This window comes from Equus przewalskii, chromosome 1 (genome assembly GCF_037783145.1).
Source record: "Equus przewalskii isolate Varuska chromosome 1, EquPr2, whole genome shotgun sequence".
Taxonomy (NCBI): Eukaryota; Metazoa; Chordata; class Mammalia; order Perissodactyla; family Equidae; genus Equus; species Equus przewalskii.
In genome coordinates, this window is record NC_091831.1 from 69,734,438 (window position 1) to 69,878,616 (window position 144,179).

At 45.1% G+C, this 144,179-nt stretch overlaps 1 protein-coding gene, 2 long non-coding RNA genes and 1 pseudogene across 4 annotated transcripts; 2 read left to right on the forward strand and 2 right to left on the reverse strand.

Moving 5' to 3' along the window:
• Positions 1–9,635: 9,635 nt before the first annotated feature.
• On the reverse strand, positions 9,636–40,551 carry TMEM72 (transmembrane protein 72). 2 transcript variants are annotated; one of them, XM_070567313.1, is made up of 6 exons: positions 40,149–40,551; positions 21,473–21,539; positions 17,470–17,541; positions 15,708–15,847; positions 13,911–14,224; positions 10,772–12,593 (listed from the first exon to the last, which is right to left on the reverse strand). In XM_070567313.1, the coding sequence occupies exons 1-6, from the start codon at positions 40,216–40,218 to the stop codon at positions 12,555–12,557; spliced, it is 702 nt and encodes a 233-aa protein (XP_070423414.1). In that variant the 5' UTR covers positions 40,219–40,551; the 3' UTR covers positions 10,772–12,554. The 2 variants fall into 2 exon arrangements, with proteins under 2 accessions (XP_008527585.2, XP_070423414.1); XM_008529363.2 differs by having other exon boundaries at positions 9,636–14,224.
• A 6,223-nt stretch (positions 40,552–46,774) lies between these two features.
• On the forward strand, positions 46,775–79,973 carry LOC139074817 (uncharacterized). Its single transcript, XR_011524657.1, has 3 exons — positions 46,775–46,871; positions 79,001–79,066; positions 79,841–79,973. It is a non-coding gene; the product is annotated as an uncharacterized lncRNA (long non-coding RNA).
• Positions 79,974–109,089: 29,116 nt separating this feature from the next.
• LOC139073571 (uncharacterized) lies at positions 109,090–111,415 on the forward strand. Its single transcript, XR_011522543.1, has 2 exons — positions 109,090–109,134; positions 110,968–111,415. It is a non-coding gene; the product is annotated as an uncharacterized lncRNA (long non-coding RNA).
• Positions 111,416–121,298: 9,883 nt separating this feature from the next.
• On the reverse strand, positions 121,299–123,698 carry LOC139083601 (eukaryotic translation initiation factor 2A pseudogene; annotated as a pseudogene).
• Positions 123,699–144,179: the final 20,481 nt, after the last annotated feature.

The window sequence follows — 144,179 nt, forward strand, 5'->3', positions numbered from 1 at the left end:
GGCTCTCATCCCTAGCAACCTGTTCTCTAAGTTTATAGTGGTGCTGCTGGTTTAAAAGAAAGGAATGTGTTCCACTCTGGAAAGAGGAACCCAAGACCTGGGGTCTGCAAACATCACACTGAGTTTCCTGGAAACTGGAAACTGAAGCAATAGTGGGCTGGTGGCACCCTCACCCCACTCTGGGCCATGTGCAGCCTCAGACAGAAGCAGGTGTCTAGGGACAAACAAATCATCACAGGTGTCATCCATTTACTTTATTTGTTATCTACTCTTTAAAGGGGAATTCGATTTGAGACTCATGGAGGCTTTCGATATCCATTAGGTGGTAAACATTTCATTGGCTTGGCTCTTGCACCTGCCCCAGTATATTCCCAGTATGCCTCTCTGGTTCTAATGCTCCCGGCTTTCCCGGATCACTGTTCTAAGATACTATGCAAATTTCTCAGAAGCTCAAGCTGGAAAAACCATCACACAACCTAACTTAGACCCAGTACTGGATTTTCCTAGGGCCTGCTCTGAAGTCTGGGCAAATGCTCCCTGTTAATGTGCATAGCGGGGCATCCCTGAGGCTCAGAGCTGGCAGGACCTTTAGAGATGACCTAATTCCGTCTAGTTATGTAGAAGGAATGACTCAAGGCCCCAGATTTCAGCAAAGCCAAGTGGGACCATACTCCTGTTCTCCTGGAAGCTTCCTTCTAGGAAGATGTTTTCACTGTTGTCATAGTGTGAAGCTAGGAGCATAATGTTCCACTTAAATGAAACTTGGCTTCTCTGAATGTCACATCTCTTCTGTGCAAAGGTCTTGACTTATCAGTTCTTCCTTCTTCTCAGGACAATGATAAGATAACCAGTCAGGCAGATCCCATGGGAGCAGCCCCTATACAGCCAGTGGGGACAGTCCCTCTTTGTCTCCCAGGAGCATTATGTTTTCTCCCATCTCCAGGAGGTCAAACAGCTGCTATCCACCTGCAGGCCAGCAGCTCTGGACTCCAGCTGAGCCCAGGGCTTTGAGGGGAAGATTTAGGCTGGATGACTGATCAGTTTACAGAGAGACCTTGAAATTTTGTGCAGGTGGGGGATGGGGCAAGAGGTTTTCCCATTTGGACATGCCAAAGTATGTTTCCTTTGAGAGATTAGTGAGGTGTGGGGTGGCATAAGAGGCTCCAGTTTGTTCCTAGGACAAACATGCAAAATATTGGCTACAGGCTAAGCTAAAAGGAGCAGGTGAGACTTGGCAAGAGGAACGTGCAGCCTGCAGAGAGAGGTGAATCCCAGCAGAGCTGACCAAGGAGGGACAAAAGATGCCAGAGCGGCTGTAGGCACCCATGCCCCAGGCAAGGAGCACTCAAGGACCAGGAGTACCAGGGGGCTGGTGTGTCCTGAGCCCCTGCCAGCTGCTGTACTTCACACATAGCATCAACTTTAACCCTCAGTCAATTCTTGGAAGTACCTACTATTATTATCCTCACTTTACAAATGGAGAAGTTGGGGCTCAGAGGGGTTACATGAGCTCAGGCCATACAGCTGGTGCAGAACAGATCTAGGGCTCAAGCCTAGGTTTTGTGCACTTCATGGTCAAAATTCTCATTGGCGTGCTCCATTTCTTGATGGTCATGACAAAAAAAAATTAGGAACAAGACGTCTGGACTGGCAGTGCAAGGAGCTTGAGGGACCCTCTCCCCAACAAAACAGCTATTTAAGTGGAGAAAATTGTAAATATCAATTATTTAAAACCTCTGGAAATTGTCCTAAGAGCATATACCAAATGGAGAAACATTCGTTCAAGAAAATCTACTAAATTGTGGTAGGAATAGTGAGGTCTATGGCATTTGAACCACTACACATTCCCTTATTCCTTCTCAGCTCCATCTCTTGGGAATCACCTTACTCTGGGCAAGTATGGCCAATAACACAGGGGCTCCCTCTCCCTTCAGATTCCAGTTTTTTACCCTGAGAGGGGCAAGATGCTAGTATGTCTCACCCCTCATGGCCCTGTGTTGCAGAAGTTCTGTTCTAGGGGGGCATATCCAAGATGACTGAGGCCTGGTTCTCCCACTGAGCCCTCACTCATACAGCAGAAGCTCTGCTCCAGGTGCAGCAGGCTGAGAATTCTGGGGCCTCAATTGCCCCATCTCAGCTGACTTTTAGGATAGAGGTTCTATGCTGGAAGTGGCGAGCTGAGAATACCAGGGCCTGTCCCCTGATCCCACTACCTACTTGTAGAGCAGGGATGTCACTCCAGGGAAGCAGATATCTGTCCCCATCTCTGGCTCCTGTGCAGTGCTGCAGAGGTTCTGCCCAGGGAGAAAGCAGATAGAAGGATGAAGAGCTCATAGTTCTGCCTGAGAGGACTGACTTTACTTAGAACAGAATGTGGAGAATTCCATTTATCAGCGAGTTATTGAGAACAATGGAGGTCTTGGTGGAGAGCAATTAAAAGAGTGTTCACAACTCCATGGTTCTGGTGGCAACAAGCAAAAGGGCAGAACAACCAGAAGTTTACTAGAAAACTGGGTAAAGAGATGGCCAAGAAGAGCCCTCCTGGGATCACAGTCAACTCTGGGGGTTGGGAAGGCTGGGTGCAAGTGCTAGGCTATAATCACTCAAGAGGAATCGTCAGGATGTGGGGAAGACTTGAAGAGATCCCCCAAGCCCACACAGAGATCCACAGACAGAGGGTGATGCCTCACTGGCACAAGGGGCTTATGCATACTCTCTGACCAAATACTGGGCCAGGGGCAATTCCTAGAAAGTCAGGATTTCAAATAGAGTCACAAACATCCCTGACAGTCTGGCACACAGTTTTGTGTGCCCAAGTGTGTGCCCTCTCAGGAGTGAACAGAGAAGAAACATCTAAGCTACTAGTCCCCAACAGACTTTAGGAAAAAAATGTGAATTCCTCAAACTATGATAGAAGTTTTCAGGTGACACACAGACACACACACACAATGGTAAAGAGGAAGTGTCTAACTAGTCAAACGCCCTTAATCATAACTTTTGACCAATAAGTGGCTGATGCTGATCCAGAGGAAACTCTTAGAGAACCAGGCTAAAAGATTAAACACAAAGAAAAAAAATATGAGCAGGACATAAGAGGCCGACACTGGGGAAAAACTGATTAACTTCATATAATTAGTCCAGCCAAGTCAGTAAAAAAATAAATGAATAAACAAACAACAACAAGAGACCTAGGCAGGGATGGGAGGAGGACCACTATCCAGAATAGCTACCATATATTATCTCAAATGTCCAGCTGTTATAAAAAATTTTTGAGATATACAAAGAAAGAACATGTGATACATAGGGGAAAAAGCAGGCAATAGACACAGTGTTTGAGAGAGCCCAGAAGTAGGACTTAGCTGACAAAGACTTTAAGGAAGCTACTATAAATATGTTCAAAGAAGTAAAGGAAACCATGTTCAAAAAATTAAAGGAAAGTATGACAACGTGTTACCAAATAGGGAATAAAAATAAATATGCAAATAAATAAATAAAACAAGTAAAGAGAGAGAAATTATTAAAAAAATAAATGAATGAAAATTCTCTAGCTGAAAAGTACAATTAAGTAAAATGGAAATTTCACTACACTCCACAGTAGATTTGAGACAGCAGAGAAAACAATCAGCAAACTTAAAGATACATTGACAGAGATTATGCAATCTGAAGAATGGAGAAGAAAAAGAGAGAAAAAAAATGAACAGCGCCTCAGACTGATGTGGGACACCAGTAAACATAATGGGAGGAGAGAGAAAAGGGGCAGAATAAATATTCTAAGAAATAATGTCTGAAAAATTCACAAGTTTGATGAAAAACGTTAATGTACACACCCAGGAAGCTCAATGAATTCTAAGTAGGATAAACTCAGAGACTTACATTCAGGGAGATCATGGTCAAAATGTTGAAAGCCAAAGAGAAAATCTGGAAAGCAGTAAGAGAAAATGATTCATCAGGTACAAGATAAGCATAATAAGTATGACAGCTGACTTCCTGTCCGTGACCATGGAGGTCAGAAGGCAATGCAGAGACATATTCAAAGTGCTGAAAGTTAACCCAAAAAACAAAAGACAAAACTGTCAAGCAAGAATCCTATACCAAGAAAAACTCTTTCCAAAACTAAGACAAAATAAAGATATTCCCAGACAGACAGAATCTGAGAGAATTTGTTGCCAGCAGATCTGCCTAACAAGAAATACTAAAGGAAGTTCTTCAGGCAATGATGATAACAGCACAAAGGAGGCAGGTGGAAACAAAACTGTGTTGCAGTAAGGAAATGACACGGGATGGTAATTTGAACTCAAATGAGCAAATGAAGAGAACCAGAAATGGTAAATAAGAAGGTTCATATAACAAATGATAAATATATACTTGCTCTCCTTTCTTCTCTCAGCTTCTTTAAGACTTAGATCGTAAAAAGTAATAGTTACAACAATGTATTACTGGGTTTGTAATATTTATAGACCCAGTTTACATAACAATAATCCACGAAAACGTCAGGACAGGATGATGGAGCAATATAGAAGTAAAATTTCTATATTTCAATGGAATTAAGTCAGTATGAATCTGAACTAAATTTTGATATGTTAAAATCTATATTGTAATCCCCAGAACAACCACTAAGAAAATAATTGAAAAGTATAATTTAAAAAATCATTAAAGGGGGGCTGGCCTGGTGGTGCAGTGGTTAAGTTCATGCGCTCTGCTTTGGTGGCCCAGGGTTCACTGGTTTGGATCCTGGGTGTAGACCTATGCACTGCTCATCAAGCCATGCTGTAGCAGGTGTCCCACATATAAAGTGGAGGAAGATGGGCACAGATGTTAGCTCAGGGCAATCCTCCTCAGCAAAAAGAGGAGGATTGGCAGTGGATGTTAGCTCAGGCCTAATCTTCCTCACCAAAAAAAGAAAAAAAATCATTAAAGGAATTAAATTTTTACACTAGAAAATATATACTCAATAAAAAGAAGGTGGAGAGAAAAAATACATGAGACATATAGAAAGCAAAAAGCAAAATGGAATATATAAATCCTACTACATCAATAACATTAAATGTAAATGAATTCAACAATAAAATCAAAAGGCAGAGGTTAACAGATTGAATGAGAAAACAAGATTTAACTGTATCCTGTAAATAAGAAAAATACTTTAATTTCAAAGACACAAATAGGTTGAAAGTAAAAGATAAAAAATTTATACCAGGCAAATAGCAATCATGAGAGCTAAAGTGGATACAATAATATCAGACAAAATCCACTTAAAACAAAAATGCTACTAAGGGTAAAGAGAGACATTTCATAATGATAAAGAGTCAATGCCTCAAGGATATATACTATTATAAACATACGTATCTAACATCAGAGCCTCAAACACATGGAGCAAAAATGGATAGAATTGAACCACACTTCAAATAATGGACAGAACAACTATCCAATGATCAACAAGGATTTAGAAGACATCAATAACACTACAAACCACTTATACCTCCATGGAACACCCCATCCAACAATGGGAAAATTACACACTCTTCCTAAGAGCATGTGAAACATTCTCCAAGGTAGACCACAGTAGATGATAGACTATAGGACAAGCTCAATATATTTAAAAGGTTTGAAATCATACCAAGTGTGTTCTCCAACCACAATGGAATTGAATTAGAACATGTGTAAATTAAATCACACACTCCTAAATGGCCAATGAGTCAAAGAAGAAATTACAAACAAAACTAGAAAATACTTTTCAGATAAATGAAAACAAAAACTCAACATGCCAAATTATATGGGAGGCAGCTAGACTAGTTCTCAGAAATTTATAGATGTAAGTGTACACATTAAAAAATATCTCATATCAGAAACCTAAACATTCACCTGAAGAAACTAGGGAAAGAAGAGTAAACTAAATGCAAAGTAAGCATAAGGAAGGAAAGAATAAAAATTAGAACAGAAATAAATGAAATAGAGAATATAAAAACAGTAAAGAAAAATCAATGAAACCATAAGTTGATTCTTTGAAAAGATCAATGAAATTGACAATCCCTTAGCTAGATTAACCAAGACAAAAAGAGAGAAGACTCAAATTACTAAAATTGAGAATAAAAAGAGTGGCTATCACTATTGATCTCACAGAAATAAAGGGACTCTAAGGTGATATTATGAACAACAGTATGCTAACAAATTAGATAACTTAGATGAAATGGACAAATTCCTAGAAAGACACAGACTACTGAAACTGATTCAAGAAGAAATTTTTTGAAAATCTAAAAAGTAAAGAGTTTGAATTAGGCCTAGGCCTAAATGGCTTCACTAGTGAATTCTACAAAAGTGTAAAGAAGAATTGACATCAGTCCTTCACAAACTCTTTCAAAAATAGAAGAGCAGGGAACACTTCCTAACTCATTCTATGAGGTCAGTATTACTCCATTACCAAAACAAGACAAAGACATCACAAGAATAGAAAACTACTGATAAATAGCCCTAGGAATATAGACACAAAAATCCTCAACAAAATACAGCAATTATAAAACATAATCCAGCAACATATAAAAAGGATTGTATACTATGAGCAATTGGGATTTATCCCATGAATACAAGGTTGGTTGAACATTTTAAAATCAATGAATGGAATAAACTGCATCAATAGAATAAAGAACAAAAGACAAATGATCATATCAAAAGATGCAGAAAAAGCATTTAATGAAATCCAATAAACTTTCATTATGAAATCACTCAAAAAACTGGAAATAGAAGGGAACGTCCTTAACCTCATAACAGACATCTACGAAAAATCTTGCCAACATCATACTCAATGGTGAAAGACTGAATGCTTTCCCTGAGGATCAGGGGCAAGAAAAGTTGTTTGCTCTTGTTTTGTTCAATGTTGTACTGGTGGTTCTAGCCAGGGAAATTAGGCAAGAAAGAGAAATATAAGGCTTTCAGGTCAGAGAGGAAGAAGTAAAACTATCTCTATTTGCAGATGACATGATATTATGTGTAGATGATGATAAAGAATCCATTCAAAAACTATTGTAACATAAAGTAGTTCAGAAGCACCACATTTCCTGACTTCAAACTATATTTCAAAGCTATAGAAATCAAAACATATGATATTGGCATAAAAACAGACATATAGATCAATGGAACAGAATAGAGAGCCCAGAAATAAACCCAGGCATATATGGTCAACTAATTTATGACAAAGAAGCCAAGAATATACAATGGGGAAAGGACAGTCTCTTCAATAAATGATGCCGGGAAAACTGGATGTTCACACGCAAACGAACAAACCTGGAGCCCTATCTTAAACCATACGCAAATATCAACTCAAAATGGATTAAAGACCTGAACACAGGACCTGAAACCAGGAAACTCTTAAAAGAAAACATAGCGGGTAAGCTCCTTGACAGTGGTCTTGGCAGTGATTTTTTTTGGATTTGACACCAAAGCAAAGGCAATAAACGCAAAAATAAACAAGCAGGACTACATCAAACTAAAAAGCTTCTGCACAGCAAAGGAAACTATCAGCAAAATGAAAAGGCAGCCTACTGAACTGAATAAGATATTTGCAAATCATATATCTGATAGGGTTTAATATACAAAATATATAAAGAACTCATACAATTCAATAGAGAAACAAGTACAATTAAAAAATGGGCAGAGGAATTGAATAAGCATTTTTCCAAAGAAAACATACAAATGGCGGACAGGTACATGAAAAGGTGCTCAACATCACTAATCATCAGGGAAATGCAAATCAAAATCACAAGGAGATATTATCTCACACCTGTTAGAATGGTTATCATCAAATAGACAAGAGATAGTCTTATTACAAGGAAAAAAATTGTTTCTTTTGTCTCTATATCAGATGATGGATGTCAGCTAAACTTATTGTAGTAATCAATTCACAATATATGTAAAGTCAAGTCATTATGCAGTATACCTTAAATTTACACAGTGCTGTATGTCAATTACATCTCAATAAAATTGGAAGAATAAAAAGACAAGAGAGAAGTGTTGGCGAGAATGTGGAGAGAAGGGAATCCTTGTGCACTTTGGTGGGAATGTAAATTGGTGCAGCCACTGTGGAAAACAGTATGGAGTTCCTCAACAAATTAAAGGAAATGAAAGGGATTTTGAGGAGATATCTACATCCCCACATTCATTGCAGCAGTATTCACAGTAGGCAAGACATGAAAACAACTTAAGTGTCCATCGACAGAGGAATGAAAAAAGATGTGCTGTGTGTATGTATGTATGTATATATATATATACACAATGGAATCTTATTCAGCCATGAGGAAGAAGGAAACCATGCCATTTGTGACAACATGGATGGGCCCTGAGGGCATTATGTTAAGTGAAATAAGTCAGACAGAGGAAGACAAATACTGCATGGTATCACTTATATGTGGAAACTAAAGAAAAAAGATCAAACTATTAAAAACAGAGCAAAAAGTAATTGCCAGTGGCTGAAGGGTGGGAGAAATAGGGAGAGGTTGGTAAAGGGTACAAACTTTCAGTTATGAAATGAATAATTTCTGAGAATAAAATGTAAAACATAGTGACTATAGTTGATAAACTGCATTATATAATTGAAATTTAAAAAATAAGTAAATTATTCAGTAAGTTTGCAAGATATAAGATCAATACACAAAAACCAATCGTATTCTGTCTACTAGCATCTGAAAATGAAATTTAAAAAAGGTAACTATGGGGACTGGCCCGGTGGTGCAGCGGTTAAGTGCGCATGTTCTGCTTTGGTGGCCCAGGGTTCAACGGTTCGGATCCCAGGTGTGGACATGGCACCGCTTGGCAAGCCATGCTGTGATAGGCGTCCCACATATAAAGTAGAGGAAGATGGGCATGGATGTTAGCTCAGGGCCAGTCTTCCTCAGCAAAAAGAGGAGGATTGGCAGCAGATGTTAGCTCAGGGCTAATCTTCCTCAAAAAAATAAAAAGAAAGGTAACTATGTGAGGTGGTGGATATGTTAATCAACTTGACTGTGGAAATCATTTCACAATGTATATGTATACCAAATCATCACATTGTACACTTAAACATATGCAATTTTATTTGTCAATTATACTTAATAAAGCCCTGAAAATAGGAAAATAATTCCATTTACAAAAGTCATGAAAAAGAATAAAATACTTATGAATAATTTTAGCAAAAGAAGTGTAAGACTTGCACATTGGAAACTACAAAACATTACTGAAAGAAATTACAGCACATCTAAATAAATGGAAAGACACCCCACATTCATGGATTGGAAGACTTCATACTGTGAGGATGGGGATACTCCCAAATTGATCTACAGAGTGAATGAAATCCCTATCAGAATCCCAGCTTGCCTTTTTGCAGAAATTGATAAGATCCTAAAATTCATATGGAAGTAGGAGGGACCTTGAATAACCAAGACAATCCTGAAAAAGAACAAAGTTGGGGGCTCATATTTCCAGGTTTTGAAACATACTTAATACAAAGCTACAGTAATCAAAACAGTGTTGTAATGTTACAACGATAGACATACAAATATATGAAAGAGAGTTGCAATTCCAGAAATAAACGCTTAGATTTATGATTTATAAAGTTTGATAAACGTGCCAAGAAAATTCAATTCAGCACATGGTGCTGGAACAACTGAATATCTGCATGGAAGGGAATTAAGTTAGAGTCTATCTCACACCATACACAAAAACTACTTCAAAACTGATCATATTTCTAAATTTAAGAACTAAAACTATAAAACCCTTAGAAGAAAATACAGGAATGAATCTTCGTGACCTTTGGTTAGGCAATGGTTTCTTAGATTTGACCCCCAAAAATTAAGCAAGAAAAGAAAAAAACAGATAAATTGGACTTCACCAAATTAAATCTTTTGTATTTCAAAGGACAGTTCAAGAAAGTGTAAAGACAACCCACAGAATTGGAGAAAATATTTGAAAATCATATATCTAGTATCCAGACTATATAAAGAACTTTTGCAACTCAAAATAAAAAGACAAATAACCCACGCAAAAAAAAAAAAAAAAAACAAGCAAAGCGTTCACATAGATATTTCTCAATGAAGATAGGTAAATGGTCAATAATTACATGAAAAGATGCTCAAAACTACTAGCCACTAGGGAAATGCATACCAAAACCATAATGGATGGAGGACTATAATAAAAAAGACAGACAATAGCAAATGTTGGCAAGAATGGGGAGAAATCAGAACCCTCATACACTATTGGTGGGAATGTAAAATGGTGCAGCTCCTTTGGAAAACAGTTTGGCAGTTTCTCAAGAAGTTAAACATTGAGTTACCATTTGACCTAGCAATTCTACCCCTAGGTATATAGCTAAGAGAAATGAATACATATGTCCACCCCAAAACTTGTACATGAATGTTCATAGCAGCATTATTCATAACAGACACAAAGTGGAAACAATTCAAATGTCCATCAACAAAAGAACAGATAAACAAAAGTAGTATATCCATATATTGGAATACTATTCAGCCACAAAAAAGAATGAAATAAAGACACATGTTTCAAGGATGAACCTTGAAAAATTGTGCTAAGTGAACAAAGCAAGTCGTGGCAGACCACATTTTATATGATTCCATTTATATGAAATGTATAGAAAAGGAAAATCTAAAAAGACAGAGAATAGACTAGCGGTTGCTTAGTGTGGGTGTGGGATGGAGTGGGGAATGATTGCTAATGGGTTTTTTGGGGGGTTGATGAAAAATAATGTGAACTTTGATTGTGGTGAACTTGATTATGAATACACTAAAAACCGTTTAAATTGTTCAATTTTATATTTGAGCTATATCTCAATAAAGACATTTTAAAAACTAAAATAAAAAATCCCTTAGGATTGGTGGGAGAGAGATTGGACACCCTGGGTGACCTCCAGGGCATGGCTCCTCATGATTGGGGTCCACTACGGCTCTCTCTCTAATCTGGAGGGTGGTGGCTGCACCCTTCCCACTGGAATCTGGAGTTGAGAAAGGAGCTCTTGGACCAACATTGGCTTTGCCCCACAGACAAGTCTTGGTAGCGTTTCCTCAGTGCTTCCTTGCTTTGGGGCGTCCTCACCATGAGACCCCCATGGTCATAGGAACATTCAGTCACAATGATGTGGGTGATTTGTAATCTGAAGAGCACTTTCCCCATCTCTCTTGGTTGAGGTCATTGTACCAGTCCTGAGAGAAGTGCTGTTATTCGCACTTACTAGGGGAACCTGAGACCAGAGAGGTGAAGGGGTTTGGCCAAGATCACTCAACGTGTTAGTGGCATGTTTAATGATTCGTCTTTCTACTTCCAATCGCTTTTTTCTACATCTGCAAAGTATCTGCTCTGCTTTCTGCTGAGAAAGGGAGGCGGGCCACAACGGGTCAGCCCTTCTGGCTTTTGTTTCTTGGCAAGAATGAGGGCTCTTACAGCTTCTTTGCAGGGACAGCAGTGGATAAGGATGCAGCTATAGAGTGTCTCGGGCTACGAATCAAGTGGAGACGCATGGTGTTCATCTGCTTAATGGGAGGTGCCTCTTTTTGCCTGGTCCACTGTCGGAGGTGAGGGTTCTGGTCTAGTCAATGATCTCATCCCAGTTGTTTTTGGGGTAAGGGGCAGCAATAAGAGTGTTTGAGGGCTTTCCTTTGCTAAGCTAGGTAAGATCGTAATTGTCTGAGCCTCTGACGCTGCATACATAAACAGCAGGTGCCCTGAACTTAGTTCAGGCACCAGGAAGCCCAGATGTCTCAGGATCACATGCACTTCGTATCACCTGGAGCTCCCAATGCCCACCTCACCTCTAAGATGCATCCAAGACGATGATCTAACAGTTGGGTTTACAGAAGTGTATATTAAATGGGATCTGACAGCTTTGACGTTACACTTTCGGGTTTGCTTCTTGCGATCTGGTCATCCAACCAGCTCTGCTGGCTTGGGCTCTGAGAGCAGAGCCGCAGTGTCGGGTTCCCCAGAGGCCTGCCTCACCTGTGCCATGAGGGTGTCTGTGCCCATCACATTCCCCTCCCACTCATGACAGGTACAGGACCCCTGGCTCCTCCCCACTTGGGCTCCTGTGTGCAGGGGGCCTGCCTGGGCACCTGGCCCATAAGGAATTGGACGCGATCGGCGCCTACCCATACCCACTTTCTGTATTATTCACTCTCCCTCGACTGTGACTCTCAGATCCTGAAGTCCCTCCTTGGTGGCAGCTAAAGAAACAGTTCTATTGCTTCCACCATGGAGGGCTTATGGGAATGCATTCATTTGCCTTTTCTCACTCGGTTTCAGAGAAGAACTAGGTTATTTCAGGAAGAAGTCTGTTTATTTGGGACACCTGCTGCATTTAGCCACCAAACTGATACTAGCTTCGGGTTGGCTGTTATTTTCATACCTTTGCAAAATAACTGGTAGGGGATGTTGAAAAGTGTGCAAGACGAACGCACATTTCTTATCTAGACCTTAAATCATGTCTTTTCAGCCTTGCTCTACAGAACCCAGGGGTTTGCTCACACACACGAGCTGGGGAGCCACATAACTGTTTCTTCAGACTGCTCAGTAATTAAGATTGCCTATGAAAAATGATGTGTCTGATCTTCCGTGCAACAATCCTGTGGAACAAAGGACACTTTTTAGAAATAAAAACCATATTGTAAATTTTTTAGCTAAGAACTATATGATTCATATTTCTTTGTTCATTCTAGGTTAACTGTCACTTCCATAGCCCTGTGGGAGAAAGCTAGCCTGCCTGGCCATTTTCCTCCAATCCTCCCTCTTTTTCTCCTCTTCCCTCCCTCCCACTCATTTTGAACAAACATGTATTTATCACTCATTCTGCTACCAGGCACCAAAGTGTGGCAGAGCCACTTCTCTGTGCTGTGTGAGTCTCAGGGCACCGCCTCCATGGTTCCTGCACACAGCAAGCACTGTGTGCTGTGCCATGGCATTCACTGCTGAAGATTGTCATCGGCTTTCAGGATCTTTTAGTTTACATCATCTACTTGGAATCTTGGAGAAGTCCATGTGGTGGGGTTCAGGGAGCCCTCAGCAATGCTTCTGGAATGAGCATCACTCATTTGGCCCGGCTTTCCTGAAGTGAGCACAGAGCAGCATTGTTTCCCTGAGCGACTCTGTAACTCCTGCTGCTCAGCGCCAGCCCCAGAGCAGGCAAAGAATGCAGCCTGCTGCTCGCTCACTGGGCACTGCTCCACCCTGAGGGCTTCAGCTTTGCCTTTCCTCCCTATCCTGGGCAATCTCGCTTGGGGGTTGGGACCCCGCCCACTGTTGACACCTGCCTTTGAGATGCTTAAGTTACCAACGCATCCCTGGGCCTTCAGAGCTGGAATGTTGCATCAGAGATGGGCTGGCCATGAGTCCTTGCTGAGTGCTGGACCCTGTGTCAGGAGCCAGAGGCCTGATGGCTCCTCCTGGGGGTGAGGCAGCCTTGTGTGAAATGGGAGTGATGGCCTCTTTTGGGGAAAGCACAAGGATTTCACCACTCTTTGTCCAGGAGGGAGGAAGCTGTACTGGCTTGAGGCAGCATGAGCTTCATTTGTGTCTCCCTGAAGGCCTCTGCAGGACCTGTCATGCTGCTCAATGGCCCAGAGGTCCAGCCGCCATGGGGATGTCTGGTCATTTCTTAAAGAGCTGACCTGTGAAGACCCTGAGCTCCCTGGAGGGCACTTGGATCTCAGGAAACTCCAGGCAGGAGCATCAGTCTATGCAGACCCCTCTCTGAGCATCCCCCAGGCTTGAACTTGAGCTCAGAATAAGCCAGTGCCCGTGAGAGAAGGCAGGAAGAGTGGGGCCTGGTGGGGAGGGATGATGGGGGTGGTGTCAGAGGTGGTCTCCTCTGGCTCGCTGTCCCCATCATCCAGGCCTTCAGCAAGGGACGGGATGATTCTGACCACACTGTCTTCAAAGTGTACCTGCTTCTTCTTGGCCAGCGAGTCAGCTGGCTCCAGAGTCAGCTCCGTCAGGGTGTCTGGGCGCTGGAAGGTGTTGGGCTTCTTGGTCCGCTTCAGGATGCTCTTCATGTGGATGAAGAGGGAGCCAGGCCCCTCCTTGAGGGCCCCGTGGAAGGTATAGGTTTGTTCGGTGTCCCCAGAGCCAGTGGTGCTCGTGGCACTGCTGGAGGGGTCTGTGTACTGCTCTGGGGAGGCCAGCACCTTGGGGGCAGCTTTGCTCTTCTTCCTCTTGCTCAGCAGGAAGTAGGCCAGACCAGTGATGATGAGCATGGAGCCTGGAAGAGATCTGGGAGGTCAGGATGCTGGACGTGTCCTGGAGAAAAGCCAGAGGCTGTCTAAGCCCACGGTTCCAAAGGGCCACTGCAGCATGCCTATGTGGCCACACTTAGGCCCCTGGGCTCCAGCCGTCACCCCTGACTTGTCCTCATACACCCACATCAGACTCAGGGGGCAGGCCTGACATCCAGCCAAGGGATATCAGTAGGGCTGGTGCCATGTTAGGGCCATCACCCTGACTGCTAGTGAAGGGACCCTGTGCCTGAGGCCCTTTTTCTGTTGACAGCCGACCCTGGTGCTGCCCGCCCAGCCTCCCATCTCCATGCTCAGCCTCCCTCTCGGGATGGCTTCTTGGGGCTGGAGCTGAAACTCCTCCCATGGGCCTGGACTCTGTTTTGGATATCGGGCCCTCCGTGCTAAACTGGGCTGCCTTCTGTTCCCAGAAGTAGAGAGGTCCCCCGTCACTTCAGCCTCCCAATAAACACAGAGGAAAGTGCAGCTTGGGTGGGGCTAGCATAGCACTGGTGCCCCTCCTGGCCCCTCACCCAGCCTCCAGGCCAGAGGCCCCTCGGTCCCAGGCTGAGACCTGCTGCTCTGCCTTGTCTGCCAGGATTCCACCCCGTCCAGAGGAAATGGGAAAGGTGGCTGTCCTGCCTGCCAGGACCCGAGCCTCCTGAGTGTCTCTCACTCTCCAAGGAGTGGGAGGTTGTGGCTGGCTCTGGCCTCGGCAGTGCTGAGTCCAGCTCAGGAGTCCACTGGAGGCCATGTAGAGTGGTCTTGAGAGGCTGTGACAGGCACGTTAAGAGAACCTGCGGGAAGGAATAGATGGCTCTGCCTTTCCACCTCGTCTCCCTGGCGGCTGGTGGCCCCGGCATTGTAGACTAGTCACAAGGAGGGGCACAGTTTTACAGCTAGGGAGGAAAGAGGAAGAGGGCACTAGCAGAAAAGGCCAGGGACAAACACAGGAGGTGGGAGCACTGAGTCCTGGCTTCTGTGATCAGAAACCAGGCTGACCAGTAGGGTCTATGAGGTAGAGTGGGAGAAGACAATGAGGCTGTGAGGGTCTTTTGGGGTCCCATCTTGGCACGACTTCTGAACCAGACCGAGGAGTTTAGACCTGAATTGGTAGCTGCTGGGGAGACACAGAAGGGTTTGGGCAGAGAAGTGACCATCTTGTGCTCTCTGAAAGCTCCAACCACACACAGGCATCAGAGGAAAGGCCAGGTCCCTTTTGTGAGTGCAGCCTTTGGATACCTACATGAAGGATGCACTTCTCGGGACATCCTTGCCACTTAATCAGCATGGAGGACGTCTGACAGCTCCTCATCCCCACAACCTAGGCCAGAGAGGGCAGTGGGGCCGCCAGTGGAGGCCCTGCAGCCAGCATCACTGCAGGCCTCTGTAAGGGGCATTCAGCCCCTTCTGCTCAGAGCCTGTCTGCAGTGGGGGCTGCCTGCCTCTACTACCTCCCGGAGCTCCTACCTGGGATGGTCACATGCCAGACCAGAACAGGGTGGAGAAAGCAGGCCACGGACAGCAGTATGTAGGCCAGGAACTTCTGGAAGCAGCCCAGCCAGCAGGCCTTCTCCCTTGCTCTGTAGGCCAGGGACCCTGGCTGACACCTGGCGGGAGCGAGTTCAGGGTTAGCAGGAAGCAGGAAGCAACCCGGGAAAGTCCCAGCCACACACGAGGCTGTTGGAGGCTGGAATAGGGTCCTGCTGTGGTCATGTTGTCTGCAGTGGCCTCTGGCTGAACCTCCCAGGGGCTGGAGTTCTCACTATGGGATCCACAGTTAGAGGTCTTGCCCATGCCCCTCCAGAGGATCCACAATTTATTTGAAAGGTTGCCCAGCCCTGCCTTTCTGCTCAAGGAGGAAGGAAGGTTAATGCTCTCAGGATGCTGCAAAGGCAGTGGGAAGGAGAGTAGGGGACTCAGGGGCCTGCTTGGAAGCCCACAGTGGAATGGAGAAGGCGAGCAGCACAGGAGACACCTGGCTGGGATGGTTGTGTGGATTGTGTACTGCACAAGGGGCCCGGCCATGGGGGTGAGTGGGCTGGAATCCAGCTGCACCCTGCTCACGGAGCCTTGCCTAGGCATGGGATGGCATCAGCCCAAAGGGGCTTCTCTCTTAACTGGCACGCAGGGACCACACATGGGCCTGGCAGCGGCCTGATACCCAGCAGGTTTCCTCAGGGGTGCTGCCTTTCTCCAAGTTTCAAATGAGGAAAACGCTTGCCTTAGGTGCATCTTCTTATCCTCTGAACTGGTCTGGAGCTGGGCCCTGTACAGCTGCATCCTGCCCAGGCTAACTTTGGGAAGTGATTGGGGCTGGCAGAAGGTGTGTTGGCCTAGAGCAAGGCTCGCCTCCCACACCCAGCTGCCATGGCTCTTTGGTGCCCTCTGGTGGTCATTATTTTGTGACCAGATCCTGGCTGGGCGTGGAGAGGTCCAGGGCAGGTAAAACACCCAGGGGTCCTCCATCCCCTGATGCTGGAGAAGTTGCAAGCACCCCTTGTCAGTGGAATTCAGCAGAAAGGGGGATGCATGCTGCCTCAGAGCTGGTAACCTTGGGAAGCAGCTGGTTGTCTTGCAAGGTAGCAGGACAGCTGGGTTTGAGACTTGGCTCTTAAACTGACCACCTAGAGCCCAACTGTCTAGGTCCTGAGAGCCGTGGTCCAGAGACAGCCCTTGGCCATGCTGATGACAGCTTCCACGAACTGGGCACTGCTGGACAGCAGGTATGGGCCTCCGTGGCCACATGGCTTCCCAAGATCCTGCAAGGTCTGTGCTCCTGTTCCGGCAATCAGGCGTGGAGGCTTGTGACCCCTGGCTTGTCCCTGGGTCCTGGCAGGAGGCAGAGCCAGTTCTCAAACTCAGCTCTGCTCACTCCATGCCGAGCCTTCTGCAGGGTTCTCACCCTGCAATGGACGGCTCAGACGGTAAGGTGCAGAGACTGGCTCTTCCTGGAGGTCAGAGATGGACTCTGCAGGGGGATTCTGGGTGGGAGCAGGCCCTGAATGAATGTGTTAGTCCGCTCCCCTGTCGGGATCAGGGAAAAGGGGATGATTGAGCTCTTCAGGCCTGAGCCCATGGCCAGGCCAGGGCTCACTGCACTGCGGGGAGGGAACCTGTCCATGGCTGCTTTGAGAATAAATATCGCCTAGGCTGTGTTCTTACAGCTGGAGGCGTCTGGGGGTGTCTAGGGCTGGGGAGTAGTGGAGGGGCGACTCTGGAAGCTACTTACTGGAAGCAGATGGCCAGAAGCTGAGCCACAAAGTAGGCCCCTTCGCACACGGAGATGGCAGCTCCTATCGACCTGTGGTGGAGACAGAAGAGCGAGGCTGGGCACCCTCTGATTCCCCCTTTGCTTTCCTACAGGCTGTCTTCACACAGCACCTGGCCCTCCTGGGCATCTACAGCTGACCAACTGTCCAGGAACTTCTTGACCTAATCCTGTCACCCAGCCAACATCTACCAGGAGTGGCCTCGACGCCAGGGCCTGTGCTGGGCCCAGGGACCAGAGACAAGTGAGGAAGGAGCTGCAGGCCAGCAGGGGAGACCACCTTGACCCCAGCAACCTGTGTGGACACTGACAGGCATGTCCTTCTACCTACTGTCACCAGGATGGACACCCACTGCTTGACTGTGTAAGCCTTAAATTTGGATCCATTCCTGACCCCTTTCCCTCTTCCTCTTCTGCAATCATCCAGTCACCAGGAGTGGTCCTTTGCGTTCCTCAAATAGCCTTAGAATTGCGCCCATTCTCTCTGGCCTCACCTGTATCGCCTGAGTTTGGGCATTGCCCACTGAGCCCCTTGTGCCAGCTTCCCCCTTTGGGTCTCACTGACTCCCTGGCGCTCACCTCCCTGCCTCCTGCTCCTCTGCTTTCTCACCGCCAGGCTGCCCTGATGGCTCCTTCTGACACCTGGATCTGACCATATTCCTCTCAGTGCAGAATGATTCAGAGGCTCCTCAGGCTCCAAGTGTGGTCCAGGGACCCTCCAACAGAATCTTCTGGGGAATATGTAAAACCATAGATTCCTGGGCCAGCCCCAGACTTTATATATCAGTCTTTGAGGTGGAACTTACATTTTTATTGGAGGGTCTCACTGTCCTATAGAACTGAAATTTCTTAACATGCCTTTTAAAGCCCTATATGAACTTTCATATTCCTCTAACTACACAGGAAGCTATCAGGTGCCACAGGGCCTTTGAACAGGCTAGTCCCTCTTAGAAGGACTCTGCCTTCCTCCTCTTGTCTATCTGGTCACCTCTTGCTTCTCTATATTGTATTGTGTGGCTATAGCCACCAGTCTGAACTCCCTGTTGGAGCTCCCTCTCTAATTCTGCCACACAGTCCAGGCTACTAAGAAAGGCCTATTGTGAAGTGCTCCATGGACATGCATTGGAGCGAACAAGTGAGAGGAGATGCTACCTTACAGGGGAAAGTGGGTCAGAGCCAGGGTTCCTCAGGGCCCTGGGCCTTGCCCCTGCTATTGATCAGTTGACTTCTCCATGCCTCAGTTTCCTCATCTGTAAACTGAGAGTAATTATAGTGCTTCAACAATGAAATTGTTATAAGGACTAAATGAGTTAATATTTGTAAAGCCCTTCGGATGTCCTTGGCACACAGAGCTTATTATGTAAATGTTAGTTATCATCAATTCTCTCTCTCTCTCTCTGTGACCATTTAGTGCTTAATCTCCATTTTCTCCCACTTTCTTTATGCCTCCTAGGGTCTCCCCAACTCCTACTGCTCAGCTTTTAAATGGTATAATAGCTAATATTTATGTAAGGATGACTATGCACCAAACATGTTCTAAGGGCTTTACAAATATCAATTCATTTAGTCCTTGTAACAATTTCATTGTTGAAGCACTATAATTACCCTCAGTTTACAGATGAGGAAACTGAGGCACAGAGAGGTCAAGTCCCTTGCTATGGTCACACAGCCAATCAATATGACGGGCAAGATTCGAACCCAGCACTCAGACTCCAGAGCCTGTGTGCCTAACAAGTACGCCAAAGCACGTGCTTCGCAAAACAAGTAGCATTGCCTTTTCCTACATCCTGGGACAGAGGGAAACTGAGCCTTGGGGAATAAAGTGACTTATTCAGACTTGCCATCTGGTGCTTCAGAGGCTGTGCCTCTTGAGTCCAGGGAAGCCTGGTCACTCAGGCAGGGCAGGAATCCAAGCCAAGAGCCCCGCCATGGCAGCAAAACCCTACACTCCAACATCTCTGCCCAGGGCTCCACGTGGGCCACATGGGTCCTTCGGCCACCGTTGGTGGGTGAGGAAGGCAGTAAGGGCCTCACAGAAGGAGGAAGACAGGAGAGGAAGCACGTGTGGAGAGGAGAAGTGGAAAACAACGAGGAGACAGCCAGTGACAGCTCAGTTCCTACTGATGCTTGCTCTTGGCCACAATCCCTGCTGGGTCCTGGGGACACAGAGAGGGAGTGATGTCCTACAGAGGATCTGTTACCCTTGGTGACCGCTCAGAGATGAGGGAACACACTTAGGAGTCCGCGATCCGCAGGGGAGACCGCACGGGTGCGCAGGCGCAGGGGCAGCGGGTGCCACGCTGCAGGGGCAAAGAGCAGGGTACGGGTGGAGAACGTAGACTAGTTCACAGTGAGGGGCAGGGGCACCCGAGGCTGGAAGTGACAGTTCCTAGGACTGGACCACAGAGTGACCAGATGGGCAGTGTGTCCCCTCAAGACAGGTAAAGAGCAGTCAGGAAGAGGCAGTGTCCTGGGGAGAAAGCGGTCTTCATGAGCCAGCCTCGGCCCTGACCTGTTACAGTTGGATCATAACCTCTACCTCTTTCCCAAAGTGATGTTTGTGGGTGAAATGGGCAACCATGGGGAGAAGGCAAGACAGGGCATGCGGCCGAGAACAGGCTCAGTAAGACGTGGAGGGAATTCCGAGTGAGGAGAAGTCACTTCCAGCCAGCGGGCTCCAGGCTCGGGGCAGGCTTCCCAGGGCAGAAAGCCAGGGAGAATGCAGGGCTTTAGGAATGCTGAAGTGGGTGGAAAGGGCCCCGGGGGTGCTCAATGGGATGAGCAATGGCTTAGAGGTGAGGTGATGCTGGTGAGTTTGAGAAAGAGTCAGAAGCTCCCGGGATATAAATTGGGTGGCAAGAAATAAGGTGGAGGACAGAAGATAGAAAGCGTGTGTGGACTGGAGGCAGTGGCAGCTCTTGAAGGTTGTCAGAGTGACCTGTGTGTCTAGGTGGCTAATTTTGTGGTGGTGTGGAAATGGCCTGGAAGGGTAGAACATGATTGGGAGATGGTGGATGCGATTCATCCAGCAAACCAAAGAGCCTGCCCTGAGACAGGAGGGCTCCTTAGGATGCAGACCAGGCCACCGTGATGAGGGTGGATGTGGAGGGTGGAGGATGGAAAGCACAGGCTCCCAATGTCCTTCAAATGGGGCTGCTGAGAAACTGGGCGGTCAGAGCCAGCAGGGACCCCAGGCTCTCCTCCCCCTCTGGGACACAGTCATCTCCTTCCTGCCAGGGAGTGTTTGCAGAGACAGCTGGCAGAGAGGAAAGGACAGAGGCTGGGAAACTAAGTGGACCTGGGCCTGAGTCTGTGCCCTAATGCTCATGAGCTTGGTGATGTGGGCTGAGCTGCTTACTCCCTGAATTTTCTCATCTGCAAAACTAGGACAATATGCACTCCTATGGTGCTGTCAGAGTTAAAGGACATAATGTAAATAAAACATTTAACTGTGCTCAGCATGTAGAAGGGCTCATATATATAGTCCTTTGAGCTGATTCCCCTCTCTTTAAAACAAGAGCTCGTTAATGTTTGCTGAATAAAGAAAAGACTCGAGATGGATGGGTGGATAGATGGCTGGGTGTGTGGATGGATAGATGGATGGATGAGTGGATGGGTGGATGGGTGGGTAGATGGATAGATGGATGGGTGGATCAGTGGGTGGATGGATAGATGGATGGACGGATGGGTGGATAAGTGGGTGGATGGATAGATGGACGGATGGATGGGTGGATGGGTGGGTGAGTGGATGGAAGGATAATTGGTTGATACGTGGTATGGTCTGACCAAAGCCCTGCCCAAACCGGGGAATATCTTGGAAGCCCCCTTGACTCCTTCCATCTCTGGGATAGGGTAGAGTTAGCGCAGGAAAGGGAGGGCTGCTCTAGGTTAGTCTGATCAGATAGACTAAAGTGAACTTGAGGAGAACATGCAGGCAGGGAGGGGCACATGCACACATACTCACAGTAGATAGAAAGCCAGGCTTTTGAATTGCCCCTGGATGAAGGTCTCAGTGCCCACGCCGATCAACACTATGGGGGGAAGAGGAGAGAGGAGAGTAGGCCCAGGTGATTTGTGCCACAGCACTGACCGGTGGAAGGCTCCTGGGCCATGCATTGACCCTTCTTCCTGGAGATGGGGAGCCAGGGTAGGCTCTTCTCTACGTGCACAGGGAGCTGTGTCTGGGAAGATACAAGACAGCAAGGAGCCTTCTGGACTGGTCTCTGGAAACCAGGAGGATTTCAGGTAGAACCCCAGATGTCTTTTAGTCCAGCCTCGCCAGAGCACCAATGCTGGCCTTTCTTTCCCCAGATTGGTCATGCACCCAGAGACAGCCCACATTGATGGGCCACCAACGCCCCTGCTTCACAGCTGTCTTGCACATGTCATGGCTTCAAGGGCCCTCACCTCCTGGATGCCCCCACCAGAGTATGCTGTATGTCTGGGTTCAGTGCTTGGCTGTGGGACCTGCCCCACCCTCCTTCCCTTGCCTGGATCTCTGTTCTTACTGTTTCTGTGACCTCATTTTCACTTGCTGTTTTGGCAGCTGCATCACACACTCTTGGCTCATGGCTTTGGACCCAGAGCTGGCTAAGCCCCTGGGGTTTTGCTCTGACATGAGATGCTACTCAGCCTCGTCTCTCCTGCTCTTTCTTGGCAGTGGTCTATGCTCAAAAACCTCACCTTCCATTTGTCCAGAGTGAATTTTATCTTGGCCTCACCGTTCCAGACTTGCTGGCTCCCAGTCATCTACTTAGGGAGATTCCCTCCCTCTTCTGGTTTTACTCAACCAGCCATGGCTCTGACCCCAACCACTCACTGATGGAACATTCTAGACAGCACTCAGGTGCCCAAGATCTTCCTCCAGGACCATGTCGGCCCACTAATCAGACTTCTTTCTGGCCTTAGTTGATTATACCCCATGCACCCTGCATTTCTCTCTCTGGACTCTGATGACACACCCAGATATTTGCTCAATTGTGGCTTCACCTTGTCTCACTCCCAGAAAGTCAAAGGGCTGAGCTGTGGTACTGGCTGCCCATGTGTGTCCTTTGTCTCTGCCGCTCAGGGGGCTGCTTCCCTGGGCCCAGTGCCTCCTATTTTCCCTGGCAGACACGCTGTGTAAGCTTCCATCCTCGGGCATCCCTAGCCCTTTGTCCACTGCAGAAATGCTGCCTCCTGAAACACGGGACAGAGCCCCTCACTGAGGCTACTAATATCTCCACCCACTTCTAGGGGGCATTGTGGGAGTACTTCAGGGAGAAGGGGACAGAGAACTTCCATCTAGGAAGGGAAGGGGGATGTGGCTGTGTTTTCTTAGTGATGGAGGGTTGCAGTGCTCCCCTGTGCTTCAGGTCCAGAGCGGAGGACGACGCAGTGCCTCCACCCTCTCTAGCTGCTAGCTGCTCGCTGGCTCCTCCCAGGTGAGGGGCCGGGTATGGTAGTCAGCCACACACCCCTCTGCAGGGTCAGCATAACTTGCAAAGCTTAAGAGTTTATATGCAATGGTCACACACAGGTCCTGGCTCCTCATAGCAGCCTTGTGACACAGGGGAGCTCTATTGTCTCCATTTTACTGGGAGGAAAAAGAGGCTCAGTGACCTTGTGTAATTCTCTCAAGGACACATGCCAGAAAGTAAGGGACTGACAGACTAAACTTGAGACTTCTGGCTCCAGGTTGTGGGCATTTTCCTGGTTTCTACTGTCTGCCAGTGTGTGTGTATGTGTGTGTGTGTGTGTGCGCGCGCGCGAGTTGTGCAGGCAAATGTCTATTTAGTTTTCACATTTAGGTTTCACTGTGTATCCTGTCCTGTTCTCAGCACTTAGCCTTTATTAACTTATTTAAGCATCACAACAGTCCAAGGTGAAAGTCATGTTATGCTCATTTTACAGAAGAGGAAATTGAGGCACAGAGAATGTAAGCAAAACAAACAAAAAAACAACCATGGGTGCCTGGGTCAGATCCTGCATTTCAGTCTCGCGTTTGCCGGTTGATAGCTGAGTCACGCAGTCTCTCTGATCCTCAGTTTCCTCATTATGCCTCCTGCACATAATGGTTATGAGGATTCAATAAGCCAACTGATAGCAAGCACATCGCAGTCCATGAAATCACTTGTTAATTTTTGGTGCAAGGATCCAGCCTGGGGAAGGGTCTTTCCACCCAAGTGGGGACGGGCCCTCAGCTCAAGGCTGATGCTTATTACTGTGCACTTCCCTGGCAAGCAGGGGGCTGCATTCACGTCCCTGGTCTCTGTGGATCTGCGTGGTCTTGTGGTGGACGACCAGCAGGTGGCAGGAAAGGGTCTTGGGAACTCAGCCCCTTTCTCTGACCTGACATACGGAGAGCTATTTTGATGCCTTTTGACTGAAACAAAGGGTCAGTAGTCAAAAGGGCATGCAAGGAATGCTCTAGAGGCAGCACTGGTTTGCAGTTAAAAAACAAATCAAACTAACAACAGAGGAAAGAAAGAGCTGGGGTGGAATCCCAGTTCTGTGTGTTATTATTGGAGTGATAGTGAGAAAGTACTGAACGCCTCTGAGTTGGGTCTTCCCATCTGTGGAACGGGAAGTGTTATTGCTTGGACTGGAGAAAATAAAGAGTCTGAAATGCGTGGCTCTGCCTGGTAGATATCATGTGGCCAGTGTGCATGAGCTCCTTCCTCTCCCTGCCTCCGGCATTTCCTAGCCTGAGTTAGCTTTCCCAGCCTCCATCTATCCTATTTGCACCAAGGAGTCACCCTCCCAAAAGTTCTCAACCAACCATTGCCCTGCTGGATTCTGCAAGCCTGGGGACGGAGGAATGCCCTTTGGCTGGAGGAGGAGAGCAGAGGGATGGAGTCAGAAGTGTGGGTCCTCAGGCCAGGAGATTCATAAAGGGATCCAGTGGGATTCTCATGGGAGGCCTAAGGCCTTTTGACACTGGGGCCAAGGGGTCACCACTTTCTGCTTGATCCTTTTAGTTCTGGGGCTCACATTCTAGGAGGCAGACCATGTGAGGTTGAGACAATGCTGACAACATGAAGTCCTTCCTTCTGTCCCTCATGTCTGTCTTTTGGCCTGTGGCTTCGACCCACGGGCCTGCTTCTGCCTGGGAGCTGCCCGCCCATGCTCCTTGGTGTCTCCTGGCAGCTCTTCCTAGACTATGCTTCCATCTCATCTTCTATGGTTTCCTCTTGGGGACATTTGGGATCAGGCCCAACACTGGGCTCGAGTTAGGCATTGGGCTCATCTCTGGGGCATGCTTGGTCCAGGAGGAGAGAGTGATATGAATTGAGAAATGTACAGCGACTCAGGCTGTAAGAGAGGCTCGTGGAAGTGCTCTGGGGCCAGAAGAGGGAAGGGCCATTCATGGGGACTATCAGGAAAGACTTTATGAAGAGGTTTCAACCAAGGGGGACTGGAAGTGGCAGGAAATGGACAAGCGCAAATGGAGGGGTGTGGCACTGCAGGAAGACCCCCTCCTCCCCACCACAGCAGCAAGGAGCAGAGGCACAGAAGGGGGCAATGGGCGGTACATGTGGACCGAGGCTGGACTGTGAGTCTTTAAATATCAGACTGCACAGGTTGGGCGGGGGGACTTGAGTGTTTTGGAGCAGCTGAGTGACATGTTCATATTGGCATTTCAGCCGATGGGGTCAGGGACTTTTCTGACATTTGGCCGAGACTGCCCGTCAGATGTGAGGCGGTGGCAAGGGACAGGGCCGTGTTCTGGGTGTTTGGCCTCTTGCTCTCCTAGGACGCTGGTAGCTGCTAGTTACTTTGTTGGCTTGGCTTGAAGCAAAGTTCTGGTTGTGGCTTCTCATGGTGTGGCCAGGTGACCCTGTTCACTTGCCTGCAGGGCAGTGTGCTTGGCATAGGGGCCTGGTTCTGTCTGGGGGCCCCGTCAAGGAGGCTTCCCAGGCACAGAGAAGGGCATGCCCTGCTGTGGCAGCTGGTCTTTTGGCTTTTTGGGCAGTGGAAGGCAGAGGCGTGGCATGGTTACGGGTGACCAGAAGGTATCTGGGTTTGGAAGTTCCCTGGGAGTGCCAGCCCCACTGCCTCTCAAGGAGGTCCTACTATGGTGTGGGGATGCATCTTGTTTAATCGGCACAACATCCCCTGAGGAGGGGGTTGTCAACCCCATGCCAGGTATGGAGAGATCCAAACAAGTTTCCTAGAGGTGCAGCACCTTGCCCAAGGCATGCTGATAGACAAGGGCAGAGGGAGCCAGGAGCAGCTTGATTCCCACTGCTCCCCAGGCCCCGGGCAGGGGTTGAGGAAGGACTCTGGGAGAGCAGTGCAGTGGGGGAGGACATTTCCTGCGGGCCTTCAAGAGCATAGGGGGTTGCCACATGGATGAGACTCATGTTGTTATGGGCAGTGGACCACTGTGTCCCCCAGGCCCAGCTGTGAATGGATTTTTGTAATGTCCGCATCAGAATGAGGCAGGAAACTACCCCTTTACTACTTTAATGACTAGCCTGGTGCCCAAGTTGTGGGTCAGTGTGGTGACTGCCCATTGGTCCCTCACCCCAGGTATCTGGCATGAGCGCCTCAGCCTGGGCAGAGCTCTCTTCTGAGTGTCAGAAGCAGTTGCAGCCTGAATCTTCCCACCCAGGGCAGTTCCATCCAGCAACCCAAGAGTTACCCTAGTCAGTCAGGGCCCAAAGTTCCCAGTGGTCAGCCTGCACCCCCATTCATGGCATGTCCTCTGTGACAGGTCTGGTAAAGCACAGTGGTGCAAAGGAAATATGCGTTGGAGCCCGGGCAGATGGTCCCAGACCCAGGAAACAGAGAGATGTTGAGGTTGGGAACAGGCACAGCACTCTGGGAACAGGACTGTGCAGACTCCATTCTGCCTGGGAACCCAGGACAGCTCCGCAAAGAGGGAAGGCAAGGTGATGCCAGGAGGATGGAGCAGTGTGAGCGAAAGTCTGGAACTGCCACAGCTGTTCCACGTACCAATAATGGACAGGAACTTGTCTCTGGGTGCTTCTCTGTGCAGCTCCCAGGGCTGGGCAAGGCCACAGGGCCACACTAGGGCAGTGACAGTTGGCTTTCTAGGCCCACACCCTCAAGTCCTTCTACACTTTGCGACTTCCTCCCATCCCACCAAGAGAGCCAGGCCCACTGAGAAAGCTGTGCCCTATGGTCCTAGGAAAATCCCTCCCTCCACAGTCCGAGTGCAGCCAGGTTACCTGGGGACCAGCTCTGCTGCTGCAAGGACTTACTCTAGTCCCTAACACCTATCTCGCCAAAGGTCTCCCAGGCTCTCAAGGTCGTGCTAGTTGCCATCTCTAGGTGAGTGAGCCAGGAATTGTCTTGTGAAGACGTTCCTGCAGATCCCTGGGGTGGCAACACTCCCAGTGAACTTGTGAGGTGATTGTAGGGCTCTGTGGCAGAAAATGGAGATTGAGCCCCATGTGCTTTAGACTGTTAGGTGAGAGACAGAGACCCTAGTCACAGCAATGCAATTTGGGGTTTCTTTATTGCAGCATGTGTTAGACTGAAGCTGGCCACAAATTCTTTTCAATTCTTCTCATTGAGAGAGGGAGTCTAATTTGTTTTCTCTTGAATGTGGGCTGTCCTCAGGACTCACTTCTCCAACAGAATGATGTAGACATAACGTTTGAGGACTTGCATGGCTAATTCACAAAGAGCACCCACCCAGCCCTCTTAAAATGCTTGTTCTGGGGGAAGCCACCCACTGTGTAAGAAGTCTGATGCTCCTGAGATTGCCATGTATGAGGAAGCCCAAGCTTATTATGTAGAGAGATTCCTAGAGAAAGAGAAAGAGAGGCAGACGTTCAGCCCCCTCAGCCAGGCAAAGGACATGTGAGTGAAGAAGTTATCTTGGACATCCTGGCCCCAGAAGGTACCAAGTGGAGAAGAACTGATGAACCAAGCCAAAAGTCAGAATTAAAGCTGCAGACATATGGTTCTCGAGCCATTCCAGCCACCCCACCTGAGACCATCATCACGGAGCAGAGAAGAGCCGGCTCCACTGCGCCCTGCCTGGATTCATGAGCCACAACATTTTGAGCATAATAAAGTGGTTGCAATCTTAGCCACTAGGTTTTGGAGTGGTTTTATTATGCACCCACAGATAATTAGAAAAGTGGTTTGTCCTATCCTCTAACTACCTGAGATTTTTGGCCCAGAAGTCCTTGTCCTGGTGTGGTCTATATTCTGACTCTTGCAGCAGTGGGCATGCTTCAAGGCCCCATGGGCCTGTGGCGTGTCTCACTGGGTCCTCAGCTTGGTTGTCAGAAAGCCAACTCCCAGGTTCCTGCAGCTCCTGTCCCCCTCCCCAAGTGTGAGCAGCCTTGGAGATGGAGTCTGCTAGGAGTAGGAGTGGTATCTGGGGACTTCTTTTGCGCCATAAAATCCTACTGGTGATTTTATATCTTAGGATTTCATGGAGGATCTGTGAGCCCTGCCTCATCCAAAGCAGGTCTCTCCTATGGCTTCATGTTGCAAAGATTCCCAGTGGAAAAAGTGAGGAAAACAGAAATTGAGATCCCCCTCCCGCAGGAGAATTCTGTGAACTGTATCCAACACTCACGCCAGGCAGCCACATAGGCTGGTGTCATGGAAGCCCCTCGCCTGTGTGCTGCATGAGCTGGGCCGGGAACAAGCTATCTTTGGAAGGCACCATAGTTCCACGTGACATAGATATAAGACTCATGTTTTTACTGAGCGCCTGGAGTTTCCTAAATTTTTTCAGGGAACCAGTCTCCGGAACTGGGCATTTCAGAAGCCAGGAAGTGTGGCCTTAAATTGGAAGGTGGGGCGTTGTGTGGAGAACAAGATTGGTGTGAGAATGGGTTTGGCCATCCTGTCTCCTGACTGTCTCCTCAAGACTGCATAGGTGGCCACCTGCTCTCTCAAAGGCCTCCCACCAACCCTGTGGATGAGGACGGGTGTAGTCACTGTTGTGTGGAATTGGACTGAGGAACTCTGCCAGGTTTCCAAATTTAGGCAGGTGGTCTGTAAAACACAGAAGTTAGGGCATCCAACAAAGCCAGGACTAGGAGGGGCAGGCAAGGCCCCTGGGCACAAAATTTAGAGGTGCTCACTAGAAATTTAAGGAAGCACTTGCTCCCAGGGCTGTGCAGCAGCAGCGATGGCCCTTGTGTGACCCTGAGAGTGGTGCCTCTAGCCCTGGTGTCCAGAGATGTACATGACCCAGGGTTGAGGGCTTCTAGCTCCTCCGGAACTTGGCCTGCACTTGTGGTCCTCTTTCCTCCTCAGGTGGCAGCCTGGCTGGCATCTCTGAAACTCTGCCTTCACAGGGCTCTAGTTCAGTGCAAAATGGGCAACCTGCATCAGCAAATGACCCTAAGCTGAGCATGGGGACCGAGGAACTGTCAGTTTGACAATGGAAACAGAGGGATAAATGCCATTCATGTCCCCAGAATCAGGACTTCATTGTAACAAATTCAGTACAAGAAAGAATTGCCCCCAAGAGCAGCCTTGACCCCAGCTGCATTGTTCTTCACGCTGCCAGTGGGAGGGGTGCTGTGGCAGAACCACTCTGTTAAGTGGCCTGTTAACTCCTTCCATCCTTCCCCAATATCTGTCCCTCAGGATCCTGTTACCCCTTGTCCCAGCCCAACAGAACCACGTTACAAGCCCACCTCACTGCAGTACCCCCACCCATCCGTCTCTCTTCCCCACATGGTCTCCAGGGAGGTATCTTGCATGGTGCCAGTTAGAGCCAGCTCTTCTTCCTCAAGCATCTGTGGACAAGCCTGGTCTCCTCATCTTGTCCCCTTCCTTCTAGTCTCTGTCTCTCCTGTCTGGGCTGAGTCTAACCCAAGTACAGTATTTTCTTCTTCCAGAGGCCAGGGCTTTCTTCCGAGGTGCCTTCCCAAGCTGTTTATTGTAGTTCAGGCTTAGCAGGGATCAGAGATTCTGGACCAAGAGCCTGTCGTTCAGGCCTGGGCCAGGCAGCTACCTTCAGAGCATCTTTCAGGGCATCCTGAAGCTCTGGTCTCAGAGCATGGATGGATGAAATCTCTGAGGGTGCTGTGCTGTAGCAAAGAGAACATGAGGTTTGATCAGAAAAGCTGAGTCCTGGCTCCTCAAGCAAATCATAACTCTCTTGTCTGCTTCCTCTTCTGTAAAATGAGAATAATAGAAATTTGCATAACTCACTATAAGCCTTCAGTCTTAGGAAATTATAAAGTATTAAGCAAATGTAGTTGATGGGTAATGGAATTATTAGGAGAGGCCGGTTGTTCCCATCAGTACTCTCAAGGGGGTGGTGAGGGTTTATTCTCATCCTTTCCTTCCATTAATACACATTTTTATGTGGCTAAAGAGCTCTTCTCCATGCGCTGATGTTGCTCATTGATTTTTCTGTCTTGGGTTTCTTCTACAGGCCCCACTGTAGGTCCCAAGCCCCAGCCACCTCAACATCTCTTGTATAACATCCTCTGTGCAATCTGCTAGGGACCTGAAGGGCTCAGGGCCAGTGTGCTCCTGAGGATGGGGCCTGTCTATGGTGCTGACCACTGAGGGGCCATCCCCACCCCAACAGCTTCCATCCTTGTGTTCATTTTGCCTCAGGACGAACATCATGGTTGGCTGTAGGTTGTCCATTCTGACTCCATCGCTGGGTTGAGTCTTGACACCTCTCTTACATTCATTGCAGGGCCCGGGTGGCAACATAGGACACTTCACAGAGGCCACCCTAAGTGGCTTTTCATGCCAGGCTGTGATTTTGGCCCTGGATGCCTTGGGAGCCCGATGAGAATGTCATATTCACTGCTGCTGAGGGCAGCCTCACAGCTCACCATGTTGTATTTATCACTCCTCTTCATCCTCAAGTATGGTGCATCTCCTACTGGTCTTAGGGTCTGTAAGGAAATCTTAGGTAAGGACATACTGGCTGATGACAAATGGGGATGGTTTACATTCTGAAGGGGTCACAGCTGGTTGTAGAGATGAAAGCTAGATTTGCAACATTTCTAAGAACATGAAGATGTTGGAACCATCTTCTCGCTAAGAATCCACTGAGACAATAAGGTGGTAGCTGCAGGCTTCTTAACTCAGGAGAAGTTGTGGCAGATTCTAAGCATGGGAGGGAGGTTTACCTGTGCATTGAGAGCCATTCAGCTGACACCTATGAGCCAGGATTCAGAGACACTGTGAGAAAAGGCCAAGATTTCATAGAAGAAGATTCTAGATACTCAGATGTGATTTTAGAGTATAGCATGGCAGTCAGTACACTTCAACACCTCTCACAAGCCTGTTTGGGCAGAATTTCCTGAAGGCGAGAGCATCCACTCGTTCTCTACTAGATTCTCTAAATATGAGTCATAGAATAAAACTCCCCAGCCAAGAGGCCTATTTTGTTTGACCTTGTAGGGTCCCTATGGTAGATTACAATGATGCCCCCAAATCTTCCCCACTCAGTATCCGTGCCTTCATTATGTGACTTTGCAGTCCCTCATGCTGAAGAGAAGTCTGTTTCCTCATCCTGTGAATCTGAGCCCAGTAATGTGACCTGCTTTAGGCAACAAGATATTATCAGGCACTATGCAAACAGATATGCAATGGGCTCATGAACTGGGCCTGCTCTCTTGTGCCCCTGCCATTATCATGAGCACGTGCCTGGGCCAGCCTGCTGGAGCATGAGGGATGCAGAGAGCTGAGTGGCCCTTATCATCCCAGTCAAGGCCCGTCTTGACAGACCAACGGCCATCTGAGCTGTTGCTCAGGTAGCATACCCAGCCAATGTCAGGAGGACTGCCTGGCCTACTCACCCAGATGTGTGAACAGCAAAAACTTACTGCTGGATGCCACTAAGGTTTTGCAGCTGTTATACAGCATGACTTGGCAATAGAGAGCTGACACATCTACTTTTAAAAAGAGCTTTATTGAGGTATAATTGACATCCAACAAATTGCCCATACGTAAAGTGCGCAATTTGCTAAGTATCAACATATGTACCCACCCAGGAAACCATCACTACAATCAAGATAATGAACATATTTATCACCTCATAAGTTTCCTCGTACCCTTGTAATCCTACCCTCCTACCTTTTCATCCACCCCCAGGCAACCACTGATCTGCTTTCTGTCACTAGAGATTAGTCCACACTTTCTAGAAGTTGATACAAATAGAATCATACAGCGTGTACATTTTTTTTTTGCTATCTACTTTCATTCAGTGTACTTATTTTGAGACTCATCCATGTTGCAGCACGTACAGATAGTTCATGTCTTTCTATTGCTGAGGAGTGTGGATGTGCCTCAGTTAGTTTATCACTCATATGTTGATGGGCACTTGGGTTGTTTCTAGTTTTGGTCATTACAAATAAAGATGCTATGAACATTCATGTACAATCTTTGTATGGCCATAGGCTTCTTTTCTCTTGGGTAAATACCTAGGAGTGGAACAGCAGGACGATATGGTAAGTGTGTGTTTAATTTTTTAAGAAACTGCCAAACCATTTCCAAAGTAAGTATACTATTTTATATCTTCATCAGTTGTGTATGAGTTCCACGTCTTTGCCAACACTCCAATGTGTGGTATGGTGAGTCTTTTTAATTTCAGCCATTCTAATGGGTGTGCAGTAGAATCTCACTGTGGTTTAATTTGCATTTCCCTAAGGACGATTGATGTGGAATGTCTCTTGTGTTTTTCTGCCATCATATCTCTTTGTTGACTTGTTTTTCATTCTTTTAACGTATTTTGAAGAGGGAAATTTTTAGTTTTGATGGTGTGCAGTTTAGCAATTTGTTCTTCTATGTGCTGAACTTTTGGTATTGTATCTAAGAAATCTCTGTCTAACACATTACTAAAGTTTTATACTATTGTCTAGAAGTTTTATAGTTTTAGCTTTCACATTTAGGTCTAGAATCCATTTTGAGTCACTATTTTTTTGTATATGGTACAAAATATAGATAAAGTTTATTTTTTGGTAAGTGGATATTTAATTGTTCAGTACCATTTGTATAAAAAGTTATCCTTTCTACACTAAATTCTCTTTGTACTTTTGTCAAAACCCTGTTGTTCATGTATGTCCAGGTCTATTTCTGGACTCTTCTGTTCTATTAGTCTCTTTGTCTTTCTTTGTGTTAATACTGTACTGTCGATTTCTGTAGCTTTATAATAAGTCTTAAAATCAGTGTTAATCTTCTAATTTTTCTCTTTGTTTACAAAGTTATTTTGGTTAAATTAGGACCTTTGTATTTTCAGATGAATTTTAGAAATGGTCTGTCAATTTTTAGAAAAAAAATCCTTCTGATTTTGACTGGGGTTGCATTCAAACTGTAGAGTAATTTTTTTTTTTTTTTAAAGATTTTAGTTTTTTCCTTTTTCTCCCCATAAGCCCCCCGGTACATAGTTGTAGGTCCTTCTAGTTGTGGCATGTGGGATGCCACCTCAGCATGGTTTGATGAGCAGTGCCATGTCTGCACCCAGGATTCAAACTGACAAAACACTGGGCCGCCTGCAGCAGAGTGTGTGAACTTAACCACTTGGCTATGGGGCCAGCCCCTGTAGAGTAATTTTGGAGACAAATGACATCTTAACAATATTGAGTCTTCTGACCCACAAATAAAATATAACTATTTATTTAGGTGTTCTTTACTATGCCTCAGCAATATTTTTTAGTTTCCAGTGTACAGGGTTTTTTTTTTTTACATTTTTTGTCAGATTTATCTGTAATTATTTCAAATTTTTGATGTTATGATGAATTGTATTTTGAAAAATTTATTTTCTAATTGTTTGTTGCTAGTATATTGAAATAGAATTGTTTGTTGTATAGTGATCTTATTTGTAGGTGTCTTGCAACCTTGCTAAACCCTTTATTAATTCTGATAGCCTTTCTGGTAGATTCCATCAGATTTTCCACAATCATGTCATCTGTTAGTAACAAGTCTTCTTCTTCCTTGTCAACCTGCATGCATTTTCTTTCTTTTTCTTGCCTTATTGCACTGGCTCGAAACTCTAGTGCAATGTTGACTAGAAGTGACAAGAGTGGACATCCTTCTCTTGTTACCAACCTTAGGAGAAAAGCATTCAGTCTTTTACTTTTAAGTAGCTGTATGTTTTTTGTAGATGCTCTTTTTAGGCTGAGAAAGTTTCCCTCTATTACTAGTTTGATAATGGTTTTTATCATGACAAAATGTTGATTTTGTCAAATGCTTTCTCTGTATTTAGTTAGATAATAATATAGCTTTTCTTTTTTAGTTTAATATGGTCAGTTACATTCATTGATTTTCAAATATTAAAGTAACCTTAGCTCTCTGAGATAAACTTAACTTGCTTATTATGTATTATCCTTTTTATATATTTTTATTGATTTGCTAGAACTTCATTCAGAATTTTTACGTCTATGTTGATGAGGGATATTTGTGTATAGTTTTCTTTTCACGTGATATCTTTGTCCAGTTTTGGTATCAGAGTAATGTTAACTTCATAGATTGAGTTAAGAAATATTCCCTCCTTTTCAAATTTCTGGAATGGTTGTGTAGCATAGTATTAATTCTTCCCTCAATGTTGTAGAATTCACCTGTGAAGCCATCAGGGCCAATACACCACTTTTTGGTGATGACATCATGTACACGGAAGGACTCTACAGACCTGCAGTCTTCACTGATACTATTAAGGACATTGCCTCTGATGCAGAATCGAATCCTCCTCGTAAGGAATCACAGAGAAAATTTCTTCTAGGTTTTGATTTCAGGTCAAGGTATTTGGCCAAAGTGTTTCTTTCTTATTCTTTCTCACATTCAAAGAGAATGTATGGACTCACTCTTCCACAAGGCAGCTTTCCTGGTGCCAGAAAACAATGACCATGCTTCTAAGTGTTCTCTATCCATGCCACACATGCCACATTTCTTCATCTGACCTTTACTTGGCCTATGGCAAGCTAGGAAGGCTCAGAGGGAAGACAGGAGGGCTTCCTTTCCCCAACACAAGCCACTTGTATCTGACTACATTCCTTTTTGATAAGAGCCCTCTTAGATGGTTGTACAGAGCTAAGGAAAAATCTTAAAACAAGAGTCAGCCCATGAAAAATAAAATGAGGCTACCATCTTCCTTCTGGTTTGATCACTACGTGTGGTGTAGAATGACCAAATTCCTGTGGGCCAATTTTAATGACCCAAGCTCAGAATGTGAAGGAAAATGTTACTCAGTGTAAGACCTTTCACAGTCTAGCCCCTTCATCTCGTTCTAGCCTCTAGGGTCATATATTGCCTTGTTCCTTTCCTCTGATCTCTCTTATTTATCCAACATGCAGGAAGAGCCCATCACTTACGCTGTGTGGTCCCTTTGTCCTGCACTTTCCTGTAAAATTACCCAGTACTGAGTGAGAATCTGGGTGCCAGGCAGTTTTCTGCTTTAGTCATTGTTTCCCTGAATGCTCACAACACCAGAGGGTAGATACACTTGTTATCCCCATTTTATAGGTGAGAAGACTGACGTTTAAAGTGATTAGGTGACATGCCTGAGGTCACACACGTTGTAAGTGGTAGAGAAGGACAAAAGTTCACCCTCCCTAACACTAAACTTCAATGCTTGGTGCTGAGATGTGTATTTACTAGCTTGTCTCCCTTGTCAGACCACGCGCTTCTCTAGGGCAGAGGTCATACCACCCTAATCCATATGTCTACACTGAACAAAGTGAGAACTCAGCAAATATTTTCCAAATAAATGACTCCTGAGTGGAGTTCCAGATATCTTGTTCTAAATCTAAGAAGGAGGATACAGGCATAAAGAAGTAAAGAAATAAATGCTTCAACAAAATCATATTATCTTTTAGTGGTACGAAGATGGAACAGAGGTAGGAATATTTCATGTACTCATTGGGACAATTGGATCGGAAAAGGAAAACAGTCAACATCCACTGAGAGATGCTGAAAACAATGTGATCCTGATCGGGTAATAAATCCATCTGTGGACATGTTGGAGCGCGTGAAGTGTCCTTAGACGGCAGGAAGTGGTCATGGGGATATACATTTAAGATGGGTGGAAATTAGCATGGAGGGCCAAAGATGACTGCCTCAGAAGCATTAGTTTGTTTTTATTTTGAAGGCTTTGATGGGGCTAAGGTCAAATTATGCATTTGCTGTGCTCTTTAAAAAATAATGAGAACATCTGGGTTTAAATGCTTCTTTTCTCTTAGGCTACATTAATAAGCCAGTCTCCATTTTGAATGGAGTGTGGCAAGGAATGAGGCTGTTGGGAGTGGGGCTCTGTCTTTTCTGTAGAGAAGAGGTTAATGGGTCAAAAGCCTCGATCAAACAAAACCCCTAAGTGATCCCAGGTTGATCCAACGTAGTTGATTTGTGAGAAAGAGTACGTTAGCCTGATAAGCAAGCCTTGCTCAAAATGACCTTGTCTCAGTCCCAGGGCATTTCCTTGTTGGCTGTGTAGTGCCCTTCTCTTTGGAGCTTTGTGCTGACAGCCCCCAGACATCCCACTGCATCCCTGCCCTGTGAATGGGCAGACTAGAGATCCAGCACCAGTCCTCCTGTCTCCTGGCTGTGTGACCTCTGCCAAGTTACCTAAACATTCTGAGCCTCAGTTTCCTCATTCATAAAATGGGACTAAGCTCTGCATTTGGCCCTCAAAGACACTGGGTGTCTCTGGGGGGGCTTCAGCAAGATAATGATTTTATAGCATGTTGTCAGTAGTGAACCTCTGGACCCATAAATGGAAGGTCCTACTGTGATAGTTCCCTCTGGAAATGTGTGCAGATTTGTCTGTCCCCACATGAGGTCCAGGACTGGGTTTGGCTGGATGGTCGTGGTAGTGCCAGTCAAATTATGCATAGCAATCATTCAGAGACAGAAAATGAGCATCTGGATCAAACAGCAGTGTCTTTAGATTTAGGAAGTGTTTGGTCATCCTTACTATGCTTCAATGTAACTATGCCCATTCTCACCAGGACCCTACCTGCCTGAGCCTGTGCATGGGCAGAACTGACTGATAGCGGGGCCACTAGGGTAGACTGATGGAATGACCTCAATTAGACCTCTTTGGTACACTCTGCGTGTTTTGCATCCTACATCCTGGGGTCACAAAGACCTGCCCTTCAGCCTGGTTAAGGTGGAGAGCACATTGATTAAGAGTAGGGCCTCAGGAGTCGACTGTCATCAGTCAGAATCTTGCCTCTTTTCTTCCTAGTTGTGAGATGTTGAGCAAAGTGCTTCACCCCCAGGCCTCAGTTTCCCTTGCTTACAATGGTGAGGAGGGTGAGCATGATGGTGCTTCAAAGGGTAGTTATGAGGACGAAATGAAATACTGCATTTAAAACAGGAAGCACAGAGCTTGACTCACAGTAAATGCTCAAATAAGAATGTTCGTTATCCAGCTATTGACCCCAGAGCAGAGGCTGGGAGAGTGAAGAAGAGCCCTTGAGTGTTGGCAGTGAGAAGCCTCAAGCTTGGGCCCCTTTGCTCTGAGGAGAGTTGGGAGGCCTCACCAAAGGGCCCAGAGACATTTCCTCTTTTGGGGAGGCCCATGCCCTTCCGTGTGCAAGGACATAGCTGTGAGGAGACGGCTTTCCCTCCAGCACTTGGGGCCTGGGGAAGCGAGGCTCCCCTCTTCCCTTCACACCCCTACCTGAGTCTGGAGGGCCTTTAAGGTGCATCATCTATCCCAACACAGGGGCCTATTCCCATTCTCCTGCCCACAGGCTTGGGGCAGGGGCTGATGAGTGGTGAGGAAGTCCCTGGAGATCCACCCTCAGGGATAGAGAGGATGCTGAAGTTTAAAGGGATGCCAATCCTGCCTTCTAAGAACAGGGATGGGACCAAGCCTGTCAGACAGGTCCTTTTCTTATTTTATAGAGAAGCACCCTGGGCCTCTGTGCTCCCATCTCAGTTAAAACCCATTTTCCCAGCCCCCGTCTTCTGAAAGTTAGTTGGTAGTGAGAACAAATCACAGGGGTGAGCCTCCCCTGGGGCCTGAGCCTCTAACTCAGGATATCATGGCCCTGCCTTCAGGTGGACACAGTGAGAAGCTGCTTTGAGAGATGGACAGGTAGGTGTCAAGGAGAGGCAGGGTGCTCATGACCTTTGTGTGGTCCCCCAGTTGTGCCTGCTTCTTTGGGTGGCTCCTTGGGCCACATCTCAGTAACAGAGGCACTCAGAGGTCACACATGCAGGTGTGCTTGCATGTGCGCGCGTGCACAAACACACACACACACACACACACACACACACCCCTGCCTTCCTGGGCCAGGGAGGTAATGCAAATGAGTGAAGTTAGCCAAGAGTAAGACAAATGGGGCAGAGTGGGTCTGTAATAGCCTGGAAACCTTATGATTTGTTCTAAGGGAGAGAATTTTCTAATTTTAGAAATACTTCCACTGGGTGCAGTCTTCCCATGCCCTGTCAATCCTGTTTTGGCTTTGGTGGTGGCAATGCCCTGTCTGTGCCAACTCATGGTGTGGGATGGAATGTGGGGGTGGGGCAACAATGGCCCTTGGGATCACTGGATATCCTAATGAAACTTCATCCAAAGGGGCTGGGTGGAGAGGAAGAGATGAACTCAGCCACCCAGCATCTGCACAGGACATGCTGCAGCCATAGCCACTGGGCCCTGCCGTCCTGGTGGAGTCCCCCAGAGCCTTGTGCCTGTGAAACCTCTGACAGCCCCAGATCCTGTCTGCAGAGGGGAAGGGGGTCTAGGGAGGAGGCCGCTGGGTCGGGAGCCACCTGGTCCTTGCAGGTGAAGCTTCAGGCAACCTTGGATCACATGGTTTTCCTAGCTTCTGGAGAACACAAACTCCTTCCCATAGGGGGACCAGGGGCCCCCTTAGGCCTCCTGGGGTTTCTGCAAAGTGATAGCCTCTGTCTCAAGTCTTATTTCCTCTCTAGCAGCAACGCCCCCATGAATGAGGCCTGGACTTCTCAACAGAGATTTCAACAAAAAAGAGGCTTAAAGGAATAAGGAATTTGCAAATCTTACATGCTGGAAACAGGCCAGGAGTTCAGTGACGCTGCAGGAAACTTGAGATTTTCCCAAGAGCACCAAAGCCCCTCTCTCTAGCTTCCTGCTTGCCCCCAGCACTCTAGAAAGCTCAAATAAGATTATTGGAAAGCCTGGCCATTAGAAGGCAACTCATGGTCTATTTTTAGCCTGGATCCTGTATCAAAACCAAGTGACAAGCATATCCTTAGCATTAACAGCAGCCCTTTGCTCAGAGATAAGGGCTGTGGTTAAGAGTAGTATGCATGTGCATGTACGTGTGTGTGTGTGTCTGTGGCTGCAGACCCTTCCACTGGCTGAGACTTTTAAACTGTCTTTTGCTAATCTATCAGAAGGATGGACACATCTTTAGAAAGCTTCCCAAGAGGAATAGGCCTCAGCTTTGGGCAGAATGTGGCAGAGGGAAGCATCCCTGTGCTGACAGCTAGAAGGGGTACGTTTTACATATTTGGAAACCAAGGCCTAGAGGAAGGCAGAGTGGACTCAAGACAACAATGTCAGATCAGGACTTGAACCCCATACATGAAAACCCTATTTAATGTTACCTTCCCCTCCCCAGGATGGATGGTTGGGGGCCTTGGTGGTCATTCCCTTTCACGTAGGTGACAAGGTGGTTCTCAGGGAACCGGCTACCCGCAGCGCATTTACTCAAGGCCCTCAGCAGAGCGATTCCAGACCCTTCCTCCTGTTTTCTGGGGAGAGCTTCCTACCCTGGGAAGCAGGGAGCTCTTTAGCCAGAGTCCTGGCCTTTTCAAAAGTCAAGGGACACAGGCTCCAAGCTGGCTGTCCCTCTGACCTGCAGCGTGACCTTGGGGAAGGTCACTGCCCCTGCTGAGCTCAGGTGCTCCGTCTCACCATGTGAGGGGTGGGATGAGACCTCCAGCAGCCCTTCCCGTGTTCACTCAGGGCCTCGATGCAGAAGAGCCCACCAGCCCAGCACCCTGGGAATGACACAGGCCCCCACTGGGCTCTGAACTATGTCCCGGGGGCTTCTCTCAAGAGATCTATGTCCTCAGTTCCACCTAGCTATGCTCAGTTTGTGCATCCTTGATCCTCCAAAACACCCGGCCAGTATGTCCAGTTATCTCCACTTACAGATCAGAAAGTGGCATCCCAGAGGGGCCAGGTGGCTCTCCCAAGGTCACACATCAGCAAGTGACAGGGCTAGGACTGGAGCCAGCACTGTTCAAGTCTGAGCTGGGGGACATTTCCCACTTTCCAAGACCCATGCGTAAAACTTGTGGAATTCTATCTCCAGGAAATGGGGCTGTGGTTTGAGTAAAACAAGAGGGGCTCCGTTGACCATTTTCATAACTATACAGTGAGGCATCCAATTCTCACATTTGCCTGGCACTTTACAACTTCAGCCCCCACCTCCACCTCACAACAGTCCTTGAGGAGGTAGAGCAGACCCCCTCAATTCATGCCACACATGAGGATGCGGAGGGCTCCCCAGGTCACAGGTGGTGGGTAGCCAAGGAGAGATTCATCACTGGGCCCCCTCGCCCCAGCCCCAGGCTCACCCAGGTACACTGCTGCTGCCCTGCAGAGCAGTGCTTCTTGAGGGACTGAGAAGGAAAGCGAGGGGCAGATGTTGATAGATGTGCCCACCTGTCCCTGACTGGCTTGCTCCCACCCCTTGGGTAGCCCTGTATGCTGTGCCCAGTGTGCAGGGGATTACAGCCAGGAGGTGGGGTCTTACCAGCAGCAGTGGCGATGCCTAGGAGCCGGCAGGTGTATTCCAGCCCGGTCCAGAACACCTGCAGTTTCATGGTGCCCGGGTCAAGGAGAGGGTCCCAGCAGGGTGGGCAGTAGAGGCTCTGGCCCGAGATGCTCCTGGAAGCCTATGTGCAGGGGGAGGCTGTGGCTGCCAGCTCCAGGCCCCCGTGCCTGGGGGCCCTGCCTTCCCAAACAGTCCGGGCCACCACAGCCTGGCTGAGGTGTGAATAGGGCTCACCTTCCTTGCTTGGGTGACCGTGCCCTTGCCTGGCGCTCAGCTTAATCATTACCTTGGAAGAATTCCCCTACTGCTCTGCACAGCCCTGGCCTGGCCTGGAGCCGCTGTGGCTCCAGCGCAGCCGCCTGAGATCAGGCCGATTAGGGCTGGGCTGGAGGCAGCCTGGGGCTGGCAATTAACCATTTCCAGCGGGGAGGAGACAGACGAGGACCCAGCCCAGTCCCTTCCTTCCTGGGCAGCTCTGAAAAAGTCACACCTGGACCTCAGGCCTGCGGGGGCGGGGAGAGTATGTCTGGAGGTGATGATGTGCATGCAGGTTCATGTGTGTGCCCCTGTGAGAGAGGGGGATGTGTCTTTAAATCACCAGCAGAAACAACTTTTGAAATGAGTTCCAGGCTTCTATTCTTCCGCATATAGGTGGATTAGAAAGCTTTCCAGTCTGTGGTGGATTTGAACTCTGACCAGACATACTTAGCTCAGGCCCACGCCACACATGGACCTTCCTTTATCCCCAACATGCATCCCAGACGTGTGATGTAGGAAATTATCATGATTCTTTGGGAGGAGAGTTGCCACGTCAATAATTAACTGGGTGACTTTGGCGAAACTCAAAGATATCTGGGAGCCTTAGTAACTTCTGCAGAAAATGAATGAGAGGGTTTGGCTGGATGGGTGGTTCTCAAGCTGTGTTCTGAGAGCTCCGCCAAGAAGCCTAGCCTCTAAAATTTGACAATCGTGGGCTTTTATTAATTCTTAATTTACTGACTGATAGAACGCATTGAATGATATCAAGTTTTAATTTTCCTCCCAGGCATTTTTCTGAAATCTTTGACCTGTTTGCTTGTATGGGATAGACAACAAAACAACCAAAAAAAATTCAGGGGAAAAAGTCCCCCAAACCAAATTACAATAATAATGGGGAACTCAGGCATAGTCTGTCTTGCTTTTTTCTTTGGTGAAGATGAATAGACCCTCATATAATGAATAGATATTTTTTGCTATTAAAATTATTCTAATTTGATTAATTTGATCAAGACTTCATAGCATCCATAAAGACTACCATTTTCTCATCTTGCTTTCTGAATGAGTTTAAGAACCTCTGTGTTCGTGTGATCCTCAAGACCAACTTTAAAAATGTTTGATTTGACATACTTATTTCTTGAGTTAGCTGACTGTATTTAATAGCAGACTGTTTATCAACTGCAGACTCCCCAGTTTTCCACAGGTCTTGATACCTGTGTACCCCGCCCCCAGATGCTGGCGCCCGGATCTCTGTGGTACACACCGACCTGCACAGATGTTGCTGCTGGGGCCTGGGCATCAGAGCCCCATGACTGGATGCCCTTTAGGAGCCTGTTCTCTCTGAGCTCCTTGGGAAGCTCTGCTGGCCCCACAGCATCCTTGCTTCTTCCTTGAAGTTCTCCATCTCCCCCAAGCTGAGCCTAGTGCACAGGAAAGTGCTTCCTGAGGAAAAGGCTGTGGAGAGAACTCAGTTCAGGCACTACCCACCATATTAGGCAAAGTGCTTTTAGCTGTTAGGAGGTTAGGGGTGTTCTTCCATCCCTGAAGGTGTCCCTGCTTCACTGGAGCTGCCTCCTAAGAGGGGTGGAAGAGTTGGGTGTTGGGCTGATGGTGGAAGGAGTGTAGGGCTTGTGGCAAAAGCAAAATGTGGAGGGACCCAAGAGAGAGCCCCTCTTGAAGAAACTGCAAAGAAGCATCCCACAGAGTTTCTGAGTCCTCTTACTACCATTCAGCCATCTATGGAGCTCCATGGGGAAAGGAGAAATCTGGCTGGGCAAGCGAGTCCCTTTGACCTCTCAGAATTCAGAGAAAAGACTGCCAGGAACTAGGGGGCCAGAGACTCTAATATGGAAGAGGGCAGAGAAGGTGGTGAAGCTCTCAGACATTCAAGTCTGACTTTGCAGTCACTAATTGCCCAGAGGAAGAAGAGAAGGGACATTTCCCAGAGAACTCAGTGGACCGCCTAGGGAGCTCGTGGAAGGCTGAGAAGGGGGCAGGATAGAGGGAAGGACAAGGAACTGTGGAAGGCTGTGAGGAACCTGCAGAGTGTGGAAAAGTGCTCTGAGCAACAAAAAGGGAGTCTCAGATTACAGCAGCACAGGAAGCAGAGTTCCAGGGACCCTGCTGCTCTGGACAATGGTAGAGAAAGCCCAATTTCAACCTCTATTGCGTCCTAAGGAGTCCAAACTTGCATTAGGGGGTGGAAACTATGGGCGAAGCTTTTAGCTCAGATAGGGGAAGGTGCTCTGACAGTCAATCATCCCCCGACTGCTGAGATGGCTGAGGTCGTGAGTTCCCCGGAGCCCACATGAATACTGGGGGGATGCGGAAGGGGTTGGAGTGACGCAGTGTGCAGTTCTCAAGCACTGATTGAGCAATTATGTCCCAGGACTCTGGTTCTGGACGGCTAGGATTCCTGGAAGAATCCAGACAAGCGCTCGGAGGAGTGCAGGGATGCCACCTAGAACACAAAGGAAGAGAGCCGGGGTCTCTTACCTTGTCTGGCTCCTCTTCTGCCCATCTGCCTACCATCTCTGGATGCCCGGCAGGGGCAGAGAGCAGAGTGGGGAGAGAAAAGAAGAGGTGCCAAGCTCAGCTCTGCAGTTACCAGCTGTGCAGCCTAGGGAGTTCCTTACCCCCTCTCAGTCCTAACCTCCTTACCTGTAAAATGGGTCTACAAGGGGTCTTACTGGGTTAGATGTACTGTGTCAAAAGTACCTATGTAGAGCAGATGCCAGGAGATGGGAGCCAATATGAGTGAACAAAGAAAACTTGACTGTACTGTGGCCAACCCAAGGTATGTTTTATTAACTCAGGATTCCAGCCATTGAATCAACAAGACCCCAAACTGAGGGCACAACCTGGCCCTGACCCCATGTAGAACCAGGGTAAAGGGAGTACCTGATCTTTGGGATGACAGGGCTCGTCCAGAGATTTCTTTACTATGTTGTTTCATTTCCTTGTATACCAACCAGAGTCCCTGTGTGCTGCAGCCATAGAAAGGCAGGTTGACTCAATCACTTAAATAATCCAAGTCCCTTGGTGATAGAATGTCCTGCCTCCACAGCTGTGAAAACTTGTGCTGACATCAGCAACGATTCTAGCAGCTGGTGTTGGCTCAACAGTAACTGCATTCCAGGAGCTGTGCTCACTGCCGTACATGCATGTCTATTCTTCTTCTTATTTACATTTTACAGACGAGGAAGCACAGTCACATTCGGTTAAGTGCATTTGCTCACGCTCACACAAAACAGACATGAAGGGATGATGAGTCCAGTGCTCTCAGCTCGGCCCCTCTGCTGCCCATTGTGGTTTTACAGGTGCCTCTGTCATAAAGTGGCCCAGCCAGAGGAGACCATCCCAGGAGCCCTGGGGCAGATCATTCAGGTGAGTTTCAGGTGGAAACTGGTGTTGACTTGTTCACTGCTCCTAGATCTGAGGAGGCAGTGGTGGACTCGCGGAAGCTCTCCAATGTGTTCTCCTGATGGTGGTCCATGGGAATGAATGCCTCCAGCAGTCAGGCTGCAGCTCTCCCCCCACCTTGTCTAGAGCTTCTGTGTGTTGCTATAAATGGATGCTTCACAGATACTCCTCACCCTACTCCTCAACATATGGCATGGCCATAAATTGTGCATCATTAAAAAGAGTACAAAAATTCTGCATGCCCACGATGGCTCTGGGGAATGCGAGAAGTCAGGAAAAGATGAAATGTGAATATGTGCTAATCTTCATCTGTTGAGGATGAGGAAGCTTCCACAAAATAGTAGGAAGCTCATGGGCATAGCTCAAAGCAAATACCTGGCCCTGGAGAAAAATCCCTGGAGGCAGTCTAAGCCTTTGACCTCTTCAGATCCTTTTGTCACCTCACCTCTCCTCTCAGTGTCTGCAGAAGAAAATAGAAACCCTCAGGCCTGCACCCTCCAAACTCCTTGCGTTCCTCCTAATTGCACCCTCTCCCTCACCTGTTCTTTACTTCCAGCGGAGGAAGAGGGGTTAATCCTTGTACTTGTGCTTTCAATTGCTGTCCTTGTGTGTCTTCTGGGATCTGGGACCCATGTCTTCCAACTTTTCCCTCCACCTGTCCCCTCTACTCATCTATAGCTAAGAGCAAAGCTTTCCTGCAAGACACTGCTTTCCCCTGCCCACCACATGTGGTCTCTCTTCCCTTCATCACCTAGGTTTTTGAAAGTGGTCTAAATTTACCACTGTCTCCGATGTCTTTGTTTTCCATTCCCTTGTCTATCTACTGAAATGTAGTTTCTACCTGCTTCCACGTCACTATGACCACACTGGCCTGACATCTGACCACCAGATCCAGTGGCCTAATTTCTGTGCTCATTAAGCTCCACCTCTTGGGATTTTTAGCATTTGAAACTGTTAACTGTTTCTTCCTTCTGGAAAAGCTCCCTGTCACATTATCCATGGTAATCATCCGTGTGAACTACATGCATTAGGGCTTGCATTCTTTCTACTTTCTCTGTGTCCTTTAATGAGTCCTTTTTCTTTGCTGTTTTCCTAGTGATGATCTGTGGTGAGCAGCCTCCAGATGGTCTCAATGATCCCCTCTCCTGGTATTCACACTTTGTATGATCTCCTCCCGCATTGTACTAGGGTTGGTCTGTGTGACAGAACACGACAGAAGAGGTAGCATGTCAATCCCAATGTTAGGTTATAAAAGACACTACCTTGGTCACTCTCTCTCTTTTAGGGGAAGCCAGTTGCCAGGTCCTGAGGAACCCTGCCTAGAAGCCTGCATGGCGAGGAAATGACATCTCCTGCCAACAGCAGCCATGTGAGTGTGCTTCAAAGCAAGTGCCCAGCCCCAGTCCAACCTTCAGGTGAGTGCAGCCCCAGCTGCCAGTGTGACTGAACTCTCAGGAGAAACTCTGAGCCAGACCCACACAGTTGTTTGTTCTTTCAAGTTGCTAAGCTTTAGGGTAATCTGTTACTCAGCAAGAGTGAAGTAATATATCATTTGGAAACCTCTTTTCTCTCATCCACTCTCTGCTCGTCCTGATTATTTTCTAATTCCATGGTTTGAGTGTTGTCAGGATAAGGATAATTCCCAGTGAAGGCCTCTGCCCCAGGCCCTCTTCTTAGCTGCAGAGCTAAATTTCCTCCTGTTTATTGGTCATCTCTGTATGTCCTGAATTGAATCTAATGTTTCCACTCAGTTATTTTCCTTTTTCCTGAGTTTTACACCTTGTCTACTAGCCTCATTATTATTGTAGTTACCAAAGCCAGAAATACACAAATCGGTTTTGACAACTCTTCTTTTTCCCCAGTTCTGCCAATTCTGCCTTATAATTTCTTTTCATCTGCCTCCCCTTGTCTGCTGCTCTTAGCCCTCTTTGAGCTTAGCCCTCATTATTTCCGTCTCAGTTCACTGACACAGCAGGGTCTTCCCGCCTCCAGTGTCACCGTCTCCAGTCAACCCTCCACCCTGCGCTTGAGTTGTCTGTGGAGACTGCAGCTCTTCACAAGTTACGTCCCTGCTCAATGCTTTCAAAGACTTTCCATTGCCTAAAGAATGACGTCTGAATTCCTTAGTTCAGAACCCAAGCCTTCTGCAAGCTGCCCCACGCCGTCTTTCCGCCTGTCCCGTCTCCATCCCCTCCCTTCTTCTCCAGACCGTCTAGGCTGTCACCTCAGCCCCGCCAGACACACGCTTTCACGCTGCCCTTTCCCATGCTGTTCTCTTGCAGTGTCTTGCCTCCTTCTTATGCAATATTCTCTCCTCCTCATCACCACCACACTCACTATTCAAAGTCCAGGCGAATGGCACCTCCTTGAGGAGCTGTTTCCATCTCCTGCAGTCAGAGTTAATTACCTCTCCTCCCAGCCCCCCAGCCCCCATCACAATGTATTCAAGTTTCCTAAGTTAATGTTGGCGTCTCCCACCCACTGGGGAGATTTGTGGACTCAGGGATAACAGATGCTTGAATGAATGAAGGCGTCTTGTTCAAGGTGACACTTTATTTACGTTTTAGTTCTTTAGGATCAGTTTAGCTAAAGCAGAGGAAGTAGGCAAAGCCACATGTCTAACAGTGTAACAAAGTGCAATGAATATATTTTCAGGCAAATTCACCTTTTCCCCTCACCTCTCCTTCCTTCTCTGTGTTCCGTGAAATCCACGTTTACTCCCTCACAGTGCAGTGGGCACCCAGAATCTGTGCAGGGCCTGTGTTACTGTATAAGGCTGTGTTAATGATTGCCCTTCGAATTTTAGCTCACGGGAGGCAGAGCTGCCCAGGCTCCCTCAGGCGTTGGTCTGTGCAGGGCGGAGTGAGCTACCTGCTCTGGAATGGGGTGGGGAGGGGCTACTGAGCTGCAGCTCACATAAGGGCCTTGGAAGCTCTTGTTTTGCCATCTCGGTTCCGGCAGAGGGGATGGTGCAGTGGTCTTCCGGCCAGGTTACCTGGGGCGATTTCCACCATGCCTCTAAAGGTCAGTGTAAGCTTGAATAAATCATACCTCTTGGGCACCGATTTATCTGTACTTATAATGAGGCAGGTGGACCCTTCAGGTCCTCTGAGTCACTGAGGCTGAGGTCTTTATAGCCTTAAACTCCATTTCTTAAAAGAGAAGACTGACGGGGTGAGGGATTGTCACATCATGTGGGGGTCTGCCACGGGGACCACCTGCTTTGCTGAGCAGACCTCATCAGACACGGTCAGATGGCCTTGCCGGTACAGCCCAGGCTCCTGGGATGAGCTGTCGAGACACAGATTTAAGGTGTGGGGCCATGAGAGGTTTTAAACCTTCCTCGGGCTTAGCCCTCTTGATGACCACAGATTTCTGGAAATTAGTCTCTGACATCAGTCCTCCCAGGAGACGCAGGGAGACTAAATACCTGTCTAGGTTTGTAGCATTTAGGAGGTTAAAGCCCCGCACTCCCAGGAGTGGACTCCAACATGTGGAGGAAGCAGTATTTTAGTCAAAGTCGCCGAATTGCCCTGGACAGGATCCACCTCTGCTGTTGCTGTGAGGAAGGGGTTTCCTCATCAATCAGAGCCTCAAGGGAGGCTCAGGAGAAAGAACACAGACTCCTTCATGAGGGTCCTGGCTGTGCTCTCCCAGAAAGTCACACCGACCCTGGCATGTACGGCTGGAGTGAAATTAGGCAGGGGAAGCTAAAATTTCCCATTCCGTGTCAGTGCTTTTAATGATAGTGTCTCTGAACATTTTGATTTTTTTTTGTCTAAATTAATTCTCAAAAGATGTTTAAGTCTTTGTCAGGAAAAATGGGAATTCTGTAGGTGAATTTTGTTTAGAAGTTGTCCAAAGTCATTTGTAACTTCCTTAAGTGCTAAAATTGTGTTTTATTCATTTGGTTCTGTTCGTTCACTCACCATGACCAAATTGCTAATCTACACACCCAAAAATATATATTTTCTGATATAACTGAAAAAAAAGTCTGTTTTTGAAAACACAAGGGCTTTCAGATGAATGTGGCTATTTAGCAATAAGCATTTGGCTCCTCCTACAAAAATGGAGCATGAGAATTTAAAAAGCGTTCACTCCAAGCACACAAGATAAGCACAAACAGGAGTTCAAGTGAAGGGGCTGGAGGAGTGGTGACGGACTTTACAGAACATGGGGAGACCTGACTACTTGCCCGCAGTGGGTCTTTCCTGTGAGCAGTGAGAGCTTTACTCCGGAAACTCCTGAGGGGCTCAGCACTCAGGAACACCAAGAACCAAGGAGCAGAGGTCAGACTTGGAGCTAAAAATGAGGGTGGGGTAGCTGAAAGTCTGTTAATAGAGCAGTTGGACCCTCAGGTCCTCCCCCTACCCCATTCCATCTGGGGGCCCCCATCCCCGCTCTCCACCTGGCCCTTCTCTTACCCCCCATCCAGTGTAGTCTGGAGGTTTACTCTCCAGATGAACTGAGTGGTGATGTGTCAGGACCTGGGAGCCTAGGCAAAGCAGAGGACAGAAGATAGGGACTAAAGTCAGACTTGTGCTGACCTGTGGGCTCTTCAGCCCCTCCCCCGCCCTGTCTCTAGAACGGCAGAGGCTGACCGGTGTCACCAGGCGGGCAGCTGGAGGACTCTTCCTGGAGAGTGTGGCTAGCTCCAGAGAAGACCTGGCTACTAACCTGTGGGGGACCAAAAAGTCTGGTGAACCTCTGGTGAAACCCACAGGTTCTTGAAATCTCCATCAACATTCACGCATAACACTTCAAATCAGTTTTTCGGTATCTCATCCTGAATATAAGGACAGCCCAGGCTCACCAGGTATTTGAGGAAAGTCTCCCTCATGACAGAAAGAGCCCAAAACAAACAGAAAAGGAGGATCCAGGGAGGTGGTATGGACAATGTAGGACATATAGAAAACACAAAATAATAAACCCCATAATTACTACCTAGAAACACATATGAGAAGATGTTACATCTATAAGACAAGGACAGAATAGAATGAATAAATAACCAGAGCAGAAGAATCTCAAAATGAAAAACAAACAAAACCCAAACAAAATAAAGCAAACAAAAACAACAGAACAGTTGGAAGCTAAAGTCAAGTAGAACAAAAGATGAAGAAAGGGAAATAGAACAGAAAGGCCAAGTCCATCTACTGACCTCCAGGAGTGCTAGAAAGACAGACAGAGAAGGAAAAACCGTCAAAGATGTAACACAAGGAAATTTTCCAGATCGAAGAAAACAAGTCTCCAGAATGATTATGTTTAAGGAAGACGCGAGGAGAGGTAGAGATAAGGAAGCCAAAAGTTAATGCCTACAGCTGATCAATCAAAAATTGCAACATGAGTATGTTACTAAAATATATGAAAGTGAATATCAGAAGAATTTGCTAGAAGAGTTTACAATGCTTGTCTTTGGGGAGTGGAACTGGTGACACAGGGGACAGCTTTTTGTTGTTTTTGTTTGTTGCTTTAAGACTTTTATTATTTCTTGACTTTTTAAGCTTGGTGCATGTATTACTTTGACAAAAATCAAAATGTACTTTGAAAAAGGAAACAGGGATAAAAGTTAAGAAAGCATCCCACTCCTGATGTTAATATGTTAGAGTATATCATTCTAGATATATGTTATACAGAAAAATATATTTTCTTACCACAACAGGATTATAACATCCATGCTGCTAGTTGTTTTTTTTTTTACCTAAAAATATACCAGAATTGTGCACTTCCCAGTAAAACATGTACTCCCAGTAAAAACATAAGCTATAGAGTGCTTACATATGGAAGACACTGCAGAAGAGAAGGAAGCTGTATAGAGTTAACAACTATAAAAGCTGCATGAACTGAGTGCCATGGGAAAGAAACAACAGGGCTGAGCTGATTTATCTAGGAAGTGGTTTCCAGGAAGTACTCCAAGCCACAAATGTTGAGGCCTCGGTGATGGAGAAGACAAAATGCCCCAGGACCACGCCAGCCCTATGCCATCCATGGCTGTTGAAGTGAATGCCTGGGCCTGGCTGGAAGACTGGGCCCACGTCAGTAACGGCTGTAGCCCATGTAAGGGCCAAGGGACCGGGCCTTGCTTGGTTACAGGAAGCTCTGTCCCTGGCTAGGAAGGAGGGTGGGTGGAACCAGGTGCCTTCTCCATCTTGGTGATGATATTCACCATGTGCCTCACCACACTAGACCTGAATCTTTTTTTCCTTGCTGAGAAGTTTCCAGCAGTTCGAACACTGTAAGCTGTGTAATGATGAGCTGAGCTGCCTTGAGCCTGGCGAGGTCCCATCACTGGAGGATTCTGGGGAGAGGCTGTGTTGGGCCAGTGGGGATGCCTACGTGATCTGCTTGGGATGAAGTAAAAGCTGTCTCGCTTTTTCTCTCTTTTGTTTTTTTCCTGTGATGCCTCATCCTTCTACTCCTTCCACCTACAGTTTCTGCCTGTATAATTCCAACCTGTTTTACCTGGTCCAAAAGACTACCTTGAAGTGGGGTTCTGGAAGCTTTGGGATGGAGGCGACTGCACAAGGGCACAAACAGGACAGGGGCAAGGGGCAGCACATGGAATATAGAACCACAGAGTTCTGGGGCTGCAACAGGAGCCTGATTACTGTGAACATGGGGGGAACTCAGGTACACTGTTCTCCTTACTGAACCCAGTGGGAGCCATTGTTGCAACTAAAACACATGTAAAAAATGTTAGTTCCACTTATTGCTCCCATCCTTTCTGTATGTTTCCTATTTCTGCTGTAACAAATTCCCACATTTAGTGGATTAAAATGACACAGATTCATTATATCACAGTTTTGGTGGTCAGAAGTCCCACACAGTTCTCACTGGGCTCAAATCAAGCTGCCACTAGGCTGCATTCCTCTCTGGAGCTGCTGTGTGAGGACCCCTTTCCTTGTTCATTCAGGTTGTTGGCAGAGTTCAGTTCCTTGTGGCTGTTGGACTGAAAGCCTGGTTTCCCTGCTGGCTGTCAGCTGAGGGGTGTTCCCAGCTTCTAGAGGGCACTTACATTCCTTAGTTTGTGGCCCCCTTTTTCATCTTCACAGCCATCAAATGTGGTTGAGTCCCTCTCACCTTCAAATCTCTCTTTTACATCCTCTCTCTCCAAGATGGGAAAGTGGCTCTGCTGTGATTGCGTTGGACCCACCTGGATAACTCTGCATAGTCTCCCTATCGTAAGGTCAGCTCATTAGCAACTTAATTCCATCTGCACACTCACAAGTCCCAGGGATTAGGACACGGACATTGTGGGGGGGCATTAATCCACCTGCTACACCCTCCATCCTTCCTCTGCAGATCTGACACAAGATTAGGGTGGAGAACCTAAGCACTAGAAGTTGGGGTATTTTATTTAGCCTTGCAGAGAATCCTTGCACTGGAGGAAAAGCTTCAATTGAGTGAAAGGTAGAAACCAGCAGCTTTTGGACCAGTGGTTCTCAAAGGATGCTCTCTGGACCAGCAGAATCAGCATCACCTGGGAACTTGTTAGAGATGAAAATTCTGGGGCCACACCCAGAACTACTGAATTAGAAAGTCTAGGGTTGGGGCCCAGCAACGTGGGGGTTTAATAAGCCCTGCAGGTGACTCTGATGGGATCCCTTGCTCTGGAACAGTCATCCTTCCGTGCCTCACTGTGGTCCTGTGCTGGCCTGTCAGGGTGGCCTTAGGCTGGGCTTTCTTCTCTGCACTGTACTCAGCCACTGAGGGCTTCTTCTTAGGCTGCCAGTGCCTCCCAGCCGCTCTGGGCCTCCCTGGGGAACTGGGCACTCAATTTCCTCAAAAGTCAGGATGCTAATGTTCTGCAAAGGTAACATGACCCAGAAAATTGACTAGGAGGAACTGAAAAGCCTCTGGCAGGGTTTTCTGGGAAGCCAGCTGGCCTCATAGCTCAGACAGGGCTGTGAGAAGTCAGGACTGCAGGGCAGAGCCTCAGAGATGCCTCCAGCATAGGATGCAGGCTGGCCTGAGCTCTGCAGTGTTGCTGCAGGCGTTCTTTGTGTGCTGGTGTTTGAGGACCAGGTGAAACCAGAGATCTCGACCCTAAAGAATGATCAACCTCAGGGTTCACCCTGCAGGGTTAACAAGCACCCAGGTGATGGGGTCCTTCGACTTTTCTGAGAAACCTAGACTCACTCTTTCCCTAGGAGTCACCTAAGACATTGGGCCTCATTCTTGACTGCTCATAGGAATCATCTAGGGAGGTTTTCAAAATCCTGATGCCCAGGTAGCACCTCAGACTAATTCAGTCAGAATGTCTAGCGGTAGGACCCAGGTTCAGCATCCTTTTTAAAGCTCCCAGATAACTTTAATGTGCAGGTAATGTTAAGAACCACTAGTCCAACACTATGGCTCTTCATCCTGACTGTACATTGAAATAAACTGGGAAACAAACGAAAATCAGCAGGTGCTCAGTGCTATGTACCAGTCTCCGGGGAGGCCAGCCTGGGCGTTGCAGGTGTTAGAACTCCTCAGGTGCTGCTAGTAAGGTGCAGCCAGGATGAAACCCCCGGTCTAATGGGAGTAGTGCTGTCTCTTGTTGGCTGTGTGAGGTCTTGAGGTTCAGCTCCATCCATCAACTGTGGGGCGGGGTCCTCATCATTTAATTTCAAGATGTGAAGCACCTCACCTAGCCTTGGCCCATGGCAGTGCTCCGAGAATTTTCCTTTGTCCTCTGTTAAACTGGCTTTTATCTGTGTCCAGCAAGGAAAACTGTGGTAGAAGAGAGGATTGGGCCCACATACGGGACCTGAGTGGTATCCCTGAAGTGACCATGGAGATTGAAGCCTAGCTTTAGTCAGAGCTCTTTTTTTTTTCTTAATGAAGACTCAGTACTCATATTTTGATGGATTGTAAAACAATTTCCCTCATCTTCCCTCTCTGCCTTTCTCCTCTGGCAGTTCTGTATAATGCACAGAGAAGCCAGACAAAGGAACAGAAAAGCTGACGACTCCTCAGCACTTGCAGGTATGACAACATGGCAACCACACGAACCTTCCAGGTCCCCGTTTGGGGAAGGAGGGTGAAGCAGCAGTGTCTGGAAGCCCACTCTCAGCCTTCCTCTCTTTCTGACAGGCAGGTAGGATGTCTCACGAGCTATCCTCTCTGCAGCTCTTAGCCTTCAGGGTTCACTTTATAGCTGCCAAAATCGGTGGGCCATTTCCCTTCAGCTACAGGCCCCCAGAGTATCGTGTAGTGTGGTTGATAACAGCAGGGTCTGTGGGCTGCTCAGGTTCAGCTGTTTACCAGATGTGTCACCCTAGGCAAGTTACTTACTCTCTGAGCCTCGGTCACTCCATCTGTTCTTAGTGGGTACAGATTTTAGTTCGTGACACTCAAGTATGAGAATCATCACATTTCTCCAAAGTAGATAATCTGCCCCAGCTTTTAATGACTAAGCCGGTGGGTGACGTGTTCTGTCCAGTTAGAGGACCTCCTTCTCCATTGGATTGAGCAAGAGTCTCAGGGGATTTAAATGGCCCAAACACTCAGAAGAGGCCCTCTGGTATTCATTCCACGTTTATCACCACTGAAATTTTCTTTGTTCAAATCCACATGTTTACTGAAGACACACGGTCCTGAATCATCTGTATCAGGTCATGGGATGGTGGCAGAGTGCACGAATGGCCACGATCCTTCACTCCTTCGTGTATCCTCACTCTTGGCAATGTGACATTGCAGCTCCTCCCCTAGCCTTTGAACCAGGGCTGGCCTGTGTCTTTCTTTAGTCAATGGAAGGCAGTGGAAATGAAGGTGGGCCAGCTCTGAGCCTCAAGGCCTCATGTGCTTCCGTGTTCTCTCTTTCTCTAAACTCACCCAGGTGCCAGTGGAACAAGTCCAGGCCAGTCTTCTGGAAGACAGGCTGTCCCAGACCAGCCAGGCCTGAGCGGAGTCAGCAACAGGAGACAAAACTGTAGTTGAACCTGGCTCAAGTTGCCAAGCTGCAGAATTGTGGGATGAGAAGTGCTTGTATTCTAAGTCACTTTGGCATAGGATGTTTGTTAGTCGAAGCTGACATGGGGGCCTCCACCACTTTGGGACTGCACAGACATAGCTGCTGCTACTTGTTGAAAGAAATCCAATTCGTGCCCAGACTCGTGAAGAATTCCCCTCCCCACTCTCTCCGCAAGTTCCCCAGTGTTCCCTCTCAGCTCAGCCACCTTCAGCAAACTAGAGTCTGTGAGGGTGATGTCTTTCTTTTGAGCACTGTGCAGCTTTGGCTCTGGTTTCTGGAACGCGAACACTAGGCACAACTCACTGGGGAAGGGCTCCTAGGTTAGAAGACACAGAGTGGCCTTTATCTCACAATGAAGGGCATCATTTCATTTCATTCTCTGTAGCAAGGAAAACAAAGTACAACTCTATAGAGAAAATGGCACTGGAGCCTGCCAGGACCTAATAAATGAGGGTGAACTAATGTGTGTGGGGTGCATAGCACAGAGCTGGGTACACAGTTTCTGTGAGATGGTGGGGAAAGGGGCTGTCATTAGTATCACTGTTGCTCTGTCCACACTGCACTGAGGTTGTGCTGGCCTCCTGCCTGGGGCCTGCCCGTTGTTGCAGCCATAGAGAGAGGCAGGATTGTCTCTCGCGGGTGCCTGGCAATGAATGAGCTGGGACGAGGGATTCCTGCTCTCCCCAGCCTGAAGGGCTGTGCCCAAACTTGCTTCCTTCAGAAAAGGCCCCGAATTCTCTGGATGTGGGGCAGCTCCCACTTGCCAGTACTCCTCTAAGCAGTTGGCTTGTGTGCTCAAAATAGTTATTCTCCCCATGCAAAGCTACTCTCCCACGCGTCCTGTCAAAGGGAGAGCAACGAGGGCTGGATGGGTCTTGGTGCCTCCCAGCCTGTTGTTCTATAGGATGCCCTGGGATAATGAGTGACTTTTGACCCTGCTGACCTTTCTGCTTATGAGTTTCAGCCTGTACTAAGTGACAGCCCTGGTGATACTGAGCCTGTGGGATTCAGAAGTCCTCCTAGGGCCTCTCTTGGTCTTTGTTCCCTGGGTGTTGGGAGGGACTTGGAGGAACACAGTAGACTCAGGGAGCAGAGTGGAGCTGCCATTCAGTATGGCCATGGGCCCTCCCCATGGGGTTGTTCCATTTTTCTTGTCCCAGGAGCTTGGGGTGTATGTGCACTCCTGGAGAGCCGGCCTTGCCTTCTTCCAAGGAAGTTTCTCATGCCTCATAGGGGGAGATTTGGTTTCTAGTCCTGCCTGATGTCCCTTTCCGATCAGCGTATTTGGCTTCCCTTCTTTTGGGACTGCCACGGCGTAATGATGTATTTCATGCTTCTTCTGAAGGGGATCTTATGTCTGAGTTCACCTATTGACATGTAAACCTTTTGTTCTTGCTGAATGACTCAGCTGGGATGCAAAGGTCAGTTTCTTTGAACAGATTTGTTAACGATGATCTCAAAATAATGTCACCCATTTGAGGAACAGCAGGTACTGCCCTTAATAGACCTTGATGGGCTTGTCTGGGCCAAGGGCTGGCCTGGGAGTGATAGGCTTGGGGCCTGCTTACCTTGTATAAACCCTGGGCCTTGCTGATCTCATCTGTACAATGAAGTGAGAGGGTCTGAGGATCACAAACATCCTCCAGCTCTGAAACCCTGAGACTGTAAAACGAGGTGAAACTTATTAAGTAGGGGAGATGATCTCTAGCCAAGAACACAGATATCTTTCCTTCAATCTCCACTTAACTCCTGCTGACGTCCCCAAGGTGCCCCTCCCTAAGAGTTCAAGATCTGACCTTGTGTAACTCTTAGGCAAGAGAGCACCTTCTTGCTCCCTGTTTTTTCAGACCGTGGAATGCCAGCATACGAACCAGCTGGGATTTATATCTCTAGCATTGGTCACTGTTTGGTGCTTGTTGGATTTTGAGATATAAATTATGCCTGTGAATGTGGCCTGCTCCAGGACACGTGTTACTTATTGTTTGAGGTTGAGATGTATAAAGGATCAGATGTGGGAGACCGAGCGAGTCTGGGTAGGGACAGTTTACAGGACCTGTATTCTTGTCCCCTGTTCTTCATTCACTCACGTTGGTTCCAGGCATTTTGAAAATGAGCAATGGCCCATAAACTTGAATGCAAAGCTTGGGTGAGCTGCCTTTGGCCTTGCCATCCTCTCCAGCCCTGGTCTGTGCCACACACAGGAGTGGCGGGGTAGAAGGGGAAGGAAGTGCTGGGACTGACCCTCAGATTCCCTAGGTCTGACAGTGACACATTGCCAAGCTTGCTAGACAGGCTGCCAGTGCCCTGTCACCTCTCTTTCTATGGAAAGAAACGTAGAGACAGTTATAAATTTGTTGAGATTACCTTTGACAATGCCTTAAACTGCCTGTAAGGTATAGAATAAATAGGCTGGTGTCTACAGCCCTGGACAAAAATGTGTGCTATAGATGAATAATGCACAGAGCAATGGAAGCATGCAATAAACATATCTGCAGGATGCAATCTGACACTATTTCATTGTGATTACTTAAAAGAGAGCAAAAGACTACTTCACACCCATTCGCATGACTTTACTAGAAAAATGGAAAATAATGGGTGTTGGTGAGGATCTGGAGAAATTGGAACCCTTCTGCATTGCTGGTGGGAAAGGAAAATGGAGCAGTCACTTTGGAAAACAGCTTGGCAGTGCCTCAAAGAGGTCAACATAGAATTAGCATATGATCTAGCAATTCCACTTCTAGGTGAAGCTAAGTGAAATGTCAGACACAAAAGGACAAATACTGTGAGATCCCACTTAAATGAGGTACTTAAAACAGGCAAATTCAGGGAGTAAAATGGAAGTTCCTCGGGGCTGGGGGAATGTGGGCAGTGGGGAGTTGTTGTTTAACAGGTACAGAGTTTCAGTTTGGGAAGATGGAAAAGTTCTGGAGATGGACGGTGGTGATGGTTGCACAACATTGCGAATGTTCTTAATGCCACTTAAAAATGGTTAGGATGGTAAGTTTTGTGTCTATTTTAGCACAATAAAAAAAAGAGAGCAAAAGCACCGGTGGCTGAAGTCAGCTCGTTGGCCCTACCCTGCAGTGGACGCCAGCACGTCCCATCTGTGCTTCACCATGGTCCTGTTTCGGGGCAGAGCTGGGACACTGGTCCCATGGTATAGATGAGTAAACAAGGGGACAGGGAATTTCCCAAGGGCCTGTTATTCTCTTTTAGTTTCTTCATAGCACATCCGTACATATTCTTGTTTGTTTGTCTCTCTTCCATTGGGATATGCATTTTCTCAGCACAGGGACTTCATGGAGTTGCACACCTCAGTATTCCCAGGGCCTGCTACATGAAAGACATTTCTATTGAAGGAAGAAGCAAATGACACTATTCGTCTGAGGCTGATGCCTGGGCTGGCAGGGAGCACACACAGAACATGAGCGTCGTCCTTCTGGTTCCAGCTCCCTGTGTTCTCCTCCTCAGGATGCTGGATGGGCAAGTGGGGACCCCATAAACATGAAGGCCCTTCATGTTCCAAACCAGGATAAAGGGCCTCCAAAGAGCTGCACTCTGAGCAATAGGGGCCTCTCTTGATGGCTGTGGGGCCTCCCCACTGGAACTGCCCCATTTTCTGGGCTGGAACTCTTCCTGGCCTCCCTCCCCACCCTACCTTGCCCCGTCCCAGCATACCCCAGCACTTGGACGGGTGTGCTCTCTTCTTTTCCTTTGCTCCCACTGGACCCAGGCTGTTCTGCCTCCCTAGTCCTGTGCCAGAGCGAGAGCTCGCCCTGCCCCTCTCAGGGTAGCCAAGAGCCAGGGCCTGGGCACATTTGGGGAGAAGGTGAAAGCTGACTCCAGGCTGAGCCCTCAGCAGCCTTCTCCACCCTTTAGCACTTCCTCTCCATTCCCAGAGCTCCCTGGGGCTGCCATTTCACCTTTGCTTCTCACCCTCATCTCCTGCACAACGTGCCTGCCCTGTCAATGCTGACCATAAATCAAGTTGCCCCTTGTTGAACGAGCAAGTGCTGCCTCTACCAGACCTGGGTCCCACTCCTGTTTTTGGATACATCAGGGATGTGGGGCCAGCCTGGGAGTGACAGGCTTGGGGCCTGCTTACCTCATATGAACCTCTGGGCTGTGATGATCTCATCTGTATGATAAGGTGATAGGATCTGAAGATCACAAACATCCTTCCAGTTCTGACACCCTGAGATTGTAAAAAGAGGTGAAAGCTTGCTGAGCAGTGTTGATGATCTGCCAGCCAAGGACATGGACATATTTCCTCCAATCCCTGCTTGGCTGATATCCTGTGTTCAGAGTCATGGGGCACCACCAGTTACTTCTGCTTCAAAATAGCTCAAAGCTTTCGTCTTTTCTCAGTCCTGATCCTCAGTTTAAGCCTCCTTCTGAGGCTTCTAACTTGGCCGATGACATCAGCCTCTACCCATCACTTGGGCTTAAAACCTCAGAGTCAGCTTCTGCTTCTAGTTTTCCTTCAGCCCTTCCCAGTTCAGCATAAGCCCTGCTCTTCCCACTTCCCTGGCATTGAGCTCATCTGCCTCCTTATTTCCACCCCAGGGCCTGCCTGTTTATCCTCTTATGTGTGCCGTTGACTGCTAGCTGATTTCCCCACCTCTCGTACCTCCTCTCACCATTCCAGATGCTGCACTACAGCTAGAGGGGTCATTCAGAGACACAGAATGAACCATGTCACTCCTCATTGTAAAATGTCAACAGTTCCTGCAGGGTACACATGCAGCCCTCACTAGGCTCTGGGACGAGTGTGCTGGCTGGTAAATGTTTAACAGGCGGCCATGAAAAAAGCCCTTATTTATAGTGTCTGCCAATTTGTGTGGGGTAAATACTCCCATTGTGGCTGATTTCAAGCTACCAACCTGATGTTACTGAATGCAGAGCTGTGAAGACACACAGTAGCACACAGTTATATATATTTCCTTCATGCAGATACAATGGGCGCTAAATGACTTTGAGAGCAGAGATACGAGTGAAATGTAATAAATTAATTGGACCATGATGAGTTTTGAATATTTATTAGATTTTACTATATAATTTATTTATTCGAATACAATTTAACTTTTAATGATGACTTTGTTTAACAACAAGCTCTTAAAATACCTGAAAATTTAACAATCATCTCTCACAAAACAACATGCGTCGACTCCAGCACGTAACTGCCTATGACCCAGCTGGTCTCTGTCTTGACTGGGCTGTAGCAAAGGACCGTTGGCTTGGGAGTTGAACTTCATCAGCTTGCACAGGGATTCTTGCCTGGTTTCTGATGAGCAAGTCCTGATGAGGTCTTGTCCTACTCTGGTCTCCTCCTCAGAATCTCAGGTCCTCCAAAAAGTGGTCCCATCTTGTGGTTCTCCAGTTCCTTCCACCTTCAACAATCTACTCTCAGTTGTGTTTGTGATGTATTAGCAGCAGCCAATGCCAGCCCCCTGCATGGGCCAGTGCAGGGGCATGCTCTCTGTGGGGTTCTGTGTTGCCAGACCACCTATTTCCTTTTCACCATCATTCTCGCAGAGTCTGAAGGCAGGAACTCTGTTCTGTTTTCTTTTTGGTGGAGTGGCTTGGATAGCCTGTGACCTGGGCTGTGTGTGTCTGACAGTCTTCTTGCTGTGAAGCATGCACATCATTAGACTTCACTTTACTGCTTCCCACAAGGAAACGGGGGGCTCCAGATTTCTTCCTGCAAGAGGAAGTATATTAAAAATAAAACAAAACCAAATGAAAGATGTCCTCAGCACATCTGGGCGATGTACACATCAGGTTCCTTTGTCTTTTGGGGGTCCAGGAAGTTGGAAGAGGCCAGGGAGATTAATAAGTAGAAAAAAAGGAAGAGGGAGAGAGAGGTCTGTCCCTCCTCCCCCCATCCTCTCATGAAGTCAGCCTCTTGGAGGATTGCTGTGCTGTTCTCAGAGTCAGAATAGGCCCCAGTGACCTTCACACCCACTTAAGGAGCTCTAGTGAAATAGACTCTCCGAATAGAAATCACCTCCTTATCTTACAAGGAGAGGCTTGTGCACACTTGGGAAAACTGTGCTCTAATTTGGATCCAGACAGAATTAAGTGCTAGAGGCATATTCCAGAGTCTGAGAACCTGAAGGACAACCATCCCGAAATGTCAGAATGGAGAAAACTATCTGTGGAATTGAAATAGAAAGCATTGCGTATTCAATATTCAATCCTTAATCCATGCATCCTTTTCACTTATGGAAAACAAAGCGCAGATGGCTTTGGAAAGCTCCTGGAATCTGATAAAATGCCATTTAAAATCATTCTGTGGTTTTCCATTATGAGAAGTCTGAGAGATTGGTAAGATTTATGGTTGGTGTTGTAAGATCCCTGTAGAAGAAGTTTTCTTTGTAATCAGTCATCCTTAATCTCTGATATTCATTTTCAAATACGCAGAGTAAATGGGAAGGAACCCCTTCCTGGGAGGGGACAAAACCAACGTAGCTTTCCTTGAAGACTGCTCATAGCAATGGTGCCAGTGCAAGCTTAAATGTGAGCCAGCCTGATCCTTGGGCCAGGATTCTGGGTTGTTGGCCCAGCCCCTCAGTCCTCCATAAGGGACTCTGCACCCCAGGACTCTTTGTAGGCCCTTTGCAGTTGGCCCAGACATTTTTCTGACCCTCTGTGTCTTGTCTCTTCCTCTGTCCACCAGCTTGAGCACCTTTCATCCTGTGGGCTCTTTGCCCATTGTGACAGACTTGGTCATTTGTGTTCTATGCTGCCAGAAAACCTTATCCACACCTTTAAGGTTGTCCTTATCTCACTGTAATCATCATCATCATCACCATAATCGTCACAGCCACTACTAGTTCTGAAGACTTACAAGGTGCTAAGCACTGAGCTGAGCAGTTTGAGTGGTTTATGTGTCTATGTCCCCTACCCCTTGTTCTCGGAGCTCTGGGAGGCAGGGACCAAGTTTAATACACCTTAGTCCCTTTGCTCCGGTGGCTAACATAATGCAGAATTTACAGTGGGTAGCCTATATGTAAATATTTATTAAAGGAACTTGGGAGTATTGATTTGTAACTGTGTCCTTTATAAAATCAAACTCATTTCTATTTAACATTTTAATAAAATGGCTTTAGTCATTTGTCTTTTGCAAGAAAGTCCTTCCTCCTCTTAATGTCCCTTCTCCCATATTAGATGTAATACATCCACAGGACACTTACTCAGTCCACAAGCTCAGCCCAGCTTCTCCTCCCTTCCCACTGAGGCCGAGATTGGAGGACTCCATTGCTGGGACGAGAAGCTGTTTCCTGTGATGTGGCTACAGGGTGGTCACATTGATCTTGTTCCTGTCATGAAACATGCCTCATCATTGGGTGTTTCTGCAGCCCCCTAGGGGTCTCCTTCACGTGGTTGAGGGATTAAACTTGGACAATAAAAATTCAGTGTATGTCCACCACATGGGTGGATGTCACGAGAGTGTCATTGATACTCCAAACTGCTGAGCTCAAACTTCAGTATTAGATTTAGAAATAGTTGCTTCTGTACGTCCCCATAACCCTAGTGGTGGATGACCTCTTACATCTTAATTAAAATCATCCCTTTATCACTCGTCTTCCAGCTCTAAATAACTCTGTCTTGTTGTTAAAATTTAGTTCCCTGTACACTAGCAATTTTTATTGTTTCCCAGAGGTGGAGATGTTCTCACAGTGATGCTGGCAAAGGTGCAGGTACTTCAATCTGACCTACCAGGGACTTGTGGGGTCTGTGTTGGGGCCAATGGATCCGAAGCAGAAGTTATAAACCCCCTTTCTATCTCCTATCTGCACTCCAGTGCAAAAGAAAGTCGGGGAAAGCAGAAGTGAGGTGGATGAAGGAGAAGGACCTCATGTGGCTTTTTCCCCTTAATAAATCTCTTCACAAAATACATACATGATTGTTCCCATCAGCATGGCGACATGCTGGGATTTCTTGGAGAGAGAGAGACAGAGCAAGAATATCAATGTTTAGTTGCCGCCCCATTTCTCTGCTCCCCTGAGAACATGGCTTCTGAGCGAGTGGTCTGCATTTGCTGTCTGTTTGGTGTGTGGCATAAGGAGAAAGCTATCCCACCCCACACTGTTGGGTTGTAGAAATTGTATAATTATATGGTTGGTCAATGCATGTTGACAAATTGGATACTTTAACGTCTGAGTCTGGGTTTTCTGAGTCATCCATAGTTGACCTTGGTATTTAGTATAAATACTGAAGGTCATCCATAGTTGACCTTCAGTATTTATAGAGCACCTATGGACTGCTTGCCCCTGCCAGGCAGAGGGGATACAGACAGGAATGACACACTTCACTGTGTCGCACGAGTTTCTGGTTTGGGAGCTCAGAACTGGGGGAAGCAGGCAAGGGTTGTGACTCAGGAATGCATTTCATAGACTCTGCCTCTGTAGGACTCAGGGAGAGGCGAGGTTAGATCCATATCCATGTGGGCATCGAAACCCTTCCTGGCAAGTCCCCAGCAACTAATTCAACTTGGGAATTCAAGGTGGGGCCTGTAGCAGTAGACACGATTTGTCCTTTATAACCCAGGGCATCTCCTCCCACCCAGAGATCTCCATACAATTCTTAGGCCCATGATCTTCACTGAGCTTTTTAAAATTGCTTTAATTGAAGTACAACCAATATACAGTAAAATGGAAGATTTTAAGCCTTCGGTTTGGAGAATTTTGATAATCATATCTATCTGTGTAACCACCACTCAAAACAAAATGTAGAGCATCTTTAACCCCGAGAGAGCCGCCTCACACCCCTCTCCAACCAACCACCCAACATTGGTGTTCTTACTTTCGTCTCTCCAGATTAGTTTTGACTATTCCAGATTTAATATAAATGGAATTGTAAGTATGTACCCTCCTGTATTTGGCTTCTAAATATTTTAAGATTCATCCATTCAGTTTTTATATTGGTAGTTCCTTCCTCGCTATTATGCCACAGTTCGTTTATCAATTCGCCTGCTGTTTCCAGGGTCTTTTTTTGACTATTTGAAGCAAGCTGCTATGAACATTCAAGTACGATGTTCTTTTGTAGACACAGGTTTTTATTTCTTGTGGTAAATACTTGTGAGGGGAATTGCTGAGTCAGAGGGTAGATGTATGTTTAACTTTATAGAAACTAACCAGTCTCTTTCGGGGTGTGCTGATCTACACGCCCAGCAGCCGTGAAGGAGAGCTCTGGCTGGCTCTGATTTTAGCAACACTAGTGGGTGTGAAATAGGATCTCATCGTGGAGTTTTAATTCACACTTGTTTGGCACATTTCACACCATCCTCCTGGATGTGCACAGCTTACCTGTTAGGTAGTTTGAGGATGTCTTGGGGTGTTTATAGATAAGGAACCCGATGCTCATGTAGAGTGTGTGCCTTGCCCAATCAGCCAGATGAAGCCGGCAGAGCCAGCATTCCAGCCTGGCTCTGGCTGTGTGGTAAAATGAAAAATAGACATTCGATCTTTGACCCTGGTTCCTGGCACAGAGCTCCTAAAACCCTCGGAACTTCCTGATAGGAGTTCTTTTATTATTCATAATGAGCCCCTTTACACCACACCTGAGTTTATGCTATTGCAGCGACTATGCTAATACAGGTGCCTAGAGAGCTTCAGGAAGGGGGCTGGTTGCCAGAGGAACCAACTACATGATCAGAGGATTAGAATTTTCAGCCCCACCCCCCTGACCTCCGGGGAGGAAAGAGGGGCTGGAGATGGACTTTAATCAGAAATGGTCATGGTTTAATCAATTGTGCTTACATTAAAAATAACCAACAATAAAAAACCAATAAAAGCAAACTTGGATAAAAATTCTGAAAGAGTGAATCAGAGCTTCTGAGTTGGTGAACACATCCAGCTGCTGGGAGGGTGGTGCACCTGGAGAGGGCACTGAAGCTCCCTGCACCCCCACCCCCATACCTTACCTCTCTCTCATTTGGCTATTCATTTATATCCTTTATAATAAAACTATAATTGTAAGTACAGTTATTTTCCTGAGTTTTGTGAATCTTTTTAGCAAATTAACCTGAGGGGCAGTCATGGGAACCCTGAATTTAGTTGGCCAGGCAGATGTGCAGATTGTCTGGGGACTCCATTTGCAGCTGCATGTGAAGTGGGGACAGTTTTGTGGGACTGAGCCTTTCACCTGTGGGGTCTGCACTAGCTCCAGGTGGTTAGTGTCAGAATCTAATTGAATTGTTGGACCTCCACACGGTGTCGGAGAAACAGAGAACTGGTGTTAAAATGATTTATGTGACGTCAGCAAAAACCACACTGGCTGACTCTTAGCTACTTCCTCCCACTGCCCCTGTATTTTCTGTGGGCACATAATACTAAGTTGCCTGCCAGTGTTGGAACCTAAGAGTGACAAGAGAGCCCTCTGAGCCGTGTGAAATATGCTGACGTTCGTGTTAAAACAGCAGCCTCATTATGTGAGCGGAAGTCTCCAGGGATTTGCCAGACACTATCTATCAAGCTTCTTGAGACAGACTCTTACAAACACTGAATTCCAGAACGTGTCACAGAGCCACGGAGGGGAAGCAGACAACATAAATTGTCAACTGTGAGTTGAGGGAGGTGACATGGCAAAGTCTTGGAAGAATACTTTAATGGAAATGTAAATATCATCAATGAGCAAGACTAAATGGCAGTAGAGTGATACTTAGGGATGTTTTATGAGTTTTGTTATGTTTTGTGCATTTTAAAGGACTAATAATAGGAAAAGAGGGATACATAATTTTAATCTCTCATTAATATTTTTACATAATAAAAATATACATTAATGGTCTTTGGACTACTTATTAGTTTCAATTTTTCCAGAAATGTTGCTTTCCAGAGTATTTAGGACTTCCCTGCTCGTACTGAATTGTTGAGCCTGGAGCCTGTTGCAGTTCAGAATCTGAAGCCGACTTTTTCACGAGGATATCTGGGTGATAACACTAAACTGCTCAGGCAAGCTTTCCCACAATCTGTCTATGAATTCCTGGTGCATTGAGACTGCACAGGCACATGAGCATGTATTGAGGAGAACCACAATGTTGGACTTCCAGTTCTGTAGAATTTTGCAAGAAGTGGCCCTACACATCATCTGTTTTTACCACTTGTTGGAAGACGAAAAGCTCAATCCTGGAGTGGGAAAGTGCTTGTCCAAGTCCAGCTGGTCACTGACAGCAGTGGGAGGAGAACTCCATCTCCTTTGGCTTTTGTGCTGTGCGGGATTCAGGTCATGGGACAATACCTCACCTCTAGAGAGAAAGGAAAGGGAGAGAGTAGTCGTGTCTTAGGAAAATAAAGGCCATGGTTTTCGAGCACTTACCATGTGTCAGCATTTTGTCAATGCTTTACAGGCATCCACAGCCCTAAGGAGATAAGGACATTAGCCCAGGAAAGGTGAAGTCAGTTCTCCAAGGTCAAGCAAGTGGGTGTCTGCCATGGGGACCAGGCTCCGACTGTGCAGTAGCCCAGTGTAGTAAACGTTGCCCTCCCTCTTGTTTAGACAGTCTGTCTCACTTATCCTCATTGTCCAGATGATGATGTAATTTGGGGTTTTCCCAGCCTCAGTTTTCCAGAATCCATTGGTGGTTATTTTTTTAGGCTGGTCCCTGATAGCCCAAGGACCATGTCCCTGTTGTCCTCATGGGGAATGCTCAGGCTGGCTCTGAATCACCCACCTCCATTTTCTCGGGTCTTCCCTGTAGCTCTGAAAAGGGAATGCCACACACGGAACACTACTGGTCCAGCATTCAGTTATGCCTTTTACTAATCTAGAGTGAATTGGTCTAGTCAATGGCTCTGTTTTCTAGTGGCTGAAGGAACAAGTGCCTTCCGTTTTAGCTCATGTTCTGTGTCTTCCACAGAGTCCCCTGTGTGGCAGGTAGACCTGGGGACTGTTCTAAAGTTGCCTATCCTCACTCACCATCTGCCTTGCTTGCTGTACCAAGCTCCCATGGCCCATAAGTGCTCTCAACACTCATCATTCTCCTTGACGCAAGTGTGAGGAAGGTGTTCTCTCCCCATTCTACAGGTGGCAGACTGATGCTCACAAGCTGTAAGTGGCTTGCCTTTGAGGACACAGGGTGTTGCGGAGCTGACTTGAGGCCAGGCTTTCAGACTTCTCCTCTGGGGTTTCTGTCATCTCACTCCAACTCCTCATCCAGCCTCAGGCCTGAATTTCCCCACTAGGTACCTGCTCTGCATGAGAGACCAGGCAGGGATGTCTCCTTAACATCCTTGGGGAATAACCTGTTCTTGGAGTGATTTCCAGAACTATACAATCCACCGCCTCCTAGATGTCCCCATCTGGGTCTTCCACAGGTCTATCAGTCCTTCTGTTCCTAAAACAGATCATGTCCTTCCCCCTCCCACACCTACTCTCTTTGCAAGAGCTGCACCTTTTATCCAACAACCCACTAGGAGCCCGGGGCTGAGCTCATCTTCCACATTCAATTCTAGTGTCCTTGTCTTCTTAATAGCTATTTAATCCATCCCCTTCTCTGCACACCCACTGCTCCTGTTTCAGCTTAGGCACTATTCATTTCTCATTGTGGCAGCTGGAATAGTCTAAGACAGGGTTCCCCTGCAACTGGTGTCCCCTGCTCCCTGTGGTCCTGCGTGCCTTGCCTGCTCACACTGAGTTGGAGGGATGCAAGTTTGCCCATGGGACTGAAGGGAGGGCTGGTGAACCAGGCCTGGAGCAGGCAGATGTTGAGGGTCTCACCAGAGAGAATAAACCCACCTCCCTCACCTTTACTCTTATAAATCAAATGTCCACAACAGCTTCCAACTGTGCGATAGTGTCCAGAGATAAGGGAGCCAGAGGCTGGCTGAGGGCATGGCTTCCCAGGGCCCTGAGTGAAGAATTTGGGAATCAGTGAATGAGGCAATGGGCAGTGTCTTTGGGAGGAAAATGAAATCAAAGCTTGGAAGGCCACGTAACTAATCATCAACTGGAAGAAGCAAGGCAAGGAGAGCCGGGGGGGGGGGGGGGGCGGGGGAGGGGAAGGGAAGGAAGTGGGAGAAAGAGAGAGAGGGAGATAGGGAGGGAGGGAGAGAGGGAAGGAGAGACGGAGGAAGAGAGGAGACAAAGAGGAAGAAAGGAAGATAAATGCAGAAGGAAGGAAAGAAGGAACGAGGGATGGAGGGAGGAAAGAGGAGATTCGAGATCTGAGATAGTGGCTAGAACCCAGGAAACCCAGACAGGTGTTGAAAGGTTTGAAGCAGAGTGTAGATGGGGAAGTGCCTTGGGCTGCAGGCTGCAGCCTCTGGAGCTTCTTGTGGGATTTGAGGCCTCAGGTGTGTACAGAAGAAAGTCTTGAAGGCCACTTACCCAGAACCATGCTAGGCACAAGAAGAGCAAGAGGAATGAGCCACAAACCTGTCCTCAGTGCCCACGGGGTAGCAGGGGCCCTGAGACTGCCTGGGAGATTTGAGTGGAACCAGGGATGGGAGAGGATGCAAATAGCTAAGGCTGTTGAGCACGAGGTTGTTCCAGGTCCTCTAGGTGTTCTAGGTGATGTCACTGTCCCCCTCACAGATGAGGACAGTCAGACTCAGAGATTGAGAGACCTCATCAAGATCACAGCTAAAAAGTGGCACCACTGGGGTCTGAACGCAGGGCTGTCTGCTTCCAAAGCACATGTGCTTACCTTCATACCACATCTGCAGCCTCTGTGTGTGGCTACAGGATCTGAGGCTCAGGGAGGCTAGAGGAGGCTGGGGAGCACAAGGGGGTATTTGTATCAGGCAAAGGTGCCGCTGCATCAAGGCCACTTCTCCACCTGGCCCAGGCACACCAGGTTCCCTCTGCAGACATCCATCTCTGCAGCTGGGTGGGCAGCGTGGGGGGGCCTTTCCCACCTCCTCCAAGCTGGCCTTTCAATGTCACCAAGCTGCTCTTTCCCAGGTTTCTAGCATATTCCCAGCTGTTGATTGCTCCAGGGCCTGCAGGAATGCGTCCTGTGACCTGGCTGTTTTCTCAACCCAGCACAGTCACAAGGGCTTGTTTTGTTTTCCGCCACTGCTATTAACTCAACATTTGCAGTGCAGCATTGAATTGTGGACTTCGAGCATCCTTGTTATATCTCATTTCCAGGCCTGCCTCCATTTGTCATGCCTTTCAGTACACCATCTGGAAATCCTGTGACCATTCTGAAAGACAAGGGACCTTGTTACTTGGAATTCTCTGTCTCCTAATGAGGAGTCAGTGGATCGAATACCAACAAGTCATTAGGTAAACTGAAAATACCACACTTGGATGGATCTGAGTTGGCATTAGGTATTTTCTAGATCTTGGCCCAGCATACGAATAAATAAACATTTGAAAATTGTCCAGTTACAATGTTTGATGTGGTCAGGTAGAACGCCGGTCTCTCACAAATGATAATTCAGGTCTCAGTGTGGTTTTAGTGAATTCGCTGATTTGTCTATTGCTGTGATTAATAAGAGAATTGCTGGCTTTTCCTTCCTTTTGGAAGGAGCCTGGGAAATGCCAACTTCCCCTGTGCCCTTGAATGTAAAAATGAAGCTGGAATTGGTGACACAGAGCATCCTCACTGCCACTGCTGGTGAGGGACACTTCTCCTGTGGTCCCTGCTCCATGCAGGAGTACCGTAGCTCTGGGGACTAGAGTGAGGAGTAGTGAACCTCATGGTCATATGCTCACTGGAGGTAGCAATTTGGAGCAGACCTTTTCCACTTGGAAGACGACTGCAAGCTGTTGTGGGTGGAGCTGAGCCTGGGCTCTTGGACTCTGTGCTGCACTGGTGGGACGGGGTACACAGAGGGGAGCAGAAGGAAGCAGCACCCTGCAGGCCTGGGGAGCCGGGGTCACCCTGACCCAGTAGGGTTGCTTGCTTGCTCCACTGGTCCACACTGGTGGCATCTTTGCAGACACAGAGGTCGTGCTTGTATTTTATACTAATCCACATTTTATACATGTTTCCACTCAGTGGGTGTGGGGTGAGTTCTGTCCAGCCTATTCTCTTGCCCTTATTTCACAATCCCCTTACTTTCTGAGAGTGACAAGAACAGAGCACAAAGGATGGGTGTATTTCAGGTGCTGTCCTGGCTGGGAGGACAGGCCCCCTTTCACATAGGTGTGGTTTAGGGTTCCATTTCCAGGCCAGAGCCTTGGCCTATTATGCACTGCTTCCGTCTTCCCCTTTCTGGCTCATTGTCGGGGACCATGACTTTCCTCTATGTTCTAAGGGCTCACACCTTGCAGCTGGTTTCCAACTCCCTCTCACACCCCAAATCTTTCCCTCTCTCACCTTATGGTAACCATACTGTATCTACACTGGCCCCTGCTGTTGTGCTTTCTGAAGTCATGTTAAGAAATCAAAGGGCAATCTGTAGATAAATTGGGCTGATGGTGGACGGAATGAGGTCCAGAGCTGAGATGCAGACACATCATAAGTATGCCTGTGTGGGAATAGGGAGTAGCACCGTTAGGTAATGAGAAGAACTTCCTTTCCCGGAGAGGGGGGCGGGGCATGCTGGCAAGAGCCCAGTTATGGAGGCCCAGACATGTCTGGGGAGCAGGGGTGGGGCCATGCCTTGTCTTTAAAGCTGGATGAAAGCTCTGGTTATCTGCAATCTACCCTTCCTCCCCCAAGTCGCTCGCCTCATTATGAAGATACAGCTAACCTGATGATGACTCTTGTTTGAATCTAATAGTTTAGGAACACAGCAGAAGTCCGTCATTCTTCTGAGTGCCATTCTCTTCATTAATTGGCATTTACTGATCATCCCTGGATGCTGGAAGAGCAGAGCCCATAAGAGACAAACCACTCGCTCTAGCAAGACAGGGCTGCATCTAGTTAACTGAAATCGGTGGCGTGTATAAGATAAACATACATTTATATCTATATGGGACCATGTTACCACACACGTATGACCACGGTGCAGGCTCTGAAGTCCGAATTCATTCTTACCTCATATAGACAGGAGGATCCAGCATTTTCCCATCAGTAAAACACCTCACAGCTTCGCTTATCCACTCTAATTGGACAGGGAATTCTTATAGTTACTCTGCTTAGGAAAAGTGACCTCTATGTTCAATATCCAACTCAGAGGAGGGAACAAAGGCTCCACCTTGCTTAACACATAGAATGAAAGGGTATTGAACATGTGAAAATGTTTTGGAAATCATAGAATATACAGAAATGTCAGGAATTATTTTTATTATTATCACTGTGCCTTCATATATGCATATAGGAACTCTGCCTTTGCTCTAAACTCACTGACTCTTAATTTAAGTATATGCAACCCCAAATTACATGGGCCTGCTTGACTTGATCTTAAGGTCCAGTCTTAACACTGTAGTAAATCAAAAGAAATGGAGTTTCAACTCTAAAAGCATTTCAGAGTAACATAAAATTTTAATTAAGTCTTTGGAGGGCTAGCATACAGGGACCATAACACGCAGCCAAGGGTCTCACAAAACCTTTAGGAACGATTCATTGCAGTTCCCGTCATTAAGGCCTTCTCCCTCACCCCCTTTCACAGGCCACAGGCCTCTTCTGGTGCCTCCTGAAAGCTATGGCCAGCCTCCCTTTCACAACCACTTCCCACCTCTTATAGCTCTCCTCTTGGTCCCATGGCTGAACCCACAAGCAATTCAGGATCCTGCTTCCACTCGTGCTCCCAAGGTGAGGTAGGGGGAAGCTTAGGAATACTTTAGGCCATATTTTTATCTTTGTGACATACTATAAAACCCATCCAGGATGGGTCTAAAGCATTCTTTGACTACATATTCTGTAGGTATTGAGCAGTGTGAGAAGCTGCACCTTCATAACAACTCACGAAGCATCCCCTGTGGGATCCACAGGGATGGGAATTTCAGCCTCATTTACTGATGAGGACACAAAGGTTCAGAGGGGTGATTTGACTTGCCCAAATCACAGAGCCTTAAAGAGCAGAGCCTGGTCTTAAACCCAGGTCTCTGGCTCCCATTTTAAGGGTATGTCCATTAACTTCCAGAAAGTGGGAGCTGAGTAGCAGAGTCGATCTTTGGGTCACGCACGGTACAGTGGGAGTCACAGCTTCACGGGGAATGAGTGTAATTTTGCTTTGCTGCACAAGCTTGTGGCACTTCTAGCAGTAACATTGGCTGAGGGATGAGTGGGGCTTGGTGGAGAGTGGGGGTAGGGAGCTGCCTTTGGGACTCAGACTGGGTGACCCTCATGTCACTTGTGCTACATGAGCCCACCCAGAGAAACACTGTGGTCTAGCCATCCTGGTGGGGCTGCACTAAGACTACTGGTTCCTCAGCAGCCAAAGCTGCTTTTCTTGATGGAATGCAAACCATTCCTTGACTGGGGCTCTGCCAAGCCTTGGCAGGATCAAATGTGACATTCAGTTCCAGATTAATTCAAATTGGAACAGTTTTGCTGAAGGTGTAGAGACCTGTGATTTATTTATTTATATATTTGGTTGGTTTTTTATTTATTATTTTCTGAAACCCCGAAATGACTTTAACAACATGGTTTTAGATTTCTGCATGTGAGATGCGTAAGTACATAGAAGCATTTTTGTAATAGATACTATTGTAATTATAATAACAATGGCACCTTATTATATTTCTTTAAGGTTTGCTTCCTTCTTTTAAGCTTCATCCTAGGAATTTGGGCTGGAATTTAGGGATTTCTAGAACTGCACAGTGTGAGAGGAATGGACGTGTCCTATCTGCTTTCTGAATCCTCTCTATGAAATTTCCACCAAGTGTCCTCTAGTTGGACTCCCCCAGCCATGGGGAACTTCCTACCTTACTGAACAGCCCATTTACCCTCTGACAGCCTGGTTGTCTATATCAAACTGAATCAATATTAATTTTTTTAATTAATCAAAATTAAACAGATTAAATTATTAATTACTAAATTATTAAAGGTATGCGATTAGAACTTTTTAATGTAACCTTGTGGGGGGCTCAGGACTGGGTGGGCATTTTTCTGGGGCTTAAAAAGCAAATCCTTCTTGTTGAAAATGTAAACGTTGGAAAAATTGTCAAATTGTTATTATGCAGAGTATACAGATCAGAAACACATATTTCTGTGATGGTTGTTCATGATGCTCAGTGTCGTCACTTAGAGCCAAGCAGTGATCACACTATGCAGCAGGGGTTCTCAAAGTGTGGTCCCTGGAGCAGCACCATCAGCATCACAGGGAACTTGTTACAAAGGCCACCCCACCCTACTGAGTCAGAAGCTAGGGGGATGGGGCCCCACAAAGTGTTTGCACAAGTCCTCCGCAGGATTCCCATACATGCTAACTTTGAAGCCCACTGCTCTACAGAATATTGTCTTCCTGCTCTATGACTGTGTGATGGTGAATTTTTTATGTCAGCTTGGCCAGGCCATGGTGCCCAGTTGATTGGTCAAATACCAGTCTAGATGTTGGTATGAGGAATTTTTTAGATTTAAATCAGTAGACTTTGGGTAAAACAGATTACCCTTCATAACATGGGTGGACCTCATCCAATCAGATGAAAGGCTTAAGAGAAAAGACTGAGGTCCCCTGGGGAGGAAGGAATTCTGCCTCTAGACTGCTCTGGAACTCAAGACCGCAAAACCAACTCTATCAGAAGTTCCAGTTTGCCAGCCTGCCCTACAAATTTTGGACTTGCCAGCCCCCATAACTGCATGAACCAATTCCTTAAAATCTCTCTCTCTCTTTCCATATTTCCATCTTTTTATCTTTCTATCCATCCATCCATCCTATTGACTTTTTCTCTGGAGAACTCTGACTAATACAAACAGCATTAGAACCTAGTCTTGGCAATCCTTCTCACTAAGCCCAAACTCAGCTACACGATCTTTCTTAGCACAAGACTCTAGACAGCTACTTTCCTTAGGCAAGGGTTGGTACAGGCATGAAACTTAGCTATTCAGGACTTAAAATACTAACTAAGAGCTTAAAATTTTATAGGTATACCTGGTTTAGCAGAAACCATTTGATTTTAGGTCATCCTTTGAAAGCTTCTTTATTTAAAAAAAAATTCCAGCTTTCAGTGAGCAGTTTAAAACCCGATGGATCTCAGTTTGAATCCCCACTCTTACTTACCAAATGACCTCAGACAAGTCACTTAACACATGTGAGCCACATTTTCCTCATCAGTGAAACAAGGTTACTAAGATTTTTTCCTTTTATGGCTTTAATAAAGCTTCTAGGTAGCATATCCGAAGTGCTTATACTAGGCATTCAGTGAATGGTAGTTGTTATTTCAGCTTGTTGTTTCTAAAAGTGGGGTGTACTAGAAACATATTACTGTCAATTGGGAGTTCTAGGTAACCGTTCTCTGGTTAATCTTGGATTTATTGTGATGTAGCAGAGACAGCACTTTCAATTGTAATCAATACTATGATTATTTGGGCAACGCACTAGGCACTGAGTGGGAAGGGATAAATCTTATGAACATGGAAGACGCAATATCAGCCCTTAGCAGAATGAAATACCGAAGGGAGGAAGAAGAGAGTGAAGGATTCACCTACAGTTTATTGTAGAAAGAACCCAGGCAAGCCATAAGTTCTTGAAATTTCTATTAAAGCAAAACAGACTTTCAAAGGAGGACATAGAGTACACAGTCTCTTGGAGACATTATTGGTTGTACACAATTCTAGAGATATGTATGAACATCATCAAACGAAACAATTTTCTGTTTTCAACTGGGAGGAAGCCTGACTTATATAAATAAGCACAGATTGGTAAGTGAACTCAGCATAGCCCAAACGGGCCAAACCCTCTTGTTCCTGGAAATGCTCATATATATTATGTTTAATTTTATGTTAATAACTTCAAAAAAACAGATGCAGTGGATAGAATTTTAGAAAAATAAGGGTCAAAATTAGTTCATGAAGAAATTAGAAAACTTATATAAACCAATAATTATTAAGGCTAGGTATTCAGAGACTTCCTGTCTTCAAAGCCTTGAGTCCAGGTGAGTTATAGCTGAATTTTACAAAACTTTAAGGAATACTTAATTCCTGATTTTTATAAGTGATTCCATCAAATAGAAAAAGGGAAAGTTTTCTGGCTCATTTAACAAGTCTAATGTAATTTTTAATTCAAGATTCAAATAAGAACAATAAATGTAAAGAAAACAGCACTCTAACTTCACTTAATGTAGCAGGAAAAACCTAAATCTGAGCTAAGTGAATGAAACAATATGTTAAAAAATATATCATGATCAAGTAGAGTATAACCTACAAATGTGCCTCACCATTAGAAAAGTTATCACAAAGCCCTTTGGTAAAAAAATTTACCGTGTTAAAAGCCTAGCAAAGAAAAATTACATGACAATGTAAATTAATACAGAAAAGTATTTCATGGAGTTCAACAACTTTTATGATTTAAGAAAAAAATAGAAAACTAGGAACTGGAGCAATTTTCCTTAACTCGGCAAAAGTTATACTCAAAAATCCAATAGCAAACTTACTATTTAATGGAGAAACATTAGTCCCATATTCTTTTAAATTAGCAACAAGATAAGGATGCACATGGGTACTGTTTGCTTGACATGGCATTTGGGGTTCTGGCCAATGCTGTAAGAAAAGGAAAAAGAGATGTAAGAGTTGAGTGGGAGAGAGATTCTAGCTGCTTTATTGACAGTTCAGTGAAGGGAAAGGTGGAAGGAAGGAGATCTCAGAAGAGACTAAATAATCCAGGTGAGAGGTAATGGTGGCCAGGGTGGTAGCAGTATAGGTGGTGAGAAGTGGTTGGATTCTGGGTAAATTCTGAAGTTAGAGTTGACAAATTTCCTAAAGGATTTGGAACTGGGGTGTGAGAAAAAAAGAGGAGTTAAGGGTAACCCAAAGGTTTTTCATTTTATTTTGTTTTGTTTGACCTGAGCAATGACAATTACTAAAATGGGGGAGAAAGCAGTAAGAACCGTTGGTGGGGAAGATCCAGAGTCAACTCTGAAAATGCGAAGTTTGAAATTTCTATTGGATATTCAACTGATAGAGAGGAGCCTAGGGTTCAAGGAGGAAGCCTGAGCTATAGAGATAAATTTGAGAGCTGCTGGTGTATAGATGGTATTCAAAGCTATGAAGTTAGGTGACATCACCAAGGGCGATGACTGAGAGACAGGAAGAGGTGAAAGGACTGAGCTTCAGGGCAGTGCAAGCTGAGAGGTGGGGGTAACGTTGGGGTAAGGAGAGAGAGTAGCCAGCAAAGTATGGAGAAAATCGCAGGAGTGTAGTGTCCCAAAAGTCAAGTGGAAAGTTCTTGTGAAAGAAACTGTGCATTGATTGTTTACTGATAATCTGAACAAGTGACACAAGTGAGTGAATAATGATGATCACAAATTACTTAGTTGCTGTTCCAAGATTCATTTCCTCCCTCCCTCCCTCTCTTGCTTTTCTTCCTTACCTATGTATTTTAACAGCTTTATTGAGGTATAAATGATGTAAAATAAATTGCACGTATTTAAAGTGTACAATTGATAAGTTCTGACATATGCGTACACCTATAAAATCACCACCACAGTCAAGAAAGTCAACATCTCCATCACTCCAAAAATTTCCTTCTGCCCTTTTGTAATCCTCCCCTCCTGCCCCTCCTCGTTCCCTCCCTCAACATGTGCAATACTTATGACACAGGATCTACTTTCCATCAGCGTAAATTATTTCTAGGATTTTATGTGAATAGAATCTTAAACATTCTTACAAAGACTTTTTCATCTGGCTGCTTTCACTCAGCATAATTTGAGTTTTGTCTATGTTGTTGCTTGCATCAACAGTTTATTACTTTTTACTGCTGAGTAATACTCCATTGAATGGATGTATAACAGTTAGCTTATCCATTCATCTGTTGATGAACATTTGGGTTGTTTCCAGTTTTTGACAATTAGAAATAGAGCTGCTAGGAGCATTTATACACAAGTCTTTGTATAAACACGTGCTTTCATTTCTTTTGGTAAATACCTACATATGGAATGGCTGGATCACATAATAGCCATATGTTTAACTTTTCAAGAAACTGCCAAACTATTTCCAATGTGATTGTATCATTTTACATTTGTGCTAGCAGTGAATGAGGGTTCCAGTTCTTGCACACGGCCTCTGACATTTGGAAAGATCAGGTTTTTCCATTTTAGCAGTTCCAATGAGTGTGTAGTGGTGTCTCATTATGGTTTTAATTTGCATTTCCATAATGACATCTTTTTATGTGCTTATTTATCACCGATATCTTTTTGGTGATGTGTCTTACACATCTTTTGCCCGTTTTTTAAATTGGCTTCTTTGCTTTCTCATTATTGAGTTTTGACAATTCCTCATATGTTCTGGATACAAGCCCTTATTGGATATATAATTTGAAAGTATTTTTTCCCATTCCGTGGCTTGTGTTTTCATTCTTATCATACTATTTTTTGAGGGACAGAAGCTTTACTTTTGATGAAGTCTAATTTATCATTTTGTTCTTTTGGTAAATCATGCTTTTGTTGTCATACCTAAGAAATTTTTGCCTAAGCCAAAGATCACACATAATTTCTTCTATGTTTTCTTTTAAAAGTTTCATCGTTTGATTTCGAGTTAATTTTGGTAGATGATGTAAAGTACGGTTTGGAACTCATTTTTATCCATATGGATATCAAATTGTTTCAGCATCATTTGTGGATAGCCTATTCTTCTGACATTGAATTGTCTTTGCACATTTGTCAGGTCTTAGGTGTTCTTATGTGTGGGTCTATTTTTGGACTCTCCATTCTTTCTATTAAGCTGTTTGTATATTTTTGCCCCAATACCATATTATTTTGATTACTGTAGTTTTATAATAATTCTTGAAATCGGATAGTGTTAGTCATCTTTGTTCTTGAGAATCAGTGTCTCAATTTCAACAAAATAAATCCAGCTTTTTGGGTTTCCAATGGGATTTGGATTACAGAGTTTATAGATCAGTTTGTAAAAAATTGACATCTTGGTGGTATTACATCTTCTGTTCCATGGATGCAATGTATCTCTCTAGTTTTTGAGGTTTTCTTAAATTTTCCTCAGCAATATTTTTTGGTTTTTAGTATATAGACCTTGAACATATACTGTCAGATTTATCCCTAAGTATTTTATATTTTTGATGGTATTGTAAATGTTATTGTGTTTAAATTTCTGTTGTTCATTGATAGTATATATATGAAACACAATTGATTTTTGTATGTTGATTCTCCAACCTGAAACCTTTGCTAAACTCATTTATTAATTCTGGTATCTTTTTTGTAGAGTCCATTGGATTTTCAACATGGTGTGCTATCTCGGAGTAAAGATAAACATGTCACCTGGCAATCTTAATGCCTTTTATTTCTTTCTCTTGTCTTGTTGTGTTTGCTAGAACCTACAGAAAAATGTTGAATAGAAGTTCAAAGAATGGACATCCATGTCTTGATCTTGATCTGAGGGTGAAAACATTAATCTTTCCCCATTAATTGTAATGTGAACAGTAGGTTTTTTGTAGAAGTACTCTATCAGTTTGAAGAGGTTCCTTGTATTTCTGGTTTTCTGAGAGTTATTATGATGGATGGATGTTGGATTTTTAAAAATGTTTTTACTGTCTATTGAGATACTTATATGGTTTTCCTTTTTTTAATTTACAAATATGGCGAATTACATTGATTGATTTTCCAGTCATAAACCAACCTTGCATTCCTGGGATATGCCTCACTTGGTAGTGATGTATTATCTTTTGATTTTGTTGGATTTGATTTGCTAGATTTTCTTTGACTTTTTCTTTTTGCATCTGTGTTTGTAGGGATATTGGTCTGTACTTTTCTTAGTTTGTAATGTCTTTGTCTGGTTTTGGTATCAGGGTAATACTGGCTTCTTAGAGTGGGTTGAGAAGTATTTCTCTTTTTTACAGTTTTCTGAAAGAGTTTATGTAGACTTGGTATTAGTTCTTCCTTAATTGTCAGATAATGAAGCCATCTAGACCCGGAATTTTCTTGTGGGAAGATTTTAAAGTAAAAATCCAATTAAAAAAATAGACACAGGTTCTTTCAGATTATGTTTACTCTTAACTGAGCATTGATAATGTTTTTCAAGGAATTTGTCCAATTTATCTAACTTGTTGAATATATTGGCCTCAAGTTTTTCATAATTTTCTCTTATTTTATTTTTTAACATCTGTAGAGTCTATAATAATATCATTATCCCATTCCTGATATTAGTAATTCAAATCTTCTCCCTTTTTTTGTGATCAATATGACCTAGAGGTTTATCAATTTCATTGATCATCTAAAAAGAACACCTCCAGCTTTTAATTTCATTGATGTTTCTCTCACATTTTTAAAATTTTGTATCCCATTGATTTATTCTTTGATTATTTCCTTTTTTTCCTCTTTACTTTGGGCTTAATTTGCTTTTCTTTTCTAGTTTTTTTTAAGGTGGAAGCTGAGATCATAGATTTGATAGTTTTCTTCTTTTCTAACCTAGTTTAGCACTATAAATTTCCCTCCAAGTAAAGTTTTATCCACAACCCACGTATGCTGATATGTCACATTTTGGCACTCAATCCATTGATTGAGTTTTCTCCTCATTATGGGTCATTTTCCCTGCCTCTTTGCATGTGTGGTCAGTTTTCATCAGATACCAGACATTTTACTTTTTTTTTTGCTGTGTGCTGAATAGTTTTGTTCTTCTGTATATATTTTTGGGCATTGCTCTGGGACATAGTGAAGTTACTTAGAAACAGTTCAATTCTTTTAGATCATGTCTTAAAACTTTCTTAAGGGGAATTATTCCTCACTCCTGTAGCAAGCCACTACCTAATGCCTCAGGGTCTGTGAGGTTTTCAGTCTGGTTGGTGGAAGAGACACTATTCCGGTCCTGTGTGGATGCCAGATATTCTTGCCTCCTATCCCTTCAGGTGGCTCTTTTTCAGGCTCTGCTAACTTCCTCGCACACCCTAGAGATGAACAGCGCCCTGCTGCACGCTTAAAGGTCCCTGTGAGGTTCTCTGGAGCTGTCTCTCTCTGCTGCTCTCTTCCTCCAGGTGCTCTCTGCCTGCCTTGGTTTCTCTTAACTCTCCGTTTTATCTCCTTAACTCATGGAGTCTGCGCATGGTGCCAGGGTCCTCTCTCTGTGCTGTGGCCAGAAACTCTGAGCAGGGAGGCGGGAAATCACAGGGATCACTGTCCTTCGTGTCTTATGTGCTGTGTCTTGAAAACTGTTATTTCAGATATTTTGTCAGATTTTTCTCTCTGGTTCTTTCAGGTGGGAGGATAAATCTGGCCCCTGTTACTTCTTCTTGGCCATTTAAACCTCATACCATGCTTACAGGTAAGGACTACTATATCCCCACCTTACAAATGAGAAAACTTCTGCACAATTGTTTTAAATAACCTCCCAAGGTCCCCCACTAGAGAGTGGCAGCAGTGGACCCAGCCTCAGAGGAACCCCTGGTCTCTGGGCTCCCACAGCAGAGGAGGAGTTGCGGGCAGGGGCTTCTAGGGGGCGCCAGAGGTCCAGTGTTTGGATAAACCGGGTTGCTTTTTTTCCTTGTGGCTTCTTCCAGTTGGTTCTCGTTGTTGGTTCTTAGCCTGTCACCGCTTTAGTGTCCACTTCTGGCAATTTCTTAGCTTTAAGCTTATTGCCTCACAGCTTTGTTTCTTGGATGGTGGACTGAGCTGAAGCCCCAGAGACACTCCCTGAGGACAACAGCTTACAGAACCCCCAGGGAGGGAGCTGAGAGGCCGCGGTACTGGGCCAAGCACAGACTGACACACGTGGGAAAGCTGGATTTCTTTCACTCTCCAGCGTAACTTATACAAAATTGTATCGCATTTAAAAATATGTTTACAGACTTTGACAAGCTAAAACCTGGTTCCAGATTCCATTGGGCTTGGCAGTCTAGCAATTCTGGGCTCCCTCGACACTGCATCAGTTTACTCTGCTTATTTAAAAAATTTTCTTTTTGCTTTCCTAGACCTTGAGGAAATACATAAAAAAGGTTAAATGCCATAAATTTATTCTTTAAGTAGGCGGTTCAGGGAACTGATTTCAATTGATTACTCTTGTTGAAAGTTCTTGGACTAAAACAGGCCGTCTGCTCAGTGCAGAGGCAGCCTTTCCGACAGACATCTGGGCGTGGTCTCCTTCCTGGCACTGCCTTTCCTCCAGGCTCAAATACAGACCTCCGAGGGACAAAGGGAGGCAGAAGTCACCAGAAACCTTAACGGAATGCAGCTGCATGGAGACCGCTCCCATACATGTGTGTTCACATCTCCTGTGTCTGGGCTCCTGGCCGGCTTACCTTTGTACTCATGGAGCCCACCCAGCTCAGAGTCAGTGCCAATATTCATTTTTTTTTTAAAAGATTTTACTTTTTCCTTTTTCTCCCCAAAGCCCCCCGGTACATAGTTGCGTATACTTCATTGTGGGTCCTTCCAGTTGTGGCATGTGGGACGCCGCCTCAGCGTGGCTTGATGAGCAGCGCCTGTCTGCGCCCAGGACTTGAACCAACAAAACACTGGGCCGCCTGCAGCGGAGCACGCAAACTTAACCACTCGGCCAAGGGGCCAGCACCCTAATATTCATTCTTAATCAAACAATGGATTCCAGCTGCATATATTATATTCTCTTTCCTTATACCCATGGCATCATGATCTCAAAGACTTGTCAACGTTTTTTTCATTTATTTATTCACTAGTTAAAAATATGTTCATAGATCCTGTGAGGGTTTTGGTGTGCAAAACAGACATAATCACTTGTTCGTAGAGCTTGACATCAAGCAGGAGGATCGATGCAGAGGGTGCAGGCGACATGAAGCCAGGAGACCTAACTGGGTCCTGGGGTCGAGGAAGACTTCATGGAGAAGCGAGCTTTAAGGTGGGAAGGGTAGGACCAGCCGGGCAGCAGGGAGGAGCTGGGGAGGGCGTGGACGGCCTTGGAGCCAGCAGTGCCTGGGACACTGTGGCTGTAGCTGCGGGGCTTTGCTCAGGGTTTGGAGGGAAGCGGAGCTGCCCTGGGTATTTTGAATAGAGAGAGATTTCATATGGGGAACTGGGGCTTTTTCAACTGTGGAGAGACTGGGGGAGTGGCAGTCAGGAAGCCTCTCTCAGGACTTCCAGGACAGAAATTGAAGGGAAGTCTTCACTAGTGACCTTGGGGCCTGCTGTCCCAAAGCTGGTGTTGTCAGGAAGGCACCTGGAGACCCGAGAGCCACCTGTCTGCCGTGTCACCTCCCTGCAGCACCCAGAGGGGGATTCTCAGGAGAAGCCCTGGAGGCCAGAGAGAGCATGGCTGATGACCACAGCTGCGGGACAGAGAAACGCGCAATTTCTCCACTTCCTGCTCCAGATCCAGCACCTGTGCTCACGGACTGAGTGTAAGCTCGACCCAGAGGTGACAGTGATTTTGTGGCTCCAGGTGTATCCTTGAGAAGCAGAGGACAGTGTAGCAAGGACAAAGAGACACTGACGACAACAGACAGTCCAGAAAAAGCAGTTTTGGAGAAAGAACTGGGTTCGTGTCCTGACTCTATCACTTCCTGGCTACGTGCCTATCTCCGGTCCTCAGTTTCCTCCTCTGTAAAGTGGGATGACAATACTATCTATCATAGGATCTATCATAAAACATTTGACCCATCGTAAAACACTAGACAAGGTAACATAGGGAAAGTTCTTAGCACAGTACCTGGCGTGGAGGTTTCAATGATTTCTGTTTATTATGATTGTTAGTAATGTTTTTGTTATTATATATTGAAAATAAAGGTGTAAGCCATTAAAGGATTTTAAAACAGAAGAGAAATATGCTCATCTTTTTAAAACATAAACACAGTGGATACCTTCTGACAAAACTGATTCTTTCTGTTTATTCATTTGTTCTTTATCGTTTTAATGGAGGCGACATTGGTCCCAAGGGAAGAAGTTTAGAAATCGAGCCTCTGTGTTTTACTAGCATTTGGTAACCTAGCAACCACTGTTCCCATCTCCATCCCCAGACACTCACACTCTGTTCAGACAACAACAGACAAACGGAGTCTCAGGATCTCAAACTTGCAAAGGCCCTGTACAACCTATCTTTCTGAGGAGCTCAAATGTCTCTTCCTGAATCGTCCACTTATTAATCCTGGCTCCGGGCTCCAAGACTTTGTTTCCTCATCTGAAAACCTGCTTCTTCTCAGGGCGTTCTGGGGGGTAAGTGAAGGAGCACATGGAGAACATTAGTTGGACTCGACATGCCCTTGGCAGCCCTCAGATGTTGACTCACTTTACGCTCTTCAGTTTTCATCCCGGGGCCCGACAGCATGCGTGCTACTCTCCCTGGGCCCTGTAAGAGGTCCGACAAAAGGTGAATGATCTAGCAATGTGGGGTGTTGCTCTTCTTAGGGAGGTGACATGCTCCCCGAGGCTTCAGAAGAGGGCCTTGGCGTGATCACCAGGCTCTTCCTCTTCTTCACCATCCCTGCCCTGGGCTGCCTACTCAGAAGTGGGATGGTGGAAGCCCAGCCATCAGGAGAAGGATCTGTCCCCTCCCTTCTTTCCTCTCTATCCCAGACTCCACCCCTTGTCAGTGGTCCTGACATGGCAGGGGCCCCACAGAAGGGGAAGGAAGGGCAGGTTGGGACGACCTGTGTCCAATCATGCAGGGGCTGCCAGGGCAAGGTGGGGGAGGGCTTGTCATCCTGTCAGTCCCTCAGCACCTCCTTCCCTGGACTCCCAAATTCCAGTAAGCTTTCCATGCTTCCTTTTCCAAGGATAACCCACTCCCATGTTTGTACAGGCACCTGGATGTTTTTCCCCCAGTTCAGAGTGGTTCACGCCTTCTCCTCTCTCTTATCAACAGGGATCTTGTTCTGAGGAAAGATCTATTTGGCCTGAATTTATACCTTATTCCAGAATGTTTCCAAGGGCTTCTGAGCAGATGGTGAACCAGGGGAATGCAGGGCAGCCCGTCACCTTCTCTCCATCCCAGCCACTGGGAAGGAACAGCACAGAGAGAGGTTTGAAGGCCTTGCCACTGTGGTTGCCTAAAGTCCAGCCAATACCTGGACTGGGACTTGAATTCCTGTCATATGAACAAGGCTCCTGACCCAAGAAGGGCTATGGACAGGAAAGTTCTCTTTGGGGTGTCCATGCGGCAGGTACTGGACAGCTCAAGCTGAACATGGCATAGCCAGATCACTGAGTTTAATTTTCCAGCTGAACAAACTGGGACCCAACCACTGCGACTTCCACTCTGCTTTGGAGTTGATAAAATGTTGCTGCAAAGTAACAGAGAAGAAGGTCATTGCTGTCCAGTCCCACCAAGTTCCGGGGCTGGGCCCTTTCCATTGTAGCTGCCCTCTGGGTGTCAGGGGTGGCAGCCTCTGTCTCAGGGGACTTGTGAGAGTTGGAAGAGATGATCCATGGATGGACCAGTCTGGATGGGGAGCTGTGAAGCCTCAGCTTTGGAGGGAATCACTTCTGCGTGCAGCATGTGGACAGCTGCGGCGGGATGACCCCAGTCCACAGCAGTGGAAGGAACCGCTCACTTGGCTCTCAACACGGGCCCCTCAGAAGGTGACCATCCAGTCAGTGGCCCTCTGGTGCTGGATGGAAGGCTCTTTCAATGCTGACCCTTCTTTATTTATGGTCCCCCAGGCCCCAGCCTCCCACCTTCCCTCAGTCCAGGTGCCAGTACTCATCCTTTCTCCCAGGCCCAGGCCTAGCTCTTTTCTCTCCCTAATCTGTTGTTGTGGGTAGAAAGTTATTCCTGCTCTCCAGGAAGTCTTCCCTTTAGAGTCCCAAATTGTCTTAACACAACTTGCCTATTGCAAATCAAAAGTTTTGGCTTTTCTCACTATTGTCTCCTATGTGAGCTTTAAGACCTAGCCGAGGAGTTCAAAAAACTGAATATTGAATATTTTCTTCCCTTGTGTTCCTGCTACATCAGTCCTGATTCTCCTTCCAGCAAGACAGACTGGAGGAAGGGTGGTATACGGGAAATGGTGGGGAGTAAATGCACAAAAGTAGCATTTCTATCATCACCTTACTCCTCCTTCTAGACAGAAGATGCCTGTGTTCATTCGGTGGGCTGGCCCTCACCTTGAAGTCGTGGGTTTGCAGCCATCTCCTGGCAGACAATGGAGGCCCAGGGACCGCATTCAGAAGTCCAGACACCCTGTCTTTCAGCTCTCAGTCTCCTGCCCTTTGGCCTTCAGTGTGAGCTCAGAGCAATTACCACCACCTCAAGACTCATGTGTCTCTCCCGTTTGTTTCCAGGGATGTTTATAAAACAACTTAGACTAATGATAGTTTTTTAAAAACCTCATGAAGAATTCCCCAAATCTTCCCATGACCTCTACTGCAGAGTTAATAATGTCCCCAGAAGGCAGTGCGGTGTAGTGGGGACAGCACCTGCCTGGGGAGCTGCAGACCTCCTCAGCTACCCGTCCCTCCCTCCACCCCACTCCACAGCCATGCAAACTGCATGCCCTGTTTGAGCCTCCATGATATGCAATGCAATGTAGCACAATCTTGCCCTGCTGGATTCACGGGATTGTTTTAAGAATCCAACCATTGTAGATGGGAAGGTCTTTGTAAACCAAACAATGCTGGACCCCTTGTGCTTTTATTCACCATCTCCTGGTCACAGCTGAAAGACTGGGAGCCCTCCCTTCCTTATCCTCAGCACTTGTCTCACACAGGTCACTCTCCTGACCACAGGGGGCAGTCCTGCCTCCGTCCTGGGGGTGCCCTGGCTGGAGGTCTGCTCTGGACTGAGGCTGAGTTCAGAGTGCAGTCTAATTAGCTGAACAATTCACAGTGTTGCTCAGCAAAGAAACCCTTAGGGGAGCGCGTGGAGCGTGAGTCACATTCCAACTTCCTGATGAAGGAGAGTGTTTTGAAAGTCATTCTAGCGCTGCAGCCTGGGGTCACACGATCCATACACTTGGCTTCTCTTCCTTCCCCAGCATTCCTAAGACCTTTCTTTTTATCCCTCCCCCCACCCCCCACACCATGCACCAATGGGCTTAGTCAGAGCAAGGGATCAAGAGTCCGCTGGAATAAAGACTCTCTGTGTCCATGCTGCCCAACATTGGGCTCCTTTTCCACACCAGGTCCTGGCCAGACCCAAGGTCTTTTTTACAGACCTGTGAACACAGAATCAAAGGGCCTGGACAGAGCATGCAGTCTAATGGAATCGGTAAAGTGTAAACTGTACCTGACAAAGGAAGGAGGTGGAAGGAGGTTGGACATTCCTTGATGACCTACTGTGTGCAAGCCCTGTGTGGAGCTCACTTCATCTCCACAGCAGTCCTACGTAGAGCCTTGGGAACTTGATTGTCTGATGGGAAAGCAGGGAACTGAAGAAGGTACAAGAAGCCAGAGAGGCAGTGCTGGACCATGCAAGGCCTTCTGGGCCATGGGAAAGATTTGGGTCTTTTGCTCAAAAGCAACTGGAAGTTTTTGAAGGGATTTAGAGGGTGAGTAATACAATCAGGTTTGCTTTTTTTTTTTTTTTTTTTTTTAAAGTGAATCAATTGCAGAGAGTCAGTACTGCAGTCCAGGAGGAGAATATTGCAGTGGTCCAGGTAGGCAGGGAGGATGGCAGCAGGGATTAAGGTGGTGAGGGTGGAGATGAAAAGAGTGGATAGGGGCTGGCCCCGTGGCCAAGAGGTTAAGTTTGTGAGCTCTGCTTTGGTGGCCCAGGGTTTTGCCCGTCAGATCCTGGGCACGGACCTAGCACCACTCATCAAGCCATGCTGAGGCAGTGTCCTGCATAGCAGAGCCAGAAGGACCTACAACTAGAATATACAACTGTATACTGGGGTGCTTTGGGGAGAAGAAGGAAAAAAACAAAAAAAGGAAGATTGGCAACAGATGATAGCTCAGAGCCAATCTTTAAAAAAAAAGAGTGGACAGATTTGAGGGATGTTTAGTAGCTAAAGACACAAACCTGCTCCTGCCAGAGCAACTGTTCAACCAATTGCTAGCAATCAACTCAAAGAAGTGAATCCCGGTCCTAGGAGATAGATCCGTAGGTCCAAGGGCAGGGGGACTTGCATGAGGCACACAGCAAATTGGATGCAGAGCCTGATGCAAATTCATGGGAACCACAATGGGGCCTCACAACATCGCCCATCTGTGGACCAGGCACCTCCTCAGGGGCTGCTGGACTTGTTTCAGGGAAAGGAGATGAGAGGAACCTGGTCCCCAGCCTCCAGGGGCATTGAAAACCTGGTGTTCTAATTATAAGGGGACCTGGGGAGGCGAGAAAGACTAGAGGAGGGGAACAGGGCACTGGGGTCTCCGTTTAGTCCCTCTCCCAGTTTCACTGTACCTACAACACATGTTTCAGCCAAGGACTCGAAAGGCAGCAGAGTAGAGAATCCTAGAACAACTGGGCATTTGATGCCTCTGGGGGCAGGGCAGATAATGAGATGCAGGCATGAGCCCAGGGGGGCTGTTTGCAGTCTGACTGTCCCCCTTCCTGGCACTGAGGGCAAACTTAAAGGTCAAGAGGCCCCTTCCCCTAGTGCAGTTCCTTCCTTCCAGCTCCTCGGACGTGGGATCCTCTCATGGGGGGCTGTCCTGGCGGCCCCCTTCCTCTGTGCTAGTCTTCCTTGCCCCTGCATGCTTCTGCCCTCATCAGCTTCAATGCCTCCATTGTGGCAGCAGCTGCAGCACTGTGGGCTCTGGCTCACTCTCTCTCTCTCTTCTCCCTTCCTGCAACCCCCGGGAGAAGCTCGGTCCTATGGGTGGAAAGCGGAGCAGCTTTGTTGTGTTCTGTACCCCCAGGACCCTATTGCATGGTTTCTGGTTCCCCTTCTCCAGTCTGGGCAGGTGGCTGCCAGTGGCCCTGTTCCTTCTCCTGAGTTTTCTGGGAGGATGCTGTGAGCGAGGCAGGAAAGCTATTCCTCTCGCAGGTGGACTTGGGGCGACCAGGATCCACCTTCTCCACCTCCACAGAAGCATCTTACTGGTGCAGATCTTGGCTTTTTTGCAGGATCCACATTGGAAGGAAGATGACAGACCCTGAAGAAGAGGGCCGTGCTTTTGGTTATAACTTTTGGAATCAAAGCTAGAGACAGAGAGAGAGGAGGAGAAAAGCATTTTTAAGATACCACCTTTATTCTTTTATTCTGTAGGTGCACTACACCAATCCTGGTAAAATAGAACTTTGGAGTCACCTGGTTTGAGTGGATAAGCCGTTCACTTTGATATGGAACTTAAACAAGTCTCCTCTCTTTTCTGGCTTTGGTTTCCTTATCTGCTATCAGGGTCTCAGAGCTCTAACACCTCTGTGGGTTGTGCGATTCCAGGAGATCAGGGAGCAAATGCCTGAATGAATGACAAGGGCCACACAGGAAATATTCGGTACAGGTTGCTCCATCCTGCAACCCCTGCCTTTCATTAGAGTGCCATTAAGTGCAAGCACATGTGATAAGCGACAAAGCAGGATTTTTTTTAAAAAGGTGAAGATTTCATGAAGAACTGGGCATTTGAGCTGGATGGGGGAGGTTGTCTCAAGTCCTGGCAGCCCCATAAGCCCAACCAGCTGGCCTCCCAGACAGGCTCCGTGTGCCGGAGAGAGGGTTTGCTCTTTGCTCCCTGCTCCAAGCTGCCAGCAAACTCCTGCAGGCAGTGGGCATGTAGGGGAGGGTTGGGGGCCTCACTGGGCAGTCTGGAGCCCCAGGCCACGGCACACAACTGAGCAAGGCTGGGATCCCCCAAGGCTCCTGTTGGGCATGCGAACAAGCTCTTGCAGAGGCCTAGAGAGGGAGCCCATGTTGGCCAAGTCTGGTTCTTGGATGCCCCACCGTGAGGCCACCTCTTAGCAGTTGGTGACTGTGCACTTCTTCGTAGGGAGACAGCTGCCTGGGAAGGCACCACCTTGACTTAATTGTTACCCAGAGGCATTAAGGCTGCTAGCCTCCTGGAGAAGCAGGCGGCACCCTCGCTCCCTGTGGTCGGGGTAGCCTCTGCTCCCTGTGATGAGAGACTGTTGCTCAGAGACCACACTGACCCACAGTGTCCCTGGTCTCAGAGTCCTACTGGAGCCACGGGGAGCCAGTGAGCCTGTCTAGCTCTATGAACAAAAACCTCTCGTGAGGAAGGGACTAGGGAAGCATGACACCGCCTCGTCCCAGTCCATCCACCAACAGGAGTCATTGGGAGCCCTTTGTGCTGCGGAAGAGAAATCTACCAGCAGGCCCTCCTGCCTGCTCTGTCCTCACTCTCTATGAGTTCCAGCGACAAGTTTAGCATGACTGAGGCCCATGTGCCTGGCATTCACCGGTGATGAGCAGTCAGTGAGGAGCTGTTCATGGCTGGGGTCCCGGCCCCAATTTAGCCCCTGGCTCTGGGGTAAGTGCTGACACAGGGTACAGGGTTGGGGTAACGAGGTGAATGCGTGCTTGATAACTGTGTGTGGACACGTAGAAGCAGGGTGGTCTCACTGTGAACCAGGTACTCCCTGGTTTTGGCAGCTGCTGGGCAAATTGGGCAGATTGCTTCCTCTCTCACAGGCTGTCCCTGCACTGGAGGCCCTCTGTGAGGCTGGGGTTGAAGGTAGAAGCAGAGATGACCTGCTAGCCCAGGCAGAATTGGCCTGGAAAGGAAGCAGCGGCCAAACATGTGGTGCTGTCTCAGGATCTCTGGGAAGGCTTGGGTCCATAAACATCCCCCCAGGTTCACAGATACCTTTAATTTCATGTTGTAGTTGCTTTCCTTCTGCTTAAGGTACCACCTCTTAAAGCAGATTCTACCAAAGGCTGTCCCCTCCTTTCGCTTTTGTTAATTGAGCTATAATTTTTTTTTTAAGCACAGGGAACTCAGCTCCCAACGTTCTGGGGGCATGGTAGGCCCCTCCAAGGCTCCAGGGCTGACTCTAGAAAAATAATCATGGTAATTACATTTTTATGGCCAGTGATTTGTTTACTAATGGGCAGAAATGTAACCCTGGTCATTGAGGTGTGAGGAGAGGTTTAGTTGAGGTGCTCTCAAAAGGGTGAGAATTCCCATTTCTGACTTTGCTGAATCTTGTCAAGTGTGCATGTGATGCCTGGGACAATGGCAGCTGTTTTGTGATCATGAGGCAACAAGTTTAAGGACTAAGTCAACAGGCTGGAAATGTCAGAGTGGAAAGATGGAAAGAACCTGAATGGTCCATGACATCTTTGAGTCAACCATGCAGCCACCATACCTCAGAATTCTTGCTGTGTAGAATAATAAGTGCCTGTGTTTTTGAAGCCACTGTGGTTGGGTTTTCTGTTTCATGCTGTGAAAGCACTCATACAGATATAGCCTCTCTTCAGGTATGTAGCAGACAGTCTTGGTGCTTGGCCTAGATCCCCTCAGATCTCTTATTCCCGTTTCTTTCCACCCACCACCCACCTCCACTCTCACCCTAGTGTAATCTCAGCATCCAGGGCCTGGGGATCTTCCTTGGAGGACTCTGAGGCAATTGGACCTGCTTTAACACTGGAGAGCAGAAAGTGCCTGGGAGACTCTGTGTCCTGGTCTCTGCCCAGCTCCCTGCCAATCCCTCATCTCCCTGGGGCACATCCTTGGTAATTCACATGTGTGGATCCTCATCTTGGGGTCTGCTTCCAGGAACCCAACTAAGACAAGGTGTAGCTTCTCCTGGGCAGCTGGCTGGCCATCACAGTGCAGGTGGGAGGCAGGGCCAGTCCCAGGACAACGCCCTCCCAGAACTTCCCACACCATTGCAGTCCCTGCCCATGATTCCTGGTGCTCAAAGGTGCCCTTCTGAGGGACACCCCACTGACCTTCTCACCCCTGTTTGGCATGTGTACCAGGCTGGGCCCAGCTGCATTCTCCATGCTCTGGATCGCTCCTTCTCCAGGCCCCTGTGATCCTCCCAGCCGGCTGTGGGGGGCATCATGGCAGCATAAACCCTCTCTTCCCGCCCACTAAGGAAGCCTGGTCTTCCCTGACTTAGTTTTGGTGTCTCTTATTGCTGAGCCTTTCTTAGAACTGTTCTCTTGGCCTCGATTTCCACCCTTCTATCTCCTCTCATATATTGACTCTTAGATCTTATAGATCCTTCAGGGAACTTGTCACATGCTTCTTCCTGCAGGAAGTCTTCCAGGAACCTCCTAAGAACTGACCTCTCCTTTTGTTGGGCTCACACAGCATGTGCATGTGGCCTTCGTCTGTGGCCTGATTACGCTGAGCCTTGCATTGCTGTGGACTGTGGGTGTGGCTTACTTCATCAGACCACGAGCTCCCTGTGGGTCTCTGAGCCTTTCAGTCACCCAGGGTTTACAGAGAACTTACCATGTGCCGGGCCTGAACAAGCACTGCAGCTGCCAAAGGGACAGGAGGAAGTCCCACACAGAGCGGGAGAGACAGACCCAGAATTCCACCAATAAGCAAGGGCGATGGAGAGGGGCACCCAGTGGGTGGGAGCCAGGGCAGGGTGGTGGGGTGGACAGAGCGTGGGCTGGAGAGCTGGCTGGGTCCGATCAGGAAGTCTTTTCAGGTGAAGAGCGTTGCATTTGTGGGAGAGTAGTGGTCTAGCCCAGGGCTACCTGAAGCAGAGGATGCTTTATAACTTGTGGCTGAGTTCCTGAGGCCCCGCCTTTGGGCCTTCACCCCTCATCACCCACAGGCCCTGCCTCTCCTCTCCACCTCTGCAAAGCTCAGGCCGCCCTGCGAGCTCTGCCCGCTTCCCCTGCCCTGTGTGTGCAGCACCCGCTCAGCATTCACCACCCTGCATGAGCCGTCAGCTGTCCTGCGGGGCATCCTGCAGGGGCCGGGTTGCAGCTCTTCAAGGACAGGGCTGTCCAACCTTCTTGTACTCTAGGGTGCCCGGGGGTGTCCTGGGCTCACAGGAGTTATCCAGCTTATTGTTGCTGACTGATTGGCTGATGCCAGGTCTGCCAGCCAACACGGTGCAAACTAAAGTACATGCATGAAAAAATGAGAGCTGTCACCTGGTCTGAGGGCCTTTCTCCTGGCTCTTAGTGGTCCCACCCCTTTGCTGTGAGATGCTCCTGCCCCGTCCCTCCAGCCCATGAGTTCCATCTGCATTCGCCAAGAAGCACAGCACTTTTATCCTCCGATGACAGGTCAGACCCTGTAAGATGCCTTGTTCTTTCTTTGTGGGGAACTGGATGCTACTTTCACGCCTGGGCAGAGAGCATGTGGATGATGCTGCACTGCTGTTTCTCCACTGTGAACTCATGACTCCGGGCTCTAACAAAGAGCCCCTGCCCTTGGCTCCCCCCACCTCAGATGAGGCTCTCGGGTGTCCGGGGAGCCACTCCAGGGCTGGGACAGCTTCACCCTCCCCACTTCTGTGTGGGGGTTGCCTCCTGGTGTGCAGTAACCTGGTAAAAGTCAAAACTTTTGTCTCCCCAGCCCATGTTGGGTGTCCAGGGCCCTTTATACAAATAGGACCAGGTGGCATGAGAGGAGGTCCCATTCCTGGGAGCCTGGGTGGTGGGACCCTGATCCCGAGCAGCAGCGCCATCCTATCTTAGGGCAGCCTTCACCAAGCATTGCCCACTGGGGCAGTTTCCATACACAAACCTGAGAAGTTTGAGAGAGGAGCTTTCTGGTCTAGTTATCTATTGATGTATAATAAAGAACTCCTAAATTTAGCAGCTTAAACCAACAACATTTAATTTGCTCAGGAATCTGCAATTTGGGCCACTTAGCACCATCTGGGGCAACTCGACAGCCTGGACATGCAATTGTCAGAGGCCTCAAACACTCACACCCACATGGATTTCCATGTGGCTGCCTGGCTTCCTAACAAGATGGTGACTGGGTGCCAAGTGCCAGCTTCCTGAGAGAGAGGGAGAAAGGGAAAGGGAGATTAGAGATGGAGAGAGAGGGAGAAGGAGAGAGGGAGAGAGAGAGAGTCAGGTAGAAGCTGCATCATCCCCTTTTATGATCTAGCTTTGCAAGTTACTTCTGGTACATTCTATTGGTTAGGAGTAAGTCACTAAGACTGGCCCATATTCAAGGGGAGGGAGAATAGACTCCACTATTTGATAGGAGGAGTGTCAAAGAACTTGTGGGTTTGTGGACATGCTTCAGTACCACCACACTTTTCAGGCCCCTTCCACTTCTAAAGAGGCTGTGGGTGCGACATGGTGAGTGACAGCAGTGTGAGGGCCAGGCTTTCTCCTATTGCCCCACTCTGCCAGTGCTGCTTCCTAAATCTCACTCCTCTACCCAACGGAATCTACACGCTCCCAGGGACAGGACATCACAGCCGTCCAGAGGCGGCAGCATAGCCAGCATCTCTTTTTGGGCAACTTTAGCAAGAAAGTAGCTCAGTGCATAAAGAGGTGAGTTGGGGAGTATCTGAAAAGCGCATTTCTGGAAATCTCCAATCTGAAGAAAGAAACCTTCTTACTTTTCTTTGAAGACTCCCCAGAGTGGTTCTAGCCCAGATGCAAGGTGCCTCACCCAGTTGTCCTCCAGCTGGCTCCTCTAGCTCAGCTGGCGGTCACCCTGAGCTGAGAGCACTTGCCCAGCCTGGGATCAGGGGCTGGACACCTCCATGTTGTTCACGTGTCTTTCTTCTCCTTTGTATCGGCTTCTCTGTCAAGAAGGCTTTCATTATTTCCAATGGTCTGAGCCCCTCAAGTTCCCCTTCCTTAGGAGAAGTGCATTTCTAAAGATGGGTTTTCAGTCAAGCACTGTATAATTGTGATGGATGCTACCTGGGGAGGGGGTCTGGGGTCCAGGTGTTGGTGGTCACCAGCCATGCTCAGAAGGGAGTCAGTTAAAGGGGCCTCACTCAGCCCATGCTGCTTTGATGACAGAAGCTTCATTTTCTGTCCTCGGCTTATATCCTGGGAAGTCTCCATCCTGTGCGTTTCCCATCCCATGGCCTCTAGGTGGCAGCAGCAGAGAACTGGAGGGCAGAGAAGTGGGAGTGGGAGGTGGTTGGTAGAGCAGGAAGGGAAACAGCAGTCATCTCTGATCCCTCTCCCTGCCCAGCTCATTTCTGTTGCTGAAGAAGACGCTGTTCTCGTCCCCTGACACTGGGAACTTTCCTTCCCTGAGGCAGGAGGGCTCTGGTGCGACTCTCAGTCATTTCTGCTCATCATCACGAACCCCCAACATGGCAGGCACGGAGAGCAGAAAGAAGCTGCTGTAAGTCCACGGCCGGTGTTTGCAGCCCCTTGTGTGGCGTAGTGCAGCAAGCATGCCACACGACTCTGAGGGGCACCTGGGGACCCGTCCACAGAGAACAAGGTGAACAAGTTGTGCAAAGCAGCTGCTAACCCGTGAACACAGGATTAGCCATTATGAGACCTAGATGCAGATTTCAACTTCACCCCTATCTAGATGTGTGACAAGTGACAGGTCATTTCCCTTCTCTGGCTTTCAATTTCCCCCTCTGCACAAGGACAATTTTGGACTAAGCTATCGCTAAGCCACTTTCAGTTTGAATGTTCTGTTATCCTAGCTGTGATGAAAGATTATGAATGCCCAGTTCATGACAAAGAAAATGAGACACTCTTTTGGTTGTAGTTCTGGGGTAGTTCCTAAAAAGGAGACAGAGGGCCAGAGTGCACCACACAAACATGCTGCAAGGTATCAGAGACTGGTTGCAATTAGAAACTAGGGAACCATAGCGGGCCAGGCCTAAGGGGACTGTGGGCCTAGACTCAGAGGCACATCTGCTGGTGCCCCTCTGCTGAGCTTTTACTCCAGCCCCCCGCCTCCCACATGGTTCCCTTCACTTGGTCCCCTCTTCCTCCTCATTACCTGATTACCTCCAACCCACTCTTCAAGACTCAGTTTATGCATCAGCTTCTCCATGAAGATTCCTCTGGACTCCGCATCTCTGTCAGGCACCCTCCTTTGTGTTTCTTCTGGGCTCTGTGCTTATCATCACTGAGTTTTCATCTTTTACACACAAAACGGTTGCAGTGCTTTGTTTCTGTAAAATCAGTCATGACCAGCTTGAAGCCCCACTTCTGCTAGGGCTGACCGAAAGAGCCGTCATCTCTGCAGTTGAGGTTCCTTCCACCCACCTCAAAATTCTGTGAAGGTTCGGGGGTCTTACTTCCAACAAGACATCTGGGGGACTCTGCTGGCTGCCTTGGATTTACTCCTTGTCCAAGTCCACCGGGGCTCCTGCCTGCCTCCCTGTGGGCAGACAGTACAGTAGTAGGCTTCCATCCCAGCCTTTGGTGTTATGCTCCTTGCTGAGACTGAGAACGCTGGGGCCTGGGTCCAGTCTCCCTGAGGTTCCCACATGGGCAGTCCTCTCTGAGGTCCTCCCACCTCCCTAGGGTGCTCCACGTGGGTTAGTGCAGGTGCCTGCTGATGACACAGTCCCATCTGATGTGCTCTTTCTAGTGTCGGGGAATCTCTTTCTCCCTTTTTTTGCCCTTGCTGTTTCTCTTCCTCCCTGTACTCACCTTCTCTCCTCCTCCAGGAGGATTCATGCGCTACTCTCAATGAGCCACAAATTCACATCTTAGTAAATCGTTTACCATATGAGATTGAAAAGCTGTGTATATATATATGTTTTCGTAATTAGCAACAAACTTCGGGAGGGCAAGAGCTGTGTCTTATTAATCTTTATAATTCCAACAGCTGGAAAAGTGCCAGACACATGAGAACTAAAGACGTTTTTATTAAATTAAATTGAATTGAACGTCCCAGTTGTCCAAAGTTGTTCAAGATGAGTCTGAATCAGGATAATTCTCTCTCTTTTTTTGGTGGATCTGGTTATGTGAGTGCAGAAAAATCAACAATAATTTCTGTTTCATGGCATTCTGGAAACATTTTTGAATCTTTGAGAACTGGCAAAACTCAAAGTCAGATGAGTGATAACATCTTGAGTTGTCAGTAGCTGGGAGGTAAAGGACTCAGGTTTCAGCCCTTAAAGAAAGAGAAGCCTGTCCACGCCAGAAAAATTTGGGTCACAGCCAAATAGGAACTAAAATACAAATTTAGAGACAGAGGAGAAAGCCAGTCTCAGAGACTGCACATATTTGGTGGTGATTGGAGCAAGGCAGTGGTGGGTGGGAGTGCTGAGGGGAGCATGTGATGGTAAGGCATAGAGTAAGGTGTGGTAATCTGGAGCTTTAAGCATTGGTTTTATCAGCTAGCTAGCCCCCGTCGAATTTCTGATTTTGTCTCTGCCTGAGATTGACTACAAAATGTACTCCAAATTTAAGTAATGGAGCCCACTGACTCATTGAATAGAATGGTGTGGAATGTCTGCCAAGAGCAAAAGTGACACTTCAGCCAAGTTAACGCTCTACTCTTCTTTCCAAGCGCAATTAGCCCACAGGGTCGGCTGTTTCTAAAGGTCTCTTCTGGCTCACAATAGTAAATCTTGCCACTAGCAGAGGTGGTGGAGGGGGGTGCTCATTTTCCTGTTTGTTGTGGCACACAGACATTCATGAAGTTTGTTTAAAAATCCCGAATCAAGGTATCTAGACATAAGTGAAAGCAAAGGGTGCTAGTCCTGAGTTTAGGTTTGGAAACTGAGCTGTTAAGAGATTTCCTTCCCACCTTCATTTGGCAATAACTTTGTGGTAGAGGTTCTCAACAAGCATTTCCAGTCAACCTGGTTTCCAATTAACTTTCTAGGGAGCTTAATCAGGTTGTTTTAGTGATTGGTCGTGGAACGGCTCTGTCTAAAGCCTCATTTAAGCCTCCGTAGAGCTTGTGAGATAACAGACTGATTGGACTTTATCACAGGCAGAGGCGATCGGGAGGAGATGTGCAGCGCACTGAGATAATGGTGATGACTCCCCCTCGATTCCATCTTCAGGATTAGGAGTAGATTATTTGGCTAGAATTAGAGGTCCTATTCAGGAAAGGCCCTGAGGAATTTGTGAAAGACAGTTTGTAGTGGAAAGAATTAACAGAGTCATTTATTCATTAATCCATTTTTTTCCTGTTTCCATTTGCCTACAGGATTGATTTTTTCCTTCTTAAAAAATCAAACTTTTTATTTTGAGATAACTGTAGGTTCACATGAAATTGTAAAGAATAATACACAGTGCAGACTTTACTCAGTTTCCCCAATGAATAAACAATTTGTGGTACGTCCATACTACGGAACTATAGTACAATATCACAACCAGGATATTAATATTAAAGTAGTCAAGATACAAATATTTCCACCCCACGGACCCCTCAAGTTGCCCTTTAATAATCATGCCCACTTTCTGTTTCCATCACTCCTCAACCCCTGGAAACCACTATTCTGTTCTCTATGACTATCTTTTTTTATTTTAAGAATGTTATATAAATGGAATCAGAAAGTACATTATCTTTCGGGGATTGGCATTTTTCACTCAGCATAATTCTCTAGAGATGTATTCTGGTTGTTGTATAAATAGTTTGTCTCTTTTCACTTCTGAGCAGTGTTCCGTGGTACGGATATACCCAGTGTGTTTTACCATTTACTTGTTGAATGACCTCTGTGTTGTTTCCATCTTTTAATTGTTATAAATAAAGCTCCTATAAATATTTGTGAAACAGTTTTTATGGGAACACGTCTTCATGGATCTAAGTTTCAGTCCTTTATTAATTAGTTTAACTCCAGGTTTAATGCCCGTAATTATTGGTTCATATGGAAGTTGCTTGTTTAGTTTTGTAGAAATTGCTAAATTGTTCTTCAGAGTGGCTGTACCATTTTACATCCCTAACAGCATTGCACAAGGGATCCAGTTTCTTTGCCTCCATAACAGCACTTGGTGGTGTTACTATTTTTTAGTTTGGCCATTCTGATAGGTGTATCTCACTGTGGTTTTAACTTCATTTCCTTAAAGGCTAACGCTGAATATCATTTCATGTGCGTATTTGCCATCTGTGTATCTGCTTTGTTAAAATGCCTCTTTGTGTCTTTTATGCATTTTCTAATTTGATTGTTAGTATTATTTTTCCTATTGAGTTTTGAGGCTTCTTTGTATATTCTAGGTGTCAGTCTTTTGTTGGATGTGTGGTTTGCTAGTGTTCTCTCACACTCTGTAGCTCGTCTTATTATTCTCTTAACAAAAGCTTTCAACTTGGGTAAAGTGTTCCTTTCTCTCCTAATTTCTGGAAAAGATGTGTAGAATTAGTCTTACTTCTTTAAACATTTGGTAAAATTCTCCAGTGAAGCCATCTGGGCCTGAAGATTTCTTTTTGGGTTTTTTAAAATTACAAATTCAATGTCCTTAACAATTATGGGCTATTCAAATTATTTATTTATAGTGGATAAGGTGTGGTAATTTGCCCTGTTCAAGGAATTGGTCCAGTTAATCTAATTTTCAAATTTATGTATGTTGAGTTGTTCATAGTATTCCTTTATTATCCTTTTGATGTCTAAAGTGTCTGTAGTGATAGCTCCCGTTACACTTCTGATATTGGTAATTTGTGTCTTCTCTCTTTTTAGTTTGTCCATCTTGCTAGAGGTTTGTCATTTTCACTGATCTTTTCAAAGATGTTTGTTTCATTGATTTTCTGTTTTCAACTTCACTGATTTCTGCTGTTTCTTTAATTATTTCCAGAAGCTTGCTTTGGGTTTATTTTGCTCTTCTTTTTCCAGCTTCTTGGGGAGGGTGGAGGAAGATTAAATTGTTGAGACTTGTCTTTTTTCTTAATGTGTGCATTTAGTGACAGAAGATTCCCTCTCAGCACTGCTTTTAGCCGTGCCCCACAAATTTTGATGTTATATTTTTGTTTTCATTTTCTTCAATGTCTTTTGATTTCCATTAGATGCTCTCTTTGATTCATAGGTTATATAGAAGTGTGCTGTTTAATTTCCAAGTGTTTGGAAATTTTCCTGTCACCTTTCTATTACTGATTTCTAGTTTAATTTTATTGTGGTCAGAGAATACAGTCTCTGTGATTTCAATTCTTTTACCCTTGTTGAAGCTAGTTTTATAGTGTAAGATAGTGTGTATCTTGGCGTTTGTTCTGTGGGCTCTTGAAAAGAATGTGTATTCTGCTGTTGAGTGGAGTTTTCCATAAATGATTATTTCCTGTTGGCTGTTAGTATCCTTGCCCATTTTCTATCTAGTTAGTACATCAATTGTTAAGATGGGTTTTGAAGTTTCCAATTATAATTGATAATTTGTCTATTTCTCCTTTCAGTTCTGTCACTTTCTGCTTTACACATGTTGTAGCTCTGTTGTTTGGTGCATACACATTTAGCATTGCTATGTCTTCTTGGTAGATAGACTCTTTAATCATTGTATAATGTCTTTGTCTCTGGTAATTATTTTTGCTCTGAAATCTTCTTTATTTGATATTAATATAGTTACTCCTGCTTTATTTGATTAATGTTGGCATGATATATCTTTTTCCATCCTTTTACTTTAAATCTGCCTATATTATTATAAATGAAATGAGTTTCTTGTAGACAACATATATTGGGTCATGTTTTTTAATGTAGTCTGCCAATCTCTGTCTTTTAATTGGTGTATTTAGTCTGTTTACAGAATGCTTAATTGTATTCCAAATTAAAGTGTTGTGAAAGCTTATCTGATTGGCAGAAAATAAATAAACAAGAATCCTAGCTGTTAGGGAGTTTAGGAAAGCTGCTTTTAACTTTCCAAACTCTGTGTTCCAGTCACACACATAAGAAGTTAAAACAGAAGCTGAGTGAGGTGTCAACTCACTTCTCAGAGACGGCCCACCACTTGCTGAGGGACTCCGGAACGCCTCAGTTCCCGGAACTGCTATTCTCCTTCTCAGGTTCTAGTCACAACCTACCTCCTGGGAATCAGTGGGGTGTGGTGAATTCATGATGAACCTCCTTACTTAAAGGTGGCTTTCCTTATGGTGATCTCTTTATGTGATCTTTGCTAATGGTAAAAACATTGGAGCTATTCTGTTAAGTGTCTGCAGACGTGGGTTGATGGGCTAATATGTTAGGCTTCTTCAAGTTCTCAACTTATTAAGGGAACGTCTTCTCTCTGAGGTAAAGGAAAAGAAGCACAGGAAGCATCTATCTATCAGGTCACACTTAATGCTGCAAAGTTCTGAGGGAGTTTGGCTTTGTATGCTAATGGCAGATTTAAATGGAATTGATGCACATGGACCTGAAGGTCCAATCATCTCTTTCAGAAGGACAGTGATGTTAACATGCATCTGTAGAGGCATCATCTGTCCTCACTGCTGGGAAGACCTGGACAAGACATCTAAAGCAGCACTAGATGGCACAGCCAAGAAAATCACGGGAAGGCTGGAGAATTAACTGGTGGAGTCTAAAGCTCTATCGAGCGGCCAGAGTGAAGTGTAAGAAACAGAGTTAGAATTCAGTTACCAATGTGCAAGAGATGCCCGAGTCCAAGAGAGCAAATGCTAGAGGTCGAGCCCAACTGCCCGTACAGGTAAAACCAAAGGGACCTGAAGAAAGACACAAGGCTGCAGTGTGCCTTCCTGCAAGGGCAGTTTGGTTCAAGGCTTTTATTCCAGTCAAGAGGCCCAGAAGTCTAAGGTGTCAACCTAGAGAAAAAAGGAAGGTGTGAAAAAGATAAGGGAGACTCTCAGGGCTCTGGGCTTAGGTGGAAGAAAGAGAGAGGTGGTATGTGCTGAAAGCCCATCGGGAATGCCCTCTCACCTGGAGTGAGGGCCTGTCTGTGCTCTGCTGTGTGGGTCCCAGCATCTTCTGCACCAGGACCCAACCTGGTCCCTTCATGCACCAATCATCATTGTCTCCTTTCTCTCCCATCTCCACATTTTCTTACATGCCATGTGTCAAAACTGTCCTGCTTTTTAAATATCAATTTCAACACTCCCTTCTATGAGATTTTCACATTCCCCCACTGTTCTCAGAGAAGATTGCTTGAACCTTTACTCGAGTTCTTATTTATTTTGTAGTTAATGTGATAGAATATCAGAATGTATTATTATGAGGGCAATAAAAGACTCAGGAACAGGTGAGTGACATGGAAATGAGAAAACTCTGACAGGGAATTAAAAAAAAACAAACAATAAAAAATGTACATCTGTCCATGCTACCTAAAGCAATCGACAGATTCAGCGCTATCCCAATCAGAATTCCAATGTCATTCTTTACAGAAATTGAACAAAGAATCATAAAATTCATATGGGGCAACAGAAGACCCCGAATTGCTAAAGCAATCCTGAGAAAGAAGAACAAAGCCGGAGGCATCACAATCCCTGACTTCAAAACATACTACAAAGCTACAGTAATCAAAACAGCATGGTACTGGTACAAAAACAGATGCACAGACCAATGGAACAGAATTGAAAGCCCAGAAATAAAACCACACATCTATGGACAGCTAATCTTTGACAAAGGAGCTGAGGGCCTACAATGGAGGAAAGAAAGTCTCTTCAACAAATGGTGCTGGGAAAACTGGACAGCCACATGTAAAAGAATGAAAATCAACCATTCTTTTTCACCATTTACTGAAATAAACTCAAAATGGATCAAAGACCTAAAGATTAGGCCTGAAACAATAAGTCTTCTAGAAGAGAATATCGGCAGTACACTCTTTGACATCAGCTTCAGAAGAATCTTTTCGGACACCATAACCCCTCACATGAGGGAAACAATAGAAAGAATAAACAAATGGGACTTCATCAGACTAAAGAGCTTCTTCAAGGCAAGGGAAAACAGGATTGAAACAAAAAAACAGCCCATTAATTGGGAAAAAATATTCACAAGTTATTTATCCAACAAAGGGTTAATCTCCATAATATACAAAGAACTCACACAACTCAACAATAGAAAATCAAACAACCCAGTTACAAAATGGGCAGGGGACATGAACAGACATTTCTCCAAAGAAGATATACGGATGGCCAATAGACACATGAAAAGATGCTCATCATCACTAGTCATCAGGGAAATGCAAATCAAAACTACACTAAGATATCACCTTACACCTGTTAGAATGGCAAAAATATCCAAAACCCAGAGTGACAAATGTTGGAGAGGCTGTGGAGAAAAGGGAACCCTCATACACTGTTGGTGGGAATGCAAACTGGTGCAGCCACTATGGAAAACAGTATGGAGATTCCTCAAAAACTTAAGAATAGAAATACCTTCTGACCCAGCCATCCCATTACTGGGTATCTATCCTAAGAACCTGAAATCAGCAATTCCAAAAGTTCCATGCACCCCTATGTTCATCACAGCATTATTCACAATAGCCAAGTCATGGAACCAACCTAAGTGCCCAGCAACTGATGATTGGATAAAGAAGATGTGGTATATATACACAATGGAATACTACTCAGCCATAAAAAAGGACGAAGTTGTCCCATTCACAACAACATGGATAGACCTTGAGGGTATTATTTTGAGTAAAATAAACCAGACAGAGAAAGACGAACTCTGTATGACTCCACTCATAGGTGGTAGTTAACATATGGACAAAGAGAACTGATCGGTGGTTACCAGGGGAAAGGGGGGTCGGGGGAGGGCACTAGGGGTGAAGTGGTGTACCTACAACATGACTAATAATGATGTACAATTGTAATTTCACAAGGATGTTAACTTTCATAACCTTAATAAAAAAAAAAAAATGTACATCTGTATAAGGGGCCAGCCCAGTGGCACAGTGGTTAAATTCACACGTTCCACTTCAGCGGCCCGGGGTTTGCTGGTTCGGATCCCGGGTGTGGACTTACACCGCACTGCTCGTCAAGCCATGCTGTGACAGGCGTCCCACATATAAAGTGGAGGAAGATGGGCATGGATGTTAGCTCAGGGCCAAGCTTCCTCAGCAAAAAGAGGAGGATTGGCAGCAGATGTTAGCTCAGGACAAAAAAAAAGTACCTCTGTATAAATGAAGCAATTACATTTACTGAAGGACATAGCAAGACCTGAATAAATAGAGAGACCAGTTGTGTCCCTGAACAGGAAGACTTGATACTAAGGGCACCAATTTTCCTTAAATCAGAGGATGCTTCTTTGTCTCAGTTTTAATCCAGTTCTTCTCTTGATTTCTGCCTCCACATCATTATTTTAAAATTTACTCAACTACTGCCTCTTTCATGTTTATTGGCTATTAATACCTTTTGCTATGAATCTCATATTCATATACTTTGACTACGTTACATGTTACGTTGTATGTCTTTTTAAATTTTTGTAGGAATTCCATATGGAATTCCATTAGGAATCTTATTGGCATGTGGATTTTTTTAAAGAGAACTTTTTCTATTATTCTTTTTTAAAGTTACTGGTGTTCTTATTTTTAATCACCCACCTCATTGGATTCTATTATAATTTTAATATTTAGTTATTTCTTTTGTTATTCTAGGTACATGACCCTTTTAATCTGCAAATATAAAATTTTATGTTTTGTTTTCAAAATTACAGTTTTGATTTTTATTGTCATTGCATTAGCTGAAACCTCTGTGCAATGCCACATAATAGCAAGAATTATAGGCTTGTCTGATTCCTGATTTTGTTATATTTTCTAATACCTAGAAAATGAACCAATATTCAAGAATTTTAGTTCTATTTCCATCTCAGTTGCTACCCCTTGTTTGTTTTCAACCTTTTTAAAAATAAGGGGCTTGAATTCATTGACATCTTATTTCCTTTCCAGTTCATATATTCTTTTAATATGTAATTTAATGGATGAGCATTAGAACAAAGATCAGCTTTTGAAAACAAAATGTAAAATGAAATGAAATCTCAATGATTTATAGCGAAATGGAGTGTAACTGATAACTAGACTATAATTTCCCTAACAAGATTTGAGAAGTCAAGTGAACCTGCCAGTTGGAGATGCTGAAGCCCAGAGATGTCTCTCACAATAATGGACAAAGTGGGAGGAGAAACTGGAGGGAATTAGATGGTTGTGTTAACAAAACGTAGGACAGTGAGGGATGCAGCACTGGTTTAGCCTCTAACCCATGCCTTCTGAAAGTCAGCCATAATTCTTTGGTCAAATTGTCTGAACAAGGATCCTAAGGGGTGTCAGAGAAAATGGAGTAGATCAGAGAGTTATGGGGCCTCTGTCCACTCAGGAGAAAGCTAAGGGGCCTCGTGGAAGACAGTGATGGATTCAAGCCATGTGAAAAAGCATATATCAGGTGCCTCAACTTCATCCCTATCTTTGGAGGATGTATGTAATTTATAGAGTGTTTAAATTAGACAAATGGCCCAATCAATTTAGAATAAGGAACAGGAAACATGTTTCTTTTGCATTAAACTGAACTTCACCAGAGTAGAAATGCTTATGATTTCCTGAGTTATAGAGCTTGGGTTCTTCATCAAAGGGCTCCTAATTACAGGGATTGTGCTTTTCCACAAAGGTGATCCATTATGGAGCATGCTGTCTCCATAAAGACAAGAATACGCTAAGCAGCTCAAGCTAAGTGGTAATTTATATTATTGTTTATAAGAAGAAAGAGCAGGAGCTAGCAGGAGAGTGAGGGTGAGAGCAACAGAACAAGAGAGAAAGTAACCTGAAGAATGGACGTTTGAGTGAAGATGGAAAAGGACAGGAAAAACGACTGAAACACACCGTGGAAAATGACACTAGCCTTCTGTTCAGAGGAATTGAGCTGTGAGCTGAGGAAAAGAGGAGCTGCAGAGAGTTAAGTTTATGTTTCTTTAAATTTCTTACTTACGCCTGGGTAGGTGACCAACGTGAATGCTCTGGAAGCCACAGGTGCAAGACCCTGCTTAGAGCCTTTTCCTGGGAAGCAAAGTCACTGAAAACCAATTTGCCAATAGCTAGTTCATTGAGAATCAAGTGACCAAATTCCAAAGCACAGAGTGACCTGCTCCTTGATATGTTGAGGGATTTGCTCCTCTGCGTTTGCATATACCATTTTATAGGTGAATGGGTCGGCTTTCCCTTAAATGCAATTTACTGTGGTGCCCCCTTTGTTAATCTATGCTCTGACTCTGTATGCAGCACTGCCTTGGCCCAGGTTTCCGCTCCTGCCTCTGCTTCTGTCAGCAGGCAGCTGCAATAACCCTGCAATACCTGGGATATTCATCTGGTGTACACTGTGAATTGGCTTTTGGAAAATTGATTTTCAGTAAATTGAACTATAGTTCTTCTATAGGTTAATCAGAGTCCCTCTACATCTGAGCCATCAGGCTTTGCCGTATTCCTACATGCTATTTATCACCTCCCTGAACCCAGCTGAGAATTAGTGGGGAGATGGTGGAATTACATATGAAATGACATTGGCCACCCCAGTCACTCTCCAGTGTGTGCCAATTACCAGGTGGCTTTAGACCCAGAATGCAGCTTCCAAAATGTGAATGCACATGCAAAGGCAACACATCCTATTTTCTATACAAAGCACACATTTCTTAGCATGCATTTGAGGCCCTGCAGAGCCTGGCATCAGTCTCCTTTTCTATCTCATTGTTGTGACTCCTCAGATTTCACTGTTCTCGGAGCAAACTGAGCTCGCCAAAGTCACTGCTTGTGTCTGAAATGCCTCTGCTTTCCTTCACCTTTTTCCAGGGCCTCTTTACCTGCCTAGAGCAGTTTAAATGCCATCTTTCCATGTGTCCTTCCCAAACACCTTTGGGCAGGCATGTTTCCTGTTCGTCTGTCTTTCCATAGCTCCTCAGAGATTCTTCTATTACAGGGCCCAGCACCACCTTGTAGTGAACCTCCCAATGGAATGTGAGCTCCACGAAGGAAGAGGCTGTGTCTTATTTTCCTTGGTGTCTCCACGGTCCGGCACTGGGTCTGCACTGAGTAACTTCTCCATGTTGGGGGGTGATGATCAGTGGAAAGAAAACTAAGCAGTGATGGACCTGAGAGAAGAGGACCCCAGGCCAAGGGTGGTTCCTTGGCATACCGAACTTTAATGTGCTGAGTGACAAGAAGAATGCCAGGGGAGCTCGAGGAAGGCTGGGAAGGAGTAGAGGGTCTCCATGGGTTGAGAGTCCCTTCTAATCCCATACATCCAGAGTAGGAAGTGAATCTTTGAAAGTTCAGAGCCCTCTGTCTGTACTATGCAATCACTTACACTCCAGGACCAGTTGACAAGGTGGTAAAACCCTTAGTGAATTCAAGCAGGTATCTCCGATTTATTTTTAGTTGGAATATTATTTAGTCATTCACAGCAATGCTCTACACCAGCACTGTCCAATCATATTTTCTGCAGTGACAGAAATGTTCTATATTCACACTCTCCAATATGGTAGCCATTTGCTACACTGAGCACTTGAAACATAACTAGCGCAACTGAGAAACTGAACCTTTCATTTTTTCAGTTTTTTAATTAATTTTGGCTACTGTGTTGGATAGAGCAGTGAGATGCAAACCATATGGACTCAAACCATATGGCTCTGCCAAATGTATACTGGCTGTTTGCCCCTATTTCCTCATTTATTAAATAAAGATAATAGTATACTTACTCCTTATGTTGTTGTAAAGATTAAATCAGTTATTAATGTGCATTAGTTATCTATTACTGCATAAAAATTACTCCAAATTTAGTGGCTTAAAATACCAATAATTTATGATCCTCCTTGGTTTCTGTAGGTCAGGACTTTGGGTAAGGCTTATGTGCAGTTTTTCCACGTAGGTCTCATGTAGTTGCTGTCATGTTGGCCTGGGCTGCGATCATCTGAAGGTTCCACTGAGTGATCCTCTTCCACGGTGGCTCTTTCACATGGCGTTGTTTAGGGGCTTCTCCATGGGCTGCTTGAGTGTGTGCCCCAGCATAGCAGCTGCTTCCCCCAGAGCAAGTGACCCAAGAGAACAAGGGGCAGCTGCAATGTCTTTTCTAGTGTAGCCTCAGAAGCCACACACACAGTCTGACGACCAGTGCCAACTATCTTGAAGGTAGCTCCAGAATCTGTAAAGTGTTTTGAAGGGTGCTTGGCACATAGTAAATGTGGATATTAGTGTTTCTTATCTGATGCTTCCCAAAGGCAGCAAAACCTTGTGGCTCCCAGCTTACACTCATAATACTGGAAGCAGCTGCCCTGGAGCAGAGCAGGGGAGCTGGGGACGTGGTTACACCCTCTGAAGTGCTCACAGCCCGGCACGGACTCCTTGCATTGTCTTCCTCCCAGTGCAGCCCCAGAAGATGACTTCATGGGAATTTTGGTGTGGGCCAATCAAAAATGGCAAAGTCAGTCCTTCCTAACTTAGGATCTGACTTAACTTTGAGAATACAGCATGTGAAAGAAACAGAATCAGAAGCTCTGGGACCAGCTTCCAACTCCTAGACTTAGAGTTAGGAAAAGAAAAAATCATAGCCTCAGTTTATTTGTCCAAAAATGGGAATGCTGTTCTTGTCCTATAATGATGACTGTTTAGATCAGTCAACTCAGCCTGAATGCACTGGGCACTTCCTGTGTTCCAGGCGCTGTGCTAGTGAAGACGGCATAAATGTCTCTGCTTTATGCATCAAACAGACAAGTGAGAGAGATGGATGTGAAATCACTGCAGGGGTGGGAAGCACGGGCTGTGCTGGAGCCTAGTCTGAAGACTCCGTGAAGGAAGGAGCTTGGCTCATCAGAAATGTTGAGAGATGGCCATGCAGCTGAAGCAAGTGGAGCCAGGACGGAAGTATCAGAGCACTGACGCGTGTGAAAGGGTTTGTAAACTGCTCTTACTGCTTTGGGTCAGACATCCTTACTTTCTCTACTGCTCCCAAGGATCCCTTTTTACTGCTGCCCCCTCTTCTTAATGATGTTTCCAAATGAGTAGTGCCAACCCGGGTCCCGGGGGCAGTGTAATGGACTGAGGCTTTTGGTTTCTCTTCACCCTCACACAGCCCGGAGATGTCCTCCTTCCCAGCAGTTCAATGGCTCAACACCACCATGCTGGCCTCTGAACGGAGGGCATGACCCCTTTGCAGAACACAGCAAGAACTTGGGTTGCAGCTCATTCTTCAATGGCTCTTGTTTTGCCACCCGTTCCCAAAGTGCAAGTATCTTAGAGGACAATGACACAGGTATCTGACAAAGCTATTTGGCCATCGCTGTATATCAATATATCATCTTGACCCTTCCCTTCACAGCTCCTCTCCCTAGCAGACAGCCAGGAGCCAAGAGAGATGTGGTGTTGCCTCCACTGCTGAGACATCACTCTCCCCTGAAATGTGCCTGTCTCGCCCCCATGGCTGTGTGTGCACATTAATAACAGAGCCAGGCACTGGCCTCTCTGTGGCCTCTCCTGAGAGCATCTTAGGGTCTCCACCATGGATCTTCTGCCTCCCCCTCCACCGTTTTCCAGGATCCAGCCAGCTGTGAGCAAACACTTCTTCTTGGCAAAAGAGAATCTCCGGGCTTCCAGCGGTTTTAGCACAGCGAGGAATGGTGATTTGGGATACTTTACAGGGGTGATCATCTTTTGTCCTCCATGGCCCTCCTCCCCCAAACCCTGAAATGTGAGGCGGCCCCTCAGCTGCCCGGTGTGGCTGTCCGTCGAAGGGAAGCTTCTCTTGGCTGTGGAAGCCGGCAAGGGTCTCCGCCTCAGGGACTTAGTTTATTTATCTAGCTGGACTCCATCTCTTAGTATTCAGCTCGTGGAGGAAGAGGCTTTTACAGCTAAGGTAGCCCCATCCCCCCTGTGGAGACAGTGAGCAGAGAAAGAACAGATATTCACTGAGGCCTGAACTCCCCTTGGTGTTGTCTGCAAGGCTGTGGACAGGTGGGGCTACAGGGTCATAGTCAGAAAGCGCAGAATCACAGCACTGGAGGCCCTAAGGTCATGGCAGCCAGCACTCTTTTCTTCCGGAGGGACTGAAGGCCTTTGTTGGTCTGATTATGGAAGCAAAACTCTTATTTCGACCCATCCTCCCAATCCCAGAACCACTGTTAACAATTTAGTGTGTGCATTTCCAGATCTTTAAATATTAACTCAGCCATTTAATTGAGATATTTTTTACATACATGTAAGATGGACTGCAATTTCAAAGGAACACTATCTATTTCATATTATATAATCAGTATATTCAGCAAGAAGTACAAACAAATAATCTCTTATTTTATAATAATCTCATTTGTTTAATGAGATGAGAAATGGAAGTTCAAATAGTGAGTTGTCCAGGCTGGCAAATGATGGAACTGGAAATTCATTCAACCACATCCAGAAGGTTCTACTTGCTTTGCAAAAGAATCATTTGACCAGTGACAAAGAGGCTGACACATGAGCCAGGCAGCAGGGAGAGAGCCTGAGCCCTGGCAGGGATGGCATCATGCTCTCCTGCTCCCCGTACCTGGAGGATCCTCCAAGTTTGAGCCGACACTGTCTTGTCAGGATGGGGGTCCTCCGGTTTCCTGCTTACCTTGTCTTGTTCTTATGCCAATGGGCTGCTTCCTGGTTGTGCTGATGGGCCACTTCCTGGATGGCTTTCTCTGGTCTCGTTGGCCCCTGGCCAGAGAGCTATGCTCTGTCAGGCACATGGAACTGTGGAAGGATGAAGGAATTGCCATTGCTCTTGCACAGCACAGACCCTGGAGGGGACTGCCACATGGACCCAGTGACCTCTGCGCCTGCACACGTGTGGGAGGCTACAGCTCTGTCTGGAAAGGAGAAGGTACCATGTTTGTACAAGCAGTTCTACATGGTGCGGTGTGTTCAGTGCCTGCTGCTCACCTTCGTGACGTCACCATGGGTCAGACCTTCTCCTCTCCCACTCAGGCTTCAGGTATCAAATGAAGGATTGCATGGACTGGCTGTACCATTCTTTTTACCTCTGACATTCTGTAACTTATACAGTTTTAAACTTGCAACACAGCTGTTAAAATAAAACAGTCAACCTTTATAGTTATGTTTTCGCTGCCTTTGGGAGGAAATAGGTCTATTGAGTCTTCCTTTTTTTTTTTTTAATTCACATAAAAGAAAAGCTTTGGATACTCCAATAGAGGAAGTTTTGTTTTGTTTTGTTTTGTTTTCCTTTTCCTTAAAGATCAAAGTTTGTCCAGTTTTCTCTTTCCTCGGAGGAACTGGTCTTCTGGAGATGCAGGCCTGTGTCCTCGTCCCTTCCTGCATATTTCCTCCCTTCTCCTCTCAGGGGAAGAGGCCAGATGCTCTCCTTGAACTCAGTGCTCAGCACAGGTGCTTTCTCCAGAAGAGGCAGGCGGGGGGATATGCACGTTAATAGCTCAGCTGGGGGGGCTGTCACCAACCTGTGCTAGGGGAGAAGATCAGACACTGATCAGAAGTCCCTGAGGAGATCTCAGGACCTGCCACCTGCCCTCTGGTCATCTTGTAATGAGTTGGAGTCTGAGGCACCCTGTGGCCTATTCTTGCCAAGGAGAGAGATAGCTTCTGCTTCCACATACACATCTTCTCTCTCCATTTGTCTAAGCATAAGAGCTGCTGAAGTATGGATCATTTAGAGAAAGAACTTTCTGAGGAGAGCTGGGCAAAGATGGGCCAAGCTGCTTCTGAGGTGGTGAGTTCAGCATCACTAAGACATGTAATGCCACCCAGGCATTATGATGTATGAGGTAGGTCTCAGAACTCCATTCAGAGAAGACTTCATGTGAGGCATCAGGTAGGTGAGACCTCCAGCTCAGAGAAGACTAATTATTTTATTATCTTCTTATTACATTTCATTCTCATTTAACTAGCTTCTGTATTATCTTCATGAATTCCTTCCTCAGCTTTTTTTTTTCTTTTTACTTTGCAGAGCTACCGAAATAGAATGTTTATTTCAGTATTTTCAGAAAAATTTTAAGGGAAATACATTTTTAAGGCTATAAATGTTCCTCAGAGTACTACTTTGGCCATATCTTACAGATGTTGATATATATAACATTCTCAATTACATTCTCTCTTAAATAGCTTTAAATTTTTACCTTGGATTTCTTTCTTAGTACAAATATTATTTTGAAGTTGTTTTATCTTTTTAAATGTTAACCTTATTTTGGAGGATAAAGGCTATCCTTTATTCTTAGTATCTGGATTTATTTTACATATGGACTCATTATGATTAAAAATCTTTCAAATTAAGATTTTATTGGGAATAAAATACACAGTAGATTTTTATAAAATTTCCATGCATTTTTAAAACATTATATTGTTTTTGGTGAAACAATATCTTTATCTATATTTTATATCTCTAGCTATATAATCAAGATTGCTAATTTTATTATTTAAGTCCTTGGCCTTTTGTGTTTTTATTTTATCAATTTATTAAATAAGTTTAAGTTCCACCTGTTTTTGACAATTAGGGAGAGATAAATACTTATACATCTTCTCTGGTTTCCTAAACAACAGGGAATAGAGCTGGATAAGTGCCAAGAACAGTAATGGCTTTATTACGGAAAACTAATTCTGTGCCCAAGGGCAAAAGGGAATTTTCTTTTCCTTCTACCTTGAATTGAGGAAACTTGGTACTGTAGACTGAGATGACCAAGTTACCTAATCAGCTAAAGTCTGTAAATCTAGGAACAAATGAGCAGGGTGCCAACTTGGCCTCCCAGATACAATGATAAAGCTCAGACAGGTCCTAGAAACAGCAAGATAAAGCAGAATATGCCCTCTCTGCTGAATTTTTAATGTGAAGTATGTGAATGTGGTCACTGAATCCGTTAGAAGTCACTTTCTCTGCATTCCTCTGGTCAGATAATTCCTTCTCAGATAGAGACTTGCACATGAGGGAGTGGAAAGGGAAACAAGCCAGGGGCTGGAACAACTTCCTTACCTCTCTAGAAATGTGAGAAACAAGGAGATAAGCAGGATTGTATTACAACTTTGATACTCTTGTCTATCTTAGTTTTAATCTTATGTATATATGTGTTTGTGTGTGAGAGAGAGTTTGTATTAAGTAAACAACACATTTGGTTTGACATAATGTGACAGTCTTTGTCTTTCAAAAGAGAAATTTAACCCAGTAATAGTCATTATAATCAGTGATATATTTGGTTTTATTTATTCAATCTAATTTTATGATTTTTATTCAATAGACTATACCAAGAAAGCAGCAGAGTATAGTTGTTAAGAGTGTGGGCTCTGGGTTTGAATTCCAGCTCTTCAAGCTACTAGAAGGGCCACCATAAGAAAGCCATTTATTATGTGTCTAAGGTTTCTCTTCTTTAAAATTCATGTCACAGAATTGTGAAAAAAACAAGTGATTTCATATTTATAAAATGTTTAGAATAGTACTTGGCACAGAGTAAATCCTCCAGCTGTTATTGTTGTTTTACTCTCATCTCAAATTTTGCAACATTTCTTGAATTTTGACTGGTTCTTTTTTCCTCTCAGAATAGTTTGGCTTGAAAGTTCCACCTTTTATTAAGGGTGCACATTTTTAATTAATATATATCTGTTTTATATTAAGTATACTATGAATTTTCCTGTTAATTAAAGAATAATTAATCTTAAGGCACTGAGATTTATGGTTTAAAGATGCTTTGAATACTGCTGAAAACAACAATAAAACCTAAAATGGAATGGAGAGAAAATGAACAACTTAAACGGAACAACAAATTGCCACAATTTCAAACCAGAAATGAGGTAAAACATCTGCCAAATACCACGCCTTTGGGCAAACACGAGATGAATACTGTGCATGCCGAGGGGCTACACACCTCCTGGGACCATGGGCCACACACAAAACCTCTCAATTGTTATTACCACCCAGAAGATGCCTTCAATGAACCTTAGATTAACCACAGTCTAATCCACGATGGTTTAACTATGGAACCACTTGGCCACAGCTGACCCCACTCATCTGCATGGACACTGAAATCTATGGAATCCTGCATGAGGTCAAGGTTCCCTTGTGTTCATTGTTGCTGATGTATTTGCTAATAAAATCCTAGTGCTTCATTTTATTGACTTCCTTTATGTAATGAAAGAAAATCCAACACATTGCCTTTCTTTTTGACAGTTCACTGCAACAGAACTAACCCCAGTTGAGATGTGTTTGTGAGGCACCAATTTAACGCGTTCTTTGTCTTTGCAGGAAGCGTTTTCTTGGTCTGCTTTCCTAAGCGGGGTTTCTTCTTGCAGACTGCAGCTTGCGGTTCCAGAGCAGAGAAGATGTTCTTGTCTTCCATTGAAGTGAATTGATGCTCCTCCGGGAGTCTGGAGATTATCAAGATGATAAACGTTGAGGATTTGTTTCAGGAGCAGTAAATCAGATTCTCTGTGAGGTGTACATTCAATCTCCTTGCTCCTCTTTCTTCTAGAAGTGGCTAAGCCAGAGTGATGCCTTTGTCTTAGCTACTGTAGATGGAGGTGGGGAAGGATGTCTAGTCACCAAGGCCCCTGCTCCGGACCCAGAGACCTGCTGGCTTCCATTTGACTTCCAAATGTTCACGCATCCAGGGCAGCTCGTTGTATCCAAAGTCCCCCACATTCCCTCATTGGAACCGACTGGCTTCCCATTGCCTCATCTACACATTCCAATACTTTGGGGTCTTCCCTGTGCATTTACTAGGAATACACGAGGCCTTATCAGGTGAGCTGGGCCCGACTGATGCTTTGTCTTCTTGCATGTTTTCCCATCTCAGGCGAGGTGCCTGTGTCCACCCTGGTGCTTTGCTTTAGGAGTGCCTTCCAAAGCCCTCAGAGGCACAGGAGAAGGAGTTAAATTTGTGTTAATTGCAGACAGAATTAGGAGTGATTAACATAAAATATTTATTTTTCATTCAGAAGTTAATTGCACCAATGTTAGGTAGTGAATGTTTTGGAGTTTAGGTGTCTTGTAGCTTCAGTGGGAGCCAACATCAACACACATTGCTAAAAAGGCAATCCTGGGCTGCATTAATAGAGAAATGGAGTGTGGATCAGAGGAGGAGATAGCCCCACTGTCCTCTGTGCTGTCTACTTTGTCTGGAACTGCGTATGTTGAGTGTCCATTGCATTATAGAAAGTACTTTGAAAATGAATATAGGAGACAGCGACTTACATCTTGAGGAATCTAGAAACCATTCTATATGGAGAGAAGTGAAAGAATGGTCTAATCCAAAAGCGCTGTCTACTGGAAGATAAAAAAGAGGACTGGAGGGAGAAAGACTGCTGTCTCCAGATGTTTAGAGAACTACAGTGTGGTAGAGAAAACAAGCCGATTCCGTATAGACACCGCAGGGTAGAACTTTGATCTGTAGGCGTAAATTCCAGGGGACAGATTTCATTTCATTCTATCTTAACCCAGGGGCAGTTGCGTGGGAGAGCGGTTGCCGTGTCACCGGAATGCCAGAGCCAAGGCTTCTTTCTCCAGGAGCTCGGGTGGTGAGCTCCGGGACTCTTGCCTCTGAGCACAAGTGACTCTACATTTGCAGGAACAAGAGGCGATGGCGTCTCTCCCGGGGCTCCGGAAATGTGGAAGGAGAGCAGCAGGGCCAAGCTGTGCTCACGGGAGGGCCTCGCTGCTGCCTGTGAGGGATGTTTGTTCAGCTTTAAGACTCGAGTTGATGCAGCAAGCCTGGAGCTTCACCTGCAGCCTCTACTGCACTCCTCCCGTCTGAAGGGACGGCTCCAACCCCGAATCAGACAGATCCATCCGCGCCCTGAGGACAAGGCCAGCAGTGAGCAGCGTTGGCCTGAGGATGAAAGGCAGAGACTGAAGTTCTGGGTCGGAGGCTGGGCTGCAAACATGCTGCAAGGCTTTCTCTTTCCTGGGGCTCTTCCCAGCTGTGAAACCCATTCCCATGAACATTTCAGGCGCTGTCCGTCTGGTTAAGGTGAAAAGCTAAGACGGCTCCGCAGGAAGCAGCTCCAATATTTATCCAAATCCAATGGAGTCCTTTGTCCCGCCCCGTCCAGCTGAAGGGCGCTAGGGCCCGTGGGCTTGAGTTGCCACTTGTCCCTCTTGACTGACGGGAAGCGTATCAGTAAATTGGCAGACTAGTCCGACGGCGCCGAGCAGGGTTTCTGAGGCTGATACTCACACCACGGCATTGCAAGTGCCTACAGCCTTCTCATGGGCACCGTCGGAAATAAGAGTCCTTCCCGACGCCTTAACACGCAGATTCCGTCTTTCATAGGAAAGAGAAAAGCAGAAGGAAAGGAAAACTGGTGTTGAATTTACTAAAAAAATCAAGTTCCAAGGGAATCCTGAAATTATTCTCATTCTTTCCAATTAATCTACACCTTTCTTTCACTTCCATTTTTAACTTACATTTTAATATAATTTTATACTTACATAAAAGTGCACAAAAATGTACAAAGAATTCCCATATACCTTTTGCCCAACTTTACCAGATGTTAGTGTTTTATGTAACACAAGTACGATGATCAAAATCAGGAAATTAGCATTGATATGACACTAATCTGTAGGCCTTACACAGATTACACCAATTGTTCCATAAATGTCCCTTTTCTGGTCCAGGTTCCAAACCAGGTTCATACATTGGATTCAGTTGTCCTATCTCCTCAGTCTCCTCTAATCTAGAATAGTTTTACCTACACCTTTGGCAAATTCAAATCTAGAGAGGGAGAACGTATTCATTCGAGAAATACTAAGTGTTGGCTTCACTGTGCTATGCCCTGCTGGGAATGAGGGAATACCACATGGAAGAGGACAGACACTGTCTCTGCAATCCGAGGGCTCTCAGTCCAGTGTTAAACATAGACAAGAAAACCGACAATTTCCATGTGGTATGGCAATTACTGTAAGAGGAACAAAGGGGACACACAGGTTGGGAAGGCAGACACCTAAACCAAGGTGGGAAGAGGCAGGGAAGGATTCTTGGAAGAGATATTGCTGGAGGTGAAGCCCATGGGATAAGCAGGAGTTAGGCTGGGAGAAGGATGTTGCTGATGAGATCATACGGGCAGTGGTAATGGCATTGCTGAAAGCCCCGTGGCCCATGGCACCTGCTCTGTTCACTGAACTGAAATGCATTCGAGAGTCTGGACATGAGATGTGAAGTAGAGAGGCATGTGGGGGGCTGGAGAGGCAGGGAATGGCTGGATCGTGCAAAGGCTTGGAAGTCGTAATAAGCGATTATTGTCGACCATAGTGCAATGGAAACACGTTGAAAGATGTTTTGTACAGGAGTGTGATCATCTGATTTGTGTTTTAAAAAGACTACAAAAGATGATGTCGGCCTGAAGTAAGGTGAAGCAGCGGGGGTAGAGAGACGCGAACAAACCTGAGATATGGAGGAAGTAGAAAAGACAGGACGTGGCGATTGGTTGGATGGAGAGGGTGAGGGAGAGGCAGTGGTGAAAGATGAAGCCCAGGCTTCTGCCTTTGACACTGAGCAGAAGTTGGTGCCATTCTCTGTTAGAAGACACCGTGGGAGCAGGAGTTTTGAGGATGTTTTATGCTGAAGAGTTTGGCGAACTTGTGTAAAGTTGGAATGTGAGGCTGAGGTCCTCTCGACTCCCAGTCCAGGGCTGTTGATGCTACAGCATGTCTCCTAGCTCTTTTCAATCCAGCAAGCCATTAGGTGTGAAAGACACAGACAGGCAGCCCTGAGAAGCAGGCTGCATGCCCTGGTCCCTGCCCCCAGGGAGACCACGGCCAGGGGATGCCCCAGGATTGGGCAGATACTGTAATAAAGGCAGTGCAAGGAGGCCCAGGCCCGGGCAAGAATTTCTGTTGTGTCTCGTCCAGCTGGGAGAGGCAGAGGCAAGTCAGGCTGGCTCGATCTGGTGTGAGGCTCTGCCTGATGCTCCTTCCTCGTCCTTCATTCAGGATCTTGTTCTTGATCCACTGCAAGGCTAGTCTTGGATAAAAGCTGGTCTAAAAGTGGCCATGTCCAGTTCTGGCTTCAGCTCCAGGGGCTTTTGTTGATATTTATAGAGGCTGTCTCTTCCTTTCTGACCCATAGTCACCCCTGTTTGCAGACCTGCTCTGTCCCACCTGGTTGGGCTGGAAGCACTTAAGAAGACAAGGTCTCAGCTGGACTCTTCCTCTCCGTCCAGCATCGGAGAGATGGAAGTCTGCTCCCACCCAACAGTCAGTCAGCCACTTGGCAGTTCAGCTGGAGGGGGAAGTCCAGTCAGCTGGGGGCAGTTTGGCTCAACTAAATCCTCCAAGGCGGGGTGCTAAGAACAGAGGAGAGAGAACACGACTGGAATGTGAAGGACTCAGGGGAAATAACTTGCCATGCCCCAGTTTCTCATCTGCCAGGATTGTAACTGAGGAAGTGGCTGCTGTCAGGTAGCATTAATTGACATTCAAGGTCACCTGCCCATCTTCTCAGCACTGTGTCCCCTCTTCATGTCTGGGCAAACCCACCACCCACAGATCGGCACCGAGTCTGCACTCACAGGCTGATTTCAGACCTGAGAGGCAGGAATGATGGCTAGTCTAGAATGGGACATACTCCTGGCTCAGTGCGGGGTTTTTCCTACTATCAGGATGTCCTGGGAATCCAGCTCCAAGGAACTTTTGGACCACGTAGGAAGAACACAAACAAGCAGAAAAAACTTGCGATGTATTTATGGACCGAGTCAGGCTGCCACAAATGGCTGGGCAGCATCCCTGAAAAACGAGTCAGGGGTCTCCCATGCAGAATCTGGGAGCAGAAGTGAGCAGTGTGAAGATTTTTTGTGCTAAAATTTGCTTTATGTCTTGGGAAAAGAACCTCAAGCTTCTTCGATCCCCCTCTATCATGTATCCTTGGCAGCTCTGGGAGATATTTTCCCTATTAAGCAAACCAACAGCTGCTGATTTTGGCTACAGTTTGCCTTGCTTAGTTCTTGGGAGGAAAGAAGATGCTCAGCTATCCTCAAAAGCCACCAGTGGAAATCAAAATAAAAACACAGAACAGATGGGCCTGGAGGATGGAAACCCGGAGGGGGGCCGTGGCTTCCCATCCTCAGCAAAGCCGCAAACCCCCAGCGGTTGTAGAGTTCTCCTCCTGCCCAGGCCTGGCCTCCTGTGGGGCTGTGGGGTGTTCCTCAGGGCTCCTCCCATCTGACCTTTCAGGAGATGATACACAGGTAGACAAGAGACATGGCAGATTTCTATGAGGGGACAGTGAAGAAGGCACAGGGAAATTTCCTGGATCAAAATACTTCGCCCATCATCACATTACCAATTCTACCATAAGTGATTCATTCTTTTGCGTGTCAACTTCTTCATTACTGGGTTCTGATCTGAACCAACTAAAACAGCAGTTAACCTTTGTATTGTTGTTTCCTATGTGCCAGGCCCTCACTAGTATACAGATTTGCAAGGTCACACTTAATCCTCACCTTATTCTTGTGCTGTACCCATTTTACTGATTAAAAGTTAAGGCTAAGAGAAGTCAAACAATTTAGTCAAATTCAGAGAGTTAGTAAGTGCCATTGCTGGTTAGTCCACCACCAAAAATACTAAAAATGCTTAAATACCAGGATAGATTGCCTCCCTGAGAAGACTGACACCATTCATTCAATACATAGAAATATAAGTAGAAGCATATGTGTATGGCAGACTTAACCCCCAGCAGAAATATACATCCATCTACTCCTCAGTCAAGGAGACAAATGCAAAGATGGCCACACAGCCAAGAATTTCTAAACATTGGAAGAAAATCAGCATCATCAGAGGGACATGTCAAATTACATTAAAATTACATTGAAATTACAAATTACATGAAGAAGATATTGCTGTAGGAAACAAAATTTAGAGCATCAGGAAATTCTTCAGAATAAGTATAGTTATAATTAACATATAACATTGCAAAAATGGATGAGAGTATTTCATATATAAATGAAAACAAAACCTTAGAGATCTGCAGAAAAAATAAGATCAATGAAATAAAAAAGTGAGTTAAAGAACAGAATTAACACAGCTGAAAATTGAATTTGTAAGATGGAAGATAGCAACAAAAAATAATTTCAACGTGAAGCCTCAAAGACAAAGAAATGGAACGTACAAACGGAGACAGAGTGGATTTATCCCAAAGACTTCCAAATTCTGCCTAATTGAACTTGCAAAAGGAAAAACATAAACAAAACAGAGAAGTGAAGGGAGGAAATAAAAAACAGAAGACACAGTTTTCAGGAATGAGGACGAGCTCTCAAATTGAGACAGTCCACTGGGTGCTAGTTATGACAAATGTAACAGACAAGCCATATGCACACAAGGTGGTGACAGTTCAGAAAACCAATGACAAGAAAAGTGTTCTAAAGGCTAACAAGGAAAAACTAAAGAGACTGTAGATTCTCTATGAAGGCAGGAGCATCAGTTTGGAATCAGATTTCTCAAAAGCAAGAGAGGATTTCTGAAAGCAATAGAGCAATATCTTCAAAGTGTTGAACTAGAATTCTATTCCAAGCAAAAACAAGGAAATTAAATATAAGGTAAAAAATATTTTTAAAGCCCTTTAAGGACTCAGAAAATTTACCAATCAGAAGCTCTATCGGAAATTTCTGGAGAATCTATTACAGCAAAATAAACTAAAAAATATTGGTAATTGAGTTGAGGAAGACTTGGGATATGGGGAGTAGTACTTAGCCAAAAAAAATAGTTATTATTTCTAAATAACTATTGATTTTAGATATAATTAATGTTAATAAAAAATGAAATCCATTTTCCTTAAATGATTTCAGAATAGTTCAGATCACAGAAGAAAGGAAAACATTTATATTTTACAATCTCTATTAGAGCTTTTATTCCAGCCTTTTGAACAAGGGGGCTCATGTTTTCATTTTGTACTTGGCGCCATAATCTATGTAGACACATCTGTCACCCACACAGGAGACTTGAGATTTTTTTTGCTGAAGAAACTGAAACAAAGAGGCTCCATATTTGGAGACATCAGGCACATAGGAAAATTGGGTGAAAAGAGGAGAATTATGTGAGCTGCTAACAACTGATTTAGAGATACCTCCAGACCCCCACTGCCAAGGTGGTAGATTGCAGGGTCTTTCGCTGGAACAACCAAATCATTCAGGGCAAAAGACCTGCGCATCCTGACATTTGAAGGTCACTAACATCGTTGTTGGTTGGCTGTCCCCTCAAGCTGCTGTGGAACTCTCCAGTATATAATCTCTTCCATGCACCTATGGCTAGTTCCAAGCCATTTTCATCTCCGCCAAAGGAGATGCTATATCCAGGGGTTAATGAAGCATTTCTATTTCCCCTCCTGCCTTTTAATTGGGGAATTGTATCCATTTGCATTTAAGGTAATTATTAATTAACATGTTGTGCCTCAGGTTCTGTTGGTTTTCTTCCCAACATTTGTCACAATGTACAATTACTTCACTGTCATTGACTTATGAACTTTTTTCACACCTATCTTCCCATAGGCCACAAGCTCCCTGAGGACAGGAGCCATCCCTGTCTTGTTCATTGCTAGATCCTCAGAATCTCATGCTGTGCCTCTCCAGGATGTCTCTGAGTAAACTGATTTGAGTGAACAAATGTGAAAGGACTTAGTAACCTGTATACTGATGTGAGCAAAATGGTAGCTTCTTATTACAGGATGGATAGAGAGCAGATTCCAAGGAGGCCTGTGATTATAAGATGCTGATTCTAAGACAGTATGAATGACAGATATGCTACCTAGGTCCCCATACCCTCATCAGCATCCTGGGAACTGTGAGGAGTCAGACAGGATGAGAACTGGGTGATTTCTTAGCTGGAGTGGGGCAGAAGCAAAGGCCGATATATCGTTCTTTTCTCTTCTCCCCTGCCCGACCCAAGCACAGTGGGACCTATGAAGTTCAGCTTGATTTTGAAGATTCTTATTCTCCCTTGCACTCCCAGACCTTTCCTTTATCTCTGGCTCCATCCCTAGGAATAAATTTCTTGGTCACACTCTTCAATCAGGTTCTCCTAGAGAAAGGACCCAGCTGCAGGAATGATAAGAACCAGACTTCAAATGGTTTTCCAGGAGCTGAGGGAAGTAAAGTCTTTTCCTACAGTTTCTCCAGCCATGGAATTAAGGAAAGGAAGTGGGTCATAGAGCTATAGCAGTGTAAGGCAGAAATCCAAGACTTCTCTGGGACTCCTGGGAAGGCCTCTTTCCCTTCACACAGAAGCTTCCCTCTGCTTTCCATGCGGAGCCTGGCTCACCTCATGAGAGGCTCTGTGTGGAGACACCAGTGGCATTTTTCACTTGAGTGGATTATTCTGAGGAAAGACATAGAGGAAGAAAATTTAGCCCTTTATTTCTCTTGTCTCTTTGGGCAATGGCAAGAAATGCTGCCTTTAGACCCTTATTTCATCCATGAGAGTTGCCTTTTCCATTCAGGAGTGATTCCTGCCTCTCCAAGCAGCTGTCGCCCTAAGTAGCCACTTGATTCCCAATCACCTGAGCCTGAAGGTGTCCTGTGGCATCAGCATGCCTATGTGCATTGTCCCTGGTCACCATCAGTGCAGCATGAAAGAGCACGGGCAGCGGGAACATGCTCCCCGTGTCACAGCCTGCCTTCCACATTATAAAGTTTGAGGACAGCTTCCTACCGCCCAAGGGGGAAGCAGCACAGTCCGCCAGAACAAGGCAGAGCACGGATCATCATTGTACCCAGGATCACCTACACAAAGTTGAAAAGAGAAACTCTGTGTCCTGCAACAGTGCAGACAACTCAAATTCATATTCAAGATAAAAGCTAAAACAAAAGCCATGGGAGACCTACTACTCTCTAGGTAGATGGTGCCTTTCCGGCAGACTTCAGCCTCCACTGGACACTTCGCAGGACCTACTCCTGCCGATCAGCTCAGCCTGGACCACCACGAATTCAGGACAAGCTGGAGCAAGGAGACTTCCAGGCTTCCTCTGCAAATGACGTCACTGCTCAGGAACTAAATGGAGCCACCTCCCTCTGGTTTCTCAAAGCAGTTTCTCTGGGTCCCTCACCTGCCGCTTTGTACTACTTTAACTGGATTTTTTTTTACGTTCTATTACCTGATAAAAACTTTCCTATATCTTATTAATATCCTTCCTACAGACTCCACGTGGAATTTTAAAAATTATATCTTGACTACGTTTAAACAAGGCTTGGCTCATGGGAGGCATGAAATACATCCACGTAAATAAATGAGAGGCTCAGCACTCCAGGCTTCTGTGTCCAGCGCCACCTCTGACTGTTCCAGGCCACCGAAGAGATCGCCCAAATTCCTTTTTCTGAGGAGAAATGATGCCCAAGTACATATTCAGACTCCTCTAGGGGGCCTCACTGGATAGAGGGGTAGAACAAGGCTGAGTCTTGGTTTAAAAATCAAAACTTTAAAGACTCTGGAAGGAAGTGGACTATAAAGCAATTCAGTTTTCTGCAAAATTACTGTATTGAATTTATACTGATCAACTTAGTGAGCAGGAGGAAGAAACTAATATTCATTCTAAAGTTACAGAAACAAGCTTATGTTCACCTCGCTTATTTTGCACTACTTCTTCTAACCAATCTAAAGGGTTACTTTTATTTATTTTAATTTAAAATGCCTTTATGCATTTATATGGCAAATAATACTGCCTAACAATGGTATTTGACTTTCAGTCTGGTGAGTGTAGCTAAGAAATTCATGTCTCTTTTGTATAACACGTATTGAAAGATAGGAAAAGTCAACTTAATAGATGTTATTAACTAATTCACACATATGCCACAGCTGGATAAATGGTTCAGGTACAGATGAGCAGTCAGTGTGGGTACGTGATGGGCAGGTGACATTCTGGGTGCTCTGCAGGGTTTAACACAGAAGATTTATTTCCACTGATTTATGCTAACAACTTGCTCTCTGTGAATCTTTAAAGTAACCAATTCCAAATCTTCTAGCTCTTGGAGAAGGGTAATGCCTTTGCAAATTTTTCCCAACTTGTTGCTTTTCTAGCTGTGTTTTTCAGTTGCTGCTTGTTCGGTCAAGGTTCAGTTGCTTTCAGGTCTTCTTTAAGCTTCTTGAACTTTTCCTCTGCCTCCACACTCACTGAGACACAGGACTCCCTGATCTGCGCTGTGGGGCAGGCATAGGTGCCGAATCTTGGTTCCTGTCACTTCTTGCTTCCTGCTTTGCAGCTTTCTTAGCCTCATATTTCCTTTGATTTTCAAGGGCTGCTTTTGATAATGGCTTATCATTTCCTGGTTGTGATTTCTTATTCTGGGGTGATTTCTCCTCAGGCAGCTTGGAATTGGTGATTGGTTTATTTCTTAAAGCTGAGAGTCTATCAACCATTGCAAACTTAGGTTCCTCACGGGGCGCTTCACTTGTAACTGCTTGGGAAGCTATTGTTTTTGCTGGAAATAGTCCATCCAAAAATGGTTGCCAGGGTAGGGCTGGCATAAGGCCTGTACCCATTATTAGTGCCCAGCCTGGAAACATGCATGGCAGTTAAAATGTGCTCCCCCTCTGGTCATTGAGCAAAATATGTAGGATCAGAGGCTAATGGTCGACAAACAGGTTTGTATTTTTTAACATCCCATGATTGCATTTGTCCCTTATATTTCTAAATCCAGCTACCATTAATGTATGGCCACGAGGACCAAATAAGCTGCATTAGAGCACCAGTTCCAAATTCAAACACAGGACCACACTTCAAGTTGAAAATCGTTGCTTTGACAGGCATAAAACTCTAAAGGGTATAAAACTCAGTAGAATTAGAAGTCTAACTCACATTATAAATGGGACTATGTTTTGGTAATTGAACGAATTACAGAACTTTCTCCATTTGTTGGTGTGGCATCGCTCACTGTAGTAGGAAGTTCCTGTCTTTTCAAATCTGTTGTAGCTATGACAACACAGCAGTAGCTTTTTCATTCCATATTGTCAGAAGCTTATCAACCTTAGAGGAACAGTTGTTGACTAAAGCTGCGTGAGGTCCTCTAAAGTTGAGCAGAGGTGGAACCTAACAAACGAAGGTGCACCTTTGCTCCTTGGAACATAGACAGGCCCCATGTGCTTAAGTGATAACACACAAGAATTAATATTTTGGAAATGCCAACTACTTGCAATTTTATTAAAATTGTTTTTTAAAGAAGTGAACTTCCTTGTTAGCATTTCAGGCACAAATAGTTTCATCATCTGACTAGGATGGATACCAATTTTTCATTGTTTCTGGATGAAAGACTTTAGGAGGTCCCAGTTTTAACATCATGGAGTTGCAAGTTGGGTCTCCCAGGGGCACATGTGTAGGGGGAGTGTAAGGCTTCTATGTTGCCAGAACATGGTTTTGTTTTGGAGATAATTCAAGTCAAACTGCCTTTGGAGGTTAAAGGAGTGTAGTAATCCTGTGTTAGTGACATTGATAATGTTTACTGTTTTTTCCCTTGCCTCAGCAAATAAAGTGTCACCCTCACTAAAGGTGTAGACTTTGCAATTTTCCTGTGGTTCCCTGTGCTTTATGTAAAATATGGTGGTACATTCACTATAGAGGGTCCTTCTGGGACCTTGAAAACATCGCTACCTCTGAATCCATGCCCAAATCTGCCAGAGGTGGCTGGATGGCCCCATCTTCCCCTGGAAAACAGTTACATTCATTTTCAATGCCTCATACTGTCGTAAATCATTCTACTGCTGCTGGGCTTCTTATCTAACTTGGAAGAAGTCAGTATTTGGGTCCTCTTCTCACTGCTGAAAATACATAATTCCTCAAGGAGTGCAGACTTTTCTTCTCCAGTTTCTCTTTGGTCATGCCAATAAGTCCAGGATGAATATCTGAGCAGCAGGATCTTGGAGCCCCATCCAGTGCTTTCTGTCACTGCTTTATTGACAGATGGCTGCAGAAAGCACCACTCAGTCTTTAGTGGGGGTCTGAATGAACAGAGTGGGAGTAAAGACGTAAGCTGTGTGGACCAGTGCACAACACCCCCTGTGCATGTAGAGCTCACATCGAATTCACGCTCACCTACAGAGGAGGCCTGTCACCATGACTTACATTTCGGCTCCTTCAGGGCAAGGAATAACATCTAACCTTCCTTCCCCACCTTCCAGCCTGAGTCTTCCTCTGGTATCCTCATCTCAGGCTCAGGAAGGGTCATTGCCATGCGTGATTTGCTCAGTTCAAAGTCCTAAGAGTTTGGCTAGATTCTCTTCTTTCACTTCCCTTCCACAAAGAACCCATGATTGGATCCAAATATGCCTCACACTCCTCCACATGTCTCCACTTGTACTGCCACCCTCTGTGTAAAAGCTCCATCTTCTCGTCCTGTCTCCACGATGGCCGCCAAGCTGTTCTCTATGCTGCCCCTCTTCCAATCACATACCACACAACAGCAGAGCAACCCTGCAGACATGACTCTGACCCACTCTCTCACAGTTTACAGCTCTAGAGCACTGCCCATCACATCTACAATAGCTCCAGAAGCCTCTTACTCCCTTTTCCTCCAGCCTCACGCCAAGCCCCTCTCTGCCTTGCTCAGTACCCCAGCCAGCCTCCCTCCAGTGCTGTGAACACACATGGCCTTTCCCACCTCTGAGCTTTGCACTCTTCTCTAAGCTTGAAATGCTCATTGTGGCTTTTTATGTGACTACTTCCTCTTTACCTTGCAGATTTTAGTGGAAATATCATCCTTTCCAAAGTAGCCTCTCCCGGGTAATGTCTACCTCAATGTCCTATTACTTCCCTCTCAGTCATTATCCTTCTTAGTTGTGTGTTTGTTTGTCCACTTTCTCTTCCCTAGCAAAATGTAGTCTCCATGAGGGAAAGAAGCTTGTTGGTCTGACTTACCACTGATCCCGGTCCATAACACAGAACCTGGAACCCAGTAAGTACTCAATAGTTGCTTGTTATATGAATTAATTTCTGTCTCTTCCCTAGCCCTCAGTGCCCAACATGCTCAGTCAATAGCTATTGAATGAAGAAAAATAGATGAATGAATTGATAAATGCGTATTTCTAATGTTAATCCCACTTCACATGCCCTCCAAGCATGGTGTAGCTGAACCTGAGCACGATAGTACTTCCCCATCTTTCTTCCTGGTCCTGTTCATGCAGCAGCATTGTTTATAACCTCGTCTCCTTTGATCACTTCCAGGACAAGAATGAATCATATGTAGGTGGAAGACATCATGATTGTGGAATCCCGAATATCTTCCAGCTCGACTCTTTCACTGGAAAAAAGGAGCCTGAGGATGGGGGGCCCTGGACGAGAGAGAAAGTTCTGAGTTTCCTTGTCTGTGGTTTAGACTGAAACGAAAGTGAGTCCCTGACCTGGTATTCCCCCTGACTAGGTCTCCTGTTCTTGTGCATTTTCTCCAGGGAGAAGTGCAAAAGAGGAGACCACACCAGGAAGGGCACAGCAGTTGGAGAACTCTGAATCCACTGGTCTCAGGCTCTGGCCTCAGAGTCTAGGACCAGAGCCACCTGGAAGTGGTCAAGTAGTTAATCAGAGAAGCCATAGTGGCAATGGAGATGGTGTGAAGATGTAGAGAAGAGATTTGCCTCAACAAGCCACCAAGACCTGCCTCCAGATTTGCCTTTTGTCTTCTGTTCCAGGGCCTTAGTCTCTAACCCTGGCCATCCTCAGCATCTTTTGGAGAAGGCTTCTCCTAAGACTGACTGTAAAGTAGGACATGTGCCTTCAGATTTGACTCCCACCCCTCAGGTCCCAAAGACAAGCCTGGATGAGAAACAAAGAATATTCCCCTGGCTTTCTTTTTTTTTGAGGAAGTTCAGCTCTGAGCTAACTACTGCCAATCATCCTCTTTGTGCTGAGGGAGACTGTCCCTGAGCTAACATCCGTGCCCGTCTTCCTCTACTTTATATGTGGGACGCCTACCACAGCGTGGCTTGCCAAGCGGTGCCATGTCCATACATGGGATCCAAAACAGCCAACCCCGGGCTGCTGAAGTGCAATGTGCACACATAATTGCTGCACCACCAGGCCAGCCCTCCCCTGGCTTTCTAGAACCTCTTCTCCCCTCTGCTAAGCACTTGGCCCTGCCCATGGAAAGAGCTGTGTGGGCACTCTAGGAAAGTTTGATATTCATAATCCTGCATCCAGGTGCTCTGTCCAATGAGTGAAGCAAGGCTCCTTGGGAACCCTCTCTCGCATGCCTGTCCTCCAAGGCTCTGGTTCTGGGGGTGGACTCGCTCCCTTCCACTCAGGGTCAGAGACCCGGTTTGCTTCACATGTTTATGCTTTTAGTTCCTTTGGTGTAACGCATTGCTGGTGAAAACTTGGCGCACTCAACATCTCTATCCAGTAACTCATTTGTTTTAAATTTTGGAACCATCTGAAAAATACATGATGGTGTTAAAATGTGTGTGTGTGTGCGCGTGTGTGTTGTGTGTGTGTGTGTGTGTGTGTGTGTTGAAAGAGCATGTGGGAAAATCCCTTTCCCTTGGCTATTTATAACCCTTCCCAGGCACTAAAAGCTCAATGACCATAACTCTCACCCTTCCAAAAAGTGCCGAGTGCAGCACTTTCTTATTTTATGCACCTCCTTGCTCTTAAGTGCTCACTGTTTGGATTTCTGGTGTGATAACTTTATTTAAAAATTGAGATTTCCTGGAATTGTGCGCTTGTCTGAGCTCTTTCTTCTGGCCAAGCACTTCTTCCTCCCACTCTGCAGAGCCTGACCAGCATGGCGCCTGCTCTCAGTGGTGCTGCAGGCTCCAGTCAGAGACACTGATTGTCATTCAACTAGGGGCACCTGAATATGGTTCTCCAGAAGACCCTAACACTGCAGAAGAAATGTCATGCAGACCATGCAAAGTACTGCACCTTGTGGCACCGGGCTGTCCCTCTCACTTCATCCCCTGACACTTGGCAGAAGCCTGGGACCCAGAAGGTGCTCTGTAAATTCTTGTTCAATGAACATTCCCAACTCTATCCTCTGCTACCCAAGTTCCTGAGATTCTCTGGTTACATCATGCTCTTTCTTGAATCTGGGCCTTTGAACAAACTCTTCTATCTTCCCATTTGCTTTCAGAAGGCACCTTTTCCAGTTTCCCAAATGGTAAATTAGGTCCATGTGTTTATCTTTGAAATGAAGAAATTGAAAGAAGTTTGCAAAGCATTTGGAAGATGGAAAATGGTGCTATAAATAATCTCTAGACATAAAGGAATTTTTGAGAGACAGGGGGCTAATGGCATTGGAACCAGCCGTTTCCAGATTTCCAGGATTCAGCATTGCAAGAGAAAGGGCCCAAAGAGCCCAAAAACCACTCAGCTTGAGTGGTGGGGCTGGAAGTACTGGGGGGCCATACAGAACGTAGGCTCAGAGAATAGGATTTTGGGGACCCCACTAATGCCCTGCTGAGCTTCCCTTTGCTCAGCCAGCATGCAGAGGAGAAGAAAGATGTGCCTGCAGGCTCTGAGATTGCTTAGGCAGGGGCATAGGGAATCTTGGCTGACTCTGGAGTGTACCATGAACCGGGACACACTAGCCAACAACCCGGCCCTGCAGCGAACCCCTAATTCTCCTGATGATTGAGGCAAGATAAGCTAAGTCTATCTCTATGCAGAAGGGAGGATGATCAGAATCTACCATTGAGTGAAAAAATGTCACAAAAATTACATGTTTATACATACAGCACGTGTGTGCGTGTGCATGCACGCACGCAGCACACACACACACACACACACACACACACACACACACAAGCTCCTCGAAGAGTAACCAGCAGCACACTAATGCAGGGTTCAGGATTTGAATGGATGCTCTCTTACAGGTGCTGTCACCTCATCAGTTTCAACCCCAGTTTCCACAGAGACAGTTCTCAGAATTTGTGTGCTCCCTCCAGACCTTTGCATACGGATGCAGGATGTTATTTTGTGGTTGGTTCTATTATATGTTAGTTGGCCTTTCATAGCTATAAAAATGTTCAAAGCTGAACGTTGTCCTTGAATATGATTTTCGCTGTAGGATGTAGATATTGATATGCAAGAGTCTCCTTTTCATTGAATTATAGGTAACCTTCCATATGTAATTTCCTCTTTATTCCAGGGGATAGTTTAGAGACTATTTTTGAATTTTCAAATGGATATTTTAGTCATCTTTTGGTTGTAATTGATTTTACTGAGTAATGATTGTAAACACAACTTGTACAACCCCTTCTTCTGGAAATTCATTGAGATTTTCTTTATGAATAATTGCATGGTTTGCTTTTGTAAATATTTCATGGGCTAGGAGAAGAAAACCTTCTCTGGAGAGCTGGAGCAGAAACCTTTTCAGGTATCCACGAAATCAAGTTCCCTGATTATGGTTGTTGAAATCTTGTAGACCTGAACTGAAGGAAATGCATGAAAGTCTTCTGCTATGATTGAGCTACTTTTTAAAGGTTTTAAAAGTATTTCCATAAAGTGTTATTTTATTTATTCATTTTACTCCTGGGTTGTTTTATGAAAAAGTTAATGACTATTATATATTTTTATGGATATCTTTTATTATTGCTGGTATATCATTAATTATCCCAATTTAACATTTTAATTGATTTTAATATTTAATATTGATTAACATTGTTTATTTTGTCTTATAGTCTACTTACTACATTTTTCCCAATCCTCTCATTTTCAAGCCATCATTGTCATTTTTACTTATTTATTTTTGCAATTTTAACTTTTTATTTCAAAATAGTTACATAGTCATTTCCACCAGCAATGTATGAGAGAGAATTTCTCCACGTCCTTGCCACCATTTGGTATTGTTACTATTTTTTGTTTTAGCTGTTCTCATAGGTGTGCAGTATATTTCATTATGGTATTGATTTGCATTTCCCTAGTGGCTAGTGATGTTGAATATATTTTCATATACCTGTTTGCCCATCATATATCTTCTTTGATGAAATATATTGTCTTGTCTTTTGCCTATTTTCTAATTGGAATGCTAGTTTTTTTATTACTGTTGTGTTTTGAGAGGTCTTTATAAATTCTAGATATGAGGACTTTGTCAGATGCATAGTTTGCAAATATTTCTTCAAGTCTGTAGCTTGTCTTTTCATCTTCTTAAAACGGTCTTTCACAGAGCAAAATGATTTAATTTTGATGAAGTCCAGTTTATTGATTTTTTTCCTTTTAAGGCTCATGGTTTTGCTATCATGTCTAAGAATTCTTCACTGAGCTGTAGACAATTATTTTTTTCCTATACTAACTTCTAAAAGTTGTATAGTTTACATTTCCCATTAAATCTATGATACATTTTGAGTTAATTTTGCTTAAAGTGTGAGGTTTAAGCTGAGGTTAACTTTTTTGCCTGTGGATGGATACCTAATTGCTCCAGTGGCATTTGTGGCAAAAACTGTCGTTCCTCCACTGAATTGCTTTTCAGTTTTGTCAAAAATGTGTTTGCTGTACTTTGTGAGCCTGTTTTTTGCCTTTTTATCCTGTTCCATTGATCTATGTGTCTATTCCTCTGAAAATACAGCATATTCTTGAGTAATAAAGCTGTATCATATGTAGAGTACTCCCACTTGATTCTTCTTTTTCAAAATTGTTTTAGTTATACCAGTTCCTTTGTATTTCATATAAACTTTTGAATATGTTTGCCTATATCTACAAAAATTCTTGCTGGAATTTTCATAGGAATTTTATTAACCTTGTTTATCTATTTGGGGAGAACTGACATCTTTACTCTACTGAGCCTTTCAATCCATGAACACAGTGTATCTCGCCATTTATTTAGATCATTTTTTATTTCATTCATTAGGGTTTTGTAGTTTTCAGCATGCGAGTCCTATACATGATTTGTTAGATTTACATCTAAGTATTTCATTTTGGGGGTAGCTGTTGTAAATTGTATTATATTTGTAATTTTGGGTTCCATGTGTTCATTGCTAGCATACAGAAATAACGGTTATTTTTGTGTGTTGATCTTTTGTCCCGTGACCTTGCTGAACTCACTTATTCTAGAGTGTTGTTTGTTTTGTTTGACTCATGGATTATTTAGATCTTCATTTAATTTCCAAGTGTTTGGAGATTGTTCTGTTATCTTTTATTGAATTCTAGTTTGACTCCATTGGAGTCAGGGAATAATCTCTGCATAATTTAAATTCTTTTAAATTTGTTGGTTAAATTCCTTTTCTGGGCCAGTCTATGGTCTGTCTTGGCAAACGTTCTGCAGATTATTGAAAAGAATGTGTATTCTGCTGTTTTGGGCTGGAGTGTTCTATATATGTCAATTAGATCCTGTTGATTGATCATGCTGTTGAGTTCTTCTATATTGCTGCTGGTTTTTTGTCCAATTGTTCCATCATTGTTGAGAGAGGGGTGTTGAAGCCTGCAACTGTAATTGCAGACTTGTCTATTTCTCCTTTCAGTTGTATCAGCCTTCGCTTCATGTATTTTTCACCTCTGTTGCTTGGTATGTACACTTTGGGATTGCTATGTCTTCTTGGTGGATTGACTCTTTTATTATTACATAATGTGTCTCTCTGCCCCTGGTAATTTTCTTTCTCTGAAGTCTACTTTGTCTGATATTAATGTACTCACTCCTGATTGCTTTTGATTAATATATGCATGGTACATTTTTCTGTTCTTTACTTCCAACCTACCTGTGTCATTATAACTGAAGTGAGTTGTTTTGTAGATGGTATGTAGTTAGATCATGCAATTTGTTTAATCCACCCTGAAAATCTGTTTTTAACTGGTGCATTTAGACCACTTACATTTACAATAATTATTGCTATGTTAGGACTTAAGCCTACTGTTTTATTTTTTGTTTTCTGATTGTTCTACTGTCTGTTTTATTTTTATTCTCTTCCTGTGAGTTACTTGACATTTTTTAGAATTCCATTTTGACTTATCTATAGTGTTTTTCAGTGTATCTTCTCATATACAGCTTTTCCAGTAATTGCTTAGGTATTATATTATATATGTGCCACTTCCTTCTGGCGTTAATGGTTTCTGATGAAAATCTGTCCTCGTTTGAACTGTTTTTCCTCTACAGCTAACTTATCCTTCCTCTCTAGCTACTTTTAAGACTTTATCTTTAGTTTTCATAAACTTGCCTATTATATATCTTGGTATGAATTTCTTTGGTTTTATTCTGTTTGGTGCTTGCTTGGCTTCTTGAATATATAAATTTATATATTTTTCCATATTTGGGAAATTTTCTTTTGTTTTTCTTAAAGTTTGTCACCTGAACTAACAACTTGCCAATCTTCTTTTTTTTTTCTGCTTTTTCTCCCCAAATCCCCCCAGTATATATGTGTGTGTGTATATATATATATATATATATATATATATATATATATATATATATATTTTTTTTTTTTTTTTAGTTGTGGATCCTACTAGTTGTGGCATATGGGACGTGGCCTCATCATGGCCTGATGAGCAGTGCCATTGTCTGCGCCCAGGATCTGAACCAGCAAAACCCTGGGCTGCTGAAGCAGAGCATGCGAGCGTAACTGCTTGGCCATGGGCCCAGCCCCAGATTTGGGAAATTTTCTGCCATTATTCTTTGAATACTTTTTCAGCTCCAATCCTTTTCTCCTCTCCTTCTGGGACTCTATTAACATAAATATTAGGTCTCTAGTTATAGTCTCACATGTCTCTGAGTCTCTTTTCTTATTTTTTTCAATGTATTTTCTGTCTATTGTTCAGATTGAGAAATTTGTGTTTTATCTTCAAGTTCACTTATTCTCTCCTCTGTTTTGTCCGTTCTGCTGTTGAGCCCATCTTTTGTATCTTTGTTTTTGTTTTTGTATTTTTCAGTTTTAAAATTTCCATTTTGTTTTTCTTTTGTGCTTTTATCCTGAGGCTATATATATACATGTATATGGAGTAGAATGGTTATTGTCAAAAACTTTTCTGTCTTGTGAGGCTGCTCCAATTCTGGTCTTTGGTTAGAGAAAGCAGGCTTTTCTTGGGGGCTATTTTTTTCTATGCCTCTTGGCAGTTCCATGTTGCTATCACCATCAATGAGGTGGACCCACATTGACTCTAGGGATGTTTGAACACAGCTGTCCTCTCTGGGCATGATGATAATCCCTACAAGTTAAGGCAATGACCTAAAACCTCACACTGTCATCATCTGATTCTGCTCCATATTAAATGAACTTGCTGGTCACAGCCCAGTGGGAGCCTTTTGGGCAAACATATATATATATATTTTCAAGCATCTTTATAATTGTTCCTTGAAGAATTTTTATCATGGCTGCTATGAAATCCTTGTCAGACTATTCCAACATCTGTGACATCTTTATGTTGGTGTTTGTTGATTGTCTTTTCTCATTCAAGTTGAGATCTTCCTAGATCTTGGTATATTTAATTGAGTCCTGGACATTTTAGCTATTATGTTATGAGATTCTGGATATTCATTAAATCTTGTGTTTTTGCAAGCTTCCTCTGACACCATCCTAGCCATGAGTGGGAAAGGTGCCTCATTAGTGCTGGGAGGGCATTAAAGTTCAGGGTCTGACATGGTGTCTACTGAGAGTGGGGAGTGGGGAGGAGCTCATTGTTTCTCAGCAAAGATGAAATTCCAGGCTCCCCACTTAGTTTACCTTACCACCATCTTACAGAGGAGTGGGAGAGGGGCCTTTTTAACACCCTAGTGAGAGTGGAAGTGTTGACTTTCCATTCAACCTTTACTGGTGGAGACGAAGGTGGAGCAGCAGTTTTTTCTGTGATGTTTGGCTGGAGTAGAATGGTTATTGTCAAAAACTTTTCTGTCTTGTGAGGCTGCTCCAATTCTGGTCCTTTGGCTAGAGACAGCAGGATTTTCTTGTGGGGCTATTTATTTCTATGCCTCTTGGCATTTCGAGGTTGCTGTCTTCTCTAGTACCCAGTCTGGCATTTGTGAAGGTAAAATAAAACCCTGGAAATTCACCACTATATTATTCTTTGGCTCTGAGGTCCCTCAACAGTCTGTTTTTTTCCTCTCTACTTTTCACTCTTCTTATATTTGTTTCATAATGCCCAGATTTTTGGCTGTACTCAGCAGGAGGAATAGAAGTAAGTATATTTACTCCATCATTGTGAAATTGGAAGTCCTCCACCATTTGTTTTCAGTGTGTTTCTTTTAGACAGTTTACTTCTCAATTTTAGTTTTACCTATCTGTCTTTATATTTGGATAAGGAAATTCAGCCCATTCACATTGTTTTCAAGTACTGATACAGAGCAAATAATTTCTTCCATTTTGTTTACTATCTCTGTACTTTGTAGTGATCTTTTTCTTCCCTTAGTTTGTTGATTTAATCAGGTAAAGTTTTATTTCTTTTCTCTGTGTCTCAGTTTCTCTAATTTGGATGTTCTGTTATGCATCTCCGTTGCGCTCTGAGTGACTTCTTATCCTGAGTGGTCCATAGCTAACAAATAGAGAGTTATTGATCCTCTGTGAGTATTTTGAGATCCTGGGGCAGTTTTCATCTAGGAACACATAAGTTGTGGCTTCTCAATCAGTCTTTTGGAGTAAGTACACACACTTATGCCTCTATGAAAGAACATCAGAAAGCTAAATCATGGAGGCAGGAAGCAGTGGAGGTGGACCACATTGACTCTAGGGGTGTTTGAATATAGCTGTCTTCTCTGGGCATGATGATAATCCCTATAAGCTAAGGCAATGACCTAAAACCTCACACTGTCATCATCTGATTCTGCTCCATATTAAACAAACTTACTGGTCACAGCCCAGCAGGAGCCTTTTGGGCAAAGAACTTTGGGTAGGGAACATAATTTCAAAGAAGGCCTTCTGGTCTTAAGCTGGTTTTTCTTAAAAGGTGACATGAGGTCATGACCTAGAATCTCAGAGAATCTCAAATATCTGTCTTTTGGGAGCAGGCCTTCCTTATCCATCATAATGGTTTGATAGATGGAGATGGAGTGCCTGGGCCTGGAGTCACCTGGGCTAATAGGACATTGGGTTAATTGTTTCCACCCAGTACTTGTCATTCCTGTTGCCTTCTAACGGCCCCTTGTCTTAGGCCACAGTTAGTAAAGAAAAGCAAAGAGTGGTGGTGATTTTTTATTTTATTTTTTCCTGATGCAGCACCACCTCCCAAAAGGCTGTGCCTCACAAGTCCAGGTATTCACTCAAGGTAGGTCAGGACACAAGTTGAAGATTAGCCATGTGTCTACCTCATCTGACGCAGAACACTTGCTTAGCCTTTCTATGTCTCAATGTCCCCCTAGAGAGTTTGTTGTTAGCAGTCCCAAGTTAATAAGAAATCACTCAGAAATGTATCTCAGTGTGGAGAAGGGATTTATGAATCTGTCCTGCCAGTCCGACATGGCGGATATTTTCCTGTTGTGTGCTAGTAGGCAAGAGAATGCTACCAAAGTGTGTCTTAAATGTAGTGGAACTGCTTCGTCTCCATGGGATTCATTTTCCAAATAGAAATATCTAACTTGTACATGTAAAATTCAGTTCCTGAAGAATTTTAGAATATTGATGTCTTAAGGTACCAGTCCTCCTCTGGAGCCTGTGTTGTGTTCTTGCCACGAATCAGCCTTGGCACATCTGGAAGGTGACTGAAAAGGACTCTCAGGGACTATCTGCATAAAGGACCAAGGAGCATCCTGGGATGGGCCTCATCCTAAGGAAAAGGCAGTGGAAATGGGCTTGGAGTGATTCAGGGCAGAGACTTGCAATAAGGCCGTGTACTGACTGAATGGGACGAAGCGGTGTGAGCACCAGGCATGAGCAACACTGATTCCAGGTGTTCAACGTGACAGGGCGTATCATGTATTTTACACTGTGAAAAACTCAGACTGGCTATGACTGGCCAAAGGTCTTTCAGCCCCCATCCCAGAGTGCTTTCCTCCACACCCAGGAGATCACTGGTCTTTTGGTACCACTAGGCTGCTCACAGAGCTGTGACGAGGGACAATCACATGGTGGGATGTGAACAAGGCAGTTTCACCCGGACAAAATTGTCCTTTTCCCTCTGTCTGATCCTTCCCCTCTGAGCTCAGACTCACACTGTGCTTTGTCCATGGCCTGAACTTTATCCTATGTTCCATTTTACGGGTTCTCATTCAGTGATTCAGTGCATCTTTGTTAAATATTTGCTCATTTATTCTCCTCCCTCTCTTCCTTCCACAAATATATATATATTGGGGGTGGAGTGGCAAAGGGCTAGACCCTATAAGAAATTGTAAGCACTTTGTGCTTTCCTCTGTGTATAATAAGGAGCCACTGAAGCCTTCTAAATGAGGAGTGACATGACCTGGTCTTTGTTTTAACAAGTTCACTCTGGCTGCTGTGTGGAGTGTAGAGTGTAGGGGTTCGAGGGCAGAAGCAGGGATGTCAGTTAGGAGGCTACTGCAGAAGGCCAGGGAGTGGTGGTGGTATCTGGACACGGTAGAGGTGATGACAAGTGGTCAGATGCCAGAGATATTTTGGAAAGAGACGTGAGAGGCTATACTGATGAATTATGTGGAGTGTGAAACAGAGAAGTAATAGATGATTCTGAGAGTTTGGCTGAGCAAGTGGGAACTCATATTGGAAATATGAAATTCAGAGTGCAACTGGCCACAGATACATCTTATTTTAAATTTTGTACTTCTGGCTTCTCTTGAACAATTGGAAGACCTGACATTAATGAGTCCAAAGTCTTGCATAGCAACAATTTGCTAGACATGCTAGACGTGAGTTGATACTCTCTTTTAGAGTGGGGCAAGGGCCCTCCAATTTGTCACAGTCCCCACTGCCCCTTGTTGTTATATCTACCTGCTTCACTCAGGATATTGCCATATTGCCTGCCTGATCCCTGCAGTTATTTGATTTTGTAGGTTTTGTGTTCTAAGTGCTGTATTCGATACTTCCATATGTCCTTACATATATACTTATTGTTGAGAACTCTGACTCTCACTTGCGTTTCTAGGGCCACACCAGCAGAAGTGGCCATGGTGATAAAAAGTTTCTGCCCCTTCCCATTTTGCAGAAGCTCCAATCCCGTCCATCTCCTTCCTTACAGTTCTAGGAGACCAAGAGTGTGACTCATGCGTTTTCTGGACCACCATGTAGTATCTGCCGTTTCCTGTCTCTGTTGAGCCTGCTCATCTTTCCTGATGCCTGTGATACGTCCTGTCACGTTGAACACCTGGAATCAGTGTTGCTCATGCCTGGTGCTCACACCGCTTCGTCCCATTCAGTCAGTACACGGCCTTATTGCAAGTCTCTGCCCTGAATCACTCCAAGCCCATTTCCACTGCCTTTTCCTTAGGATGAGGCCCATCCCAGGATGCTCCTTGGTCCTTTATGCAGATAGTCCCTGAGAGTCCTTTTCAGTCACCTTCCAGATGTGCCAAGGCTGATTCGTGGCAAGAACACAACACAGGCTCCAGCTGAGACTCTGATACTTGACCTTTGTTCTACAAATGGAAACAATGGAAAATTAGCAATGAAAAAATAACAAAATCTTACAAACTTAATATATTAAAGTTCCACATACATTTAATTTCAGTATCTCAGTAAATGAGATACATTTTTCCATAGTGTTTATCAGAGCTCTAGTTCCATAAGATGTTTCTAGAAAAAGTGTTCCTTCGACAGGTAATTATATCTGCTACTTGGGGCCTTAGGAAACACGTTAGTGTGTTCAGAGCTCAATAGGTCCTGCAGTAAAGAAGTCCGCTTATTCTGATTTAATCTAGCTGGTCCCTGGATTATGGAATGCCTTTATCAGTGAATACTTTCAGCATACATTTTGGAAACATTGTTTTGTATATTCATGACAACCATGGAGGAAACACTTAGGCTTTGAGAGGAGAGGTTCCCTCTCCCAGAAGTCAGAATATACTGGAAAGAGTGGAAAATACCCCACATCTTCCAACTCCAAACCTGGTTCTTTTGATGGATACCCTATTATCAGTTCACTCTGAAAATATTCTGCTCTCCTACTATACATACACTATATGCATACATATACATATACAGCTTACTTTGCAGTGATTCTCAAGGGGTTGGGGGGTCGAAGAATTGTCCTGAATATATTTACAACTCCAGTAGCCTCATATCCACTTTATTGTTATTACTCGTTACATGTGTTATATGTAGCAGAAGGATTAAATTACATTTCTAATCAATAACTTACTTATTTTGTATTCTGAGAATGATGTGTGCTTACTGAAGAGAATTTAGGGAAAAGTAAAAAAAGAATGAAGGAAAAAATCACTTCAACATAGAAATAACCCAGTTAACATGATGGTGTTAAGTGTGTGCACATATGCATGTACACACGCATGCATGCATGCCTGCTATTGGGATAATGCACTGTCTACATTGATTTGTCATGACTTCTCTGTTTTGCTTAACATTGTATGTTGTGAAGATGTTCACGCCTCATTAACGCTCTTTGAGAGCATACTTTTAATAGCAGCATGAGGATCCCTCATCTGACTGTGCGATGTTTCACTTAGTCATTTGTCGCAGAGTTATGCTGTGGATTCTCCACACCATTTCCTCTCCCTGAGCACTTGGGAAATCCGTGTTTCCAAGTATCTTCTGCAATTTGATTGGGACTGATAAGTTGAGTTCTGGACAACGAGATGTGGGCAGAAGTGATGGATGCCACTTCCGTGCCTAGCACAACGCTCTTGGCATATCTTTTTCCTCATTAGTGTTGGTGGATGACAGAACCACAGGTTGGGAGCAGCCTTATCTGAGACTCACTGCCTGGGGGAAAGCTGCCTGGAGATGCCCAACCTACATCAGATTTTGAGTGAGAAATAACCCTTGGTTGTGTTGAGCCACTGAAATTTCAACACTTACTTGTTATTGCTGTGTAACTTAATACTTACTGATCTGTCATCACGTTTATTGAATAGTTGAGTTTATTTTCAATTTCTTGTTTTAAAAATAAAGTTTCAATGAATACGTTAATCTATATCTCGACTGCCATCCTTGAATATTCTTTTTTTGGAAAATGTGTACTAATATACATCCCCACAAATGTACACGCAAAGTTGTGTATGAGAGTAACCGTCAGACCTTGGCCTTATCAAAATTGTTTATTGTTTAAAAAAACTTTGCTAATGTTATAGATTGCAAATAGCATCTCATCGTCTTAATTTGAATGTTTTTGATTTCTAATAATGTTGGAAACATCCTGTCCTAAGGCCTCTCCAGGAGAGAGGGTGAGTAGATGGCTGCTGGATGACTGAAGTTGCCAGCATGAGCATCTTCTCAACTCTGGCTTCTATGCATCTTCTGTCTCCATGAGTTGGGGTTTCTTTGGTTGAGCTCTGACCATAGAGAGGTGCCTTTGGATTTGTCTTACAGTTAATTACCTTGTCAATGGTCTGGATGAGCACTACTGTGTCTAGATGGAAATGAAGATACCAATTCTTCGCATTTCATGTCTCTTTATTTTATTTTAATTTTAATTTTTTTATTTTCTTAATTGCAGTAACATTGGATTATAACATTGTACAGCTTTCAGATGTACATCGTAATATATTTCGAATTCTGTGTAGATTACATCATGTTCACCACCCGAAAACTAATTATAGTCCATCCCCTCACATGTGAGCTGAATCACCCTGTTTGCCCTTCCCCCCCTTCCCCTATGGTAACCACCAATCCAATCTCCGTTGCTATGTGTTTGTTTGTCATTGTTTTTATCTTCTATTTATGAGTGAGATCACATGGTATTTGATTTCTCCCTCTGACTTATTTCACTCAGCATAATACCCTCAAGGTCCATCCATGTTGTCAGAAATGGCCAGATTTCATCATTTCTTATGGCTGAGTAGTAGTCCATCGTGTATAAATACCACATCTTCTTTATCCATTCATCCCTTAATGGGCACCTAGGTTGCTTCCAAGTCTTGGCTATTGTGTATAATGCTGCAATGAACATAGAGGTGCAAGTATCTTTATGCCTTTATGTTTTCAAGTTCTTTGGATAAATACCCAGCAGCGGGATAGCTGGATCATATGGTAGATCTATTCTTAATCTTCTGAGGATACTCCATACTGCTTTCCATAGTGGCTGCACCAGTTTGCACTCCTACCAGCAGTATACAAGTGTTCCCTTCTCTCCACATCCTCTCCAATATTTGTCGTTTCCTGTCTTGTTAATTATAGCCATTCTGACCCGAGTGAGGTGATACCTCATTGTAGTTTTGATTTGCATTTCCCTGATAGCTAATGATGTTGAGCATCTTTTCATATGCTTGTAGGCCATCCATATATCTTATTTGGAGAAATCTCTGTTCAGATCTTTTGTCCATTTTTTAATTGGGTTGTTGGTTTTTTTGTTGTTGAGCTGTATGGGTTCTTTGTATATTTTGGATATTAACCCCTTCTCTGATATATGGTTTGCAATATCTCCTCCCAGTTGTTAGGTTGTCTTTTCGTTTTGTTGATGGTTTCCTTTGCTGTGCAGAAGCTTTTTGGTTTGATGCAGTGCCATTTGTTCATATTTTCTTTTGTTTCCCTTGCCCAGTCAGACATGGTGCCTGAAAATATGCTGCTCAGACCGACGTCAAAGAGCGTACTGCCTATGTTTTCTTCCAGAAGTTTCATGGTTTTGAGTCTTACAGTCAAGTCTTTAATACATTTTGAGTTGATTTTTTTGCATGGTGTAAAGCAATGATCTACTTTCGTTCTTTTGCATGTGGCTGTCCAGTTTTCCCAACACCGTTTATCTATTTATTTTTATTTTTTAATTTTTTCTGCTTTATCTCCCCAAACCCCCACGTACGTAGTTGTATATCTTAGTTGCAGGTCCTTCTAGTTGTGCGATGTGGGACGCCGCCTCAACGTGGCCTGACAAGTGATGCCATGTCTGTGCCCAGGATCCGATCCCTGGGCCGCCGCAGCGGAGCGTGCGAACTTAACCACTCGGCCATGGAGCCGGCCCCTCCAACACTATTTATTGAAGAGACTTTCCTTCCTCCATCGTATGCTCTTGGCTCCCTTGTCGAGTATGAGCTGTCCATAAATGTGTGGGTTTATTTCTGGGCTCTCGATTATGTTCCATTGATCTGTGTGTCTGTTTTTGTGCCAGTACCATGCTGTTTTGGTTACTATGGCTTTGTAGTATATTTTGAAATCAGGGAGTGTGATATCTCCAGCTTTGTTCTTTTTTCTCAGGAATCCTTTGGCTGTTCGGGGTCTTTTGTTGTTACATATAAATTTTAGGATTCTTTGTTCTATTTCTGTGAAAAGTGTTGTTGGAACTTTGATAGGGATTGCATTGAATCTATAGATTGCTCTAGGAAGTAGGTACATTTTAATGATGTTAATTCTTCCAATCCAAGAGCACGGAATATCTTTCCATTTCTTTGTGTCTTCTTCAATTTCTTTCAACAACGTTTTATAGTTTTTGGTGTACAGGTCTTTCACCTCTTGGGTCAATGAAGAAATCAAAGAAGAAATCAAAAGATTCCTGTAGACAAATGAAAATGAAAATACGACATGCCAAAATCTGTGGGATACAGCAAAAGCTCTTCTAAGAGGGAAGTTTATAGCAATTCAGGCCTACCTCAACAAACAAGAAAAATCCCAAATAAACAATCTAAAAGTGCACCTAAAGGTACTGGAAAAAAGAAGAATAAAGCTCAAAATCAGCAGAAGGAAAGAAATAATAAAAATCAGAGCAGAAATAAGTGAAATAGAGACTAAAAAAAAAAATAGAAAAAAATTAATGAAACCAAGAGCTGCTTCTTTGAAAAGATAAACAAAATTGACAAACCCTTAGCTAGACTCACCAAGAAAAAAAGAGAGGAGGCTCAAATAAATAAAATAAGAAATGAAAGAGGAGAGATTACAATGGACACCTCAGAAATACAAAAGATAATAAGAGAATGCTATTAAAAGCTATACGCCAACAAATTGGATAAGCTAGAAGAAATGGATAAATTCTTAGAAACATACAACCTTCCCAAACTGGACCAAGAAGAAGTAGAAAATTTGAATATATCGAAAACCTCCCAAAAAATAAAAGTCCAGGACCAGATGGCTCCCCTGGTGAATTCTAGCAAACATTCAAAGAAGACTTAATACCTGTCCTTCTCAAACTCTTCCAAAAAATTGAAGAGGAAGGGAGGCATCCTAACTCATTCAAAATTATCCTGATACCAAAACTAGACAAAGACAACACAAAAAAAGAAAATTACAAGCCAATACCACTGATGAACATTGATGCAAAAATCCTCAACAAAATACTAGCAAATCGAATACAATACATTAAAAAGACCATACGTCATGATCGAGTGGGTTTCATTCCAGGAATGCGGGGATGGTTCAACATCTGCAAATCTATCAATGTGATACATCACATTAACAAAATGAAGAATGAAAATCAGCTGATCATCTCAATAGATGCAGAGAAAGCATTTGACAAGATACAGTACCCATTTATGATAAAAACTCTAAATAAATTGGGTATAGAAGGAAAATACCTTAGCATAATAAAGGCCATATATGACAAACCCACAGCAAATTTCATTCTCAATGGAGAAAAACTGAAAGCTATCCCTCTAAGAACAGGAGCCAGACAAGGATGCCCACTGTCACTATGCTTATTTAACATAGTATTGGAAGTCCTAGCCAGAGTAATCAGGCAAGAAAAAGAAATAAAAGGGATCCATACTGGAAAAGAAGAAGTGAAACTGTCACTCTTTGCAGATGACGTGATTTTACATATAGAAAACCCTAAAGAATCCACTAAAAAACTTTTAGAAACAATAAATGAATACAGTCAAGTCACAGGATACAAAATCAACATACAAAAATTGGTTAGGTTTCTATACACTAACAACGGAGTAGCAGAAAGAGAAATTAAGAATACAATCCCATTTACAATTCCAACAAAAAGAATAAAATACCTAGGAATACACTTAATCATGTCTCTGTAAAAGGAAGAGAAGCTCTCTTGGTTTCCTAAGGAGAAGCCCTTAGTGATTCAGGAAAGGCTTCATGGATTCCCACTAAAACTACAAAGGACTCACGGACTGTTGGGTGAGGTAGACACATGCATATATCACTACACACCCCATGGTGTGTTGCAAAATAGCCAACCAAGAGATTGCAGGAGAACAGAGAGTAGGGGGCCACTTCTGCCTGGGAGGCTGGGACATTCAAGCTGGATCTTGAAGGTGATGTTCAAGGTGACATCTAGCTTGGTCTCTGTTCCAGTTCCCAGGCTGGGTCTCGTCTTCCCCAGGCAATTCTTATGGCAGCCCATTTAATAGAGTATACAAGCCAGGTTTTCCTGTGCTGAAAGGTGATCAAATCAGACAAATTGTAAATCTACAGCTGTTGTTTTGTCAGCATGTATATTTTTATAGAAAGGAGCAAATCTCTGCTGAGCTGGCCAGATAATCATCTCTGCTTTTTGTTCAGAACTGTGAAAGAATGCCCTCGGCGGGGACCTGGTTTTAATCACCTTTGATTAACACAGAAGCTTTTGAAGGCAAAGGTGCTTTCTGTAAACTGTGGCAGGGTCCCAAGGCATTAACATTTCAGGCCTTTCCCCAGTATGTGAAATGTCTAGAACAGAGCCAAGACTTCAAGCCCGTGGAGACAATCCACTGTGTGGGGAGTTACTTTAATTCCTCTGACTCATTCTTCAAAGAAGTTTTCTGGGTTTTTTATCATTATTGTTTTTCATTCTTGAAAAATTGCAGACCATGCAAAGCTAGAGACTTCTGAGTCCAAGGAATGTTTCAGTTTGCTTTTATTTAGTACAAAAGGAAGGCTTTTAGGAGAGATTTAGAGAAGCTAGAGAAAGCCTTGGGAATGGTTTCAGAAATGATTAGAGGCTGGGAAGATAGAGCCAGAAGAAAAGCAAGAGGGTTTGGGAGACTTCCTTGGGGACAGTAGGGCATGTCACTTTCTGCTCTCAAGAAAACTCAGAGTTAAAACACAAATAGTGTTCCCTCTGCCCAGGGATTTCATTAGGAGCTGCATGGTTTGGTTGGGGATGTAGGAAGCCTGGGGCATACAGGGGTCGGTAAGGCTGCATCGTGCAGGCCTTTAAAACCAGGGGCAATATCCATCCTTTGACTCAGTTTAAGTGTTAACCACCTTGTAGGCAATGTGGATAAGCTGACACCTGACTTCTGAGGATGGGGCTCTGAGGAGCGCAGGAGGGGTGAGAACGGACAGGAAAATGCGATATTTGTGATATTTGCTTTTAGAAGTCCTAACTTGGAGCATAAACCTCTGTTTGCAAAGCACCTGAATGAACACTGAGTGAAATATGCTCATGGAGCCCGGACTGGCTAAGGAAGTCTTGGTGAATATATTCTCTCCATTCCTTCTCAAGGTCAGGCAGCACCAGGCACACACCCACTGAATATGCTTCCAATTCTTTTCTCATTTCATAGGAAGAGGTTCCCCTTGGAAAATGCAGCCATTGATAAGAGTTCACCTTTGGCTTGGGCTGCCCAGATCTCCTAGGCGCCTGGTGCTCCTCAGACATGGAGACTTGATTAGGAATCTTGGCTCTCTGATTTGCCTGACATTGATTAATTTTGCTGGGCCCAGGGTTACTGTGGCATCCATCCCACCCAGAATTGTCCAGGAGAACCAATGCACAACTTTGGGTTTTCCATGGAGCAGAGAGTGTTGCTTTTAAAACAAAACATATCTGACGCTACCCCACTGGTGAGAAGTAGGAGAAAATATTCAGAGAGAGGAGCCCACGAACATCCTTGAGAACCCAAAGACTTCTGTGTTCCATGTCGTGTATCTTCTCAGGATCACTTGGTCTCAAAAGCATCACATTCAGAAGGAGAGCTGAGAGGGAAAGAGCAGACCCCACCTCAGGGCCCATCTTCCTGGACACGGTCCTAAAGGCTGGGATGTTCTCTAAAGACCATCTGTGACCATCACACAGACATTTCTTCTTATTCAGTCATACTTATCTTCCTAAGATTCTAAAAATCAAAGTCACCTGCATTGAGACAAGTTGGGCCCCCACTTTCAAATATGAGAGTCAGCTGCGTTTGCAGGCTGGTTTCTGTGTTTGATGGAAGCATCCAGCCAGCCAATGTCCAGACTGCAGCAGCTGGGAGGGCAGGATCAAGTGTTCTATGAGGTTATGAATGTGTTGAGATAGTAAAAGCTTTGAGCCAATAGCTGGTGGGTCAAATTTGACCCATGGACACTTGGAGACTCTGGCGCACTAGGCGTTCATTCCTCCTGACTGGCCTGTAGACCTAGCAGCAGCTGCCCATGCATGAGCCATGATTTCCGCTCTTGTTTAATTCTACTTCTCGCATCTCTGCACATGCCCTGACTGCTGACCTGGGGAGGGGGGGCTCCTTTATCCTCTCAGACAATTTGAGTTTGCACTCTCAATGGTAACATTTCAAAACTTATTTAATGTACTTTTCTATGGTGAAATAATATACCACGTCATAAAATATTTGGAAAACAGAAGCACGATGAGATAAACACTGCAAATCTCGTTATCATGCATACTGTCATCATTTCTTCCAGTAATTTTTCTTTCAGTTCTCATGTCACACAATTATTTTTATGTGCTTGATTTTACTTAATATTAAATTATGTTCTCCATGTTGCTGTGCAGTTTTGTTGATCAGCACTTTTGATTACCTCATAATATTCTATATAGTTATGTGACCTTATTTGTTTGGCTTTTTCATTATGTAATGAGAAATACTGCTATGATGAACAACATCATGAATATTTATTTTTTCATATTTAAATTAAATATTAAGTAAGTACAAACTTTTGTATTTACTTTAATATATTATGGCACATTTCTTTGCAAAAAGATTATAGTGATTACAACACTTCCAAAAAATATCAGTATACAAAACTCATAGCCAGTTTTGGGTTTGTTTATGAATTTATTTATTAAGCTAATTTAGCTAGAAAAAAATGGCACATCCAGTGTCTGCGACATT

Bases quoted from the DNA above. Each gene is read 5' to 3' on its own strand.
- TMEM72 (XM_008529363.2), bottom strand. From the start codon at position 40,218: ATGAAACTGCAGGTGTTCTGGACCGGGCTGGAATACACCTGCCGGCTC. The intron at 17,542-21,472 runs GTGAGTATGTGT...TCTCCACCACAG, and splicing joins AGCCTGGCTTTCTATCTACT to GTCGATAGGAGCTGCCATCT. The intron at 15,848-17,469 runs GTAAGTAGCTTC...CGCTCCCGCCAG, and splicing joins CTTCTGGCCATCTGCTTCCA to GTGTCAGCCAGGGTCCCTGG.